Source organism: Nilaparvata lugens, chromosome 12 (assembly GCF_014356525.2).
Source record: "Nilaparvata lugens isolate BPH chromosome 12, ASM1435652v1, whole genome shotgun sequence".
NCBI lineage: Eukaryota > Metazoa > Arthropoda > Insecta > Hemiptera > Delphacidae > Nilaparvata > Nilaparvata lugens.
Window position 1 is genome coordinate 22,494,094 of NC_052515.1, and position 144,179 is coordinate 22,638,272.

The window sequence follows — 144,179 nt, forward strand, 5'->3', positions numbered from 1 at the left end:
TTATTAGTATTCAGGAGAGAATATATTCGTTTTGGTAGAATTAAACCTTAACTAATAGGCTAAGCATACTAGCATTACTGTTTGTAAGGGGCCAAGAAATATACATGTAAATGTTTAAGTCATTTTTAATGATTGAGGGTTATTTTTAATTTGATGAGGCATGAAGTTGCCTTATAACCTTGGGAAGAAAACTGAAATATTTTCACCTCAACTCGGTCAATTCCAAAATATTACCTTATCATTTTCACACTATTCAATATACACAAAAATGCATCTGATTATTAGATAAGTTAACATTAATTAATTTTCTGTGTTGCGGTAAATATTCCTATTGAATGAGAACGAATTTGTTAATTTTATTGATATTTCCGAAACCACTTATTTATTTATAGAAATTTACATAGGCCTACTACTATTGATTGAAAATTTAATTGAATAGATTGAAAAAATCTTTATTCATAAAACATGTAAAAATACAGATGAATAGTGTGTCACAGAACTTTATGTAGCCTTACAAAGAAATGTCATACACATAAATATTATCATCAGATTCATGTAACGAATACAGTAATAAGCCTACCAAAATATTCCTTCAATTCAATACCAAACCTTTTAATATCTTCCAAAATTTTCTAATCGTTTGGCAATTTTGTAAAAAAATTCCTATAGTTTCGGTTGTTATTATCAATCTCTAATAAAATATCCATCAATTGGTAATATTTTCAATTATTGACCTACGTTATTCAATGTAAGGTTAGACTACTCAGAAATTTATTAAATAGATAAAGAATATATGAATGAATTATTGCAGAACTGTCACCTTGCACCAAGTTGGATGCCTCGTTTGGAGTACCTGATGGACAACATCCCAGTGGACACAGTCCATAAGGACTTCAGGGTGTGGCTGACCTCAGCCCCCAGCCCCGCCTTTCCCGTCTCCATCCTACAGAACGGCAGCAAAATGACCGTCGAACCGCCAAGAGGCATCAAGGTCAGTCATTTATGCTAATCAAATAGCTTAGATTCACTCACTTGAAAATTACATTACCGTACTGTTGAAACATGTGGTGTGTAGAATATTTTAAAAGAGGTTACTTGGATTTTTTATTTTTTATAATAATTGGGTAAAATTATTAAACGAAAATTACTAAACGAAAATCCCAATTAAATGATGTCAATCACCCCGAATAAGACTGCTGCTACTGCAAATATTGACAACAGGGTTAACAGCTGGATGGAAATTCGATGAGCGCTACTATCCAAAAATTATTTGCCAGCCCGGAAATCGAACCCGATACTCCCTAATTGCCAGTCAGGAATGCTTTACCTTACACCAAACTTTTTATTTTTCCTTTTTATTCCTTGATTACTTTGTTTTAGTTTAAACACTGTGTATCCTTATATTTAAATGTTGATAATCAAATGCTGTTTCATATTAATTATCTATTAGTATAGCAAACACTCATCATTTATAATTTAGAAAATACACCAATCAAATGATGGAATAAATGTGACGCCACAGTCTTGAACCACATCATTTACCTGGTACATTTAAGCATAGAGAGAGCCTGAAATATATAAACTTGCACCTTACTCCCTTGGTATATAGGTACCTAGTTTATGTTCTAAATTTCAAACCGATTTTCTGTTAACTCAAACTCAATTACTGTCGACTACTGCCTGTTGTTACTGTTTTGTCTGGGTGAGAGTTTGAGAACGGCACAGTATGAGAGACTGCCAACTCCATGAAAAAACTACTAGGACTATCGGCTTGAGCTAACAGTAACATTTGGAACATAAACGCCTCATAACATGGGATATCTTCTTATGCTATATTTTCTCTATGATTTAGGTAAATCACTCTTTTTATTTATCTTTAACAATATTTTATAAGTTGAGGCAACCACCTGAATTCATCAAAATGACAGAATCAATCGAAGTTCTAGATTATAATATTGTATCTAAAATAATTATGTTCCTCACTAAAATTATTTTGGAGAATCGATCATCAATTTTTACTAAGAGCTAACTAGAAGATTATTCAATGTTATTCTCTTTAGAATTTCAATAATATATCATGATAATAATTCTATTTTCAATAATGAAAACACTGGGATTTTTTCAAAAAATATCACTTATTTATTGTAAAACAACAAACATGTTTCGACACCAATGGTGTTATAATCAGTGTGAAAATACAAAACTTTGTTATTTGTTTCAAAGTTTTGAATTTTCACACTGATGATGACATCATCTAAACTGAATTTCAAAGTTTTAAATTTTCACACTGATTATTATGGCACCATTGGTGTCGAAACATGTTTATTACTGTATTTTACAAGAAAAAAGTGATATTTTCTGACAATATCCCAGTGTTTTTATTATGGATAGATATCACAGCATCTCACCGTCAACAGTATCTGAAGTGAAATTCCATTTACCTTTCTTCTAGAAAATTCTATGACTTTTACAGGCAAACATGCTTCGAGCATTCACAGGACAAGTAATGGAGTACAACAACTACTTATCATCAGGAAAACCGAAAGTTCAGAGCTTCAAGTGGCTCCTCTTCTCTCTCTGTCTGTTCCATGGAGTTTGCCTTGAGAGGAGGAAATTCGGTCCTCTAGGTTTCAACATTCCATATGAGTTCACAGACGGAGATCTACGCATATGCATCTCACAGCTGCAGATGTTCATCGAAGAGTATGATGAAGTTCCATTCAAGGTAAACCCACCAGTAAAAAAAGTAGTTCACATTTGGATCTAGATCTTATTCACAAATCTTAAATTCAGAACTGAGAACTGTAGGTTATTTATTATTGGTGAAAAGTGTAATTTCAAAATTAAATCACATCTATAGAAGTAGATATTATTCATAAATCTTTAATCCAGAACTGACACATACTAGAAACTCTAAACTTACATAGTGCCGGTTGCACAAAAGCCGGTTAAATTTTAACCGTGATTAATTTCACAGAACCTATCAGACAAGGCCTTTTTCCGGCTTTTCTGATTGGTTCTCGTGGAATTAATCACGATTAAAATTTAACCGGCTTTTGTGCAACCGGCACATCATCTTGTATCTACATAATTCATTGCCTCTTTTCTGTATAGGGCTACTCTTGTAATATAAATAGAAATAAAAATTAAAATCTCAGTACCCTTTTTCGAATTATTTTTATAATTTTTAATTTTATTTCTACATAATTCAGTTTGTATATTATTTACTCTGTATTCTATTATTTAAAATTATGCAGTCTTGTAATTTCAGTTCATTTTATTTTTTTAGAAATGAATTCAAATTTATATTTTGATAAATATTACAACATTACTGTTGAGTAAATATCACATATAGATCTTATTTATAACATAGTTTGAATAATTGCAATATTATTTATTCATCCATTACCTATTATTTGCAGGTACTCTCATACACAGCAGGAGAAATAAACTACGGTGGACGCGTGACGGATGATTGGGACAGAAGATGTATCATGAACGTTCTGGCCGACTTCTACAAACCGGAAGTTATGAGTGATGGATATTCTTTTGATGGACCTGATAAAATTTATCATCAGGTAATTAATCATTTGTCTATTCAATAATATTCTATAGTGAGGTCCACGTTATAATGGCAGTGGAGGAAGATAGGAGAACAATGTTGCCAATCCTCCGTCTTGTCAATATACCTTCTACAGACGGTAGCTGATACAGGTCTATTGATGTAATATAATATTAACTGTTCATTCCAGTATAAAATAATTAATTTTATTTTATTTAGCAAGAAATAATATTTTTCAATAATTTCATAATGCATTTTCATAATCAAGATGAAATATTTTGTCAATTAATTATTAATTCTACATTGTTGAAAGACGATCTAGCAACAGAGTAAAGCGAGAAAGAGATAGCGCTATCCGCTTTGTTGAATGATAGACAAGTATAGCAATACCATTGCTAATGAAACACTGCCATTATAACGTGGACCTCACTATATCAAATCTACATTTTAATGAATATTTTTCAAATTAATAATGTAGTTCTCTACGTTCTCGCTGTTATAGAGGATACATATCACATTATCAATCTGTATTTTATTAATCTACTTTTTCTTATCATAGTTACCGGAGGACACGGCCATAATCGACTACGTGACATACATTCGGACCCTGCCGGTGAACGACTCAACCGTTCTGTTCGGCCTGCATTCTAACGCGGACATCTCGAGTGCCCAGGCCGAGGCCTACTCGAGCCTCGCCGTGCTGCTGTCCATGCAGCCCAGGGTGGTCGGCGAGGAGGCCTCCAATGAGGAAGAGGTCACCGCTCAGCTGGCTCACAGCATCCTCGACGCCGTTCCGCAGCCTCGCGGCGCCAAGGAGCTCGCTAGGATTCAGAAAATGTGAGTATTTCCACTGAATACAAGGTATATTCACTTACTAGTAGGTAACCTGTGCTCCACAAGGGACTAATAATTAATAGCTTTACAAACTGTAAGCTTGACGTAATGGAATTTTGAAGGATTGAGAATTTCTCAATTCCTCTTTAGCCCTCATCAGTGAATTAAGCATCTACATGCAAAGTTAATCAGTCAATTAGTTTAGACGTGATGTGATGCGTCATTCGTGAATTTCCTATCCCGTACGTGTATCAGCCAATTCTTTCCGTTATATATTACAGATTATCAGTTCCAGCTATATGCTTTTAGAGTTAAGTTTGATTTCTGTCTTTCTTCAAAATTATTTCTTCGATATGTAAATATTTCCTATTTTAGTTTTTCTATTCCTTCATTCAACAATGACAAAAACACATATATACTGGTTATCATAAAATGGTTGGAAATGGATATTGTACTAACTGTATATGGGTACATCAATAAATCAAATAATGAAATAATAGATTCAAGGATATTATCAAGCAGGTTGGTATTTTCCATTGATTTTTCAAGATGATTGCTGAAAATAGTATTTTTATATAGGGTCTAAAACAGGATATTTTTAAATTGATTTTTCAAGGTGATAATTCGCTGAAAATCGCAGTTTTTTTTAATTGAAAGGGGTAGACTTGATTGTTTGAAGAATGGATCAGTTTTATCCAAATTATGAAATAAAATCACAGAGAAAACATGGCATAAGAACTTATGAAGATATCTCATTGTATATTCCAAGCCGATTTTTTGTTAACTCAAGCCGATTACTATCGACTACTTTTATTACAGTTTCATATACAGTACTATTACTGCGTTCTACTACTTATTACCATAGAGAAAATATAACAGTAGATATAACTTATGCTATCTTTTTAATTTAATAGCTTATGAAATTTTAATTTAGATCTATTCTAGAGACATTCATGTTGATAGAAGATAACATTCATTTAGATGCACTAGATTTTACTAAAATGATTGTTTTTCTTCAGGTACCCAGTGCTCTACCAAGAGTCTCTGAACACCGTTCTTGTTCAAGAAGTGATAAGATTCGAGAAATTGTTGACAATCATCCACTCAACATTGAAAGATCTGCTCAAAGCTCTGAAAGGTCTAGCTATTCTTTCTGAAAAACTCGAGATGATTTTGAACAGTCTGTTCAAAAATACTGTACCCGATGTGTGGGCTTCAAAGGCGTATCCATCTCTGAAGCACCTGGGTGTGTATCTATATTTTCAACAGTTTATACATTCAACCAGTCAAATCTATATGAGAGTGAAAAAATTGAATTCCTTATGGAGAGTAGAATGATTTGTATACAGTACACAAGTTATTATAAATAACAAGGGCTACGTTACTTTTAGTAATATGAATGAAATTGAAATGTTATTTATTTATATTGTATTCTTATATAACTTTAAAGTGAAAAAACACTCACATTTTTTGGTGTGGCGACGCGTTTTGAGCTGGTGTTGCACATTCTCATGCCAAACAGAAACATTAAGGTTAACCTTAAATACTTTATTAGTTTCTGTTTGGCTTGAGAATGTGCAACACCAGCACGAAACGCGTCGCCTCACCAAAGAATGTGAGTGTTTTTTCACTTCAAAGTTATATAAGAATAGAATAATAGTAGTTATTCCAGTGAAACTAACAATATGGATAACCAACAACGTTATTTATTTGTTGATTATTCATTCCAAATCTGTACCGAAAGATGGGATGAATCCTGATGATATATATATATATATGATTTTGATAATTTGAAGTTTGCTGTTTTTAAAAAGGAGGTACCTATAAAGTGTTAATTTGGTACACAAAAGTATTTGCCCCCTGAAAGTATTTCAGTGGATTGAAATTCGAGTACGTTCTTCAAATATCTATAGAAATCTTGATGAGGTAATAGTCATTGGTTATATGCGGTTATAAGGTTTCACATATTTTTTAAATAAATATGAATGTACTGATTTTGTAATATACATTGATGTACCTATATCTTTCTGTTTTTTATACTTTATTGTTTATCTGGGAGAAAAAATCCAATCTAATAATAGTGATAAGAGGAGATTTTCAAGCAATATTATTCCAACACACCCAAAACCGTTAATAGAATGATGGGGAATGAACCAAAATGTTGTCTCTTATTTTGCAGGTGCTTGGGTTAGTGACCTCCAGGCAAGGATTGCGTTCATCAACAAATGGATTCAGAATGGAATACCAACCAGCTTCTGGATTTCTGGCTTCTATTTTCCACAGGCATTTCTTACTGGATGCCTTCAGAACTATGCTAGGAGAAAACAAATTGCGATTGATTCAATAAGCTACAAGTTCATGGTGAGTTACCTACCTATATAGTGGCAACCCATTGTAGCCTAATGTAGATTTGCACCCTTATCGTAGATTGGCCTTCATATTTTCAGAAAACTGGTCTTAATAATAATAATACTGAGGGTGAAGCCCACATAAGCTCTTAAACTTGTGCGTGGGTAATGAGTGAAATCCACTTTAGTATTTTACATTGCTGAATTTAATTTGAATTAGTGGATTTTTTATTAGTTTATTCTCAATCTTCCCGAGGTAGTTGTGAAGGAGATATTGTGGTAGTTATCCATACTTTAATAAAAAGAGTATTTTATTAGATAGACATTTATTATCAAATCAAAGATTTTTCATGAAATCTGTGGTTTGACAACATACTCTATAGGCTACCTACTGTATTTTCTGAAAACGTATTTCTTCAGGGCTACTTAATTTGTTAATGAAAAAATAATATCATATAGTACCCTTTAAACAACTTTTTAATATAAAATAATAAAAAACAACCAATTTTCAAAAACTTGAAAATAAAAACTTCCGAAACTGGTTATTGTTCTCTCGTTTGTTATTTTATATTGAAAAGTTTTTTAAAAGAGTGGGCTACTATGGTATTATTTTCCTATATTGTATACATTACCGGTATGTATAAATAAAAAAATCAAGGGAGGCCTACCCTTCTTCAATTTTATTTCTCACTACATGTTTTACTCACTTGAAAATTATATTATAAGTTGAAACATGTCGTGAGAAATAAAATAAAGTTGAAAAGGGTACTCTTTAGTTTTTTCACATGAATACTATTTATTGTATTGTGTATACAATACAATATATTATTATCTAGAATATATTATCTATTATACAATTAATATATTATTATCTAGTCTTTCAATTCAGTTCTCAAGCAAGGAAACTTCAACAATATAATCTATATCTTCTCTACCAAATCAAATATTTTTTTTGAATCTAAGGTACTTGACGCTCAACCAAAGAATTCACCAAAAGAAGGATGTGTCATACATGGCCTTTTCCTGGAGGGAGCCCGATGGAATCCTATGATACATAAGTTGGATGAATCTTTTCCCAAAGAGTTGTACACTGGTAAGTATAAGAATTTCAATTTCTAAAATTGAGCATTAAAAGAAGTCCATACATTCTCTGCTATGCTATATTTAATAGATCTAATGATTATAATAAACTATCAGGTACCGTAACCCATGCTTTGCACTGAATATCTTGTGTTGTAAATAAATGAAACTCCTCATGTCTAGGAAACATGAAAATAGGATAATTATCTATTATTTTTCAAAATCACGTGGATCAAATCTTCATCAGATTTGAATATTTTCAGCATTAAAAAAGGTATGATTGGTCACGAATCCCTCACCAATTCAGAATCATGAATTCACCAGCAGATTCATGAATCGCGTGTGCTAACAATTACGGAATCACTTGTAGAAGACTCTGTTTGGTTAGTCTCTAATCATTGAGTAGACTTTGAATAACAACTTAAATTGATTCGTTTGAATTGTTAAATTGAAATTAATGAGAATGAAAATAAGTCTATAACCGTCCTCAGTAAATTCAGAATCTGAATAATGTAAAATTGCAAGTTAATCAGTTCATTAGTCTGTTAATAAGAGTGATGATGCAATAATCGTGTATTTCCTATCCCGTACATTGTAGGCCCTCCAATAATAGAAACTTTATAATATTATAGACAAGCAGGAAATTCGTGCTCCGCAAAACTTGAAAAATTGAAAACTTGACCTCCTGAAATCTTGAAGAATTTGAAAGACACCTATAAGCATATCCTCGGTAAATTAAGAATCTATACACACAATTTCAAGTTAATCAGTCGAGTGGTTCAGAGCAAATGATGCGTCATATGTGAATTTCCTATTATATCCCGTAAGAGTAAGCCAATTCTTTCCTTTATAATATTATAGATTGGACACTCTGTTAGTCTAGCACACCAGTGTCGCGTCGCGTCTCAATATGCGGTTAGCCTAACAGAGTGTCCAATCTATAATATTATAAAGGAAAGAATTGGCTTACACGTACGGGATATAATAGGAAATTCACATATGACGCCGCATCATTTGGTCTGAACCACTCGACTGATTAACTTGAAATTATTATAATGTTCACATTGGAACGGAGCTAGCACGTATGAACATTATAATATTATAATAGGTATTAACTCGTCAGGTTATTGGGTTGCGACACATCTCAATATATGCGACTAGCCTTATCAGGTAAGTTGTGAGTTGAAGATTTGTTCTATAAATTTGAATAAAAACACAATATTTAGTTGGTAATAAGCCACAATCAAACCACTTCAGAAGAATAGAGAATAATTGTTTTTATTCTACTGTTTTTCTCCACGAAGGCTATTTCATACGATTGTCCAAACCCAGAGTTCTATTTTCAATCATATGTCACAATATACTTTTTAGCGCTAGTTTTTTATCAATTTTTATATCACCATCTCAAATAGGTCTAGTACCTCGAGATGCTTATACTCAATTGGCATTTCATTCTATTTTGTAATAGTATTTTCCCATGTTGTAAAATTTGTATTGCTTTTATTATTTATTTCTAAGATGTTTTAATTTTTTATTTCTGCCGATATTCTAACCGATTTATTCTAACGACTGTGCAAAAGGTTAAAAAAGATTCTTTCTGGTGATATTTTTCAAAGTTTGTATACAATCAAGCTATCGAAATAAGAATGCTTTCTCAGGAAAAAATTGTTTCCCATATATTTTTGAAATATGAGCGCCTAAAGTATAAATTTTTGATACGGATCATTTCAAATACTGTGAAAGATGAATTTATAAAATTTTGAGGATATATTCTTCGTTTTATAGTTGATTAAATTAAACAAATTAAATAAATTCTTTTTCTAGAAGCATTAACTTTTTCAAACGTTATTGCATTTACAAAAAATACCAACTAATAATTATGAAGAATTCATCCACAAAACTTAATCAATTTATCTCTCACTGTATTTGAAATTATCTGTCTCAAAAAGTTAAATTTTCGGCGCTCATTTCTCAAAAAGTGATGTTATGATCGGAAAAACATTTTTCCCTGAGAAAACATTTTTATTTTGATAGCTTATTTTGATTTTGATAGTAGTACCTACTTCTGAATTTTATCCATTTTAATTCTCTTTTCTCTTTCAGTTTCTTAAAAAGCAGATATAGAGGTACTCCTGAATTTTATCCAATTGAAATTATTAATATTATTATTACCATAAATAGCCAGTAGAGAGAAAATCAGAAGTGTTTTATTCAAGTTTGCGATGGATCATGGCATTGTAATTTTATTTGCTGTTTTCAGATATGCCTCCCATCTGGCTGATTCCATACCAGAGCCAACCAGGGGAAGAGTACTTGGGATATCACTGTCCAGTTTACAAGACGCTGAAAAGAGCAGGAGTTCTGTCTACAACAGGGCATTCCACCAATTATGTGTTGGCAATCGACATACCATCCGACAAACCAGAAAACCATTGGATCAAACGAGGCGTGGCACTGATATGTGCTTTGGATTTTTGAGAGTTCATGGTTCAAAGTTTGTTGGATATCAAAAATGTATTCATTGTGTTTGTCAACTAATTGATATATGAATGTTATTATGAGAAAAATGTGTAGGCTATATCAACAAGACAGAGAAACTTATAAGACAAATAAGACAGGGTGATTGGATCAATATTCCAGCATTACCGTGACAACTAATAGGCCTATATGTACACTGGATTTTTGGAACATTTTGTAAAATATGTTGAATAGTTTTGTTTCAGTTGAATATTATTTGGGATGGTTATTTAGCGAACCAGAAAAAATTGGATTGTACGAGCAGTTGTTAATCACTAAATTCTTGAAACATTGTTGTGGAATTATTATTTTAATAGGCTATCTTTAGAGTTTTTTTGAATATGGGTTTCAAGAGAACAAATAAAAAATCAAGAAGGTATTGATTGGGTTGAATAAAACATGATGCGAATAATTGCATTTGATTTTTGAGAGTTAATCAAAGAATTATTTTGTTGAAATGTGATTGATGCGAAGTTTGCTAGGTACGGTACTGTTGAATATTTTTTGAAGAGATTTACAGGTGAAAAAATTGTTAAAATTGGGAAAAGATGAATCAAAGTAATTCAATTACGAATAACTATTGAGAAATTGTTCATCTTTCCAAGTTGTTTTTGTTGCATTGGACTATGATTTTGAAGACAATAGCCTGTTCTGACAAATCAAGAAGCTAAACTGTGTGATTCAAGAGCAGAAGTCGTGATGCTAAAATACTGTAATACAGTATATAGTTTATGGGCACTCTATTATTTCTGAAACATACAGTAATTATGGTGGAATTGTTTTGATGAAATGTGAATAGGCAGTTATAGCTGCAGATAAATATTCTATGTGTTTGTTCCACTTGAGGTGTTGGTCAACTAATATTCCAAGGTATTTCATAGTTTGCACTCTTTCCAGTGATTTTATCTCTTGCTCTTCATTCATAGTATTGGATTTATTGGTATTCATTCTTAAATCCAGAGATATTGGTGGTTGCCCGGTTATGTTGGGTGAGAAAGTGATATATTTGGTTTTATCGGTATTTAAGGTGAGAATGTGGTCCTGAAGCCATTTTTGCACTATTTTTAAACTGTTGTTTGCATTATTAAAGAGCTCCTCCCAGCTATTTCCACTAAAAACGAGCGTTGTATCATCTGCAAATGACAATGTAGTACAATTTCTGAGATTTAGCTTCAACAGATCGTTAACATAGATTAGGAACAATATTGGGGATAAAACCGAACCTTGAGGCAAACCAAAATGTGAAGTAGATTGGATATCCGTTTGACCATTTAAAGTTAAATATTGTTTCCTATCCGACAAGTAGCTTGAAAAAAGTTTGTTTACTGAGCCTCTAATTCCAGATTCATCCAGCTTATTTAAAAGTATATTATGTGGGATTGTATCAAAAGCCTTTGATAAATCCATGAAGACGGCTAGAGATTTTTTGTTTTCATTAAAATTGTCATATACAATTTTATTCAAATGAATGACCGCGTCATTGGTTGACTTTTTAGCTTGAAACCCATATTGGTTATCACTGATTATATTCTCTTTTTCTAAAAAGCTCATCAATCTCAATTTTAAAATCTTTTCTAGTATTTTGGATAAATTGCTTAAAAGGCTTATTGGTCTGTAATTTTCAGGTTTGCTGAGATCTCCGGATTTAGGTATAGGTATGATTTTTGCTTCTTTAAATTTCTTGGGAAAATATCCACTGCTCAGACATTTATTAAATATAAATTCCAAAGGTGATGTAATAAAGTGTGATATTTGTTTTATAAATGCTCCAGTAAAATTATCGGCTCCAGGTGTTGCTTTATTTTTTAATTGATCAATAATTTTTTGTATTTCGGTGGCGTTAGTAGGACTGAGGAAGATACTTTTATCACATGGGTTAGTTTGAGATTGAGGAATGGGTATATTATTTATGTCATCAGAAATTTTCCTGGCAAAAGTCTCTCCTACCTCGGCAAAGTATTTGTTAAGTACTTTGGCCTCTATATTGATTGATTTGGTATTTTTTTTAGTATCTAAGAGCTCGTTGATATATTGCCAAGTTTTTTTGGAATTATTTTTGTGTTCGTCAAATTTTTTATTGAAGTAATCGGTTTTGGATTGTTTTATTAAATTATTCAGAATGTTCCTATATGTTTTGTACTGGTTGTTCAATTGAATATTATTTGGCTGCTTTATCAGCTTCTTATGCAGCTTATCTCTTACACGAATAGAATTTACTAAGCTGGGCGAAATCCATTTTTTAAGAGGCCTTTTATTCTTACTTAATTGAATTTTTTTTGTTCTTTTATGTGTCAAGTAATTTAATTTTTCAACTAAAACATCCACCATAATGTCTATATCATCGGCACTATATATATCGTACCAGTTTTCTCCTTGTAAATCGCACATAAGTCCACCAAAGTCGATTTTGGTTTTAGTCCATACTTCATCTTCCCTATGGTTCGTTTCCCTATCACTAGCCGCATTTAAATGTAAAGAAATACTATAATGGTCTGTTATATTGGTTTTTGAAATTACGCCTCTCACAACATTATTTTTGTTTTTATTTTCCTTGAAGAATATGTGGTCTAAACAGGATGCTACACCATTGAAGATTCTGGTTGGTTTATTTATATAAGATTTAAAGCCATTAATATGTAAAGTACTCAAGTATTCGTTTGATAAATGGTTATTTGCGAGAATATTAAGATTTATATCACCTAATACAATTATATTAGACATGTCTTTCATTTGATATAGACAGGCATCTAAGCTCGTAATAAATTCGTTAAGATTCAGAGCTGGAGATCGATAAATAGATATTATTATGTATTTAACGTTAGGAACCGTATACACTTTTTCAGATTGTTTAAGCGTTGGTCGCAAATTTTCTCTTCGCTATTTTTAGACGTCACCCAGAATGAGAAAATATTGAAAACATCTATCTCTGATTTGCATTCTAGGGAAGGGGATTTCAAAATAAGCTCCATTGTTTCGAATTCGGCTTGAGGAAAATAATCACTGTAAAGTACGCCGTAAGTCTGTTCTTTGATTATTTTGCAGCATAACTCATCAAAGTCTGGAATAAAATAGAGCTTGCCGTATTCATAGAATTGAAGTACTTCGGATGCTTGGATCGCCTCTTCCGTGATATATTCAACGCACTCAAGGCTGAGTTCGGGAAGTATGTATTTACGAGCTGCTGCAAGCGTTAATAACGCATTCAATGCTGATTTGAAATTCACTTTGCCGGTGTAAATAAAAAACTTCATACCTTGAAATCCTTCCGGGTGCAAATCGTTTATTATAACAGTATTATCTTCTCTGAGCTCACCGTAGAACATGGCTTGAAACACATCACTTGCTGTCGCAAACAATAGTTTGTGTCCTTTAACAACAACTTGCTCAGAGCCAACAATAAATTCACAATCACAGTTAACGTTGTTTTCGTATAAATTGTAGAAGCGTTTTTCGAAGTCAGTTAGATTTAGACTTTCAGTATCAGTATCAGAATCAGTATCTGTAGTCAAGTTTCCGGAATTCGACGACATTTCCAATATCTAACCCACTTTCTTCAATGTATTTGATTTGTATTACAATATGCCTATAAATTATTGATACCCTACGCCTACTCACAAAATGAATTGAAATAGATAACAGAAAACTCAGGACTCACAAACAAAATTCACGATACAGAGAGCAAGACGGAAACTTTAATACTAGAGTACTACCCAACTTTATTTTTAATCTCGTGTTCTAGAGGAGACTTTACGATGGAATGAAGTAAAGATAAGATACCTATGCGATAGTAATAGGTATTATAGGTATAAACAGAACGGTATTATCTCGATTTGATACAAGAGAATGACTTGTCATCTCGTCGATTGAGATAATAATCTCGTCTAAATAAGATAACAAAAATGATGGAATATCAGAGAACAAACTAATCTGAAGCCGAAAGAAGGAAGAGTTTTTTAGAGTTAAAAAAATATTTATGTTATAAAAGTTTAATATTGGAGATTGAATATACAGATATATATTACAATATATTTCTGCAGCATACAGATACAAAGAGCCTTTGCCTGTATGCAATAATTTACCAAAAGTAATGTACCGTACTGAAGAAAAAAGTTATCAGTAATATTTACAGTGGTATGACGGTGTATTAAGTAACCAAATTAATTTGAAAATCAATCTGCAATTATGGTGTAGTAACGAATCCAATAGGTAGTGTGTGATAAAATTTGGAAAATTTTCAGTTTCTTCTCTATATACTGTACGAGGATAGTTTCTATCTCTAAAAACTCGTAAATAATAGTGTTATGTTATTCTTTTCATTCATGTTTTTTCTGATTCACTTTGTTTCCTGTTGATTAGCTTTTTTCATATATTGCAACCAACATATTCAAAACTGCATACAATGAGTTTATCTCAAGTTAATCATAATGAAATAGATTCAAATGGGTTTTTAATATTGATAGTAATTAATCTACACACTGCATACAACTGCATAAAACTGCATACAATGAGTTTATCTCAAGTTAATCATAATGAAATAGATTCAAATGGGTTTTTAATATTGATAGTAATTAATCTACACAAGGTAGAAAAACAATGTGCTCAGCTCTATAATACTCCCCAATAATTTATTGGGTCCAAGTTTTGCCAAGTCTATTCCATGTAAGCACTAGCTCTACGTAAGGTCACTTTTAAGGCCAAGCACTCACCCTAGAACAAATTTACCCAGCAAATCTGGGAGACTAACAAATCTAAAAAAAAACAAGTTTTGCTTATTATAAGAAGGTTAAAAATATAATTTATATTAGTTTGTTAAAAAAATGTAAAAGTCGCACATGAAGCAGAATAATATGATGAAGATGAATAAGTTGAAGTAGATAACTATATCGTCTTCTTTTATTGACCGGGGGTAAAACTACAAAGGAAGAAGACGAACGGAGAATTTTCAGCATTTCAGCATTGTTTTTACAGTGGTTTTCTTTTATAAGAAAATATCACACTCAATGTTAATTGGAACACATTTATGCAAATTTTATCCATAAATACATATAGTTTGAGGTTCGCTCAAGGTATATTGTTTTGGTTAATAAGCGTTTTTTTCATTCTATTATATTCTGAGGACAAGCATTTGATTTGGAAGTGTGCTGCGATTTGGTTGCACTGTGAGCAACAATATTTCCTATTCATTTTTTGGTTCATCCGAATAAATTAAAAATATAGAGAATGATTCAAAACGAATGTTCCAATTTAAAACAACTATATTTATTTTAAAAACGGTGTACACAAACCAATATTATACTTGCAACAAGTATACAACAAGTTTACAATGTTCAATGTTCCCTCCCTTGGAGACTCTGACCTCTACAAAAAAGTAGGTTTCACGGTGTAATATTTACTCCATGGTTTGTGGAAATGCACGAAAATAGTTCACGTTAGGAATGAGGAGACGTATTTTTTTACAAATAGCAACGAGGAGACGTATCATGTGAACTGTAAAGTCAATCAACATAATTGTTCATATAAATGGGGAACTGAAAACCCTTATTAAAAATTGGATTATGAAGGAGATTCGTCTAAGGGCCATATACCTAATTACGTACATAGCGTAAACTACGTTTAACGCTAAACCATGTTCACTTGTAGATATGGTTGCATCTATCATAATGTGTTTCATAAGGGGTTTAAACTAACAGCTGACATTTCTCCATTTAAACCAAGTATCTGCCCGAGTATCGGGCCTAAGTGAACATTTTTCGTGTATTTTCACAAACCATGGTGTATGAACCCTAATTTTTTGTATATTTCGTCCGAGCATGGAAAGTAGGTCATATGTTGTATAAATTAGAATTGGAACCGTTTTGGGCTTATAAGCCTGTGGTACTTTTCTGTACGTTGTGTAATTATGAATGATTAAATAAATAATAAATAATAAAGAATAAATATAGAGCTCTTATAATAGCCGACACAATCATAAACTTGATGCTTATTTGATCTGGAATTGGTTGGTGAGCACAGTTTTTAAAAATACGAGTTATAATTGTTTAAAATTAGAAGATTTATTTTGAATCATATTCTGATTTTTCCTATAGTGCAGGTAACTTATTGTCTGACTTGGAAAGTATTTATATCAATAATTTACAATGAGAACATCATATTGATACTCGAATAAAATAAAACAAAAGCATTTTAAAAAATATCTTTAATATAAACATTCCATATTGATGATGTCTAAGATCTAACGATAACATAATGTATTTACTGATATGCCAAGGACAATATTTACTGGATCGGTTTTTGGTAACAAAAAATAATAGCAATAGGCAATTAATTTGAGCCAATTATAGGAATGTGAGTATGTGGAATAGTGTGTGAAAGTAGTGTCTGTATGAATATTTATGTGTTGTTAATTACTCCAACATATATATAGTGCAATATGATTTTCTGTTTAGAGAAGTTTCAAGATTCAGTTCTTAGTTCCCCTTTATTGACTTTATTGAAGTCTGTTCGAAGTTCTGTTACTTGTCTTAAACCAAATATTGGAGAAGGTGAACAGTAGCAACTCTATTCTGACACGAAAAGTTACAATATACAGTTCTGAGTTCCGTAAATAGCTTTCAAGACTCAACCCGAGTTACCTGATTTGTTAGGATTTGGTTCCGAGTTCTCTGACTGACTCTAAAACCTACAATATCAAATTCTGAGTTGCCTGCTGGTGTAAGATTCGGATATGGGTTGTCTAACTGACTCAAGAGCTTTCACGATTCTAAGACTCGCAGAATCATGATTCAAGACTCGATTCTAAGTTCCCCTGCAGATTTTAGTTGCGTGTTACCATTCTAATTTGTTGAGAATCCATTCTAATGTGTTTTCTAATTCGCTGACGAGCGTAACATGACACTCAGAATGTTCTACGATTGGCTGAGAATCAGCTGTTTGTGAGAATTAGCCAATCAGAGGACATTTTGGGTGTCATGTTGAAACGCTCGTCAGTGGCCAGCTTAATAATATTTTCCAAATTGTCTGATTTGAGAGTCTTCAAGACTCACTCAATTCCGAGTTCCCTTACTGGTTTGATACTCAATTCCATGCCCCTGACTGGCCTAAGACTCGATTCCGTGTTCCCTGACTGGTTTGAAAGCCAATTCCGTGTTCCCTGTGCCCCTGGCACAGCTGTCACTCATCTGTTTTTCTTCTCCTTTTTGTCGTCTTCGACTTTGGGTGGTTTTGGCTTGGGTTTGGCCACACTTGGATAGGGTTTGTTGTAGCGCGCGTAAATTTCGCGCTTGAACGCGTCAAAATGACGCCGATTCTGGTTGTTCTGCGCCTCGCGCCAAGATGGCCGACTCTTGCGCACCTGCAAACCCCAGTGGCAATTGAACACAGGAGACAGCACCTGAAACTGGTAGCCTGCCACGTGCATCTCGTACACCTGAAAACAGCAACTTTCAATAATTAATAAATTAGTACAGGAATATACATTCAAATTCAATTTTATTAAGCCAAAACACTTTAAACTTGCCATGTCAACAGGTATTGAAAAATACACAAAATAAATAAATAGAATAACAGGAGCTTACGAAAATATAGCACATCACATGAATTATAACATTCTTCTACACTTTACATACAAATAACTGTAATTTTACAGGTGAATAAATTAGAACACCCTATCATTTAAAAACTCTTCAACACTATAATATGCCTTTTCATAATTCCTTGGCCTATGCCTTGGCATAATATGCCATAAATTCAATAAATAAAAATACAGAATTGAATTATAAAAAATGTCCTAGATACAACAATAGCATAGGTTCTAGACAACTGTTGAGTGGGAAACAGCTTTCGCTGTTATCCTAATAATCAGTTATTTGATGCATAGAATTTATACATACTATTTTCCAATCAAACTTCATTACCTCAAACCTCATAGGCTCAACTCACACTTACGCGACTCAGGTCGAGAAGAAACTGCGACTCCAGTCTCATGAAGCATGTGTTTTCAAATGGTGACACTCAGACCAGTCGATTCTAGTCTCCGCGACCTCGCGACTGTGAGACTGAGTCGAGCGTCGACTCGACATGTTGGTGGAGCGTCGACTCGACATGTTGGTGAAGCGTCGACTCGACATGTTGGTGGAGCGTCGACTCGACATGTTGGTGGAGCGTCGACTCGACATGTTGGTGGAGCGTCGACTCGACATGTTGGTGGAGCGTCGACTCGACATGTTGGTGGAGCGTCGACTCGACATGTTGGTGGAGCGTCGACTCGACATGTTGGTGGAGCGTCGACTCGAAATGTTGGTGGAGCGTCGACTCGACATGTTGGTCGAGCCTCGACTTGAGTTGCGTAGTACCGTGCATTTTTAATTAAAGTATGGTTATGTTTCATGAAAGTTATGTTTATCATTTTAGATAAGTCAATAATAAAAATTAGATAAGACGATATATTCATAATAATTATTATAAAATTTGTTACATGCTAAGTAGTGACAAATTAAATCTTATATTTTTAATGAAGTAAGGTTAGAAAATGGAGTAGCATGGAACTGAAGTAGTGACAATGAGCAAAAAATTCTGGAGTATCCTCGACTAGAGTTGTACGATTTGAGTCGAGGTAGTGTGAGTTCAGCCATAGAGGTAGTTATAGATAGATCAAACACTAGAGGAAAACCTCTGTCCAGGAAAACCAATTTTCTCAGTAACTCAGGTTATATTTCATGAGAGTTAAACTGATACACAACCATCCAATATTTTTTATATGATGATGCAATAAATTAATCACTGCAGTATAGACGACGGCAACTTTACGATATCACAGATTGTATTATGTTGAACTTTATTGTATTGTGTGAAGGAGGCAAAATTGATTTTCACCTGTTGTCTCCATTAATGAATAAATAAATGAATTACAACGTTACCTGGCTATTCCTAGTGAATCCATATCCAATGAAGCGCTCATCATGGGGTGGTACCGTGTCCGATGCGACATAGAATGGCTCGTAGAGAAACTCATAGTTTGTAACATTATGACTCACGTGGATCTCATTTGAGCCAATGTCTTTGATCCACCTGGAAAATCATAATTCAACATTTTATTATTCATACTAATGTCTACATATTTATATGAAATGTTTATTCATTTTTGTATGAATTTGAGAAGGAACAATTTTTGCCATGATGAAGTTTTGGGCTACCACCTGTTCTTTCTTGCCAATATTGTTGTTTGATTGTATAAATAAATGAACCAGAATGTCTTTTCCAGAAGTAAGTAGAATGATTGAACAATATTGGATAATATTGATCAATGTTTATTGATAATTTCCATTTAATGAGAAAAATAAACTACAAAATATGTACGAGAATTTATTACAGTAGCTTTATTAAAGTAAATCTTACATTAAATTCACACCTAATACAGAACTATATCAGATTATTATAAAATACATTTTACTCTGAAAGTGCAGCCCTACGATATAACATTCATTTTAATACTACATGTATTATTGGATAAGATTGAAAAAATGAAAATACTATATTGAAAATGTCATTTTCAAAATTCATAATTAATGTCTTCAAAGTTGAAAAATCTCGAAAATAAATCTATTTCCCATGAGAAGTTAATCAATAATATTTAGAAGACTTCATTTTCAATATTATTCTCAACGGTTTTCAAGTTGGAAAAAACTTGGAAATCAAATCGGTTTCTCAGGAAAAAATATATACACATTATGTTCCCTCTCACAATAGTATACTATAGGTAGAGCTGGGCTAACATATTCAAGGCGGGAACGCTCAGTCTGAGTTTCTCTCCCGGCTGTAAGGATCTCACAAAATAAAATCTCTTTTGGAAAATTAATTGGGAAGTTCTTAGCCTCGGAAAAGATGGCAATGAAATATAAAATATGGGATTGCAAACATTTTTTTTTCATTTGAATTTTAGGCAATAATACTGTATTGCAATAGATTAGATATAAGATACTGTTGTGAGTCGGAACAGGCAAGAGCCTAAACCTTGAATGAAAGAAGAAGAAGAAGAAAGGTAGTGAAATTAACTGAGAAATTAATTAACTTATTTTACATTATTAGACAAAATTTACCAATTCCACAGTAACTTTCAAGTTTACAGGAGTTTAAAATAAAATTATCAACTCACCTAGAACTATTGGTTGCAAACTGGTTGAAAATGAACACTTTCTGATGGAAGGGCCTGGCTAGTCCTTTGCCCACCAGTCGAACGAGGTCAGTCTTGTTGCGGGGGAACCTCACACGTTCATCCAACTCGAATGTGGGTATCACGTAAGCGCATAGACCTAAAAATTGATAAAAACATGCATTACCCTTTCAAAAATCACATTAAAACTTGGGTTAATGATAAAATAATCATTTAGGATACACACAAATACAGTAATATGCAAAATCTTCAAGTCATTTGCAATATTGTGTGTTGAACTTTTAGTTATATCTGGTCATTTTTGTAAATTGAATATCCTTCTCAAAAATTTATATTTTCTTGAAATTTTTGTTTTATGAAATCAAATTTCATAAATTTATCTCTTACCGAGTTTGAAATGATCTGTCCCAAAAATTCAAACTTTATGCGATCATAAATCAAAAAGTAATGATCGGAAAAAATTGTCCTAAGAAAACTATTCTATTTTGATAATTTGACAGTATAAAAATCGAAAAACTTTGAAAAATATCACCAGTAGAAAGATTTTTTTAGCCTTGCACAGCCTTAAATATGTGAGAAGGATATGTGTAGAAGTTACTATTAGTGTTCACAAACATTTTATTAATGTAGGTATTCATTTATTCCATTTTTGTATGTGAAGATCATTGAAATGGTTTGCGATATAAATGTGCGGGTTTTGCCAATAATTTTATCTTGAAATACTGTATCGAAATCATGTATCACATGACCACGTTCCCATTTGAAAACAAAATGAAGTTAGATTCGTAGTGAAGTTGGATTCATATGACTGATCCAAGATGGCATTTTGAAGCGACAGAAAAGTAGTTTTTCAATTCGTATAGGATCCCCATGAAACCTACTGTCAAATTATCCTTGTAAAAGAAATATTTAGCTCTCTTTTCTGTTTAGGGCTACTTGTAATATAAACAGAAATAAAAATCTCAGTACCCTTTTATGAATTATTCAGCTGCTTCCATAATAATCACCATTTCTGTATATAATTACAAGTTACTGAATCCAAGGATGAATACAACAGTTCATAAGCGAGTTTTCCAACTCAGGAGGTCGCTAGTGATAAATTACCTTTACAATGAGCCTTCTCCATGAAAGTATCCAACTCCTTAGCCATTCCACTGCTTGGCACAATGTCGACATCTGTCATGAACACATACTTGCCCTGGCAGTTCTTGCGAGCCAGGTTCCTGAGATGATTCTGAGGATAGGGGTTCCTGGTGCGCCATCTCACGGTGGCCGGTGACCGCTTATTGGCCAGCAGCCTCAGGGTGACCTCGGGGTGGTTGCAGTCGTACTGAGTGGTGTCCTCCGAACCACTCACGATGCTAGGCACCTTGTCCTTGGAGAACGCCATGTGGAAGGTCACCCGCTCCCTGATCGGCGGGTAGCATCTACGCAGGTAGGACACGTAGCCTGTCAACAGACACACCACATGTCAAACTTGTTTTATCTACAATATAATAAATGAAAAATGGCTTTTACACGTACGGGATAGGAAATTCACGTATGACGCATTATCACGTCTGAACTAGGTACTTGACTGATTAACTTGACATTTTGCATATTACCGTAAAACAGAAGTTGTTTCCTAGCTGTAAATTTCTATTGAAATAGGTAACATTGTTTTAACATAGAATAAGATTATAAAAATTTAGAAATAATTAGTGTCTGTTTTCTCCAAGGTACTTTCGAGTTATTTGTGTGATGAGAAGTGATTACTCCAGTAGATGTAATTTGTCACATTTTCATGTCAGGTGAGTCATAAACTGCCATCAAACAAATTGCTCTTGTTGATATATATTACTAGATGAATGAGTAGGACGGGACATTACCTTGATTGGAACGCACACGCAATCCTAACACAAACCATATTTCCTCTATCTTGACAACAATCAGTAAAATACACATCAGTTTTTCATCAGTAAATACACATTCTGCTCTGATTTTGATCAATACAGTCTGAAGTGAACGCATCCAGGAAACGTCGAACTGGTGAGATTCAATAGATAACATCTTTACTTTACTTTTCTTGTTCGTCACAATTATTAAACTGCATTAAGGGAGCAACGATCCCGCAGTATATGACACGTCAAAGTTTAATCTAATAACTACCATCCCTCATATTGCAACATAACAGATCCCACATAACATACATCAATCAAACATTATTCAACAAGGAAGTCTGCTAACCTGTACGGACACAATACAATAAGGAATTCCCTGAGTGTTTTTTGAACATCCATAAGTTATATGGATAAGGTTCATAAGTTAGAACGCATCATTCGTGTTCCTCCTATACCGTACAGTTACTAAATATAAGCCAAAGGTACTTAGCCAAGGTACTCGAGTATAAGCCAATTCCTTACTTTATAATATTATAGATAGCATGAATGAATGAATTTGATTTATGAATGAGTTTTGAGGATATTTGTGCATTGGCTGACCTTTGAGCAAATGAATTTCGCCGTCACCGGCCGCAAACAGGGCCACCGAAATGGGTCCCGTCCAGTGATGAGTCACTTCCACCAGAGAATGCAGCTTCTCCAGCGAGCTCTGAGTGGCCAGGCACACAGAGTACTCTTCAGATACCTCCGCAAACCTGAATAAATGAATTTATTGATTAAGATCATTGTTGTAAACTAGATTCAATTGAAAAAATGACAGAAATCAGTAAACAGTTACAGTATGAAGTTACATCAAGTTACAGTAGGATACAGAAGATAAAGTAAGGTACAGTGAAAAATAATAAATTAAAAAATATGTTTGAAGACTCATGAAAAATTAAATTAAAAGTTTATGAATTAATGTTGGCAGACTCATTAAAAATGTATTTGAAAGTAGATGAATTAATGTTGGAAGACTTATGGAAGAACAATTTAGAAGTAGATGAATTAATGTTAGAAAACTCATAAAAAATTAATTTTAAAGTAGATGAATTGATGTTGGCCGACTCATGAAAAATTTATTCGAAAGTAGATTAATTAATGTTGGAACACTCATGGAAGATCAATTTAGAAGTGGATAAATTACGGTAATGTTGGAAGATTCATGAAAAATTTATTTTATTTTAAAGTAGATGAAAATGTTGGAAGACTCATGGAAAATTTATTTTAAAGCAGATGAATTAATGTTGGCCGACTCATGAATAATTTATTTGAAAGTAGATGAATTAGTGTTGGAATACTCATGAGGTCATGGAGTTGAAACATGAAAATGCCATACCTTTCCCCCACAACAACAGCATCGAATAGCTTGTAAAGATGCAGTTTGTCCCATCGGCCGAGCCGGGGGTCCAGTCGGAACTCGGAAGAGGGGTCAGCCACGCCCACCCTTACCCCAGCCCCTGTCCCCTGGTGAGCACTCTTGCATCCCTTTTGTCCGTCACCAACACACAATGGTGCTACCTGTAATACAATCACATACAATCACACATCTATAGACTTTTAAAAAATTGCAGAATCATCAGTACAATGAACTTATAAAGTAAATTCGTATGGCTTTTAGTTGGTTGGGAGTCCCTTACGGGGTACCTTGCCTGGATATATCATTTCATAGGATATATGATAATGATTAATAATGAAGAGTACAGGCAAGACTCTTTGTGCAAAATAAGTACATCTGGGAATATGGTACTGTGTCCAAGTGTCTGGGTACACGCCATTACCTCATCAAACTTGACACTGGCAGAAGCATTAAGCCGCATATCACCCAGCTTCAAGGTACTATATGGTACCGGTACCCAAGAAATAAGAGAAATTTAGACCACACCAGTCATATAAAGTGACAAGATTCCGGGGCCACATCAAGTGATAGCTAGACCACCAGAAGGACTTCAAAACAATGTAGAACGATCTCCACGACCAGTTAGGAGTCGTCACCCTCCTACATGCTATAGGAATTCTGTTCTCTATTAACCTTTCATAACGAGGTTTCCCACTAGTAGAGTAGACTGTGATATCCCTACAGATGTGGTTACCTGGCAACATAATATTGATGTTGATTCAATATACAAATTGAGTTATTCTTATCTACCATTCACAGTGTAAGCATTAAAACGTATTTTCTATTCAATTATGGGTTATTCAATTTTCATATTATTTTCAATTACAATAGTATTACTACCATAATAGTATAGTGGTCAATGGGCCTCACGACTTTTATGTATAAGCCGGGAGCGATTGTTTAACATGCCCAGCCTATGACACGGATGAACTGTTTTCAAACAGTAGATTTTATCAACTGATACTAAAAGGAATTACCGCACTCTCTTCTTGTAGCCCACTGAAGGAAATTCTACCTTTTGAATAACATTTCATGAAAATAACAATAATTTTCACAATCCCATAGAATAATTAAAAATAGTGAAGTATATAAGTATATCATAGAGATACTTTACAATTTACAATACAAATATTGTATTATTTTTGTATTTGTGTTTACTGCTTGGTAAAGTCAAAATAAATATCATTGAAGAATTACAAGGTGAGTAAATTACCAAATTACAAGTAGGTGAGTTACAGTTCTAAGTACATTTATTACATTAGGCCATAAGGTCAGACTATTGAAATGATATAACATAATTATACTCCTTGAATATCCAATACTGAATAAGTATTTTCATGATAACATCCATGAAACTCTCTGAATGAATGATCAGTTTATTTAAGTTCAATATTTTTGAAACATGGAGAGAAAATAAAAAATATTGCATGTATATACTGTATTGAATAATATAGTAGAGATTGATTGATTGATTGATTTTTATTATGACGTACTAGGTCTCGATAGACCCGTTGCACTAAACAACAGTACAATACAAAACAAGTAAACAAGATACAACAGTATTCAAATAAACAAGAATATAAGTATCACAAATAAAAACAGTTAACTGTTGGAAGTTAAAACAGAATTAAATTAGATAATATAAATTAAGATAATTATAAGTAGATAATAAAGATGATGTTATGAAAAAGAGAGAGTAGAGAATGAAATAAGGAGAAAAGTAAAAGAGATGAGAAAGTAGAAGAAGAAGAGAAATTGAAGAAATGATATGAATATGAATCAATTTAATTCTTGTTTACACCTGCTTCTGAGCCAATTCAATAAAATAATATTATTTATACATGTTATTGAATTAATGAAAATTCATGAATACATTATATAGATTTTTTTTGATTTCCCATGCAGACAGATATAAATGGAATAAAAAGATTAAAAAATAATAATAATACAAATGAAAGAAAAATTAATAATAACTGAGAATAACAAAAACATATTCTCAAACTGAAGTTTATGTTAACGGTCTATGTACGTTCCAATATTTACAATCAAATTATTGACAAGCTCACACCTACAACGATTCAAGTCATCCCCCCTCAAACTGTATAATTACCAAGATGCTGGTACAACTTCTTTTTGAAAAGTTTAAACGAACCACAAAGAACTATATGATCAGGCAAATCATTCCACTCTCTTGAGGCTTTAACAACAGAAGATTTATTAAAAAATACTGTACGATGCAGAGGTATCTGTAACTTATAGCGATGAGCTCTTGTTCGACGTTGTGGATTTACATCAGTCATGAAGGTGAAAGCCTCACGAAGATACTCTGGACCGTCATTTAGAACCAATAGTTTAAAGAGAACGAATAGGCCTGATGCTATGGAGAATTAAGATTGTTCAGAAGTAACATAATAATTTCATCGGTTTCTAAACTCATTACTGATTATATCAATAATAAATGAGGACAAAAATATCCTACATAGTACCTAGTTCCATAGTTAAATTACCGTTTTTCAACCGAAAGTAAGCTTCAAGGTCACTGCAAGATATTACAAGCAATTGGAATTTTGACCTATTATTTCTGATACTATAGAGAAACATAACGTGAATTTCAGATTACAAACAGATTATAATACAGTAATTTGTAGTCTGGATTAATAAATTATTATTCACAATCAAGATTATCTGACAAGAAACAACAGAAAATTTTGAATGAATTAGTACGCCAAAGACAATAAAGTGACTAAACAATCATAATCTTCTTCTAAACGTGGAACTCAATAAAGAGAAATCTTCTTCGAAGAATAATTGAATGAAGAAGCCAGTGATGGAACAAATTGTTAGCGTTATTTTGTGGCTTGAAACAGATTAACTGATTCACGAATTAACATTAGCCAAATTGGTTTTAGCAAAATTACTGGCTGTTTCCTAATGGTGCAGTTCACTACATCTATTCACCGTTCTATTAGTCTTAATTGTCTGAAACGAGAGCTTATTCTACCGCAACATGTACATATTCCCCTACATTTTCCATGGTTCATTCTTTCTCAAAGTCTGTAATTGAATAAAGGAAAATTACTATTTTAAAATACTGAATACTGAACAATAAGAAAAAACTCAGAAACAAGTTTCTAGTTGAGATGAGAAATAATTTACTACTAATTGAGACAGAATAATTTATTATTATTCATTTGATATTGATCTTTATTCATTTATACAATAAGCACATTATCAAAATGATAGGGAGAAGAAAAATAAGATAACCTTGAGCTATTCCTCTCCCAAATTTAGATAGCACATAGTCCGAAATAGGTTAAGTCTTGTAGTTTTTAATTCACAAGATTTTTAAATAGAATTAAAATTAATAAATTAAAGGCAATGGACTGATCTTCTTTGTTTGCTTCACAATGAATGAATGAGATCAATCACGTTGATCTGCAAAATGCTGTTGAACAATACAGTACATATTATAGAGATGTGAAAATACAAATTCAACTATTATTTGAAAAAAATTATTATTGAACAAATCATTCTAATCATTCATTTAATTTGAAGTAGAAGTTATTGACACCAAGCCTTAATTAAAATAGAATCCTACACATTGAAGTTTGGTAAATGGACTTTACTTCTTAAAATTGAATTACTTCAATCCTAGCTACTTGACAATTATTGTCAAATCACGTTTGATTATTTTTATCAGTGCGCAAAATAAATAGAAACAACGTAATAGGTAGCATAATATTATATAAATACCATTATTCTTGAAACTGGTTACAAAAGCTTAATTCATCTAAATCTTAAATGAAAGGAAGGTCAGTGAATTCAGTTCCCGCCATCAACCTTGAACCAATATAACTGTTAATTTCTCCCAATATACTGAACTCACATAAATGATAATCTTCTTCAGTCAATTTCAATTTACAGGATTAATGACATACCGCTTAACGCGTTAAACGAGTTTCTATCATTGAACTCTCTGTCTGTTCACAGTTCCAATACCAGTAAATGGAGTTTAATGGATGTATTAATAACTTATCTGTTGAATGATTTCTGGTCGTTGTGTTTCTTTCTTGAAGTCCGCACCATCCTTCTCTCTGATATCAATCGGTAACTGATTGAAGAACTTGGCTCCCATGTAGGAGGGACGTTTTTCAAAGAATTGTCTCCTGTGTTGCTGAAGTGCATAAGTTCTTCTTGATCGTGTATGATATTGATGATTAGCAATTCTTTATTTTTTTATTTTAGAGTCAGAAAGCATTCCATAATATAGAGTCCATAAACGGCCAAGATGTTGAGGCTTTTGAATTTATCTCGTACAGACTCTCTAAAACCTAATCTTAAGATTATTCTTACATGTGTAATATATTATTATATATATTATATTTAATATAATTATATGTAATTATATATAATTATATATTATATGTAATATATTATTATATTATTATATTATTCTACATGTGTAGTTTAATTCATTCATGTTTTGTTCAAATTGATTGTATTTTAATTTTTAATTTGGTCCTCATATTAGAATACTTCTGCAGTAAGCTACCAAGAGCGAGTAGATCTTATGTAATATTAACTCTTCATTCTTGTTCAAAGTAATCAATTATATTTTATTCGTTGAGAAGATATATTTATCAGTGTTTACATAGTGGACTTTCATAATTGAGATTAATTATTTGTTGTTGGTTATCCATCTTGTTTTCACTATTATTATTACTATCGTATTTAATAAAACTTTAAAGTGAAAAAACACTCACACTCTTTGATGTGGCGACGTCCGTTTCGTGCTGGTATTGCATGCACATTCTCAAGCCAAACAGAAAGGGTTTCTGTTTCTGTTTATCTTGAGAATGTGCAATACCAGCACGAAACGGACGTCGCCACATCAAAGAGTGTGAGTGTTTTTTTCACTTCAAAGTTTTACAAAATTTAATAGTATTAATTATTTTGTTAATTATATTTCTACATTGTTAAAAAACGATCAGGCAGCATTGCGGAGCTGGAAAAGGATAGCGCTATCTACTTTGTCTACTTTTTCGGCTGGGATTGTCTAATCAAGCCGTAAATGTGTGTTTGTATAATATATTGTATTGTGTTAACCTGAATAACAAAACATGCTTTCTATTCTATTCTCTACTTTGTCGAATGACAGACAAGGATAGCAACAGCAATGCTGCCATTATAAGGTGGACCTACCTGTGGAGGGGCAGCAGTCAAGGGCCTGGGCAGCGCAGTGACCGTCTCCTGAGTGAGAATCTGGCGCGGACACTCGAAGTGCAGTAGGCGAATGGTCAGCAGAATGTTGCAGAAGGTCAACACTAGCAGAATCACCAGACTGATGTTCCACAGCCGGAAACCTGCCTGCAACAAGCCAGTCTCAGTATAATCCCACATTCACTTCAAATCATACAGAAATTATAGCATAATAAGATTTCCCATGCTATCATGTTCTCATACTAGAATGTTCTCCTTGTAGTACTCTACCAAGAGCGAGTATATCTGATGTAATATTTACTGTTCAAAAAAATCATTGTTATTAATTCATTTAATTGCATAAGAAATTGGAGGTAATTTTATAGAGCAAACAATACAGTGTATTGTGGAATTTTGAGAAGCCATTATAGGTATAGGGAGTTCATGCTCCAAATTTCACTATTAACTCAAACAACTAGTTCTATAGTGAGGTCCACGTTATGATGGCAGTGTTTGATTAGGTAGCAATGGTATCCTTGTTTATTATCCAACAAAGCAGATAGCACTATTTCTTTCTCGCTTTGCTCTGTTCCCAGATCGTCTTTTAACAATGTAGAATTAATAATTAACAAAATATTTCTTCTTAATTATGAAAATTCATTATGAAATTATTTAAAAATATAATTTATTGCTTAATAAAATATAATTGATTGATTATTTCAAACGAGAATGAACAGTTAATATCACACCAAAAAACCTGTATCAGCTACCGTCTATATAAGGCATTAAGGCTGTGCAAATTCTACTGGTGATATTTTCCAAAGTTTTTCGATTTGTATATCATCAAGCCATCAAAATGAAAAAATTTTCTCAGGAAAACAGTTTTTTTCCAATCATTACTTTTTGAGATATGAGCGCCTGAAGTTTGAATTTTTGGGACAGAGCATTTCAAATTCGATAAAATATAAATCCATGAGATTTAGAGGATGGATTATTCATGGTATTGTTGATCTAGTAAAACAAAAATTTTCTAAAATTATAAATTTTTGAAAAAGTTATTCAATCTACCAAAAACAACTCAACTAAAATTTATTTTCGGTAATTTTTAGTAAATTGAATAACACTATCTTAAAAATTGATATTTTCAGAAAATTTTTGTTTTACTAGATCAACAATACCATAAAGAATCTATCTTCTAAATGTAAACTTTAGACGCTCATATCTCAAAAAGTAATGATCAGAAAAAAAATGTTTTCCTGAGAAAACTTTTCCATTTTGATAGCTTGATGGTATACAAATTGAATGGCAAATATCCTGGAAAAGGGCAATATCCTGTTTTTTTTTCTTTTCCGATCCTTTTATTGTTTTTGCTAACCTAATAAATAAATGAATAAATATAATAGAATGACTGCCTTCATTTTTCCTTGAGAGCGAAGTTAGGGCGCAGTCAGCCATCTCTCACACTCAAATCTCTATTACATATTATAACAATACAAAAAAATACGATTAGAAAACAAAAAATATCTATTTATTTGAAATAATAACAAATTTTAAATTATTGAAAAGAAAGAAAAAATACCTCGAAAATAATACATAAAAATGCTGAATAATAGTATTTTGTGATACGTCATCACTATAGTGAAAAAAATAAGATAAACTAACATAATTTAAATACAATAAATTGCATTATAACAACTGAAGTGTTTGCTATACAATCCATTTTCTATTATTATTACTATTCTCGATGTGGATAAATAAATAATAGTATAATAATATAATTATATAGTGAATAATAATAGATGATAGTCGACAGTAATCGGCTTGAGTTAACAAATAATCAGCTTGAAATTTGGAACATAAACAACCTATACCATGGGATATCTTCTTAAGCTATCTTCTCTCTAGGATTCAAATTGTGTGCATTACAATATTGTGAGATAACACAAGAAATCACAATCATCTATGACTATGACGATGACTCAAAGTTAATCTCCTTAGAGTGATTCACTACAAACATTCAGCACTCCTTGAATCTAGCATGAAAATCTGAAGTTGATTGATGGAAGATATCGTCGAACAAACAAACCAACAAAAGGACATCGACTTGAGCCTCTTCTAGTCATCAGTAGGCATCCCAAGATTCAAATCTGATGCTGATTTTAGAATGAAATTCTTATAGTAATTATTCACTTCAAAACGTCAGCATGCCTTGTAAATAACATCATCGCTCCACATTCAACTGATGCTGACAATTAGAAGTCAATCTCAATATAATAGATTTTTGGCTGCAAAAATCAGAGTCAATATAATTATAGTTTGATTGACTTTCATCTTTCAGCATTATTTATAGATAACATCAATGAGAAATGGTACAGACTCAGCCTGGACTTTCTTCCATTGTCATTATTATATTGAAATTATAGTGTTTTGTACATAAATACGTGATGCTTACATAAGCTCTTAGGCTTGAGCGTGGGTAATGAATGGAAGGGATGATGATAAGAGATAACGACTACTTTTTAAATAGTCGGGACCGACGAATTATCGTCTCTTCCGAAATAAATCAATGTTTTCCATTCAACCGATGCTCACAGTTTGAAGTGAATCTTCTTACTATATTGAATTGCATGGAAAAATGCCAACTGCTATCATTGCGACAGTCAGACACTGCGGTCGAATAACGTATTCGACTAACGTATTCAACCAGACAAGTTGAGGTACTGCAGAGAATAAACTTTGTTTTGAATTTTATTACTCCTGAACTTGATCGATTGATAAACTTGATGAATTCTAAATCTGGATACCCACATATCACTATAAAATTTGAAATGTGTTAAATTGAGAATTGAATTTATTTCCAAAATTTACAAATACATATTCTTACAATACAATAAAAATAACATTGATTGTAACTTAAGTGCAACAATAACATCACTTGGCAACAATAATACTTGGCACTGCTAACATAAGATTCCTTGTGTGTTGGCAAAATAATTAGCAAAAATCAGTGAATTGATCGATTCTTAAGTTAGATTCCCACATATACCATTAAAAAATGTAAAATGTGTTAAATAATGATATCAAACATCAAATATCAGTGAACGTTTACAGTGCAGTGGAAATATGATTTCCATGAGTATTAATGGGACTCATCATACTCGCTTGGCCGGGCTGAGTGGGAAAATGAAATGAAAATGGAAAAATTCTTTATTAAGAGCAGTTAGGACTTCTAAGTCCTCTCTACCACTTAACCTCGATGGGAATAGTCCCATTAGAACTTATCGGAATAATATTTCACTGTGCCGGACACTGATACTGATACTAATAAGTGGGGAAACAGCTTTATGGTCCCAGATTCAGTTGGCGAAAGTAATTTATAAAAAGTGAAGTATATTAATAGACTACCAGAGTAAAGACAAAAAACGATGAATTTCAGGTCTTGCATAATTTAACAATGTAAGCTGAACCATTTATTAGTAATAGTGTTATTGATTAAACATCTGTCGCTGAAATAAATGAGTCATTTTCTCAGTTGAAAATTTACTATTTGCTATCCAACTAATGGAAAATCTTCCATGATCAAATAAATTTTTTAGTGTATCAGTGGATGTGCATATGGTTTGGGATGTCGTTCAGTTATAAATGTTTTTTTTTATTCTACTGATAGTGTATTCTCCGAATTTTTGTTCATTAATTGATATTATATTCTTTAATTTTTATAGGTTTTGGAATTTTTGAATTCTCCATTTTTTCATAAGTAATTGGAAATCTTTGTATTTTCCATTTTTGAATTAGGTAGTATTTTTGTTATTTGCATTATTTATTTGTGTATAATATCGTATTATTTTTATCATTTGTATCTGTACAATTTGTATTGTAAAGGATACATATTTGGGGAAACCCGTAGTCTCCATTATGAATAAATAAATAACGACTGTAAGTTATGATATTTATCATAATCATCTCATAACTTCGACAATATCAGGTCTTATAATATTCTACAATATATTTGTCAGTTCATGCCTTGTGACTATTTCTCTATTAAATCGTACAATACATAATTACTGTATTTATATTTATGTTTGTGAAATGTATTTTGAATGGAAATAAATTTGATTTGATTTGATTGATTTGACTTCATCACCACAATGCGGTAGGGTAGTAAATCAATCACAATGAATAATTGGAAACTAATAAAATATATACAAAAATTAACAATCAAAATTTGGAAATTACTAAGATATTGCAATTATTCAAATGCTATGGATTAATAATTATTATTAAACGAAAATCCAAATTGAATTCTGTAAATTCTTCCGAAAACTTATGCTAATGCAAGATAATTATATATTTGCAGTAGCAGAAGTCTTCGGTATGATTTACAGCATTCAATTTTAATTTTCGTTTAATAATAATTATTAATCAAAATTTGTTAATAGTTTTTTACATGCATTAGAATTAATAGCTCAATATGTTTATTGTTTCTTTCCATACAATGGACAACAATATGACAAGCTCCAGAGATCAATGGATGCTACCCATTCCATCGATCTACGTGATAACACTCATAAGATATTATTCACTACGGTAATTAATGACAAAATCATTTTAATATTGGTACTATTGAATCAGGATTCAAGGCTATGATTGGGGTACGATTCTATTACTTTTATTATTCATTCAACAATGATGAAACACATATAGGCAATCAAAAAATGATTGGAATGGAAAAACAGGCTAATGATTTTAGGCTATAATAAGATCATATAGGAATTTTGTGGCATATTTCCTATAATACAAAACTGATTGGACTAGATGAATAAGTTGGCTTCAATGGAATGATGACACATTTTGAACTGAAATATTGATAACAACTAATAAACAAAATAAAATTTGAATACAAATAGAAATAAAAATCTCAGTAGTAATTATTTGAATAATTCTAAAAAGGGTACTGAGATTTTTATTTTTATTTATATTTATATTACAAGTAGCCCTATACAAAAAAGAGACAATACTTTGAATACAAGTTGCTAAAATAGCAGAAGATTCGCAACAACTATGATAGCCTGGCAAGCTAAGATTCAAGAGAGGTAAACCCGATAGGAGCAAATCAACATCAGCACTGAAATTCCACATAGATCAGACTGGTAGAAATTTCCACACAAGATCTCGAAAACATATTCAGGTTTTGAAATCAATGTATACAACACAAAAATCATATTTCGCTGAAAATTGAATAGCTACACTGACCTGAACCATTGAACGTGGTCTCTTTGCTTTTCCTTGGCCTAGCTTTGGCATTTGCCTGCAGTAATCGTTCATGGCATCCCTTACATAATTGATTACCGGCTTTTTTACCCGTGGAAGACTTGATAAGAGGAAACACATCGACACAGTGCATCTTATGGTATCAGCAGTGACGCGATTCTATCCAAAAACAAATATTGGTACAACCACGGAGACAGCCCGGAATCTAACCAAACATCCACACAAAACTGATTATGTTTCATTATGAGAAATACTCTTAATACAATTTGGACTCTGGTAACAATCCTGGAAATAACACACAATCAAACCGAAACCCCTTATAGAACTGATAGTAGTCCATTACGAACAAACACTACAAGACACTATTGTGGAGTTATCAGATTTTTTCTACAGGTTCACTTCTATCACGTGTTGGATACATTTTTGTTCTACCTTCGCCCGGCTTTTAGAAGATAATGAAAGTTGGTTCACTGATTCAAGGAAGATGAAGGTACATCCCTAGAGGCATTGAGGATGTTCTCTTGTCTCAAGGAATGCGCAACACACTGTAACGACACATTCCTCAGCCGTATCAAACAACCCTCTGGCGATTTAGATAAGTGGATCTTATCACTACTGTTCTATGCTATGCAGACATCATATGAGACGGTGATACGGGAAGGAGGCTCACTTGTTACGGGGAAATCTGTTACGTGTCCATACGTAGAAATTCATTCAACATGGAGAAAGAAATGTAAGTCCCGTATTTTCACTGCAGATGAATGATATTGAGTGGAACGTGAGCCTATAGAAAAACTTGGTCATTAGGAAACCATAGTAATACTACAAGTACGCAATAGAATGGAAATATCTATATACTTATTAATTATTCATAACAGAATACACTTTACTGTCTTATAATACTAGGTAATTTGAATAGGTAAGACGATACAAATGGGTGAAAAAACACTTAGAAAAATTCGGAAAATAATGTATGTTTCTAAGTGTTTTTTCACCTATTTGTATCGTCTTACCTATTCAAATTAGTATTATATACTTATTAAAATACATATATTGTTTTAGAAGATCGAAAGTGAACTTCCTTGGAAATCTGGATTATAAAACAGTCCCTATTATTAGTTTTACTGAGGATGATGCCCACATGAGCCCTGGGCTTGTGAATCTAAGTTAGAAGGGATGAAAGTAAATTTGAATAATTTTAAATCTTTATTTGATCTGCTCTATGTTTTTTAAACTTTAATATCAGTATATAAAACTATTCAGAATGTAATATACAGTATTTTTTCAGTTACGCCCGGTTTCACCAAGGTCGGTCAAAATATGTGAACATTGTCAAATCAGTTATGGTTAACGAGTGCACTGGAACATAATGGTTTGTATGGCTATAGTTACTATCGATAATTCCAGTGCTCACTGGTAAAACGTACCCGACTTAATCATGATCAAATGTCTTGACCGATCTTGGTGGAACCAGGGCTACTTGAATGTTTAGGGCCGGTTTCCGAGCTCGGGATTTAGCTGAGTTCTAGACTCTATACAGCTGGAGTCAGAAAATTGGCTTTCCGAAACGGGGCGTAGTCGCAGTCCACGTTTAAATTAAATTTCGAAAAACTAGAACATTGAACACAAAATTAAATAAACAGAAAATAGGGTGAAGTTTCAGCTATTTTTAATTATTTAGAAATGTTTCATTTCGTCAAGGAAAAACGTTTCCAATAATAGTAATGAGAGAATAAAGATTGTCATAAAAATTGCGACTGCGCCCCGGTTCGGAAAGTCAATTTTCTGACTCCAGCTGCTTAAAGTCTAGAACTTAGCTAAGTCCCCAGCTCGGAAACCGGCTCTTAGTTACAGAAAATCACTAGTTCCCCTATTATATTATTTTTACTTTCCTTGCCCCATAGGTAAGGAAAGTATTGCTTTCCGAAAAAAATTAAGGTACCCCAATTTGTAAATTTCTATACGTTTCAAGGTCCCCCGAGTCCAAAAAAGTGGTTTTTGGGTATTGGTCTGTATGTGTGTATGTGTGTGTGTGTGTGTGTGTGTGGTGTGTGTGTGTGTGTGTGTGTGTGTGTGTGTATGAGTGTACGTGCGTCTGTGTACACGATATCTCATCTCCCAATTAACGGAATAACTTGAAATTTGGAACTTATGGTCCTTTTACTATAAGGATCCGACACGAACAATTTCGATCAAATGCGATTCAAGATGGCGGCTAAAATGGCGAAAAAATTGTTAAAATCAGGGTTTTTCGTTATTTTCTCGGAAACGGCTCCAACGATTTTAATCAAATTCATACCTAAAATAGTCATTGATAAGCTCGATCAACTGCCACAAGTCCCATATCTGTAAAAATTTCAGGAGCTCCGCCTTATCAACACAAAGTTCGATTTTAGATTCCCAATTATCAGGCTTCAGATACAATTTAAACAGAAAAAATCAAGTGGAATAGATTCGGCATGAAAATCTCTACAATTAATGTTCAGTAACATTTTCACCTAAAATTGAAAATAAACTCTAAATTCGAGAAAATTTGATTTTTCAATTGCAAATTATTGTTGATTCTATTAAATCATTCACTATGAAGAGATAGCAGACCTCGTGTGTCTCCAGCGTTATTGCCCTGTCACCAGCTGGCTCAAATCTTTGAATAGTAGACTTGTGATGCGCGGGAACACAAGCGTCAGGTGATCAATTTCCATAACGGCAAGGAAAGTTGTGTGAGTGCGCCACACCAGATTTTATACATAAGTGTATAAAATACGACTAATTTTGGCGATAATTTATTAATTAATTTCGACTAATTTCCATTGAAAGAACACTCTCCATAATGACATTATTGCCGAAACTGGTCGTGTTTGATACAAAATATAATAAGGGTTCGGTACCAGTGATTTTCTGCATTAGCATTTGATGTTTGAAATAAAAATTTCGAGAAAGTAAAGCTGCGTTTACACCAAAGTTATTAAAATGTTTATTTCTCCGTCCTTATGTATTGTATTAGATAGAACATAACTTATCATACACATGATGAACATATGTGTTAGTCAGGTTCCGTTCAATGTAATAGAATCTATAAAGACAGAAAAATAAACATTTTGTTAATAACTTTGGTGTAAAAGCAGCTTAAATAAGTTATGGTAGTCTTTATTTAGACTCTTATGGAAATCTCGGAAGAAGATAAGTTTTAATTTGTTTTGTATCCTTACTGGTTCGACAGATAACCTAGGTACGTTGCAACCCTTTTCACCCCTTCACACTGAACACAAAAGATACACAAGCAGTGTGATACACAAGCAGTGTGACGTAACGTGAGAGATGAGCTTCCTCTGTACACCGGACAGACAGAGAACAGTGGTATTGATTGAGGTCTGAGCTTTCTCTCAAAGCCGTCTATCACCTTATTCTCTTCTACTCCTTTTCTTCTCATTTTCTACCCCTATCTGATACTCCTCCCTTCTTGACCTTCTAGTTTTATCCTGCTCATCCTCCTCATATTTCTCTTCCTCAACCTTATCATCCTGCTCCTTATCTATGTCATCTTATTCTTTAACCTCTGCGTTTCTCTTTCTCTACATCATCTCCTCATTCTTCTCCTTCTCCTGCTTCTTCTCCTTATCTATGTCATCTTATTCTTAACCTCTGAGTTTCTTTTTCTCTTCATCATCTCCTCATTCTTCACCTTCTCCTCCTTCTTTACCTTCTTCTCCTTATCTATGTGATCTTATTCTTAACCTCTGCGTTTCTCTTTCTCTTCATCATCTCCTCATTCTTCACCTTCTCCTCCTTCTTCATCTTCTTCTCCTTATCTTCTCCCCCTCTTACTCGTTCTCCATCACATCTTCCTCCTTCGCGTCTTCCTCCTCCTCCTTTCTTCTTGTTTATCTACTTTTCTGTTTCCTTCTTCTCCACCTCCTTGTCTAGTTATTCTACTACTTTTTTTGTTTTTTGTCCTCTTCCTTGTATCCTTCTTCCTCGTCTTCTTCATTGTTTTCTTCTCCTTCACCTCGTAATAATCTTAAACTTTCACTTTTTGGTTTTTCTATTCATTTCTTTCTTTATTCTCCTTTTTTCCATCTTCTAATCCTCATTTCTTCTCATTGCCATCCTCAACTTCCTCATCCTTCTCCCCCTCCTCCCCGTCACATCACCCTACTCCACCAACTCCTCCTTCTCCTTCTCATATTTTTTCTTTACTATTCTCACTTACACTTCTTTGGAATTTCTTCATTTACTTCTCCTTTGAATGATCTTTCTTCCTAAAAAAAACAAGCAAATAACCTCCTTGAATAATATCCACCTGAAGACTCCAATTTGTACGGACCGCAAGGGAAGCTATTAATCTTTCCACCACCCCCTGTCAATGTGGGCCGACCTACAGCATTTTCACGCATAAACAAACTGCTGAATTAAAAGGTGAATAATACAGCAAAGTGAGGCAGCTGAAAGAGAGAGAGAATGAGGAGGAGGAAGATAAAGCGAGAAAGTGAGCAGCAAGATCTCTTGTGGAAAATAACTTTGAAAATTGTGTTGGATGAAATTAAAATGCCTGAAATTAAATTCCCTTCAAACAAATTTAGTTTTATTTTTTCAAATGTTTCCAAGATAGGTACTTGTAAATAAATGAAAGGTAAATAATCTATAGGTACCCAAGGAATGGATGTTCCTATCAGGGGAGTACACCTTTTCACCCTCTGTTTCGCGGACGGTCAGGTGGTTATTGCGCAGGATGAAGAAGATTTAAGTTACATTATGAGAAAGTTGAAAGAAGAATATGACAAAGCCGGGATGGAAGTCAATGTGGACAAGACGGAGTATTTACAAACGAATAGCGATGGCACACCGGATTTGTCCATTGACTGTAACACCGTGATAAAAGCGAGAGAGAAATTCAAATACCTGGGATTTACCATCATGAAAAATGGCGATACAGATTGATTGATTGATTGATTGACAGACGAAGAGATAAAGAGTAGGTTGGCCCAAACCAGGAGTTGTATTCGACAGTTGCACCCAATCATATGGAGTAAGGATACTCATAGGAAAAATAAACATAGAATATTCAATGCAATCGTCAGAAGTATAATGACGTATAGAAGTATAATGATTGATTGATTGATTGATTGACAGACGAAGAGATAAAGAGTAGGTTGGCCCAAACCAGGAGTTGTATTCGACAGTTGCACCCAATAATATGGAGTAAGGATATTCATAGGAAAAATAAACATAGAATATTCAATGCAATCGTCAGAAGTATAATAACGTATGGGGCAGAGGTTTGGGTGACAAACAAGAGAGCAAGAGATAAGATAAGAGCTGTTGAGATGGATTACTGGAGGAGATGCTGCGGGCTTACCAGAATGGACAGAGTGAGAAACGAAGAGATAAGGAGAATGAAAGTGGAATGGGATATTATAAAATTGATTGAGGATAAAAGGTTGATGTAGTATGGTCATGCTAGAAGGGCGAGTGCTAGCAAATGGATAGGGATGGTGACTGATTGGAGTCCAATTGGGCGAAGGAAAAGAGTAAGACCTAAAAGATCAAAGAGAAATGAGGTGGATGAGGCTATGCAGGTCAGGAATTTAAGGGATGGTGAATGGGAGGATAGGCAAAGATGGAGGTCTCGACAAAAGAAGGAAGACGGTGAATCACTGTAAAATCCTATTATATAGATTAATATATTGAGTTGGATAAATGTGAATCATGTCTGCAATTTCTAGAAATTTCAAGGCTGTGAGAAAACATTTCAAATAAATTACCGTAGTGGAATTTTTTTTATCTCATGCGCTACAGGCAGTAGTTTCAGTAATGTTTTAGCAATCTTAATTACCTAGACTAGACTCACAGCTTTTTATTTTTACTTTTTTTTCATACTAGTTTATTTTTATTTTTATTTTTATTATTTATTATTCAAATTGATAATGTTTTTACCTTGTTAATTATACTTCGATTATCTGATCACACAACTGGATACGTGATCAGTATAATTTCCAAGATACTATTTAATTTCTACTTTTGTAATTTGTAATTTGAGGAGGAAATAAATATTCCAGTAGTATTCCCAGGCATGATTGAGAACGTTTGAAGAAAACCATTAATTTACTGTTAGGAGATCATGTTGACAAGGTCTATATGAAGCGTTTCATATAGCTTATCATTATTTCACAAAATGAAATAATTGTTTTGCGATTAATCATAATATGATAGGCTTGATGATAAAGGCTAGTTCTGCTCTATTATGATTTAGAAAAAAATCGGTGAGGTGAAAAATGGAAACTATCTCCAGGATATCTATCACATCAAAACTTGTCATGAGAAAGAGAGACAGAGAATAAGAATGGAAAGAGAGAGAGATTTATTGATTGATTGAGTACTTTATGTAGATTACAATATACTGGCTTATAAACTTATATACAACAGCTTACAACACAGCAGAATTTTAGATGAATTTACATAATATAAACTAAAATGATAATTATTGAACCGTATATGATATGAAAGAAAGCAATTTGGAATAGCTATAGATGATATTGTTAGATAGAGAGAGAGAGAAAGACAAAGAAAGAAAGAGGGAACGCGAGAGAGTGGAAGAGAGAGAAAGAGATAGAGAGACAAAGTGAATGGGGAAAATATAAAGTACAATGGCTGACTTTTGACAATGGCAAAGTGAGGGTACTCCTGGATCTCTCTTACACTTGACCTTTTTTGAGAAAGAAAAAAGAAAGATGTTGTATAATATGTGTGTATGGAGAGAGAGAGCTTGAGAAGGTTGAGAGATAAGAGAAAGAAGAGAGAGAGAGAGTGATACTGGGAAGCGATTAAAGATCGCTTGCACCTCAATGACCCTTCAACGTTTCAAGTATGAGGGTCTGATGGGCAACCGATAAGGTTTTATGGCCTTCTAAGGGATTAAAGGCTTACCGATAAGACTTCTACATTGTTCTACTTATTCCACCACTGCTTCTAAGAAGAATGAAAATTCTTGATAACATACATCTTTCAAAATATAAATGTTCAATAAAGGAGGTATTATTTCAGTTGAAGTAGGCCTACAGACAATATGAAGCTACATAAGGACAATATTAAGCCATATTTTATCATGTTAGTTGTGATGTAATAGTTTTCCGTAATGAAACCACAAATTAAAATTGTGAACCACTTTTATTGGTTACAGCATAAAAGTGGTTGACAATATTTCAATTTGTGTTTTCATTTTATCATGTTCTCTGTTAAGCTAATGAGTACAAGTAAAGAAGTTGATTCTAGAATAGGCTATATAATTGAAGTTATACAATTAATTGTTCGAGACCAATTCTCTAATATTATTTTTTATAGGCCTATACATTTACGCTTCCAAGACTTCGCTTGCTTACAGTAATAATGGTTATTTCTTATTGAGCTAGTTATTGGCTCTTTATGCCATGTCATTGTACCTTCTACACTGTATTTTAATTTTTCTGTCAGTTCTGTAATAAATTTTCTTCTAATAGCATTCTCTTTGATTCAGTCTCTTCTATTACTGGGATCATAGATAAATAATTAAATAGATGGATTCAAGAAAAAATACATTTCAATTCAAGAATATAATCATCTCATTACTAACGCCTATTTTTCCTACCAACTAATATTGAGCAACTTATTTTACATATTTATTTTTTCATGACATAATCTTTCCAACTTGATCAAGACATCTTGGGTTTTGTTTGACATAATTATATTAATTGTAATATTGATGGTAATACCAATTTATATCAATAATATTGCAGTGAATCACGGCTGGGGGAGATTTAAACTTTCAGTTTTCATCCTATAGTCAAGTTATGGATATAATGTCCAGTATTTTTATATAAATAAGCATATACACAGATACACTCATAGGCCAACACAAAAATTTGAAACATTTGGTTTACCCTGAGCACTTTTTTGGCCTATGTAGCCGGGAGACATTGCTGCGTCCGGCCTGCAAAAACTGAGCTTCAAATTGAGAATTCAAAATCCACTCAACACCTAATACGCAATCTATTACCTCAAAATTTATCTTTATTTATTCACAATTTCGCAACTATACCTACAAAGTATAAACCGATGTCAATATTATACTTTATTTTGTATCTTTGAACATGTTTTTATATTTAATAGTTAATCTTTGGCAAATACATTATTTGATTTGCTCACATTTTATCAAATCACACTGCAGGACTATGCCACTGGAGTAGAACTCAATATATAAAAGCGACTTTTCAACTTCAAATTTTCAATTTGTTTTTCTGAATTTGTTATGAACTTTAAACCATTAATATTGATAGTTTTTATGAATAATCCAACCGTTATTGTAAATGTTTATTTATTATGCACTATTGCACTATTTATTGCTGTAATTGTATTAATCTTCAAGATGGCACTCTTATATTATATATATGCGTATGGTGCGAGCAGCAAAATACAAGGATACACCATCCATGCAATAATAATACATCTAACAGGAATAGAAAAAAAATAAATCAGTAAGCTAAAACACATACTTTGTTCTACGTTTAGCGAACAATATTATCAAGCCAGAGTATGGCATCGTCAAAAGCTAAATTTAATTGTTGCAGCCCTCCATCGAATCTGTTTAGTGGGCATGACTCCAGGATGTGTCTTCATCGTTTTTACCTCCCCACACTCACAGAAAGGAAAATCTGCAAAGCCCCACCTGTGCATATTTTCCCAGGGCATAAATGCCCACCTGTGCATATTTCTCTGGCATCTCCCCTGCCCAGTCCCGAACCTATCCAACCTTACCCAGAGGTGCCGTGGTGAATCAAAGCCATTTACACGCAGTGTGGGATCAGTGACTATTTCTTTATTTCTCACTGATGACAAATTCAAGGCTGGAAACCACTCTTAAAATACGGCAATAGAAATCCGGAAAACGGAAATGTACACATAAAAAGTTTGAGTGTTTTGATATAATATCCTAATACTTGCAAACTTTGATTATGATAGCTGTATTCATGGTTATTAACTGCATATATTTAAGTCATCCATCGGCCTCTACATAGAATATACAGTGATGAAGTATCCATTCATAAATAATTATATATTTATAGTTTTTAAATTATAATTTATTAAGAGAGGGCCGACTGCACCCTAACTTCGCCCTCCTAGGTCAAAAATAAAGGCAGTCATTCTATTCTAAATGTGATTTTTCAAAGAATAGAGATAGGCCTAGCAAGTTCCATCTATTTGTGGAATTCGAATTCTATAATCGTATTACTTTTATGAATGGCAATAATTAATAGCTCTATAGTCATAATATTCTACTTACTAGACATGCTGGTATTCCATATCCCATTGTACTGTCATAATCCGCTCTCTTCTCCTAATAAAAACACAAGATTTTCAAAAGTTAGTTTATGACATTCACACTATGAATGTGATATGAAACATTGGGATCACAAAAATAATAGATTAGACAAACTAAGTCAACAATACCTATGACTAAAGATAGAGAGATTCATTCCAAACAGTCAGTAAACCCTTTGAAAAGCACCAATGCTTCCCATTCAACTGAAGCTGACAGTTTGAAATGAATGACCAGATCAACCCAACACGCACGCACTTATTTGTTCTGAAAAGAAAAGTTTTAGAAAAGCAATTTAAGACAGATGTAAAATCAATAATGGGTAGTTCCTGGAAGTTCTGTTGCCCTGGTATCTAGCACTCTTGCCTGCGCTTCCATTATAAACTTCCTACTCCCTTAAGCTAGTTTATAGTTTGTTGGAGTTTAGCGTTTTTTATTTATTCCCATTAAGGAACCAATTCCTAAACTCTACAGCAAAAGTTTTTCTTGTAGTAAAATTCCATCCCGATTTCATTTCCTAGTAACATAGTTATTAGATGTGTTCTATTTTTTTTTCAATTTGATATATTCTGGGATTCATTTGAAGTATTATGTCAACCTTCAAAATTAAAAATCTTCAAATCATTATTCCTGGAACGAAAATCAAGTGACGAAGCAGTTTGTGATATCATAACCTTTTAATAACATCAACTTTTTATCAAAACTTTTAAAGAGAATTGTACAGGCTCAGCCTAGTTTTTCCTTCAATGTCATAATTATATTATGATTGTAGTTGTCGTTAAATTTGTTTTTTATTTTAGAATTGGAAAAATCTCATTCTGGTATTATTGAAAAATCCTTTAATTTTTAAATTATAATCCAATACATTGAAATTTCGTTATTTTCCACATTTTTTTGTGATAGAGCTCTCGCAGCAGAAGACTATTATCTTTATTTGAACGTTTTTCGCGATATTTAATGTGGTTAACAGCACTCAATAAATTAAGTTACTATCTATACATTAAATCGGTTTTTGTCGATAAAGTCCCAGATATTTTGTGTTTCATTCTACAAATATGAGAGAGGAACAATAAATAAAAGAGAATTATACTGAAATTTGAAATGAAATAGTACAATATTTATAATTTGAAACTTTATTTGCAGAATTCAACTTCTTGATTTATCATTGATTATAATCGGAAATTATTGTACTTTTTGCCAAATTCAACCTTCAGTTAAATTCTTATTTTACTTATAGATTATTTTCTAGTTATTTATATAGTATGCTTTTCCAGAAATAAGGGAAACGTTTTCTTTTACTTCAAATTATACACTTTCAAAATAAAAGTGTTTTCGCGAATTTCCTCTTCAGAATAGCAAATTGATAGATTTTCCACTAGGAGAACTTGTTCACATAATTGAAATAATTTGATATAAAAGTAGTACCTTTTGTTTCAGCAAATTTGATCCACATTTTAGAATACGAAAAAGTTCACTCAGTTGCTTTCTGATATCGAGATGGATTCAAAAAACAATTCTAGTTTTTTAATTCAACAATTCAAGTTATACAGTGAAAACACTATAGCATGTTAACACTCATGAAACTTATCAATTAAACTGAAAACTTACACCTAAAAGCGTCAAAAATAGATAAATTCGTACAATTTTCCATTTAACTTGATACCCACTTGTGAAAAGAATCTGTAATTGAAGTATTGTACTAATTTGATCAATGAATTCTACGTAAGGCCATACCTATCAGTAGGTTTCAAATGAAGATAAATACAATAGTTCTGAAGTGGATAGATAACGCGTAAGTAGGTTGGTAATTTTGCTCTCCAAAAAAGAGACATGACTATGACATAAGAATCCAGTCAAAAATAAAAAAAACAATTACGCCCAAAAATTATGATTTTATTACATCTGTAGAAAAACCTTACTTCGGAGAAAACCTACAGTAATATTATAACATCATCAATTTGTTCATTTTATATGAACAGATTGTTATTTATGTAGAATTGCAACATTTATTATTTGTTCTCTGAAATAATAAACAATACTGATTATCTTACTCCAGATCTTTTTTGTTCTTTCATGAGAAAAAATCATTGAGTTTTGAAGATACAGAGAAGATGTTTTGAAGATGTTTAAATCATAATTTTTGGAAAATATTTAGAAATGCCCTAGTTTAGCATTTTTATATCAACTATATAATTTCTTTACGAGCATAGTGACATTCATTTCTTAAAATAATTTAGCACCATATAGTTGATGATTATATCATTACAAGGAAGTTCAAATACTTGAAAATGATCTTTGAGATTCAACAGATTTCTCAAACATTGTCAATAATATTCTTGAAAGAACATAATCCTGCACTTATTATTTGATAGCAATGCAATCAAAAGTGCATGAATCATGCTTAATTGACAGAGTGACATATTTCAATACTAGTGTTAATTGAATAATTACAGCAGAAACGTGTAATATCGTGAAAAATTAATATTCAGAAATTTTTATGATATATATTGGATATTCATTATTTTTGTAATAATATATTTATTATTATTATTCTTTAATACAAAATAAAATGTATAATCAAATGAAACTGATTATCTTTCATTTTGCAAACAAAAGTAGGATTCATTTAAAAGTTTCAAGTTTTGATTAAAAATTAGATTTCATTGATAGTGTTTTACTCACATTTGTTTCTTCTTCCTTGAATCGAATCCACGAATACATTTGAGTCATTTTGAGTTTCATCTCTTAAAACTATTATAATCGTTCACTTTGTAATTTTCAAAACTTCTGGGTGAAATAAGCATCAATCATTGAAAGTAAAGTTCCACGTCATTCTGTGTTCTGTGCAAGATATTGTGCATAATTTGTACAAAATATTTAGAAAATATTGTTCTACTGTTTGAAGGCACTTAATAGTTCTTCGAAATTATAATTATCTAATATTTCAACCAGGAGTGGTATCCTGGATTTCACGTTGATTCCTTTGAATTTATACCAGTCCGTGAATAGCTCGATAATGAATGCTGAAATGGGAACAAAAATGAAAAATTAATAGGTGACATACAATAAAATAAATATATATGGAATACAATGGAATGAATAGATAACACACTATAAAAGGGTTTGATTAGATATGTATTAGGTAGGGTACTGACCACTGACACGGACACTCTTATTAATCGGAGGTAAATAATATTGCAGTTGGTGGCAAGCTGACAAGTAAGGTCAAAACTGTGTTAATATTTAATAGAACTGACAAGAGTTGAACACGCGAATCATGAATTTTTAATTTATCAAATTGAGGATTAAAAGGGAAAGGATTAATTTATTAATAAATCCATTCATTAACTCCAATGCACTCAAAACTTTAGTTTTCAAATAAAAACTCAAGGTCTAGAAAAAATTAAAACTGATTCAGTCTCTGAGTAAATAGTGAGTTTTTCGCGATACTCCTGAGTTCTGGCTTTGAAGCAATACTCTTCTATTCAGTTCAAAACAAGTTTTTCTGTTAGAAAAATAATTACGAGCTTTAGAATTTTTAACAATGATTGAAAGATTTTTTTAATCTTAATCTATAAAAAGATAAAACAGGGCACATTTCCAATAAAAAATTTATTATTATTAGACCATTCAACGAAAGTCAAAATTAATCTTTACAATTTAAAACTTGAATTATTTATTCATTTATTTATTGGATAAAGCAAACAATACAGTAGTCAAGAAAGAAAAAACAGGCTATTGTCCAAAACTTCTTCAATTTCCTAATTTTGTCTTAAATTATAAATTATTATTTTTTATATTATTCAATTGCATGAATTACTAGTGTCCTTTTTTATATTTTCTTGTAATATTTCCTTTTTTTGCTTAATTCTATGTACAATAATTGAACTTTCAAGTAGCCCTATTGGAATAAATGAATTATAGGCTACTATTTTGTCACAAAGTAAAATTGTGACGGGAAATAGTTAATAATATTATTGAAAGACGCTCGGCTATCAGCAAAGCTAGCCGACCGCGGAGATAAGGAAGGTACCGATGGCGCACCATCTTCCGCGCATCGAGACGATTTCCACCGCCTCTGGCGGCAGCACAACTCCATCCCCTCCACTTTGGGGGAGTATTTAAAGGCCGGACGAGCCCCAGACCGGAGCATTCCGCTCACAACCTTCCTGCTCCTTGTACAGCGGCCCGTTGGCTGCCGTACGTCCCCGACCTCCTGTCCTGGTACAGCGGCCCGTTGGCTGCCGTACGTCCCTAACCTTCCATCTCCCTAGGGCACAGCGGACCGTTGTCTGCCGTCCCTGTCCTCCCATCTCCCTAGGGCACAGCGGACCGTTGTCTGCCGTCCCTATTCTTCCTTTTCCCCAGGGCACAGCGGACCGTTGTCTGCCGTCCCTGTCCTTTCATTTCCACAGGGCACAGCGGACCGTTGTCTGCCGTCCCTGTCCTTCCATCTCCCTAGGGCACAGCGGACCGTGTCTGCCGTCCCTATCTTTCCATCTCCCCAGGGCACAGCGGACCGTTGTCTGCCGTCCCTGTCCTTTCATTTCCACAGGGCACAGCGGACCGTTGTCTGCCGTCCCTGTCCTTCCATCTCCCTAGGGCACAGCGGACCGTTGTCTGCCGTCCCTATCTTTCCATCTCCCCAGGGCACAGCGGACCGTTGTCTGCCGTCCCTATTCTTCCATCTCCCCAGGGCACAGCGGACCGTTGTCTGCCGTCCCTATTCTTCCTTCTCCCCAGGGCACAGCGGACCGTTGTCTACCGTCCCTATTCTTCCTTCTCCCCAGGGCACAGCGGACCGTTGTCTGCCGTCCCTATTCTTCCTTCTCCCCAGGGCACAGCGGACCGTTGTCTGCCGTCCCTATCTTTCCATCTCCCCAGGGCACAGCGGACCGTTGTCTGCCGTCCCTATCCTGTCTGTCCTTCCTTTTCCTACTTCACTGGAGCGGAACCGAGGCCGTAAGGCCGATACAAAATTACATCAAAGTGGTGTCATCAGAGAAGAGAGCGACCTTCACGCCGTCAGAAGCACCAGGAGGTGCTGTTCACGCCAGCTGAGGCACAAAGAAGAAGGAAGAGGAACTTCGACTTGCCTCCTTTCCCCGCCCACATTACGACTGAGCGAAGTCGTCCAGGAGCAACACCTGGGTATCAATCACCCACCTCTGAAGCTACTCAGGGTGTACGTGATAGATTGGCGCCCGCACTTGGGGCACGAGGCAACGAAGTAAGAATCATGAGTGAACAGGGAGAGTCTGATTCAGATGTTCAACACCAGGAGCTGACAGAGGATCAGTCGGTCGAGGACATAAACCCCGAGGTGATAGCCGACCCCAGAGTTTCCTGGATCTATAGATTGAAAAAGAATGAGGCATTCAATCTTCTACAAGATTGGGGCATAGTGTCATCTGGAACACTTGCTGAGTTGAGAAAGTTGTTAGTAGAACAACATAAGAAGATGGCAGTACGTTATCCCAGCCCAAGACCCGGCATAATGAGCGGAAGCAGTGGGGAAACTAAACACTTGGTGACAGGTACCCATACTGAGGTTAGAACCAACATTCACACAAACCCCCTCATGGACCCAGGGGCGGTATGTGACAAAGTAAGAAGCTGGAGACTGTCATTCGACGGCCAACCAGATGCTCCCAGCTTCTTAGAAAGGCTAGACGAGCTACAACAAGCCTATGGGCTCACTGGCAACCAACTACTAGATGCGCTACCTGAATTACTAGTTGGTAAAGCTACTCTATGGATGCGTAATCTTCGTGACCAGTGGAAATCATGGGACAATTTTGTGACAGATTTCAGATCACGCTACTACCCACTTACCTATGAGGAGGACCTCGAGAATCTAATTCAGGCAAGGAAGCAAAAGGAAGGTGAATCGTTTGACGAATTTCTCGAAGATGTACTGACACTCATGAGGCGTCGAGGAGGTTTTACAGACGAGAATAAATTACAGAGAGTGTATAAGAATCTCCTCCCACGGTACAAATTGTATATTCGGCAATCAGACGTTCATAGTATCAACGAATTGGAAAAATTCGCGAGGGAGTATGAACAAATAAAAGCAGAGGAGAAACAGAATAGACAGAATTCGAGAGTTCACATGATTGAGGACACGAAAAAGATTACAAGGTTGAGACAGTTATAACCCCTACTAGTAACAGACCATCTCTTAGTGAGTCTGAACCCATGTGTGGGCAATACAAGAGACCGGGGCACTGGAGATCACACTGTCCCGATATCCCACCATGTAAAAGGAGCGGAAAGAGAGCACTGAAATGTGTCTGTGATGTGCAGAAGGAGAATAAAACTCCGAGCAAGACAGCAGTGATGCGAACGGCACACAGGATTCCTGTGATTGAAGAGTCATCAAGGGACAACAGACTATTCATTACTGTGACAATCGGTGGTAAAAAGTGTCGGGCATTGCTAGATGGTGGCGCTGAAGCTAATTATATGAGTAATGAGGTTTATGAAGTTCTCCAAAAAATAGGGATGATAAGGAAGGTACCAACTCATCACCACGTAATATTAGCTGATGGACGATCTACCCCATTAAATGGGAAGCTGACAACTAATGTAACTATAGGACAAATCACAGTTCCACTAGTGGCGTCTATAATGGAAGGACTTGAACAAGAGTTGCTATTAGGCATGGAATTTATGCGTGAAAACAGGGTGAATATTCACACATTCACGAGAGAGGTAGAGTGGGATCCTCCCCAACTGAATCCTACAAGTCCGCTAATAATGTCGCGATCTCTCTTATTGGGGACTAAGACAACAGCAGTCCCAACAATATCTGCTGTACAATCCGAATCTCAGGACAACAAGGATCGCGACAAAAGGATATTCATGCAGGTTGGTTTGAATGGAGTTGAACTCAATGCTTTGATTGATGCCAGGGCGGAATTGTCATTTATTCCAGAACAAGCATCTTTGGGCAACATAGTGATGGATCACAGGAATGAGATGGATGACTCTGAACGGCGGGCCACAATTCATGCCCCAGCCACCAACACAAGTGGTAACTCCGAGAGGAATGTGGAAAAGACAATACCACACCCCCCTGTCATGGATGTGAAAGAGTCAATACCACCCCCTACTGTCATGGATGTGGAGGAGTCAGTACACTCCCCAACTAATATGGATGTAGAAGAGCAAACACAGTCTTGGACTGTCAAAGATCCCAGACCAGGCCCGTCTAAAAATGAGGATCCAGTGTTGTACCACCGAGTCTCGACACCTGGTAAGCATAAACGGGCCGGCAAGCCACGTATAAAAGTCCGGTTACCAGATGGACAGTGTAAATATGTGCCCGTGGACCAGGCATAGATGATGCTCGTAGTGAGTGGCATACACCTCTAAAGGTGATGCCTGGGAGGTGTACACCTCTTAAGGTGATGCCTAGATGGCTCACGCCTTTTAAGGTGGTGCCATAGAGGGCTCTGAACCCCCCCCCCCCCCAAGTAGGAGTGGGGTGTCACAAAGTAAAATTGTGACGGGAAATAGTTAATAATATTATTGAAAGACGCTCGGCTATCAGCAAAGCTAGCCGACCGCGGAGATAAGGAAGGTACCGATGGCGCACCATCTTCCGCGCATCGAGACGATTCTCTAAAACTATTTATAATCGTTCACTTTGTAATTTTCAAAACTTCTGGGTGAAATAAGCATCAATCATTGAAAGTAAAGTTCCACGTCATTCTGTGTTCTGTGCAAGATATTGTGCATAATTTGTACAAAATATTTAGAAAATATTGTTCTACTGTTTGAAGGCACTTAATAGTTCTTCGAAATTATAATTATCTAATATTTCAACCAGGAGTGGTATCCTGGATTTCACGTTGATTCCTTTGAATTTATACCAGTCCGTGAATAGCTCGATAATGAATGCTGAAATGGGAACAAAAATGAAAAATTAATAGGTGACATACAATAAAATAAATATATATGGAATACAATGGAATGAATAGATAACACACTATAAAAGGGTTTGATTAGATATGTATTAGGTAGGGTACTGACCACTGACACGGACACTCTTATTAATCGGAGGTAAATAATATTGCAGTTGGTGGCAAGCTGACAAGTAAGGTCAAAACTGTGTTAATATTTAATAGAACTGTCAAGAGTTGAACACGCGAATCATGAATTTTTAATTTATCAAATTGAGGATTAAAAGGGAAAGGATTAATTTATTAATAAATCCATTCATTAACTCCAATGCACTCAAAACTTTTGTTTTCAAATAAAAACTCAAGGTCTAGAAAAAATTAAAACTGATTCAGTCTCTGAGTAAATAGTGAGTTTTTCGCGATACTCCTGAGTTCTGGCTTTGAAGCAATACTCTTCTATTCAGTTCAAAACAAGTTTTTCTGTTAGAAAAATAATTACGAGCTTTAGAATTTTTAACAATGATTGAAAGATTTTTTTAATCTTAATCTATAAAAAGATAAAACAAGATAAAAGATTCAAAACAAGTTTTTCTGTTAGAAAAATAATTACGAGCTTTAGAATTTTTAACAATGATTGAAAGATTTTTTTAATCTTAATCTATAAAAAGATAAAACAGGGCACATTTCCAATAAAAAATTTATTATTATTAGACCATTCAACGAAAGTCAAAATTAATCTTTACAATTTAAAACTTGAATTATTTATTCATTTATTTATTGGATAAAGCAAACAATACAGTAGTCACGAAAGAAAAAACAGGCTATTGTCCAAAACTTCTTCAATTTCCTAATTTTGTCTTAAATTATAAATTATTATTTTTTATATTATTCAATTGCATGAATTACTAGTGTCCTTTTTATATTTTCTTGTAATATTTCCTTTTTTTGCTTAATTCTATGTACAATAATTGAACTTTCAAGTAGCCCTATTGGAATAAATGAATTATAGGCTACTATTTAATTATGAATGAACAGTTTGTATTGTTATACCTTTGAGTCTGTCCAAAAATCCAGACGATTTAGTACGTTCAGCTAAAAGTTGATTTTGGTTTTTCAGTATTTCTTTGTATTCAGGCATGAGACATTCAGCTACATTCTCCTCATGTGTTTCAACATCTTTGAGCGCTTCAATGAGTGTACATTTTTTCTCAAGACTTGAGTAGTAGTCGATTTTCGGATCCAGCAAACGAAGCAAACTGTCAATGCTTTCATTATTGATGGCTAGAAAATAAACACAATAATTTTTACAGTTGCTAATAATAGTGAACTATAGAACTACATTATTATTAATCATCATAGTATTAATGATTAATGAAATAAAACTTGGAGAATGATTATGTAGATTTATTTAAGAAGGGGAAAACCAAATAGACAGGGCTTGGAGAATAACTGAAAATAAAGCAATCTATAATAAAATAGAACCAGCGACTAGTAATAACGAGATAAAACTATCTGGGCTATAGGGATAAAACTATCAGGGATGAACAATCAGAACTACAAGACTTAATCTATTTCGGACTATGTGTAACCTTATCAGAATTTGGGAGAGGAATAGCACAAGGTTGCCTTTTTTTTCTCCCCCTATCATTTTGATGATAGACTTTGTATGAATCAATAAAGAATAAAGAATAAAGGATAAAGAAAGAATAAAGGACTAAAGGGATAAAACTATATTTATTCTTAAGAATCTATCAAGAACTTTACGAAACGGAATCAGCATTAGAACAATTGAAAAGCTGTGCAATTATAAAATATCAGACAGATTAAAATCGGAGAATACTTAATGAAATTTCATTACACTTTTGCAGCTCCGGTCTTGGGTTCTATTCCCATTTTACCAGGTATTTTTGTATTAATAACAAGGTAAAACTAATAAGGTTGGTATCATGGAAAAGAGATGAGGCAACAATATATAACTGGTGAATACGATTCTTTAGTATTTCACTAAAAAATGACTGTGAAAGTTCTACAGACTTCAACACATTGCTTTGTTGCCTATATAGACAGATTTTCCCGCATTGTTGTGTCAATAAATTGTTGAATAAATTAAATGAAGTACTCTTTTTACCTCACAGAGACTGAATTGATGGATATGAAATTTATATAATATACTCTTTACAATAAAATATGAAGACGTTACATCATATGATCTTCTATAATCTAATAATGAAATAAAATAGCCCTCGACATTAGATCTGTATAATCTAAAATGATATAATAATTAAATGGGCTAAGTTTTAAAGCATAACTGTCCTTAGAGCTAATTGTTTGTAATGTAATTGTTTGAAGCATATACTATTGATTCACTAAGCATCAGTGCCAAATCTAACTAGCATTCTGTACTATAACTGATATCTTAACTATCACTGACTTCTAACTAGCTTTCATTTGACATTTTCAAAAAGATGACATTTGACATTATTTTATCATGCTACATCATCAATAACAAATAATTTTTATTACTAAACAGAATCATCATGAACTATGAACTAATGAGAGGTACTCACAACTTGAAATATCCAGTTTAATTTTTTTCTTGGTAGCTTCCTTCGTCAATACATCTTTCAAAATCGAAATAGTGCAGATGTTGTCAGACTGAAACTCAGCTTCACCCTTGCTGAAATAGGAAATTGAAGTTTGGAAGTCGTTATTTTTTTCGTGAAACACTGACCTAAGATAAGATTCAATAGAAAAATAGAAAGCTTGGGAGAATCGAATCTCTCAACAGGAAGATTGACTAGCGACCCCCTGGGTTTAAGAACTCGCTCATGAACTGTTGTGTTGATCTCTGAGTTCCACAAATTGTAATTATACAGAGTTGGTGAGAATTATTAGGGAAACAACTAAATATATCCTTTATAAGTATAATATTACAGTAGCAGGTTCAATGGGAATCCTATTCCAATTGGAGAAAAGGTTTCAAAAACTTTTGTCTGCCATCTTGGATCCGTCATATGGATCCAACTTCATTTCGAATCCAGATTCATTTTGAATCCAATTTCATTTTTTCAAATGGGAAGGTGGTCATGTGATACATGATCGATATCTCAAACCGTTTCAATGATCTCAATATTTGACGGTACTAATAAATGATACAAAAATGAAATGAATAAGTACGGTAACTATACATTGAATATAATAATCAAGTGTTAGTGAACATAGTAGTGTCTACTCACATTTCAACACTTTGAACAAAAAAAATTGTCATAGCAACTGCTATCACAAGTAATATTCAAGGTATCTATACTCTGTCCAAATTGTCATGAGCTCTGAAGGATTTGACCGACCCTCCTACTACTCACACACACAAGCGCAGTCTCCTTTTGTGTGTGTGAGTAAAGGGACGGTCTGTCTACCTGTATACTACGTAGTATACATGGTATATCAATGGCGCAGGTAGGCCGGGCGTGTGTGCCTGCGCGTGGGGGAGCGAAGGTCGGCTTAATATTTCAGCGCTCATGCCAATTTGGACAGGGTATAGGTACCTTGGTAGTATTAATTACGTGTATGTTACAGATAGGCAGACATGCGTTAACGGAAGCGAGTTAATATAGAACTTATAAATTAATGTTGTGTATTATTCAGCTGAAATCATGTGTCGGCGCATAAAGTCTGTCTGTGTGACAACTTCCAAATAATAGCATCAGCTTCTTTTAATGAATGGAAAAATTACAGAAATAACATGCAAATAATTCCAGCTGACTGATAAATCGAACCAAATTTTTTCTTATGCACTTTCAATGATATTTTTATATCCTGAAGAAGGACGAAGGAGTGAGTCAATTTTAATGTCCAACGAACTTAACCTGTGAAAAGGTTCGAAGAGTTCGTGTTCAAAATTTGAAACTAATTGATCAATTCTCTCTTAAGTTCTTGTCGAACATACAAACAGACAGAAAACGACTTTGGGCTCTAGTAAGTCAAAAGTAAGAACTTCCCTAACGCTCGTTCAATAAAGACTCTATAGAAGTTATAAAAAACAAACAAACTGAACATTGGGGAAATATACCTTCATAAAGTGATTATTTATGGAATAGACTATAGATTTAATATAAAACTATAAATAATTCATAGTTACCTGTAACTGCAGCGGAGTAGTGAGCCAACAAAAGTTGATTCAAAGATAAGAACTGCTGGATCGGAAAGAGGAACTTTCTCTGGAACCTCGGGCAAACAGAACGAGATCCAAGCATGCATTTCAGCCAGGCTGAAGCCTCCCTTCAGAGAAAGAACGTTGTATGGCCTGAATACAAAAAACATAGAAATTAATAGAAGAAAGTCAAATACAACACATGAAATTCCATATACCTCGTCAAATTCATGATTAAACCTCAGTTCTGAAATTGAGTTCAGTTTTAAAGTTACCTCAGTTCTAAAAGTAACCACATTCTCAAAATCAGATCTATTATTAGCCTCTTTTCAGAGACAGTACGTTGTAGGGCCTAAATAATATAGTAAATAAAATATAGATAATAAATAAATGCCATAGTAAATACTATAAATGAATACAATAAATATAATATAAATAAATACTATATAGTAAATAAAAACTATAGTCCGTATAATATTACTTTTTACTTGAAGGGACATGCGCAGCAAAGAAAAGTAGAATACAGAGGCGCGATGTTGCCGTTCTAAAACGGCCAGCGTAATCTTATTTCTTGTGAGTGTTCCTGTGCTCATGATCCACAAACCAAGTTTCATGGATGCACTGAGTTGACTGAGTCTAATCGACAAATTGTCAACTGTGCTTCTACCTATGACTCTATTAATCACTGTGATTGGCTCATCTCCCTCCATTTCTCTGCGCCGCATATTCCTCCAAGTCAAAACTAATATTCTGTATGGACTATAATAGAATCGCATTAGACACTACACATGGAATTCGAGATGTCGCACCAAATTTATCATTAGACCTCAGTTTAGAAATGTATCTGTTTTGAAAGTACTGTAACTTCATTCTCAAAATCAGTTAATCCTGAATCCAATTTGCTACCTAACGATTTGGCAACTGTTCTGAGCTAGAAAAGGATAGATCTATCTGCGATGTCCAATGACAAAGATGGATAGACAAGGATAGCAAACTAATTAATATTGAATTGAACTGAAAAATTTAAATGATAATCGGATGCATACTTTCAAACTTGGATCTCATTATAAATTCTTGCATTTCTATTCAAATTCTGAAAGAAATTGATGAATCTGTTTAATTTTTCAAGTCATTATTTAAAAGTTAAAGAAAAAATTATTGCTAAACATAGTTAATCATTTATGGCTTTTATCTTCTTCTGCTCTCATAGTTTGTTTTTGAAGGCTGCCTTTATAACGTAAATCTCACTATAAAGTAGACAGTTTAATAGAGTTGATTGTTGCGAGCAGATACGATAAGAAAATATTCCATGGTACAGATCATTTATGTTCCAAATTTCAAGCCGATTTTTGTTAACTCAAGCCGATTACTGACAACTTCTGTCTATTATTACTGTTTTGGCTGGGTCAGAGTATAAGAACGGCACAGTATGAAAGACTACAAGAGTCACATAGCTTCACAAAAAAGAACTACTAGGACTATCGGTTTCAGTTAACATTGGAAATTGGAAGATAAACGGCCTATACCATAGGAAATCTTCTTGTGCTATATTTTCTCTAGCAGATACCTAGTCACATAGCTTCACAAAAAAAACTACTAGGACTTCAGTTGACATTGGAAATTGGAAGATAAACGGTCTATACCATGGTATATCTTGTTGTGCTATATTTTCTGAATGCAGATACCTTGTAGTATCGAAGTTGTGAGAGCGCGTGTGTAGCGAGAGGAGTTTGATGGGGTAGTGTCTGAGCTGACAGCACTTGGGCTGCACCAGGGGGGTGATGTAGGCCACCAGGGTGCCTTGCTGCCCCTCCTCCGTGCGGAAGCGAAGCTCCAGTCGAGTCGTGTTCATCTGGCAACGGTAGGTCGCCAACAGTTTGTTTTCACTCTGCAAAACAAACGTCAACAAAATTAATAATAATAGTATCGAATAGCCTGGCTAGCTCAGGTCTGGTTTCAGAGTTTTCAGGTCGCACCTGATCTACTTCAGGGCCTCTAAATAATCACTTAACGACTGCTTTTTAGGTACCAGTAGCCGGGACCGACTGCATAACGTGACCATCAGAAACACGGGAGTGGCCCGAGAAATATATCTTGGGATTCGAACCCTGGCCTCTGGTTTACAAAGCCAGCATCTAAACCACTCGACTACGGCCACTCTATAGGTTCTGTATTGTGGAAAAATTTGAAATAAACAGTGGTTGATAATTTATTGTTTCGTTTCCAATATATTTCTAATACTGAACTCCTGTGACTCTATCAATAACATAATTTGAAACATATCCTTTGCAGTAAGCCTATAAATAATATCGACGTTTTTAAATGCAGAATATAAAATATAATCGTTTTTTTATTAAGAATATGTTCATAAAAATGAATTTACTGTTTTCATAGTATGAATGTGTTCAGTACTTTTTGGTTTGTGAACGAATCTTTTTTTATTCATTGAATTCATCTATAAGTTGATTTTACTGATCTAGCTACTACTATTATATATTTATAAATGAGTACTGTACTAAAGACGAATGTACAAAACAAAAGACAGACAGACAGACAGGAAAAAATCTTTCCCAAGGTGTTCGAATGTTGCAGAACACATAGACGTCCATCTGTCTGCATATGTCTGCTCACGTCTGCATGGAGACGTTTGATTTTTTCTCCGTCTGTCTGCAGCTGTGTGTTTGCCTAAAGGCTGGCCACTAACGTAGCGCTTCACAGTCATGTTCTATACATCTGTACAGTCGAAAACCAGAAATAAGTTTTTGTGGCTTTGACTAAGGTCTGCCTACGAAATTGGCTTGGTTTTAGGTTGGAGGTTCACGATTCTCTCTTCATTGTTTATTTTATCGTTGCTCTATTCGAGGCTGTCTACGTTTCTTCCTTCATTGTTTATTTCGTCGCTGCTCTATTTTAGGCTAACTTATTTTTATAGCATTTATAATGTTGAAGTAGGTTTGTTGTTGTGCTTAGTTTTCTGTTTGTAAACTGTTCATGTCAACGACTGATGAACATATCATAGAGTTTGTGTGCTCTTTCGGGTCAGATGTACTCGAAGCTCGAAGCCTGTTCATCTGACAGTGCAACGTTACGTTAGTAGACAGCCTCAAGGCGAACGCACACAGCAGCTGACAGACAGGAGAAATATCCCTCCCTAGATTATCGAATTTTACAACGCATAGCGAAGTCCGCCTGTCTGTCTGCTCGAGTCTGCATGCAGATGTTGGATTTTTTCTCCGTCTATATGTTTCTGTGTACCTGCACCTTTAGTGTTTCATTTTACAAGATATTGAGTAACCCTACAAGGTACAATACACATGATACTCATGATGTGACTTACTGAGTTATGACAAGAGCTGTAACTAACGACCGCCGAATTCTTCTCGACATCGAGCAGCACAATGGGCACATCACTCTGCAGCAGCACATTGTCGATAGCAGTCTGCACCTCCAAGTTGAGCTGATAGATGGCGTCCTCCTTGCTCAGCCACATCTTGTCGCAGATAGACAGAAAAGGAATAGTGGAGAAGCCGGGCGAGTCTTCCTGTGTGGACGATTCATACTTTTCGCGTTCCTTCATCACCTTCTGTTCAAGGTCATCGACCTCTGCACGCAGTTTGATGATTTTCAGCTTATCGTCATTCGTCAGTCGGACGACTTTCGAGTTGGCGCTTGTCGTGTCGCCGCTCACTTGTTTCTCCACTACGGCTGTCGTCAGGCCGAAGAACCATCCTAGAAAACATTTTTTTTTCAATAATTATATAGGCTAAATAAAAAAAAGAACACAAAAATATATATCTAGGCTATACTTTTATGAAACATAATTATAGTACCCTTTAAAATTAATAAAACAAGAATATAAATTGTAACGTAGCTACTAGTTTCGGTAATCACACCATCGTCAAGTTATAAATGTTTACTAATAGTTTTGTTAAGCTGGGTTTACACCGAAGTTATTAACAAAATGTTAATAACTTAATTCTTATAGATTGAACGGAACTTGACAAACACATATGTTTATCATGTGTATTATAAGTTATGCTCAATCTAATAGAATCTATAAGGATTATGTTATTAACATTTTTTTTAATAACTTTGGTGTAAACGCAGCTTTATTTTAATAACATCTTCAAGTGAACTACTTTAGCAGATGCCCTTATCTATCAACTGATTTGATATTTTTTAGTTTTAAAATTTTCTAGTAGTTACGAAACTAGTAGTAACGTTACAATTTGTATTATTGTTCTATCATTTTATTAATTTTAAAGGGTACTATAATTCTATTTCATAAATACAAGAAAGTAGCCCTGAATTCATAAATTTGAAAAATATGGAACTACCAAGAGTTGTAAATCAATTAGAATATTTAAAGCTCTAGACTATACTATATAATTATAAAGGAAAGAATAGGCCTTGCAAACAGTAGTTTGAGCAGAAATCCCGAGATTCATACGTCGATATGGAATAAAACGTTACTGTATAATATAATATATAGCCTACCTAGGATATACTATGAATATAAATTGAAGAATTGGCTTATACATGTACGGGATACGAAATACATGTTTGACGCATCATCATTTCTGAACTTCTCAACTGATTAACTTGGAATTTTACTTACATGAAGATTAAAACACATTAATCTATACTGTATTACATAATATAGCTCAAAATGTATGTGTTTTTATAGAATTATTTTGTGAGTTTGAAGTTTGTTTCATGTTTTTACGAAATTTTTATTATCAATCTATCTAAATTTTGAAGTGTTTGTTTTATTCTGATTTGTATATTCATATTGATGATTTGGTGTATAGGCCTAAATTGAAATGGACATAGCCTACATAATATTTGGTCAATTTAAGACAATATTTGGAAATTGAAGAAGTTTTGGGCAATAGCCTGTTTTCTTCTTTTCCGACTATTTTATTGTTTGCTCTGTCCAATAAATAAATGAATAAATAATATAAATGAAGGAATTGGCTTATACATTTACGAGATACAAAGTACATGGTTGACGCATCATCATTTCTGAACTAATGAACTAATTAACTTGAAATTTTGAATAAAGACTGGAACACATTAGTAGTATAAAAAGGCCGGTCCTGGCACACAAGTGTGCCAGAACCGGCCTTTACCTCAAGGTCGTCCAGGCCAACCACCCCTAACCTCAAGGTCATCCAGGTCAACCACCCTAACCTCAAGGTCATCCAGGTCAACCACACCCACCCTCAAGGTCATCCAGGTCAACCACACCCACCCTCAAGGACATCTAGGTCAACCACACCCACCCTCAAGGTCATCTAGGTCAACCAAACCTAACCTCAAGGTCATCCAGGTCAACCAAACCTAACCTCAAGGTCATCTAGGTCAACAACACCTAACCTCAAAAAAAAAAAAAAAAATCACACCTGGACTATTGTATCTATTGCATATAAAAAGATTAATAGGAGTATTGAGTTCCCGGGAAATTGATATAGATAATTTGCATCGCATATCCTGTTTTAATTTTGATAAGAGTGAAAGGAATAAACACTTCATAATAGAACAAATTCACATCTGGACTAGAGTTCACAGGAAATGATTTACACCACATATATCCTGCTTTTATCTTTATTAGATGGAAAGGATATGCGGTCAAGAAGTGGAGCAATTTCTAGAACAGGAAACCATAAACAGCTTTACACACAAACTAAATAAATGGGAAAAAAGGGAAAAAAATTGGACATTGTGTCTTGTGCAGTCATGCCACCAGTACGTGGGTGATTTTCGTGTAGTAATGAGATCACACCAGATGAATATGTCCATGGTAGACCTACTAGATCAAGATGTCCATGGGAGACTCTAGATCAACATGGCCATGCTGCTCTAAAGATCAAAATGGCATTGAAGATAGATATTTTCAATGACTCCCACTCCATGTTCAGACATGACATATGAACATTCTCAATGACCCTCACTCCTCCTGTCATATGGACCATCATGTCTGTATGGTATAATTGGGTCATCCACTCAGTGGTCAGTCAGTCAGTTCAATTACTGATCAGTTACTGATCAATCACTGTTCAGTCACTGTTCAGTTACTGTTCAGTCACTGTTCAACTGTTCAGTTACTGTTCAGTCACTGATCAGTCACTGTTCAGTTACTGTTCAGTCATTGAACAGTGACTGATCAGTAATTGAACTGACTGACTGACCACTGGTGGGCGTGGTCATTGGTCATATGACCGGGGAGGTGGAGTGGGTTCGTTGAAACAGCCTTCATTGAAAGCATAAAAAGATGATTTCTTACCTATATGAACTCGGGGCCCTGAACTCAGGGCTCTGAACTCCAGACTTCTGGACTCTGGACTCTAAACTCTGAACTCAAATGTCCTGCATCGTTGAAAATGTCTGTCAACGAGATAATACCATGACTATGTAGTTCCTCCTCCTCAAGCCCAATCACTGCATCCTGCAGACATAGCTCACTGTTTGACAACATGTCACAGTAGACTGAGAAAAAGTGGAGGGGAATACAACAAAAGATGAGTCATCTAAAAGTACAAAAGGGGAAGGCAACCACTATCAATGATCATTCTTCAATCATGGTGGCTACAAGCTTGTACCAAGCAGTGCTCTACCTTGTGCTAGCATTGGATTCAAAGTATAGGACACAGGAATTTCTCACTTCAAGGGAGCACGGACTGGATACATCAAACATCTGTCATATGCAACAGTGCCTGCTAACATCAGGGATTCCTGCTCTATGTGGTAATCAGTCAGCAATCGATCAAATGTACATCGATATCAGAGACTGGTACATGAATATGGCTGGGGAACGAGCTGTGGAGGGATCTCTCTGCAAACGAGTCCACTGCTCATACAATCTGCACACATGTCTTCACCCTACATTCACATTGCAGGACTTTTTGGAAGCGGTTGTTGCAAGGTCAGTCAAGGTCTGTGCACCGTACTGTGAAGAACAAGCATCCATTGTTATTACTACTCCAGTGAGTACTGCAACTGTTACAACAACTCTTGCTGCTAGCATCACAACTACTCAAGCTAGTACTACTCCAACTAGTACTGCTGCTACTACAACTCCTAACACTGTGCCATACCCAGTAACAACATCAGCCTGCAGTGGAGCAAGCAGATATGTGTGAGTGTGGAGACTGTCTACTAGTAACCAGCAACCAATGGATTGTGCAACCATTTCTGAAGTTTGGAGATAAGGACCTGCCTGAACCGTTTGGAACGGCTCAAAACTTCTTGAAGACAATGACATACATCTTCCACGATGCTGAAGTATCAAGCTGCACCGATCTATATGAGGGAGCAGTCATCTTGAAATTCATGTTCGGCAGAGGATTTTATGAAATAAGCAATCGACTAGGAGATTTGTATCACTACATAGTTCTTCATATATTGGACTGAAATATTATCTTTGTGCACTATATTTATATATTTTCATGCATACACTGTAAATAAACATTGAGTAATACCACAATTGTTACACATTTTATTCCATACAACCTTCAACTTCTAGAGTAAGCATAAGGTGTGAGATAAAGCATAAATTACATCCTATACTGTTAGTCATCCAATACAATAGGAATCATCCTACTCTGATAAACTTATCTTTATGCAGGAAGTTGGTTAATCATGACTTCCGCCAACATCATGGTCTGATGAACTTGTTGCCTGTATAAATGCTTATTAACAAATTCATATCACCATTATGGATAAGACAGCGATAGCGCGAGAGCTGCACAGACAAGCTCGTCGGAATTTTCTGACAAGAAAGGTTATAGTCAAAGGTCTTGACGATCTCTATCAGGCTGACCTTGTTGAGATGATACCGTATGCTCGACATAACAAAGGTTACAAGTACATTATTACAATCATAAATTGTCTCAGTAAGCATGCATTTGCTATACCAATAAAAAATAAGTCGGCTGATGAAGTGGTTAAGGCAATGCAACCTATATTTGTAAAACATCCAATGAAAAATCTACAGATCGATGATGGTAAAGAGTGGTTCAATACAAAATTCCAACAACTTGTGAAACAGTATAATGTGAATCATTACTCAACTAGATCAGATAAGAAGGCATCTATAGAGGAACGCTTCAACAGAATACTTAAACAGTCAATGTGGATCAAGTTCACTGAGCGAGGAACCTATCGTTGGACAGACATTCTAACCTCACTTCTCAAAGAGTATAATACCAAGATTCATCGAACAATAGGTATGAGGCCAGTAGATGTGCAGAAGAAGCATGAGAAAGTGCTGCTTTCCAGGCTTAGCAAACAAAGACGAGAGTATAAGGATAAGTTGGATAGTAAACTGAAAAACAAGTTCTATCCTGGTCCTGGTCAAAACATTGAGCCAGGCGATAAGGTGAGAATCAGCAAGTATAAAAAGACTTTTGACAAGGGTTATCTAGCCAATTGGACAAATGAGCTGTTCACAGTAACACGTGTACGTCACACAGTACCTGTAACATATGAATTGGAAGACTATAGAGGTGAACCCATTGAAGGAGGATTCTATTCTGAAGAAATTGTAAAGACAAAAGTGCCCAGTGTTTTCGAAATTGAAAAAGTGTTGAGGAAAAGAGGAAATAAACTGTTGGTACACTGGAAAGGATATAGCTCCAGTCACGACTCATGGATTGATAAGAACGATCTTGTGTAAGATGAAACAAGTTGTGCAACAGAAAAACCAGTTTAGAGTTATCGATTTTGACAAAGTGATTAGGGGGTGTGGCTTGGTGGAAATGGATACAAAGAAAAAGCGTCATGGACCATTGTTCCCCAACCATATGAGATGTATTATGTGTGGACCTTCAGGGTGTGGTAAGACAAACCTACTATTCAACATGCTTTTCCATCCAAATGGAATACACTTTTCAAATATACATCTTTTTTCAAAGACTACATTTCAGTCCAAGTACAAGTTACTTAAAACCATCATGCAGGGACTAGGTGATGAGATGGAATATGTAGAGTGTGATACAAGTGAAGAAATACCCGACCCGCATGAACTGCCTGCCAATTCAATAATTATTTTTGACGATGTGATTTGTGAGCAACAGGATGCCATCAGGAAATACTTTAGTGCAGGCAGACACAGTGATGTCGATGTTTTCTATCTGGCACAGACCTATAGCCGCATTCCAAAACAGCTGATTCGTGACAATGCAAACTTTCTAGTCATGTTTCAACAGGATGAGCTAAACATGAAACACTTGTACCGAGATCATGTCGGCGCTGACATAACCTTTGATCAGTTGAATGACATGTGTAACAAGGTTTGGTCATCAGCTGCACATGCATTCATTGTCATTGACCGCTCATCAGGAAAGAATGCTGGACGCTACAGAAATGGTATCGACACCTATTTAGTTGAGGTGTAAGTCTAGTAGAGTATCAGTCTGTTATTGTGGGGCAAGCAGGATGGTTAGACCTCATCAGAAGACATTGGAGGTAGCTTCTACCATCAAAGAGATTGCAAAGCTAAGACGTAACATCAAGAGAAAGCATAAGGAGCTTACACTTGGAAGAGAATTGACAGAGGAGCAACATGCAAAACATTTCAAGCCGCTAACTGAACCACTGGAAAAAATTATTGAGACTCTTCAGATTCCTACAGCACAGCAGCAACCACCTCCAGCTCAGCAACAAGCACCTCCAGCTCAGCAACAGCCACTTGCTCAACCATTAGCAGAACAACATCAGCTTATACCGCCTACACCGCCAACAACACCAATCCGACCCAGGCATGTTCAACGTCTATTACAATCACAACTAGAAGTTGTTGAGGAGCAGGAGGAGCAGGAGGAGGAGTCACCAACCTATGAATCATTTGGAGAAGCAGCAGGCTCCACTCCGGCTCCAAGTACTTCAGCAGTTGCAAGAAAATTATTGTCTGAGGCTAGGAGTGATGATGAGGAGGATGAGGAGGAAGAGGAGGAGGATATTGAGGCAGTGTTGAATAACAGCAGTCCTAAGGAAGTGTACAACATTTATACTCAAAGTGGATTGAGTGGAACTAAAGTGGGTCCATATGTTTATAGAGCAATGTTGAATGATAGTAGTGCAGATACTACATTTGGACCAAGATTAGTTGGAAACAAGTACTATTTGGGTAGTAGACGTCTAACCTTTGGAAGTAATGGCTCAAAGATTGAACTGACTGACCCTACAGATGAAGAACATAAAATGATTTTTGATGCAATAGCCGGACTATGTGAGCTGATTTTCAAAAAGAAGCCTAACAATCAACTTGTCACATCACCTGAATCAAATGCATACAAACACATTCTGTATTTGACCAATTTGTATAGGGAAAACTATGACCCAGTTGGACGTATTATAAACTCCAATGATGCCAAGTACAAGAAGACAATTTACTCACTGATAAGGCATGGTAAGCATAGTGGGAGAGGACTGGTGACACCATTTAATATGGTGGCAAACAATCAAACTAAGATTGAGTACGTCTACTACAATGATCCCAACGAACTTGTGGACAGGTTGAAACTATTGGATCAGTCCAAGGCAGTTGGCAACACTGGACATGAGAATGAAATCAATTCAATTTTAGAAGAGTTGGTAGAAGGTGGCTACATAGTTGCTAATCCTGCATACTAGTTTCACTATATAAGAGACATTGCTTTGCTTATGTATAGCAGTCAAGTCATGGATTCCATAGGAAACATTAATGCTCGCTACAGGCGTTTGACCAATTTGGGAAATCCACGTGCTGACAGGGATGCTGTCAACTTTTCAACATGTAGAGAACTGATTTCAATGTGGCTACCAAAGACAAGGGACAATACCACATCACAGGTATTTACAAGTCTCAATGATTCAATACTTACTGATATGATGGATCCAATTAAGCCTACTGATGGAGTAAACAATCGATATCTTGAGAAGAGGCTGATTGAGTTTGCTGGTAAAATGTTTTCATTGTATTTAGACATTGTGTTAGATCCGGAAAATACTAAAACTATGAAGGGATTGCCACCTAATGAAATGAAGAAACGTTTCATAGATCTTATGAGATTACTGGAACCCCCTCCTACAACACCACCTGAAACACCATTGCCACCCGCACAAACATTGTCTACACCAAAAAAAGTATAAAACCAGCTGCTAAAACCGTTAAGAAACATTAGATGGCTGGATGTAAGAGAGAGAGGAAGTACCGGGGAAGGGGGGTACTGTCATCAATTGCAAAAGTTGCAGGTTCAATAGTTAAAAAGAGTGCTGGAAAATTGGTGAACAAGGCAATTGACATTCAACCTGTTGAACTTCACATCCCTGGTTACCAGTACTGTGGACCAGGTACAAAGCTAGAGAAGCGGTTGGCACAAGGCGATCCCGGTATAAATAGTCTTGATCGAGCCTGTAAGGAGCACGACATTGCCTACTCCAAAAATAGTGATACAGCGAGCAGAGCAGTAGCAGACAACATTTTGGCAGATCAAGCTTGGAGTGTGGTAAACTCTTCAGATGCAGGAGTACTTGAGAAGGCTGCAGCACTAGCAGTCACCAACATCATGAAGGCTAAGGCAAAGTTTGGGGGAGGAGCAAGAAGTTGTAAGAAGAAGAATTCTAGGAAAAGTCGGCACACATCGTCCAAGAAAGGTAAAGGACTTTATCTAAGACGTCAGCAGACATCATCCAAGAAAGGTAAAGGACTCTACCTGAGACAACAGCGCAGGACGCAGGGAAATGGGGCACGTCGCCGTCAATGTGGCGGCAAGAGAAGATGGTAGTTGCCCTACCTGATCAAGCCCTCACCGATGCTGATCTCTACAAGTATGCATGTCGACTGAAGCTAAAGCACTTTCGAGGAGTGTTTATGCGGGATGCTCTACCATTGAATGGGCCCTGGAGGAGAGAATGCGGCATTATCAACCTGGACACCAGCACTGGAGCTGGCACACATTGGGTGTGCTATGTGAAGAAGGATGATGTGTCTCACTACTTTGATGGATTTGGCAACCTGAGACCGCCACAGGAGTTTATCAACTATATGCATAAAGGACTGGAGCCAGCATCGAGGATTGAGTACAACTATGATCAGAAGCAGGAAGATCTTTACTCACACATCTGTGGGCATTTGTGTTTACAATTTTTGATTGATGAAAATAAATAAATAATGATTCACTATCTCTCTTGTACATTATTTCCATCCCTATAAATACCGAGTGTAGGCTGATTGCTACTCATTGTGCAACTGTATGTTGAGCAGGCAACAACAATGATGCTATGTTTTGGAGGTAGGACATCAATACTAAAGAGTGACTTTTATCCACCACTTGATGTGAGCAGTGGTGAATGGGAAATTGGTCTGATTAGCTTTACAAGTTGCAACTCAATACCTAATATTGAGGAAGGTTTCAATAATGTACTACATTTTTATGCAAGTAATAGAATTTCTAAGAAGGGTGTTACTAGTGCAGAGATAACACATGATGAGCTTCGGAGTATGGCTAAAGCAAGATTTGAAGAGTATTGGAGCGAGGTGCTTAAACATCAGAAGCATAAACCTGGCAAGTCTGATGATGATGAGGATGGTACAGTATTGCCTAAAAGGACTAAAAGGAGAATGCCAGCTACTACTGTTGACAAGGAGGATTTGGTTCTGCATCAGGTATCATTACCAACAGGTAGCTTCGAATTTTCTACAATTACTGACTTGCTTGCACAAAGGCTGTCGGAAAATGATGTTGATTTCCAGGTGACTGTAGATCCATCAACCTTAAAGTGTATAGTTTTGAGCAGTGCCAAGCTGGATTTACGACCACAAGATTCAATAGGGAAACTGTTGGGTTTTACCAATACCCAGTTCATAGAGCCCAACACATCTACTAGAAGTGATAATACTGTACAAATCAGTCGGCCTAATGTGATATGCATCACCTGCAACATTGTGACTGGATCTTACTCTAATGGAATTACAGATCACGTGATCTATGAGTTTTACCCAAACGTTGATCCAGGGTATAAAATGGTGGTGACTGTGCAGAATGTAATCTATTTACCTATAGACATCAAGCAGATTGGTAGCATTACACTGCAAGTAGTCGATGAGTACGGTTGTCTTATAAATAATAGAGGCAAGGAAATAAATATTGCTTTACATTTGAGACAACGCAAGTGAAATGGTGTTGTTATTTGAAAAGTGGAATCAAGGATTGGATATGGAGGCTGCAGTCCATCCTCCTCCTTCTTCTCTCCATCATCATCATCCTCCCTCGCCTATAAAAGAAGATAAAAGGAAAGAAAGATTCATTCAGCATTCAACCTTGACAAGGTTAACATCTAGGAGCATCAAGTATTTGCAAGAACAAGGCTGTCAAGTTATACAATAGAAGAAATGGGAGTTTTGGATGTGACACGACAAGGACCTTCGTCAGACGATAGTATCATTGGCTATGACTATCATTCTCATGCCCCCTATACCACAAGCTTCAATGCCAATGATGAAGTGAGGATACCAATCCAGCAACAGGACATTTACACACTACCATCGGAGAGCTATCTACATTTGGAGTATACTGTGACTGGAGCTGCCAACGCTGCTGTGGCCGGAACTCCATGTGTCTCTGGATTCTTTGCCAATCTGTTTTCAGAGATACGCTATGAAATCAATGGTGTGGAGGTGGACAGCATACGTAATCCAGGTATCACCAGTCTGATGAAGATTGCTATGACATTCGAGTGAGATGAACGCAGCAAGATGGAAGCGCCGGCTACAAGTTTAGTTCAACCACTGGTTTTGCTAATTTTGCTGCAGATGGTACAAAAATGGATGTACCTCTACGATACCTGCTAGGTTTTGCTGAAGACTATAGACAGATTTTACTCAATGTGAAACAAGAGCTGGTGTTGAGAGTCAATCCTAATTTCAATGACTGTGTGAATGTTGCTGCTGCCAAGCTTTTATGGAGAATGCCATATTTAGAAGTGGCTGATGATGTAAGAATGCGTCTGCTACAGATTGTGCAGAATGACACACCAATCAGTATACCATTTCGACATTGGGAATTGTACGAGTACCCAACCTTGCCGCAAAGTATAAAACATACATGGACTGTTAAGTCAACAACTCAGCATGAGAAGCCACGCTACATTGTAGTTGGCATGCAGACTGCAAGACGAGGTTTAGCAGCAGCTAACAGTTCAAAATTTGACAAGTGTAGTATAAAGGATATTCGAGTGTTTTTAAACAACAAATACTACCCGTATGAGAGCATTGATGGTGATGATAATCGCATCTACAACATGTATGCAGCTTTCAATGGAGTCTACAATCATGATAATGCTTGCTCATCTAAACCTCTGCTTGAAACAGGAGCTATAAGCACTGATAATATAATGTTGTTTGCTTTTGATTGCTCCCGCCAAAATGAATCACTCAAAACTGGAAGTATCGATGTGAGGATTGAGTTTGAAGCTACTGACAACATACCCGCCAATACATGAGCCTACTGCCTAATGATTCATGAGATGACTAAACAGTATCGGCCATTGACTGGTCTAGTACAGTCAGCATAGAGAGAATATAAAATACTTATGATCTGGATTGTGCAGTTCATTCTTATGTGGAGCATTGAGTGATACAGTCATGTTCAAGTCGGCTACTGTTACCTTCTCTACTAAGGAAGATGAAGAGATAAGTGAAGGAGAGGATGTGTTAGACAAATCGTTGATGAAGGATGATTCTACAAGTACTACAGACCTACATACTGCTTCTGATGATGGCGTGGTATTTGAGGACTGTAGTGGAGATGACAATTTTACCATACAGACATGATGGTCCATATGACAGGAGGAGTGAGGGTCATTGAGAATGTTCATATGTCATGTCTGAACATGGAGTGGGAGTCGTTGAAAATATCTATCTTCAATGCCATTTTGATCTTTAGAGCAGCATGGCCATGTTGATCTAGAGTCTCCCATGGACATCTTGATCTAGTAGGTCTACCATGGACATATTCATCTGGTGTGATCTCATTACTACACAAAAATCACCCACGAACTGGTGGCATGACTGCACAAGACACAATGTCCAATTTTTTCCCCTTTTTTCCCTTTTTTCCCATTTATTTAGTTTGTGAGTAAAGCTGTTTATGGTTTCCTGTTCTAGAAATTGCTCCACTTCTTGACCGCATATCCTTTCCATCTAATAAAGATAAAAGCAGGATATATGTGGTGTAAATCATTTCCTGTGAACTCTATTCTTAGTCCAGATGTGAATTTGTTCTATTATGAAATGTTTATTCCTTTCACTCTTATCAAAATTGAAACAGGATATGCGATGCAAATTATCTATATCAATTTCCCGGGAACTCAATACTTCTATTAATCTTTTTATATGCAATAGATACAATAGTCCAGGTGTGATTTTTTTTTTTTTTTTTGAGGTTAGGTGTGGTTGACCTAGATGACCTTGAGGTTAGGTTTGGTTGACCTAGATGACCTTGAGGTTAGGTTTGGTTGACCTAGATGACCTTGAGGGTGGTGTGGTTAACCTGGATGACCTTGAGGGTGGGTGTGGTTGACATGGATGACCTTGAGGGTGGGTGTGGTTGACATGGATGACCTTGAGGGTGGGTGTGGTTGACCTAGATGACCTTGAGGGTGGGTGTGGTTGACCTGGATGACCTTGAGGGTGGGTGTGGTTGACCTGGATGACCTTGAGGTTTGGGTGGTTGACCTTGAGGTTAGGGGTGGTTGGCCTGGACGACCTTGAGGTAAAGGCCGGTTCTGGCACACTTGTGTGCCAGGACCGGCCTTTTTATACTACTCACATTAATCTATACTACATAATATGAAGGAAGGAATGACTTATATTCCTACATGGTTGACGCATCATCATGACTGAACTGATTAACTTGCAATTTGAATAGAAGCGATCAACTTGAAATACAGAGCTATTCTAAATAATGGGCCCATTTTCAAAACTTGATAGTTATTAAAGTAAAAATGCAAAATGGACAATCTTTATATCAATGGAAAGAGAAAGTTTAACTTTTTTTTTAATACCTTACAGGTGTTCAATGTCGCCTCCGGCTGCTGGAACCGTATCACTGCTGCCGTGTACTCAATAACACCAGATACGCTTTCTCGCGTGTGGGACGAGTTTGGCTACCGCGTAGATGTTTGCCGCGCAGCAGCCGGAGGCCACATTGAACACTTGTGGGGTATCAAAAAAACTTTGAGACTTTCTCTTTCCATTGGTATAAAGATTGTCCATTTTGCATTTTTACTTTAATAAATACCAAGTTTTGAAAATGGGTCCATCATTTAGAATAACTCTGTACAAGAGAAATTGAATTCAATTTTTAATTTACAGTTTATAAATTTTTGAAGTTGAAATTAACCTGTATTTATGAAAGTGAAAACACAAATAAAGCTTATGTGATTACTACTCTAAGCAAAAATCAGAACTCAGAGCCTGGAATGCATGAAGCTTTCCTTGGTCGTATAGTTTTTAGTAACAATATTTTGTAAGTTTGATTGAAAATTAGATCGAACCTGTGTAAGTAGTTGCAACAATCTCATCACACCCAGTGTTGCCCAGCACTCCACCTTGTACTGAGGTAACACTTTCATTGCAAGTCTGTAAATCAAACAAACAAGACTGTAAATACAACAACAATATAAAAATTAAGCATTTTCTATTAGAGATATAACCAATATTGACTTTAAGTGAGAATTGCAAATTGCAAATAATCACTCGAATTATTGATTGAAAGTAACAATGCAATGTTCAAATGTTTTCCAAGACCTATAAAAGTGCTACGCGGTTGCTCTTGATTAACCCATGATTATTTATTTGAAGAAAAATTATAATGTAATTCAAGCTAATTTAGAGTTTAAGATGCATAAAATACATTCTGTTTTCAAAAAAGTCTCATATATTCATATAATTCTCTATATATTCTCAAGCACATGAGAACTCAATACTGAGGCTCGGTTTCAGTGATGCACTGATTCGTTCATAGGTTGTCATAACATTGGTACCGTTAGATGACTTCATTCTAACAAAGGTTAGTGAATGGACTTACGAGCAATCGGATTTAAAAATATAAATACACTCAATAATAAGAGTGTGAGACTCAAAACTCGACTGGGAATGTAAATGAACTGCACGCTAATAACGATTGCATGAGTAAACTCGAGAATGGAAATGTAGGCAGTGTATCAATTAATCAAGGGCCCATTTTTGCCATTTCTTGAGATACTGAGACAAATGGAGAGTTAAGCCATTTAGTTCGTCACGTTTAAAGTCATAAATTGTTCGTTGCAGACTGATACACAATCAGCTACACCGTTGCACTTTAGTTAGGCCAGTTACACACACATTGATATTTGGACGAACGATATTTTGCCGTCCTTATAAATTCTACCAGATTGAATGAAACTTGATCACATCATATGTTTGTCAAGGCACTACCTCTGTAAACAAAGCCATAGTGCATTCTGGTGACGTCAGCACAGGTAGGGCTCCTACACCAATAAAAACACTAGCTGATATAGATCAGCTGAAATCAACAATTTCTTATTGGTGTAGGAGCCCTACCTGTGCTGACGTCACCAGAATGCACTATGGCTTTGTTTACGGAGGTAGTGGTCAAGGTATGCTCAATCTAATAGAATTTATAAGGACGGCAAAATATCGTACGTTCAAATATCAATGTGTGTGTAACTGGCATTAGGGATTAGTGAGATTGGGTTAGGGAGAAGTTAGTTGAAGGTTAGAGCTTAGAGGTTATGTTTTTGCTTTTAAATAGCAATAAGCGATACACTGGTACGGTATTATTGAGAATAACTGTTTGATAATTTTAGAATTGAATATAATATTTGATACTGTATCCACTGAACTTTCTAAAAACATCAGGAACTTGACGTACTGAGGTTACCTCTTCTTCTTCTTCCTTTCACGGGTTAGGCATTACTGCCTGTTCCGAACCTCTGTGCTTCTAAAACCATCTCTTCCTGGGACGTTCGCGATCTCTTCTTCCAAATGTCTGATACAGTAGGGCTTGTTTGGGAATCCGGTCATCACTCATCCCATTAACATGCTCCAACCAGTCACTCCTGTTCCCATTTATTCGATCTCTGAAGTTACCAAACCGAGCTGATTCTTGATCAACTGAGATATTGATGTCACCCGAAATGTAAATGGTCTTTACATTATTGTAAATATTGAAAATTTAAATAGTCACAAGACTTGAGAAAAGGATTAGATTAGAGAATGTGAGTGGACTGACATAAGAGAAGCGTTCGGCCGGCGGATGTACATCTTCGCCGACATCTGTGGGCATGGAGAAGACTTGAATGAGGCCATCCCTCCGCCCCACCACCACATCAGGCACTCCGTCACCTGTCATGTCGTAGCAGTGCATTGACAGCACGCTGCCCTCCTGCTTGTCGCTCTTCATCTCCCACTTCACATCGTGGCCCGATCTATTCAATACAATAAAACATTTTAAACTAGTAGTTCTGTGAACAGTAGACCTCACGCAGTATTCTCATCCACATCTGTGTAATCACTTGTCAGCTGATTTATGATGAATAATTCTATAGTCTGATTTTTACTCTAATATTGGCGTATGAAGGAGGCTCCTTTTTCCTTTTATATTATCCTTGAAATGCAAAATTTTCAAAAACCTTGTATATACGTTGACGCGCAATTAAAAAAGGAACATACCTGTCAAATTTCATGAAAATCTATTACCGCGTTTCGCCGTAAATGCGCAACATATAAACATAAACATTTAAACATTAAGAGAAATGCCAAACCGTCGACTTGAATCTTAGACCTCACTTCGCTCGGTCAATAAAAAGACTAAGAAATTGTCAAAAGCCACAGATTTTGTTGATAGTTAGAAAGACCGGTTAACATTAAAATCAACTATCAATAAAATCTGTGGTTTTTGACAATTTCTTAGTATTTTTATTAATATAAATACCACAATATCAACTTCTCAACTACACAAAAAAAAAACATTTAAATACATAAAAAATATATCGAGTGACCTGGCTGGCTCAGGTCTGAAGTCATAGATTTCAGATCGCAGCTGATCAATTTCAGGGCCTCTGACATGACCTAACGACTGCTTTTTAGGCTGCCGGGACCGACGCCTTAAAGTGTCCTTCCGAAACACGGAAATGGCCCGAGAAAAATATCTTGCCCGGGCTGGGATTCGAACCCAGACCTCCGGATTACGAAGCCAGCATCTATACCACTCGACTAAGGCCACTCTATAGGTTCTGTATTGTGGAATAATTTGAAATAAACAGTGGTTGATAATTTATTGCCCGAGCTGGGATTCGAATCCAGGCCTCTGGATTACGAAGCCACTAATCCACTCGGCTACGGCCACTCCTCAAAATTGTAGTGAATGATAATGATAATTGTAGTGATTTCATAATCGGAATACAGTTACAAATACAGTTTCCCAAGAAAGATGTAACAGCCGAAGACTATAGATTCTACAAGAATTTGACGTGGCAAAGTTTGGTCAGTGATGTAGTCAGATATTTGTATAGTATTTTTGTCATAGTCATTCAATTTCAGCTCCTAGTATTCCTAGTTCCGAATTTTGAACAGCAAAACTGGTATAAAAACCGCCTTTTAGCGCTCCAGGTGGGAGTTTTGTTAACTACAATCAAGAAATTACTGATTCGAAACTTGTAAACTAGGTTATGTTTATAGAATGCATGTAGTAATGTCAGCACAAGCAGGTAATGTTTTCTGTTTCACAATTATTATTCTTTTCTAGATTATTATGACAAAAATAGTGTAAGTTACTTGGAGGTGAATGTCTTTTGCAGAGCTCAAATGAAATTCTAGTCTCGGCTAACGCCTCGACTAGAAACAGCATTCTCGCCTTTAAAGGACCCTTCCCGTCCTTGTGACTTAATATACTATTCCGATCCCTTTGGTGTCCCACGAAAGGTGTAACAGTCAAAGACCATAGATTCTACATTAAATTTGCAACAAAAATGTTCTGTAAATGTTATTTTATCTTCCCTAAGGTTAGGGAAGGAAAAGCTGTATTTTACATTCTAGATATACAAATAATTATTCCCCTTATTTCTAATGTGACTATGCATACTCGCTCGGCTGGGCTGGCATGAATAGTCCCATTAGAACTCTTAAGAATAATATCTTCACTGATACTGATAGGTGATAATCCCACTTAATAGTGTTTTTCTTCTCAATTAATCACGAAACTTGAAATCAATTTATTTTAAGCCTGCTTAGTGCAATTTAGCATAACTATTGATCCATTTTTCAATCATCACAAAAATGTTTACTCATTGAAATGTATACATTTGAAACTGATTAAAATTTGTACATTCGAAACTGATTGAAATTTATAACTCAAAACTCAATTTATAGTTTTTTCAAAACTCATTGAAATTAAATGTGTGCATTTAGAACTCACTTAGTGATCTGCAGCAGACCAATGGACCCATCTTCGGTGCCGTAGAGCAGGAAATCGCCAGAATCGCCGCCATTATTGTGATAGAGGTGCTGACAAGTTGGATTGCTGTTGAGGGGTATTGTTTGCGCCACGTCTGACCCATCCAACACGCGAAGGCATCTGTCCTCGCATGCCAGCACTGGCACAAGTCTCACCAACTGCAAATGCAACATCAAAAACTACATCACTTCACTAAAACACAAAAATGAAATACAGTATAAATTTGTACAAATCAATACAATATAACTCAATTAACAAAAAATATGGAAGTAAGTAACACAATTAATATAATAACACAGTTGATATAACTCAATTAACATAATAAATATTTACAAAAAGTATGGGAGTTTCGCCTGTAATTAATTAACAATATTACTAGTGTAACAAAAAATTGTGCTTCGGTGAGTAGTAATTGTCTTGAATTAGTAAAATATTCCTATCACACGATTTTAGGACGAGTTTATTGATTAATTTGAAGTGAAACTTGATGAATTGTTTAAATCTCGGTAGGATAATTATATAAAAAATTAGTGCAAAATTTCAATTGTTAAACTTCAGATCAGTTTGCAGTCATATGCCCGGTTGCAGAGTCGTCACATAAAGTAATAAACTTATTTACTTACTTAGTTAACTTATTTACGAAGCCATAGCTCCACTTTCCGTTGCACGGATGTCAAAATGAACTATAGCTCACACAAGACTAAAAACACCCAATTATACACATGATTTTCATTGCACAGTCGTCAGAAGGAGCTTATTTATGTCTCCAATAGTTAGAAACGGTCAGTTGAGTTATTGGCCCGAAGTCGTGCTGTTAAATCCACCATCTACTCCCGCCAAATGCATTTTAGAGGTTTTGATTGCTTGTTTTGATTTTTGAAAGTTGTTAATGAAAAACTATCTTTATATAAGAAAATAATGAGTAAATTATCTTTACCGAGTATAGCTTACTAATAAGTATTTACTAGCAAGTAAATATTTATAAGTATTTATTTTCTAACGACTATTTTGGCTACCCACAACTCATATTATTGTAGCCTCATTACTTGTAGGTGCTCAACCAATAAAATAGGATTGTTCTATAATTCTAATTAAATTATAATAATTATGTCCTTCATGATTATTGAAAAAATTATTATAATTATCAATTTATGTTGAATGAAATTTCTGTCGAATTTTAGAATAATTTAATAGCGGTAAGTTAGAATTTTCCGTGTTTCTTTGCGTTAAGAGTGGTAACCTCCAAATCGCTAAATATGGTGAGATATCTCACCAAAAGCCAAGAGTCGCCACATTGTTTATCAATTTTATGTGAGGTCTTTTAGGTCTGTTCACAGTGATGTCGATTGAAACTTTCCCCGATGCCAAGACATTGGTTGGATAGAAGCATGTACGGAAATTTACGGAAAAAAGTTAATAGAGCTGCAGTGTGACCAATTCGAGATATAGCTAAATGGGCTTCGGCAAACGACTGTGCAATGGTCAACCATTTATGTCAGTGATTTTAAACTATGTCTCACATAGCTATGCTTGATTTTATGTAACGACTCTGCAACCGGGCATTAATCAGAAACCTGGAAACCTGTAACTTGGCAATTCTTTTTTTGAGTACACTAAAAAAATTATGATGAAATGATGGACATTATTTGTTGTCCAAATTTCAAGTGGTTTGTCCCAATAAATTATGAGTGATATAGGAAGCAAACTTTGTCCGATGATTTATTTACTATTAAGAGGTCTTCTACCCCCTTCTGGCGGTTACAATAAGAAATGAAATAGTTGACGTGAGAAGATGACTTTTGAAATGAGAAATAATATATGTATGCGGTTAGAGAACAATTTTAAACCATTGATACTTGATTGGAAATATAACATTATTTGCAACTGAATGGAACATAACAAATTAAATTGAGATGAGACATGTAAAGACATACTACAGAAAAAATCCTTTCAAATATAATTCAACCATGAGTTTTAATCAATAGAATAATGTACTTGAAAAGTATACTTTTGAATAGAAGACTAGGCCTACAAGTTGACATTCTTCATATCAAATTATTCACGGTCTACTGTTTTCAAATTACTGTATTTTGTCAATAATCATGTTAATATCAATAATCAATTATACATATTTCACATTGATATCAATTAATCTACCTCCTCTATTTCGAAATGATAATATATATATATATATATATAATATATATATATATATATATATATATATATATATATATATATATATATATATATATATATACTTGAATGCTAATTCAAATTTACTTACTCTACTTTTCATAATTTCTTATTATGTGTAATATATCGATTGGAAGAATAAATGAATAGTCCCATAAATGAATAAATTTATTATTATTAAATTATTGATTTTTCTATTAAGATTGACTTTCAAGTATTAATATCAGTGTACCGTGCCCGGTAGTGAAAAATGATCCTTATTCCTTATTATTATTAAGAGACTATTCCCATTCAAGCATGATATATGGCAGTATTTGATTCACATTGGTCTTGCTATCCTTGCATGAATTAGAACCCATCAATATGAATAGACTCATTAGAACTTATGGGAATAAATAATATTCTCATTGTACCAGTCACATTGGGAATCAGTGGAAATAGTCTATCATTTTACTGATACGTGGGAATCCAGCTTCAGAGTGCTTCAACTTCGATAAAAATACCGTAGGCTACCTTTCAAAAACATCAATAAGTAAATAGCTTAAAAATTACACATCAAACTACTGATTACGTGAATTAAGTGATAACAGATGTAGAGCCAACGAAAAATTGAAAGCTTGATGTGCCAATTATTATACTGTGCATAATATTTTACAGATATCTTCAAATGGAAACATAAATTGTCATAGAACTCTCTACAACTCAAAGCCTAAACTAGTCTACGTGCTATCATTAGAGACAAATAATCTAAATATTTTTACTCCATGCTATTATTGAATAGCTCTATCTCAATACTAGTTCAATTGAGATCATGGAAGAATGTATCAGAGGAAGAGAAATGGCAGTTTTAGGTGAGACAAGAAGTAAGCGATAAGCTACGCCCAAGATTTCAGAACAGGCAAAAGATCTCCATTGATACCACTCAACAATTTCCAAATCAACTCAAGGTTATAGGAAGCGAGGAGGAAATAACAATATTACTGCTGATTTGAAACTACTGATCACGAATATTAGGTTGATGGTAAAATAAATTTTAGTATTTGTAAAACACCGCCGCCTTAGAGTGACTAATTTTTCATAATATATAATTTTTATATATTATAATGGATGAATAATTAACGTTTGAGACTCCCGATAACTTATTGTATTTTTTGTTTAGTATTATCCTTAATTCTTAAGTGAATTAATCTCTTTTGATTCTTACTTACTATAGAGTATCAAGTATATTTTCTTTTAATTTAGTTTTATGATTTGAAGTTTTGAGTTTTCCTTTTTTACCAAATTTCCATTAACCCTATACCCTATTAATCATCCTTAGACCAATTTTTACCTCATACTCCTTTTTAAATTCCTAAACTTCCAGTTTCATGAAAAAAATTTCTCCTTAGTTTATTGTTAAAGTTAGCATATCATTCTATTTATGTATTTATTATTTGTAGGCAACTGCTGTAAAATCTTTTAGATTTAGCGGGACCAATTTTGTAATGCATTTTACTGAATAAAATGATTGATTGATTAAACAAACAAACCGGAGTTTTACTCTAAACCCTGCGCAGGATTTTCAATATTTCACCGCAATTACTATTGTACAGGGCAGTTCTATGCGTGAGATTAGTAGGATTCATGAATAGATGCAAGTGAGCTTTGTCATAATTCAGACTGCAATTAGGGAGATACAGAAATAAATCACAAATGCCAGCGCAGTGCTTAGTGTAGACAGAAACTTATGATATGTGTGTGGAGCAGTGCTAGACGTTAATTCAAGTTCAGACCTTTTCAGCATTCAATGCGATGACATCGCTTATTTTATCAGCAGAAAGGTAAGAACTTGTGTCTTTACAATCTTTATAATGGTTGAACACATGGTCTCCAGTGACGAGTAGATCACTACCGCTGATATACCTGTCAAAAAAATATTTATTAGTACTTAAACCGATGAGGGAGTTGGTTATTAATATAAGATTCATTATTCATAACAATAACAACTCACATTGATTTAATGTGTTCCGTAAGACTAGTATCGAAGCTCAAGAACATTTTTCCTTTCTTAGTGTAGCCCCGCACCTCTGTTTTAGACGAGCTGAATATTTTATCTTGGATGGTTCCTGAAACAAAGAATAAGAAACCTGATAATAAGAAGATATAAGATAATAAGGAGCAGTGACCATACATAAAATATTTTGGAGAATCTCATGCAGCTATCAAGCATGTCGATTTAGGTAGACCATGCTGGGCTTTTTTATAACTCTTCTTTTAAAGTAGTGTACCAGTTGTTTCTTCATGCACACTTCAAAAATCTTTGCCTGGCACCTGGAAACCTTCATCTGCTACACTTTTTCCTGGTGTCGACTCCACTATTCTTTCGACCTGCTGAATGAGGAAATGGTTGAACTCATCAGAACTGGCAGTGAATTTAGGCCTCACCTTCTGACAATCAGATCCAGTGATGGACCTGACCAGGTTCCGAGCTGTCTAATATTTATTAGTGGCTTGATTAATTATTGTACTAAATGTTGGCCCCTCCCGCTTCGTTAGATCTACGTCTTGCCTTGTCTATTTATTTTTTCTGAGATATTAAATAAATAATACATAAATAAATTTGTATTTCCCAAAAAAACCTAAAACCACTAGGCTTACATCAATTTGTATACATTAAAATCTCTTTTTTGTTCACTACAGTTGTGATGAAGTATCACTAATGTTAATCAGTATTGTTATATACATTTTTTTTAAGTTAATTTATTTTCTTCTCTTTTCAATTATTTGAAATTTGTTATTTTAAATAAGTAGATATTGTTTGTTTTTTCATATTGTTTGGAATATATTTTTTTCTTCATCATATTATTTGTATTTTTTTGTATTGTTATCTTGTAATAGAGAGTTAAGTGTAAGAGAGGGCCGATTGCACCCTAACTTCGCTCACTACGAAAATAAAGGCAGTAATTCAATTCAATTCAATTTATTGCTGATTATATTTCTTTTATCCTCATTAGTGAGGCTAGCTTTGCATTGATAATTTAGTGAAAAGACTATAGTCTTGTCTGGTCAACTATAGGCTTGTTGAAGTCTTGGTTAATCTCTTGGACTCTGACCATTAGAGTGTGAATTTCTTGAATCAAGCGTTTTTATTTAGGTATGGTTTTGTATTCTAATAAAGAATTTGGAAACAAAAACATTCCTAGGCCAAAAGTTAGCCGAATACACCTCGCTCAATATCTGGGATGGAACTCCTATTTTAAATTATGAGTACTCATCTGGGAATTTTAACCCTTCAACGACATAATCTGCCGTTATTCTATCATTCATAAATTCCTTTACATCAGAGTCACTAGTATTAGGTCCAAACCGAGAAACAAACTGAACATCTTTTCTGCTTAAAGTGGTTAAATTATGAACTGCCTTTGAACTATCTGTAAGTTAGGCCTACCATACTGATCTTGACTTTTCATTTTCATTGTAGGTTCTCTCACTGATTTTAGTTGTTTACTTGAAATTAAAAAATAGCATAGATTTAGTTGCCTCTATTAAATATTCAAATTCTAGCTGTTTATCTGAAATGTTTAATGAAAAGATGTAGGCTATATACGACATCATTCAGCTAAAGTAAAATAAATAGAAATCGAATTTACTCAAACTTCAATAAATTTTACCAAGTGCTCCTCCCAAACTGATTCGCGTAATTTTCTCTCCAGGCAAAGTTTTAAAGCTGATTTGAATTTCTCCTTTTTTCAAGGACAGGACTTGAAGAACTCCATCTTGATCTCCAATAGCAGCCTGTAAATTGAGTACATGATAAATAAAAATGATTATATAGAAAATTATATAAAAACTTTTGAATGCATAGGTTAGCCTATTACCAGTAGGCCTAATATTGGTTTTTGTTTAAGTGATACTCAAATGTAAATTTAGAACCAAGCACCGGTCGGTAAAATAGATGATTTCTAAGAACACTGTTTTTATAATGGGTTTCAAGCTATCTTAATAATATGAAATAAAGCCCCTGATAGGCTACTTTAACTTAAACATTAGAATTAATATAGAGCAGTTCATAATGTAACCAAGTACCAAGATACCACAATTGTGGAAAAAGCAGGTGGATTATTTACCTTTTGAACTGTCTTTCCTCCTGAGCTCGGTAATAATTTCATGCACTGAGGGGACGTCAAGCCCAGTAATGTGTAATCTACTCGAGTCAATTCAAGAGCCATTAGACTTAAATATTTCACCCGACTCAATCGAAATCTTGTAGAAGATTGATTTATATACTGCTAAGAAACTTAATAGAGTTAAATTAAACCTTGGCAAGTAAAACAACTCAAAATAATAGATAAACAGCGCTGTATCATAACAAGAACAACAAAACATAACCTAAGCTTTCACGCTACGATTGCAAACAAGAAGCAAATTCAACAAAATTTCTGAAATCTAGAAGGCAGAACACTTATCACTGCACTATAGTATCCAAAGACCTTAGTGAATTTTGTCATATAAAACCTATTATATTCATTTAAAATCTGCCAAATTCATAATGAATAAAATATTTTCAATAATTGAAGAATAGTTGAACCTTTTTATTTAATAAGTTTTTATAAAAGCTTGATTTATTACATGCTGATCAAGGCTCCTTTGCTACACGTATCTATTTACGTGTTTTTTTTTTGTTGTTGATCAATTCTCTTAGCAAAAGTCTGTATTCGTGTCGGTTGCAGATAATTTTATTGATTGATTTGTGTAACAAAAAAATTTCGTATGGCTTTTAGTGTAGTGGATTGTTTAAATTGTAACATTTGATGTTTTAGCTTACATCAGTTGCAAGTTTCAACGATTTTCCGGTATATTGAACCTGTCGGCTACCTGACCGTTAACCTATAAATTTAAGATGCATTCTCTTTTGACCAGAGGAAATGCTATATTGGCATACACATTGAGTGTATTAACGTGTCTTACATTTGTATGTTTCATTTCAACAGTGTTTCTAGATTATAGAACAAATGCATCAATGAATACAGTTCAAGTGGTCGTGTAAGTAAATTATTCTAGATAAATCTAGCTATGTAGCTGTAGGCTATGCAAACCTAGCTTATTGGCCAACCAGATTTTTATTGAAGAGTGATAACTCACGTTTTCATTGGCCCAAGCCTTAGTTAATCATCAGCATCAACAAAAAAAATGTAATCATAAAGGTGTCCACTAACGAGCGAACGACAGGACATAAGTGAACAGACATGCTTGTCATATGTAACTTACATGTAACATTTTTTACAAAAGGCTTCGAAGAAAATTTTTTGAGATTCAGTTACCAAAATTACCACCCAAATTCAGATAGACAGGTTTTGTCATATTTGATGACAGATATAACGGCTCTGAACCTGGGCCATAGTGATGCGCGATAGCGAAGTGTTTCAACAATCGAAATGTTCACTATCGTTAAGAAAAACTATCGAATAAAACACTTCGATAGTAAACCTCTCGTTAAGCCATTCGAAAGGTCCTGATCGAATAGTTGGGATATTCTCTTTAACTGGCCTATTTACAAAAGACAGGCGCAACCGACTGCGGGCTCAGAGAAAATAGATCAAATTGTATTTATGAATAGAAATATTAAAAATTTTTGAAGAAAACATCAAAAATTAGCCTGCAAATTTTGATATAAACATTATAAAATGACCCTTTTGCTCAGATTACAATGTTAAATGGTAATATTATTCAGATAGTTGAGAAAATAGTTTTCCTTAATATTATTTAAATAGTTGAAGTATTTATTCAAATTGTTTTGTGAATTTTGTGAATATTTTTTGAGTTTTGTGAATATTTTCATTTATTAGTTTAAGTAAAGCCAACAGAAACAATATCAAAATAATAAGAAATATTAATAAGGCCTATATTAAAAATCAATATTATTATAAAGTAATCAATAGCATATAAAGTATTAAGATTAAAAGGTTATGTCGCCAATGCCCAACAATCAATTCGTTTCCGAAGTATTTGAAACGAAAGGGAAGTGTTTCTAATGAAACGATAACGAGAGGTTTACTATCGAAAAACACACTTCGTTAGGGAATCCGAAGTGTTTTTCGATAGTATTCATTCGTTTCAGCAACTATCGAAACAATCGCTAGGCAAAAACTATCGAAGTGTTCGATAGTAACACTTCACAATCGCCCATCACTACTGGGCCAGTCTTAGCCTTTACGGCGTAATATTAACTTACTTTTTTGCTATTAAAAAGAACGACTATAGCAGTCACAGTTTTTCAATGAGTGACTTATTCACTTACTGTAACAACGAGATTCTTCGGCTGATCCGTCATTTTCCTAGACAGCCAGGAAGATGATTTTTTTTAATAGCAAAAAAGTGATTCAATAATAAGCAGCTTGTGATGAAAAAAAGACACTGAAGAGTAATATTAACTGTTTATTCTTGTAGAAAATAATCAATAGCTATATTATCGTATTCGTCAAGAAATTTATTTTTTAATTCAAGAATGGCGAAAACCACACATCAATTTCTAAAAAAGTTTTCAAGTTATTCGCATTTAAAAATATCAATAAATTGTACAAAAAAATGTACATAGAAAATCAAATGCTGTAGCCTAGCTTAAGAAATATTAAGCTGTTTTCATAATTTTCCCCAACTCTGTATGCTCACTACGCTCTTATTATGCTTGCACTATGTCCAATATTTTATCTTAAGTATTTTATTCATGTTTTGTCGTTGGATGCCAAATAAATTATTTCTTATTAATTGTCCACAGCAAGAATGTGCCAGAATTCAGCGCATTCAAAGAGAAAAATGATCTTGGATACCTGACTTTTGATCTTCAAACTGATATCCTTTTAAAGCACTCATGAATTATTATATCAATTCTTGCAATGATCATAAGTTCAATTATCCTCTACGCCTGCAGGGGTAGAGAAGCTGGATCTGAGCGAGTTCAAGATTGTTGTCACCAGTTTTTTGACAGCCAGGAATTATGATGTCTAGGAGTTTTTGATTAAAGACTTGTCTCAAATGCTATCTGGTTAGATTATTGTCATTATAAATGGTAAAGCAAGGTTTCTAATGTTAAATTGATCATTATTATCTTGGTCAGTGTTGTTGTTGTTTTTTTTTAATTAAAGAGATGAGTGTATGAATGGGTTTTGTGATCAAATCGAGTTATCAGTTTGCATGAAGGAGCTATATGATATACTATCTCATGGGCTGACACCTGCTCTATTTACTGAATTGCCTCAGCAATGAAGGTATGTAGGTATGTAACATACAATTTGCTCAACAATGGTATCTGGTGAATGAAAGAGTTATGTCACGTCACAAAAACCTAAAAATACAACATACATCATTTATGCATCATCAATTTGATCAACTCATAAGTAATGAAAAATAAATGTTTCATACTCTTGTATTAGCGGTATCCCTCGACTGCTGATAGCTATCAACCGTAGTATACATTTTAAGTACAACACTAATGATTAAATAAAATATGGTAGGAAGTAGCTTGAAAGGCGTAAGTGCACACATCTCCTTTTGTCATGTAAAAATTTGTGGAAGAAGGATCTGTGTTTATTTTTTAACGTCTATCTACCCATAAACTAAAAACTCATAACATTAAATAATGATCAAATTATCTCGGGACAAACTTTTTGTAGCATTTCTCCTTCATACACTCACCTCTTCAATTATGAAATGACTCCATCGATCCTATAACTGTTACTAATGTATGAAGAAGAAGGTATAAGGACATCCACTCATTGCTTTTTACTCTAAAACTCAAATAACCTTAGATTATTTCATGAGACAAGATAGCTTTATTGTGTATTACATCTCATCAAACAAATTAATTATAATAATTAATTCATACAATAAGTACATCATCAAAATGATAGGGAGAAAAAAATAAGGTAGCCTTAATGTTGACCTTGATTCAAATCTTATTTTATTGGCAAGAACCCTTACAATTGAAAACTGTCAACTTTACTTTTAAAAGATACAAGTCAAATCCCATTTTCAAATATATGTTCTTTTTGAATCTCTTTATATTTGTCATGTCTTTTAAATGTGTAATTTTCCAAAAAAGTTTTCTTTAACATGTGCTTTAAATCTCACCCATCTATTCAACTGGAATGTGAAGCAATTGTTCCTGTACCTGACAGCGGAATACTCGACTCCAAAAAATGTTCTCAATCAAGTAAGTCAGCAATGAAGTCTTGAAGTCAAAAACATATGCTTTTCCAAACGTTCTCTCGTGAAATGCACTTATTTCTGAATGCTTTGTTACACTAAACATGACCAATGTTGATACGGGATCAGCACTGAACTTGAAGCAGCCTGCTGACATGGACAATAGTAGCTTCCGCTAGTTGCTGTAGGAACGCGCAATTGGAAATGTTGATTGTACATGACATTTCCAATTCCATGTTTCTGCCGTAGCTAGTGGAAGCTAGTATTGTCCCTGTGTGCAGCGTGATTTAGGTTTATACAAGTTGTATTTAAAGTGCAATTATTTTACATTAATTTGAATTAGAATAATTCTACACATGTATTTTAAGTACGATTATTGAATTGGGCCCGTCGCAATGTAGCAATTAGATAGCACACACAAAATTGACTTGCTAGTTTCTATATTGTTTTCAATTTTGAAGAATATTCGCATTATTAAGGCGAAATACCTTATATTCGAACTATTTTGTAGCAAAGCAAGTAATGCATTATCACCTACCGTATGTAGGTAGCTTTCAAGTGCAAATGAACTTTCTTAAAATCATGACATCTACAAATCAGTTTTTTCTTCGTGTATAGTGCATCCTATTTATAAGACATTTTTCAATGCAAAGTTGTGTCAGTATTGTGTTAAAAAATAAACCAATTCTTCTATTTTTCAAACATATCCTATACTATTAAACGAGCAATTCATGTTTATATATCTTTATGTGACCGGATCTCGAAAACGGCTCTAACGATTCTCACGAAATTTGGAACAATGTAGGTTTATGATATGAAAATTCGATTGCACTAGGTTTTAACCCTGGGATAATTCGCTGAAGGACATTAAAATGATAAATACGTCTTTGGAAAAACAGCTGGAGTTTTTGTCGTCTGTTGATGATGGAAGTGAGTGAGCGACTGCATGCAGTGTGGGACTGAGACAAAATTATGACTCAGCTGTTGAACTTTTGTAATCATTCAATCAGGTATTTAGTGCCGGTTGTATAAAAGCCGGTTAAATTTTAATCCTGATCAATTCCCGTAGAACCAATCAGATAAGCTATCTTTTTGAAATGGTCTTCTCTGATTTGGTTCACGTTAAATTAATCAGGATTAAAATTCAACATGCTTTTGTGAGAGAAATTTTTGCATTCCTCTGAGAATTGATCTCAATCCACTGTGATTAGATAGAACCTTTCTGTATGAACTATAAATATATTATAATTTATTCTTTCGTAATAAATTTTATATGCTTTTGTACTCCAGAACGGAGCTCGGTGCCCCGATATTTTCTTGTTAAGCATTCTTTGTTTCAGTACTTTGTTATCAATTTTTTGTTATGATTTGCAGGTTGTGTTGTGGGATAAAATTATCCTGAGAGGTGAAAATGCTGTTTTGGATTTCAAGAACATCAACACCAAATACTATTTCTGGGATGACGGAAACGGTCTGAAGTAAGTCTCGTTCTTTAATCAAAATTTTAGGGGAACAATAGTTGTCGATTAGAGTCGTGAGTTATTACCTACATTGTTTACATTACCACTCTGTATTGATTCAGTTGAGTTATTGTACAAACTTCAATAATCCTGCTATACAAACTAGCTTCAAAAACAGTTTTCTAATGCTTGTTTCTATATTTTGTATGATATCAGTTATCAAACCTACACCGTATATCACACATTAATTTCATTGAAAAAAATTCATTTCTCCAAGATAGCCTATAACTTTATTTTGTTTTCAGATAAAATATGAAATCCCTACAAACTTGTAAAATATTCCAAAGTATTACAAATTATGCCCAATATAAGTAGGCTACAGTAATTTCAAGTATTAGAGTTAAGTTAAATGACTGAAGAAATTTTTAAAAGTTTTCAAGTCAGCCAGGATAGTCGAGACAACTGAGGCGTTGTACTCTTCAGTCTGCTAACGCTACCTGGTCGTGGGTTCGAATCCCATTGCAGCATGGACGTTTGATCTATTAGATAGTTGCATAAGCAGCCAGAATACTTTGAATACAAAATACTTTCTGTTGTACGTACACCATTTGCACTAGAACTGAAGTAGACTTCATCTAGGTGCGCTGTTGTTATAAGCGGCAAACTTAGAACATTTCATTTTTTTCTTTCCAACAGTAATTTAAACATTCAACACAATTTGCAGATTAACAAAGATTTCGAAAAATAATCACAATCACATAATGACCATTAGGCTACCTACAGTAACTTATCTACCCAGTAATTTATTGACAGTAAATTATTGGTAACTTATATATATATACAGAGTGAGTCATATGTATGGGAACCCTTCAATAAATTGGAGACTGTTGTAAATGTGTGTGCCAAAATGGCGGCTGATTAAAATTTATCAATTATTTCTTTAAAAATGCAAACTTAAATCAGCCGCCATTTTGAATAAAAGTATCATAGAACATTTTTATTGATGTCATCTTTCTAGTTTTTAGAAGGCATTTAACATTATGTATCACACAATGGGTGTTTACGTTCAAAATATTTGAGTTACAACCCCTCATTTCTTTAAAAACTAAAACTTTAATCAGCCGCCATTTTGGATACAAGTATCACAGAACATTTTTGTCGTTGTCATCTTTCTTGTTTCAAAAAGGCCTTAAAAATGATGTACCACACAATGGGTGTTTACTTTTAAAATATTCGAGTTACAACCCCTAAGTTACCCCCTTATGAGGGGTTGAAATTCAGCTGTACGTCAAAAGGTAGAGTACTTGAACAATAACTTATCCTGAAAGTTACAGTCTACATCAACAGTCTTATTTATCTAGTCTGTAGTCTTATCTAAAACAGTCTCCATTTTATTGAAGGGTTCCCATACATATGACTTACTTTGTATATTAACTTGTCTTTAACACAATGACTAAAAAAATAGAAACCTATTCCAGTAGGCTCGTCATGGTGGAGTAAGTCTATTTTCTTATTGACATGCATTATTTGCATCTTCTCTATTGTAATTTATATTTATGTATTCATTTATAAGTCAAATTTGCATTTGAATTTGTCGTTGTGTTTGAGTGTTGATCACTTACTTTGCTTGCAGAGGAAACAAGAACGTGACACTGAGTCTTTCGTGGAACATTATTCCGAACGCCGGATTCCTGCCCAGTATATTCGCCACAGGCAGACATGTCTTCAAATTCCCCAGCGAATACACAATGGAGCGCATTTGAGACATTGATTTCGTCACAAAAAGTTTTCATTGTGATATTGAAAACTAGTTGTGCTAACGCTCTAAAATGAATTCTCAAAAAAGGAGGGAGTGATTGAAACAGTGTTACAATGTGGAACATTTTAAAACAAACTATCAACGGTTGAACTATCTTTTTTCGATTTTACAAGTTTTTGTTAGAGAATGTTTTCAAATACAATATTATCAGACACATAACCTAAGTCACAATTTAATGTATTGCCACGTTAGATAATTATTACGATATTGGAAAAATGTTGATATTACAGTGTAGTGAATCTAATTAATTATTGCTTGCATAAATTCAACTATGAACCTTCACACATATATTTCTCATTTTCCTGTCAGAACTCTTGTATGAAAGTTTATTATTAGTCGAATTAAAAAAAATTGGGTCTGTTCTTTGCTTATTGTCTGTTGTAATAACCAAGCATTCGTTACTTTTTAATCTTATTCTGTGCAAACCTTAGATTGCAACATTACTCTTATGGAGTATAGTGCTGTCCTATTTCACAGAAGCCAGGGAACCTGTAAACCAATTGAGTGAGAGAATGAGCGAACAAAAGAGCGTTGGTCATTTTGATAGAAGAATAAAAATCATGTTATTGGACTCAGGGGACCTTGCAACGTATAGAAAACTTGAATTTGGAGTACCTTAATTTTTTGGAAAGCAATACTTTCCTTAACTATGGTAATAGGGCAAGGAAAGTAAAAACGGTAACAGTTTGCTCCTGTTCTCATAACAAATAACATTGGCTATAAATCCCCGTGCTGCAAACTAAGGTTTGCACTGACTATAGTACGAAACAATACTAAAAATTCACACTACTCATGAAATCAGTACGGTAAGATAAATATGTTGTGTAACATAGTAACAAAGGCTATGAGCCAATGACAAATGAATTGTTTGCAGGTTTTTTTTATCTACGAGGATTGTCCCAGATTTAAGTTACACTATTTTTGTATAATAGTTTTTTTTATCTCATACTTGCAGTCACAGAAAAGCTTGGCAATTTGTTCTCAACTTATTTGGGCTACTTAGCTTTAAAGTTATTTTGATTAAAAATAAAAACATGTAAAGATTTTGCGATGCGTATAATATTATAATAGAATGCAATAGAGCTTTCTCTTTTATAGGTAGGCCCGCAAAGTTGCCATATCGTTTTTTAACAACGTGAAAAGTAATAAGATATAGCCCATCCGGCCTTATTGGTATTTTTGAATAGGAAAAAATCCAAGTAAACTATAACCAATTAACGGAACATTCAATCTCAATAAATTGTGTATATATATAATAAAGTCATTGAAAAGCAACTTTGCGCACGTATTTCACATTAAATTTCTCCTACAGTTACCATTGAATATGAAAAGTGAGTAATTATAGATAGAATGTCCTGAAATCCATCCAATGTTTGTCTGTATGATTTTGTAATTAATAACAAACTTAATTTTAAAATTTATAATTCAATTAAAAATTGTTATCTTCTAAATTTTCAAATCTTTAAATTTAATTTTTTTGTAATTTATCAATTTTTAAATTAATTTTCTATATTTAATAATTTATTAACTAGTTTTAAATATTTATCTTGTCAAAATTATATGAATAATTTCCATTGCGTTGTCATGCTACAAATCTGGAGTACGCAAAGTATTACTTTGCGCTCTAGTGCGGAAAGGTGATTCTTTTCGGCCTGCAATCAGTGCAGAAATGGTCACTTTTCAAGGTAAAGTGTATTGGTATTTGTGGTTCAATGCAGGGGCAGCTACAGCAGCGAGGCACTCAGACACTGTTCTCCCTTTAATTTTGAAGAAAATTTATTAAAAGGATTCAATAATCCATTTTGTTTTATTTTTTCAGATTTTATTACTAATTTTAATAGTAAAAAGTCATGACAAAATGGTATGGAATGCTCAAATTTGCTGCTGCCGCGGGTGAAGCAATACGATCACCATTAAGATAATTCGAGCCGAGTGAGCATTGGTTCAACGTGGTAACATTGTACAATGAGTTTATACAGGCTGCAGTGCGTAGGAACAACTCCGAACGTCTCATATAGCATTGAGTGTAACAGTGTTTTTACAACCTGATTATTGCACGGTCGTCGGTCTTTTAAGATACTAACCAAGAATTTTAATTGCAAATCTGTAGAATAGGCCACGATTCCATGTTAAAAAAAGAATTGTTTTGAATATTATTTTTAGAGATATAAATATTCTTAGGTCGATGTATTTTTATATAACTAGTACCTCATTTTGTGAACAGTAGACCTCGCGCAGTTAATAACCACAGCCTCCTCTAATACTGTCGTGTCGGCGAGATATCGGAGTATAAACGACTAATGACTGAGTTGTATCGACAATGCTAATAATTTGCTGTAAACAGCTATGCTACTATCATCAAAAGCTTACAAGTTGAAAGCCGAGAAAAGTAGGGAAAAAATACTACGCTACTTCGAGTTATCCACTGCATGCAATTTATAGTCCACACAACAGCGGATTTTACTAAGTTACATTAAGATATTAAATGGCATGCAATTAATAATGTACTCGACAGCTGATTTATGATGAATAATTCTATATTCTGATTTTTACTCTTATATTGGCGTATGCATGAGGCTCCTTTTCCTTTTATATTATCCTTAAAATGAAAATTTTCAAAAAACTTTGTATGTACATCAACGCGCAATTTAAAAAGGAATATACCTGTCAAATTTCATGAAAATCTGTTATTACCACGTTTCGTCATAAATGCGGAACATATTAACATAGAGAAATGCAAAACCGTCGACTTTAATCGTAGACCTCTCTTCGCTCTGTCAATAAATTACATGTTTTGGGCTATATGATTTCCTGTGAATTAATTTCTTTAAAAAGCTGCACTGATTAGTAAATGGTGAGTGGATATTGGATGTGCTTTATTTTATCATGGACTATCAGGTAACCCGTGCTCCACGAGGATCTAATTAGATACTTGACCTACTAAAATTTTAAATATATAGGCATGTAACATAGCCTAATTGAGAATCTATAGTGAGGTCCATGTTATAATGACAGTATTTGATCAACTTTGGTTTTGGTATCCTTGTCAATCATTCAAAGAAGCCGGTGGTACTATTCTTTTCTAGGTCCACAACGATGCCAATTATGTTTTTGACAGTGTAGAAATATAATTAATTAATGCAGAGAATCGGCATCGCTATTTTTCTATCTCCATCCACTGTCATTATAACGTGGACCTCACTATATATTGCCTATGAAATATTTCAAATTGATCAGCTCAGTAGTTTAGACAATCATTATAATGCATAATTTAAGGCTAGTTTCTTTATTATATTGAAGATGATCTATGATTTTATTTAAACATGTCATTTTTGAAAAAAGTCACTTTGCTGGGCATCTAAAGAAAAACGGTTCACTCTGTCGGGTTGTGAAGTAAAAATAGAACTGTAACTGTCCCACCTTGTCATCGTCTTTGGTTCAATTCTTTTAAACATGAAATTACAGAATTCAAATTAATGTATACCTTAAATAGGTTTTTCATATCGGAAATTGAATGAAATTTTATATTTTATTCTCTTGGATTGCAAAACAATATATTATTAATTGGACTTTGTTTGCCATCTCATAATTTCATAATAAGTTGGCAGCCTGTAACTTGTCTTATCTTATCAGCTGATATCAAAATTTCAATGAAAATTTTAATCGTCACTACATCTTCATCTTCACTCCATTACTTCTGACATGCCTGTTAATAGATTAGACCAAATTTACAGAACTATTTTAAATTCAAAGTATTTTATTAAAGGATGGGGAGAACCAGAGAATCTAAAAAGGTAATTTATTTGTGGTATTGTTTTCTGACTTCATGAATCACGGAATATTTTTCAATTGTCTGCTAATTCGATTTAACCTACAACTGTAAACAACACAATACTTACATCAAATTCATTGAAAAAATTTTAATTAGAATGAAATAACAACACAGTTATTCTTTTGAAGTTTTTAATTTGTAAGTTTATTAAGTACTTTTGAGAATATCCACGATTGTTGGGAAAATTACAAAATTGTATTAATTATTAAATAATATGAAAATGTTCTTCTCATTTCTCACTATTTAGCCACTTCTATTATAATAAGCTATTGTGACTACCCAAACACTAGAAAAAAATCAAAAAGAAAAGTTGAATTTTTTTGAAGGCTATGTTTACTTCAATCTTAAGTGATTGTAAATTCTAACCTTAAAAAGTAGAGAAAACTGATATTGAACTTCTAGTGACTAGTCTGTTTTTAAAACTAAACAAGTGTATTTCTTAATTTTTACAATCTCTACATTTTTGTTATAGCATAATTGTTAGTAACATTCTCTGTTTTTGTAGCTGTAGGCTAGTATAGACTACATTTACTCAACAGTGCTTTAATTCCATTTTCAGACTTTTTCAGTTCAGGAAGGTAATGTCAAATCGCGAGACTTGCTACAAATTGGTACCTGAAGGATATCCCGTAACAATAGACAAGGTAAATTGACTTTATAACACAAAATTCAATCTATTGATTACGGTATTTGAAGGCTAGAAGAAATGATTAGCCTACTAAATTCTGCAAAAGATAAAAGGAACTTGAATCAATAGTCTAATAGTAAATCATTCGTTTAAAACAAAAAGTAGGTAACTTTCTATCAAATAGATTATAAGTTCAATGACAATATTAATAATTACAAAAAAATACCTGTAATAATAATTAGTATTTTGAAAAGATGCATTTCTTGACAACACAATTAAAATATAATAATTATTCATTTATGAGAGAACACAAGACTTTACGATAAAAATATACATAGAACCTCAAATTATTACATTAGTAAATGAATTAATAGCTTATGAACCATCAGTAGAAGTAGACAATAATACTTTTTATGTGGTGCGTGGGCCTACATCAAAACTGGTATCTTTTGATTGCCAGTCAGGTACAAGTGGTCTACTGGTAGCATTCTATTCTCCTAACTCCATCACAGTAGGTACGGTAAGATAATTATTCCAAAAAATAAAGGTACTGTACCCAAATTTTATTATTTCTGCACGTTCTCTTCTTTATATAGTTCCTCCTATTAGATAATTTTGTATCCAATTATTATGTTAATATCTAATTTAATTTGAATGTTTAATTGGCACTTGCAGGAAGAAGAACATTCAGATTGTCGGATTGTGGAGGGTCATTTTACTTCTCCTTTTATAAACCACCTTCCTGGGCTACTCCCTCCGGAGGCCGAAACTGCCTATTTCCAGGCTATATTGCCGACCAAATGGAATTCCAATCACTACAAACCTGTTTGCATACATCTGGCAGGAACTGGAGATCATGTAGGTTCAAATTGATTGATAAAAATGAAAAAAAAACTATAATAGATATCGTTACTTACTTTATCAACTTTCAAAAAATTAATATGATCAATTATGTATTCGTAAATATGAATATTTGAGAGATTAATTTTCTTTCATATTATGAAGTGAATTTCACATAATTTGAAAGTTCCTCTATTTATTACTAGTGTAAAGTAACTTGAATTAATTTTGATCTTGATGCTATAAAACTCTGACAAATTGTTTACATTTCTATCAATCAAAACTTCAATGAAGTAATATTTTATTCTGAACTAGGTCAATATTAATCTGGTAAATGTCTTCTTATGCTAGATCCACCTGCAGTTAAATCTGTCGATTGATCTATGTCATCTATCAAAACCTTAATTTTTTAAAAATCTCAGAGGTTATATTCAAAGCGATGTATATTATATATGAACTTGTTTGGTTCTCAAGGAAATTTTGAGTGATAAAATAATAAAAGTCTGAGATAAAATATAATATTAAAAGTCTGAGAGATTACTTTTCACACGGCTCTCTCTCGAATACAGAGATTCCCGATACTCTTTCCTTCACTGATCACTGCCACTACCTAACAGTATTCTCCCTACTTTTGTGTCAGCATCCAATCGTGCGCAGCATGCTTACTCCACTGCTCCACTACTCTGTCCATGCAACAAAATGTGCAAGTAGAAATCGGTTCCCCCTCTTCATGTTAAAAGTAATATCTCTCGGACTTTAATTTTCTATTCTTATCTAACAAACTAAAAGCTAACCTGAAGGTTATCATATTACTATAAAATTAATGCTGTGCAATTATTGTGAATTTTATATCATCATTTTCTTGGTAAAGTTTGTTATGACCAAATATGTGTTATGCATTGCAGTATTTTATTTGAATATAGTGTACAACTTGATTCCATACCATCATTAGAGTGTTTCTCCAATAAATTAAGCCTATAATGAAGCAGTTTGGAAACTCTAACTCATAGTGCCGGTTGCACAACAGCTGGTTAAATTTTAACCGTGATTAATTCCACGAGAACCAATCAGAGAAGCTGTCTTCAAAAACGCCTTCTCTGATTGGTTCTCGTGAAATTAATCACGGTTAAAATTTAACCGGCTGTTGTGCAACCGGGCCATAGAGTGATTAAATTAAATTGTGATAGTAGATACCGTAACTTACTTTATTAACTTACAACAAATTAAAATGATGACTTGTGTATTGGTAAATATGAATATTTGAGAGAATTAAATTTCTTTCATATTATGAAGTGAATTTCAAAACTGATTTATGTTATGATGTAGCATATATTTACCACCTCCATGGAACCGATAAAATTGTTGCTTTGTAATTTTTGTAGCACTTTTGGAGACGGCGTATGTTCTTGGCTAAGCCACTCCTCAAAGAAGCTGGAATTGGTGCAATTTTATTGGAAAATCCTTTTTATGGAACACGTAAACCGAAAGATCAAGTGTAAGTATAAAATGTAGTAATTGATGATTGTAAATGCGTAAGATGTAGTATCGTGTGATAATAATAATAATAATATCGTGTGACCTGGCTGGCTCAGGTCTAGTGTCAGAGTTTTCAGGTCGCAACTGATCAATTTCAGGGCCTCTGACATGACCTAACGACTGCTGTTTAGGCAGCCGGGACCGACGGCTTAACGTGTCCATCCGAAACTATAGTAATTGAAATGACTAAACATTATCAAGTTTGTAACTTATGGTGAATCAATCATAACTTCAATTACAAGACTGTTGCAAACTTGTTATGGTTGACACAAAATAACAGAAATTGAAAAAATAATAATAAATACCTAGAAGCGGAAAGGCAAATAATAACTCTATTAATAACTAATAGGGAACCTGTGCTCCTCAAAGTCTAATTAAAAACTAGACTTTCTGAAATTTGAAGAATTGATGAAATAGGCCTATATACATCCTCGGTTAATTAAGCAAAATTTAAAGTTAATCGGATCAGTAGTTCAGATGTGATGCGTCATTCGTGAATTTCCAATACCCTACATGTATAAGCCGATTCCTTTCTTTATTATATTATACATAATAGTTTACACTTTGAAACTTTCTATTGAATAATAATTTCAAAAGTGGATCTAGTGAAAGTCGTTTTAATCTATATAGGGCCTAAATAAAAATCGAGCCTCAAATTTTGACATTCAATAACTTTATTATGTGTGCACTGAATTTGATGATTTTTTTTTAGTTGTGTTCGTTATGTTCAGGACCAGGTTTATGGCCTATCAAATTTATAATCCGACTTCAGGACACTTTCCTACGGTCCTTCAAAGTTTACATGTAATCCTTATGGGAGAAGATTTGTGAGCTGGCCACACACAGAAATAAAAATCAGCTGTTATGATCATTGCGTCATACAACAGCCGTCGGTAGATAGTAGACAAGAGTGTGTGCTGCTCCATAACCGCCCATGTATTTTATTCTAAACGCCCCGACTAAAAATAAATAAACGTTCTGTGTGTAACCATCCAGCAGTGCGGCCTCAGGTTAAAGACTTACATGCTCTAAGGGCATTGCTTTGTTTCGAATAATTGTGCTGTCTTCGGTGTTTAGAATTAATTGATTTTTAGTAGATTATTTATTTAGCAGTATGAAAATTATGTATATAAATAAAATGCTGCATCGCGCCTCCTCAGGTGTGCATCTAGCTAAAGTTTGTCATGAGATGCATTAAACTATTTGGCGGTACGAAGCTCGCTGGGCCAGCTAGTATTGAATAATTTTTTGTTATAAGTGGCCTATTTTCATTTTCTTGAGAATATCAGGATTATACATAGTAACATAACATCAAATATGTTTATGTATATATTAATAATAACAATATTATATTATGGAATATAAATAACATCATTCCAGAAATTAATTTGAATGATTATTTTCCAGACGCTCGATACTACACAATGTGTCAGATATTTTCGTGATGGGAGGATGTCTCATGATGGAAAGCCTGGTGCTTCTGCATTGGTCGGAAAAGTTGGGGTTTGGTCCCCTGGGTGTTACCGGGTTGTCTATGGGGGGACATGTGAGTATTTTCACCTATCAAGTTATAATAATAGCTTTATTGTCATTCATTAAATGAACAAAAGCCTCTCAATAGAGGTAGTTTGTGGTTGGCAGTTACCAAAAAACATCTTCTTTGAAAAAATACCTATCAAGTATAAAGTAGAAAATAAATTGATTTGCCTCGAAATTTAGATTAGGAAATATATATTTAAAAATGCATCATTCTACAGAAAAACATGCCTATTTCTTCCAGTTATAATATTGGAGAAGAATTTTCAGTTGCTAAGATAAATGTTCCCTAATTCTTAGTTATCTTGAACTAAAAAAATGTATGCAGGCTAAGTGTGAAATTTAGCTCGATTTTATTTTGTTTTTGATTACTTACTATTGTTAAAACGATTTTGGTTTTCGCATTTTGTTGTGATTGAATATTTGTTGTTTTGTCTACAGATGGCATCATTAGCAGCTACAGCCTGGCCGAAACCGCTTGTACTAGTTCCTTGCTTGTCGTGGTCCACTGCATCAAGCGCCTTCACAGAGGTAATCACAATAATATTAGTAGATCAATTCAATTTTTTCATATGACAATAGAATGAGAAGGAATAGGCCATACGTCTAATGTATCCCCGTCTAGGGAAGATAGTCACTTGAAAAGGAGGTCACAAAATGAATACTCTTTTTTTGTTATAACACATTAATTTTTGACCAAACATAGTGAGGTCTATGTTTTAACTCGGATTTTCTTATGTCTGTCTGTATACGGCCAAACGCGTTGATAGAATTCGATGGGATTTGGCAGTAATATTCCTTTTTCAACTGCGCGTCGATGTATACACAAGGTTTTTTGAAATTTTGCATTTTAAGGATAATATGAAAAAAAGGAATTCCTCTATACTCTGATATCACTATATATATAATCTACTTTGAAGATAGGATAAATCAGACTATAGAATTATTCATAATCAATCAGCTGACAAGTGGATTATTCATCGCATGCATTACACAGATGTCTGGCCGTGTCTTTTTCTATAACTTAAGTTAGGGTTTCAATATTTTTTATGATGCGTGCCCATCAGTATCAGTATTCAAACATTCGAAAAACAAATAATTTTATAGGTTATTGAAAATAAAATAAGAAATGATTAAATGATGTAGATAATGCTGAAGAAATTATAATATTCTTGATTGAAAAAAATTAATTTTAAAATACCGTAGTTTAGAAATATTTTTATCAGATGGAAAGATTATCACAGAACTGGATAAATTATCATATGGGATACAAATTCACACGTGAACTGAGTTTATGAACATAAGTGAGTTTTTGATCTTGGAGAAAACAAATAACAGTTTTTAAGAGTAAATTATGATTCAACTGTGAATTGTGATTCAACTGAATCAACTAGAGCAGGTGACATCAGATACTTGTGGATGAGAAAACTGCGTGAGGTCTACTGTTCACAGGACTACTAGTATAATGAGAAACTTATTTATAAAATTAGATTGAGATTGAAAATATGAATGGGTGAAAAATTACAGATGTAATAAGTTAGTAATAATAATTGATGATATAAAATCCATTCGATTATCTTGAGTAGCCTAACAATAACGAGTCAAATACGACTTTATGAGATAATATCAAAAATAGAATACTAGTGACCCCCTGGGTTAGAGAACTCGCTCAAGAACTGTTGTATTGTAATCTTTGAAACCCGCAACTTTTAATTATACAGAGTTGATGAAAATTATGGAAACAGCTAAATATTTCTTTTAAAAGAATAATTTGACAGTAGGTTTTATTGGGGATCCTATTTGAAATGAAAAATTACTCTGTCGCTTCAACATCTTTGTCCCTCTCATGAATCCAAATTCATTTTTTTAAATGAGAAGGTGGTCATGTGATACATGATACAGAGTTCCAAGAAAAAATGAATTACCGCACATTGATATCTCAACCCATATCAGTTTGTTGATGTAAAAGTTGTAAATTATGTTGTATATTAACCAGCTGAAGGTCTGACTGTGTGATAGCTTCCAAATAGCCTCAGCTGGTGGATCAATGGAAAAACTGTTGTGTTTGCAAGTAATGAATTCTTCAGCTGAGTAAATGATAAATAAAAATATTTTTTTCTTATATACACTTTCAATGTTATTTGTTATATCCTGAAAAAGAACGAAGAAGTGAGTCAATTTTGTTGTCCAACGAACTTGACCTGTAAATTGGTTCGAAGAATACGTGTTCAAAATTTGAAGCTAATTGATCAATTCTTTCTTAAGTTATTGTAGAACATACAAACAGACGGACAACGGCTTGAGCCTCCAGTAAATCAAAAGTGAGAACTCGCTAAAGCTCGTTCAGTTATTGTTACGATAGCATCCCATACTTCTATATTGTATAAAGTCTGTTCCATGTAGGCCTATGTTTGTAAAATGTAAAATTTTATTCTTTAAAATTTCTTTTGGTCCCTATATGGAAGTCACCTTTCTAACTATTATGGCTACTTAATTGTGAATCTTCTCATGATTCGATACCCTCTGTTTTCCCTCTAAATTCTGTGTAAATCGTCTACAATGATTGTAATTCTATAATAATTGAGTACCTCAAATTCTAATAATTATTCTGTCATTGGATTTAAATCTTAGTTATCATAGATAACTTATAATAGAATTCATAGTTCTATGATTGTCTGTGAATTCCAGTAAATCATGTATTTCATGTGATTATTCTATAGTTGTAGGCTATTATTTTTTATTTTTGTTTTAATGTTAATTTGAATGAATTAGGTATTTTTGATGTGATTTAAAAACGTTGTTGATTCCAGGGAGTTCTGAGTGGCGCAATAAATTGGGATCTCTTGACCACACAGTATCAAACAGATGAAGTGTTCAAATCCGAAATCGAGAAAATGGTGACAATTATCGAAGATGTAAGTCGTATCACCTTTTCTATACGATTTCATGGTCCTAAACCTGGAGAAACTCACAAACTTTCCAATCATATTCTACAAGGTTATATTTAGATTGCATAATCTCTGTTTCAACCATTTCCAACCATCGTACAGATTGTCATATGCCACAAACTGAATTGGAATTTTATTTATTATTGATGTTTTTATTGTCAGAGAGATCCTTTCGGATATACTGCCTTGCCGTAATATCCAATCTCACTTCATATATGCACTTGAGTTTATAGGTTATATTATTGGGTTTGTTGAAGTTTTATCACTAGAAATTTTTACTTCTACTTCCACAACCCAATTTTACTTTTATTAAGTTTAAAAAATGCATAAAGTAGCATTACATTACTTAGGGCCGGTTTCCGAGCTCGGGATTCAGCCAAGTTCTAGACTTTAAACAGCTGGAGTCAGAAAACTGGCTTTCCAAAACGGGGTGCAGTCGCAGTTTTTATCACTGTATTCACAGTTTCTATTTTCTCATTTCTATAATATTGGAAACGATTTTCCTTGACGATATTACACATTCCTAAATAATTCAAAATAGCTGAATCTTCACACTATTTTCGCTTTATTTTATTTTGTGTTCAAGTTTCTATTTTTTCGAAATTTAATTCAAACGTGACTATGACAATTAATACGACTACGTTTTCGCCCCGTTTCGGAAAGCCAATTTTCTGACTCCATCTGTTCAAAGTCTAGAACTTGGCTAAATCCCGAGCTCGGAACCCGGCCCTTAGTGTTTGATTACATTAAACTAATCAGACGATGAGATTGAAGAAAATTAAATTTTCTTCAATTTTGAAATCATCTAAAAAATTTTCCAAATTTCACAATCATCTACCCGACTTTCTTCTTATTGATTATTAATTTATCAACTTACAAACAAATGCTGTCATCAAAATTAGTGTATATTTGTGTAATTAATTATGTTAATACTATACAATGAGAATCTGCAAAATTTATTGAATGAAGATTGATGTGTAATCGGGCACGTTGAAATATAGGTCACGGCTGAATTATAACAGTCGTGAGGCCCATTAACGGCTTAAATTTTATAAGAGACTAGCTTACTTACATTCAGGCTAGGTGGGTCCTTCCCACGGTGGAACTCCCCACCGACAAATTTTTTTTCTAAAATGTACTAATTAAAATTCATGACATTTTCTTCATTTTCCAAGTTCCATTCCCCTACTTTGGTTGCCTTTATTACCGGCCTCCCTCTGATGTTATACTGTACTGTAATAAATAATTCATTTATTTGATCCTGGTTTAATTATTGTACATGCTATGGTGGGATTTACTTTATACTTTGAATGTCATCAAAATTTAACTGGGATGCGTACATGCCACGTTTAATTTACTCACGCCTTTTTAATGGCACCACTATACTCTAATACAACCTCTATGGTTGTTCTTACATCCCTCTACGTTTGATCTAACATTAATTATTGTTGTTACTTGTTAATAATAATCAGTTCTTTCTCAAATATAGTCTACTGTGTTTATCACACAAATATTATCTGATATCTCTCTCCACAACTCACTCAGAAATGTTCATAATAAAGATAAAGTATTCTAATAATTTATTATGTTTCACATGATCTACACTCACCTGAATTCTTGGCGCTAATTTCAAAAGCATCCATACAACAATGCAATACCTCAAACGAATTTGAATTTTCCGGTAATTTATTCCAATTTCTATCATAACTCATATCAGAATCAAATTGTTTATTAATTTTGCAATCTATGATAAAATCTCCTATATCAAAACTTTTGAATATGATTTATCCGGTAATCGATTCCAAATTTCATTGTAACTCATATAAAATACAATTATTTATCTCAATCTATAATAATAATAATAGTAATGAGTGACCTGGCTGGCTCATGTCTGGTGTCAGAGTTTACAGGTCGCAACTGATCAATTTCAGTGCCTCTGACATGACCTAACAACTGCATTTTAGGCAGCCGAGACCGACGGCTCAACGTGTCCATCCGCAACACGGATATCTATAATAAATTATCAAAAATATGGAATAACCTTACAAAATCTTTCAATCAAGATCAATAATAGAACATCATTTGTGGATGACATACCAATGAAGATTGCTCGTTTACAACTGTAGTCTCCTCTAAAAGTCGAAATAAAATAGGCTATTTATTTATTTATTCACAAAACTATATAAGTTTGAAAACAACAGGCATGATAACCCAAAACTGTCTCCTGTACAGTAATTCCACACTGTAAAATATAACCCATAGATTGCTGGCCATTTGCTGATTTTTAGGATGTATTTATTTATACATTGATACATATAATATAATTCTCTACTAAGAATGATTGAGAAAGGATATACTAATCGGCACTACCTAATAACATACAAGGTTAGCAAGCCAATGTTAGGCTCAATTCACTCTACCTCGACTCAAATCGTACGACTCCAGTCGAGGATACTCCAGTCTCTCGGCCTTACGACTTTCTTGTTCATTGTCACTACTTCAGTTCCATGCTACTCCATTTCTAACCTGACTTTATTAAAAATAACTCTAGGAAAAATGGATTAATTGCGAACTAATAAAGAGAAAATGAATATGTTTGATAATTCTAAACAAAAAACATAGTTTAAGAAAAGATAGAATGATTTTTTGTTATTCTTTCTAATTATTTATTCAACTTTTAAATAAATACTGTAACAAATTTTATAATAATTATAATGAATTAATATTGTCTTATCTAATTCGTTTTATTGGCTTATTTAGAATGATGGACCAAAAAAGAAGCAACAAGAAAATGTTTCTTCTGTACTTAGCCATGAAGATGAACCTTCAAAGTTCAAATTCTAACCTCACTTCATTGAAAATACATGATACTAAGCAACTCAAGTCGCTTCTTTATCAACATGTCGAGTTGCCGCTTGACTAAGTTTCACAGTCGTGAGGTTGCAGAAACTATAGTGAGGTCCACGTTATAATGGCAGTGTTTGTTTAGCAATGGTATTGCTATCCTTGCCTATCAAGGTTAGTGCTATCTCTTTCTCGCTTTGCTCTGTTGCCAGATCGTCTTTTAACAATGTTACTAATTAAACAACAAAATATTTATTTCATCTTAATTATGAAAATTAATTATAAAATTATTGAAAAATATAATTTCTTGCTTAATAATATATAATTGATTATTTTAAACGAGAATGAACAGTAAATATTACATCAATAAACCTGCATCAACTACCGTCTGTAGAAGGCATTGACATGACTGAGAGTCGGAAACGTTGTTCTCCTATCTTTCTTTACTGCCATTATAACGTGGACCTTACTATAATAGAATCGACTGTCTGAGTGTCACAATTTGAAAACACATGCTTTGTCCCGAAGGCACTGGAGTTGCAGTCTCTTCTCGACTTGAGTCGCGCCTAGTGTTAGTTGTGTCAAAAACATGCTGACAGTGTGAACTGAATCTTACCAAATATTTTTCCATCAGTAATTTCCTAGCAGTGAAGAGCTTCTAAATGCTAAACAATAAATGTTTATTTGGAATTTATTTTGAGAATTATGTTTAATTTTAAATATCTTTCTATTTTTCAGGATGCCTTCCTGGCAGGTCAACAATTCGCCAAAGACTTTCCGAATAGTATGAAAAACGTTGACAAGACGCAGTATTGTGGCTGTGAAGGTGGCAACATCGCCTCCACTAATTTAAAGAATAAAACCAACGAATCATCATCGAATGCATCTAATGAGGCTCCCAATACAACACAAACAGGTAGCTGTAGGCAAAATTATGTACGAGTTATACTAGAAATATTATAAATCTCAAAAAAATGTATTGGTAGAATGACATGAAAATTTACAAGTACCGTTTTGAAAAGTTTATTTGAGATTTTAATTTCATACTATGAATGTATTGTAGTAGACCTATAAGGAAAAGTGAAGCTTTGTCGCAATAGTTCTTTCCAGATTTTCCCTTTTTGTGTAGTTCAGAAGTTGATATTGTGGTAATTATTCATATTAAATAAAAATACTAAGAAATTGTCAAAAAACCACAGATTTCAGTCTCTGTTTATCAGAGATTTACAATGGTGTAACAACCGAAACCGGCCTTCCTAACTATCAATAAATCTGTTTTTTTTTTAACAATTTCTTAGTATTTTTGTTTAATATTTTCAGATTTTGTTTCTCAGCTGCGTGCGTCGTTATGCATGGTCTGACGTGCACTTGCATATTGCACTTACACGCACTCAATGTGATTATACCATTATATCTATGATATATCCTGATCTCTGTTATCTTATTCTGATCTATTGCGTTAACAGAGAGCTGCACCCACGACACAGATACCAAACGATCACGCGTCCAGTTCAGTGATTCGATCTCGAGCGAGACGCTGAAAGCCGACAGTGCTGATTCAGGCGGGAAGATGAGCAGCAACCTGTTCAGCAGACTGTTCCACCTTGGCGGTGGTGGGGGTAGGGGCAAATCAGCGCCGGCTGCTGAACAGAAGAGTGCCTCACCCCCTCTCACCCCTCTCGGTGCTGACGACCGGCGAGATCTGCTGCATCTCATCAATGAGAAACTGCGCAGTGGAAGTGGTGCCAAGAGTAAAACAGGTCAGCTTTTCACTCAATTCAAGGCTGTGCAACAGGCTAAAAAACTTATTACTGTGATATTTTTCAAAGTTTTTTGATTTGTCTGCTATCAAGCTATCAAATTTCCTTACAACCTTTATGACGTATTTTTATTTTTTATCTCTATAACATATTCATGTACATTTTCATGTATGTTCTAAATAAAAGTTTGGTAGATAAACAGTCAAATATCGGTGCACCGAGCTTCGCTCGTTATTTATTGATAACAGAACTCAATTCTTTAAAATGATTGGGGAAGGACTAACAGGCACAGCCCAAAACTGTTTCTTCCCCGAATTTCAATTTATACACTATAAATATTCCAAAAGTAGGTTATGTTCCATACTCTTGAATTCAGGTCCAATTTTCAGTCCAAATATTTTAGAACATAAAAGTTCTCATTTAGATTGTAAATCATTCATTTATACCAAATTGAATAACAAAATAACACTCACTAATAACTTGGAACTGTAAAGTAATGATAAACTTTCAATATTATGATATATACCATCTCATGTCAACAAATCAGATTATTTTGATCGAGTCAATTAAAATTTCTAGATTTCTCGGGAGATACGGTAAGCTAATTGATTACACAGCTGATCTCCCACACAGGCACACGCATCTTCTGTTATCGACAGACGACGAAATTATCATCTGTTTTTCCGAGGATAAATTATCCTTTTCATGTCCTTCAGCGAGTTTCCCAGGGATGAGACCTAGTGCAATCGAATTTTTATATCATAAACATACTATGTTCAAAATTTCGTGTAAATCGTTTGAGCCGTTTTCGAAATCCGTTGAACATAAATAACCAGATATAATATAAATAATAAACCAGATATAAAAATACAGAAATTGCTTGCTTAATATAATTTGATGTAGATTTTCAATTTTTGTGTACGAACTCTTAAAAGTCTGATTTCACAAAATTTCACCGTTCAAATATTTACCGTAATTTCACCGTTGCGTGGTGTGACGCAACAAATTATTAATAATAATAATAATATATAAGCAATAAAAGTTTAGAATCTGAATTTTCAACTCATTCGCAATAAATTGTCTATGAATATGAAAAAAAATATTACGCTTAATTATTTAATATTTTTCAATTTATTTACTGTATTTAGAAAAATTATATTTCTTTGGCACCCTTTACTGGAATTATTATTGAATTATTTAGTTTTATAATCTATACTATTATTATAATGTAATTCTACGAGAAAATTGTAAATTTGACTCGTAAATTGTAAGCTTTTTTATATTTGTTATTGTTATTAAGGATAAATAAACGATTTTTGATTTGATGTTTGATATGTTTTAGACGCGTCATGGCGCGAACTGGAGGCTCACCACTTCATGCGCGGCATCATGGACGAGTGCACACATCTGCGCAACTTCGCCCGCCCCGTCGACACGTCACTGATCACGGTGGTGTGCGCGCGCAACGACGGCTACGTGCCACGTGACAGCGTCACTCCGCTCGCCGACATCTGGCCTGGCCTCGAGGTGCGCTATGTCGACGCCGGTCATGTCACCGCTTTCCTCCTGCATCAGAATGTCTTCAGGTCGGTACCAAACCTTCATTTGTCCAGCGTTAGTAGACAGAAGGTTGATCACGCACAGGTGTAAGATTTAAAGTGGTGGGTGGAACGCCAGCGTGATGTCACGTGTAGTAAGGAAGTGATGAGTAACCACACTGAGCATACAGTTTATTCACTGTAGCTTCAAATACATCGTCGTTTAATCCCCTTAAGGTTGACCTAGAACTTAATAATTCTCTGTAATTCTAATGATGTTGTTAAATATTTGAAGTTCATTCAACTTGTATGAATAAAATGAAGTTAAAAGTTTTCAAGAATCTGAAAACGTGACATGAAAAAGTTAATAAGCTGGAAAAGCGTTAGTAGACAACGTTATATCATTATAATTTCATATTAACAAATCAGATTATTTTGATCGAGTCAATTAAAATTTCTAGATTTCTCGGGAGATACGGTAAGCTAATTGATTACACAGCTGATCTCCCACACAGGCACACGCATCTTCTGTTATCGACAGACGACGAAATTATCATCTGTTTTTCCGAGGATAAATTATCCTTTTCATGTCCTTCAGCGAGTTTCCCAGGGATGAGACCTAGTGCAATCGAATTTTTATATCATAAACATACTATGTTCAAAATTTCGTGTAAATCGTTTGAGCCGTTTTCGAAATCCGTTGAACATAAATAACCAGATATAAATATAAATAATAAACCAGATATAAAAATACAGAAATTGCTTGCTTAATATAATTTGATGTAGATTTTCAATTTTTGTGTACGAACTCTTAAAAGTCTGATTTCACAAAATTTCACCGTTCAAATATTTACCGTAATTTCACCGTTGCGTGGTGTGACGCAACAAATTATTAATAATAATAATAATATATAAGCAATAAAAGTTTAGAATCTGAATTTTCAACTCATTCGCAATAAATTGTCTATGAATATGAAAAAAAATATTACGCTTAATTATTTAATATTTTTCAATTTATTTACTGTATTTAGAAAAATTATATTTCTTTGGCACCCTTTACTGGAATTATTATTGAATTATTTAGTTTTATAATCTATACTATTATTATAATGTAATTCTACGAGAAAATTGTAAATTTGACTCGTAAATTGTAAGCTTTTTTATATTTGTTATTGTTATTAAGGATAAATAAACGATTTTTGATTTGATGTTTGATATGTTTTAGACGCGTCATGGCGCGAACTGGAGGCTCACCACTTCATGCGCGGCATCATGGACGAGTGCACACATCTGCGCAACTTCGCCCGCCCCGTCGACACGTCACTGATCACGGTGGTGTGCGCGCGCAACGACGGCTACGTGCCACGTGACAGCGTCACTCCGCTCGCCGACATCTGGCCTGGCCTCGAGGTGCGCTATGTCGACGCCGGTCATGTCACCGCTTTCCTCCTGCATCAGAATGTCTTCAGGTCGGTACCAAACCTTCATTTGTCCAGCGTTAGTAGACAGAAGGTTGATCACGCACAGGTGTAAGATTTAAAGTGGTGGGTGGAACGCCAGCGTGATGTCACGTGTAGTAAGGAAGTGATGAGTAACCACACTGAGCATACAGTTTATTCACTGTAGCTTCAAATACATCGTCGTTTAATCCCCTTAAGGTTGACCTAGAACTTAATAATTCTCTGTAATTCTAATGATGTTGTTAAATATTTGAAGTTCATTCAACTTGTATGAATAAAATGAAGTTAAAAGTTTTCAAGAATCTGAAAACGTGACATGAAAAAGTTAATAAGCTGGAAAAGCGTTAGTAGACAACGTTATATCATTATAATTTCATATTAACCCATAAAACAATCTTGATGAACCAATGCATTACAATAAACCGATCCCGATAAATCCGATGCATCATTGCATTCATATAAATGCACTGAACACATGCTGTTCGAGCACATGCTCTACAACTGTACTACGAAAATCAAAATATCTCATCCCTGAAATACACAAGCTGACGTATAGCCAAACTATAAAATATAAACACGACCTAGAATATGAAGAAACCTTATAGGATTGAAAGGGTAGGTAAGGAGTTAAGGTTTTTGCCTTTGAATGGCAAAATGCTCGTCTTATTCATATATTTTGATAATATTATTGTAAAGCATAAACAGAAAGGTTGCATGTCAGAACATGTTTGTTATTATGATTTGACTATACGTCACCGTATGATTTTCAAGAATGCGATATTTTGGATACTCTGTACTACAGCCTACGTCAAGGTTGCAGTTCCCCCACTCCAATTGCATGTCAACTTGAATACAATAGATGAGTGACCAACCTTCTGTCTACTAACTTTGCATTTGCCTTCCAATGAAACAGGTTTTTCAATAGGCATCTTCAATTACTAAATATACTCAAAGGGCTAAAGATAGCATAAGAGGATATCCGATAGTATAGGGCGTTCACATGGTATAAAGCAAACATCCATACATTAAGCAGAAAACAGCCAAATTCTACTCATTTATTTGCCATTCAATGAAACAAATTCACAGTAGGCATCGCCAAATACTAACTATACTTCACCAACTCAAAGGGTTGATGATTAGGATTAGAGATAGCATAAGAAGATATCTCATGGTATAGGGCGTCCGAATTTCACTGTTAACTCAAGCCTATAATCCTAGTAGTTCTTTTCGTGAAGCTATGTGATGCTGGTAGTCTATCTTGCTGTGACGTTCTTTTTTCTTTATTCTTTATTGATTCAATGATACACAATTATTTTTTTAAATAATTTGGTGGAAGATCAACAGGCACATCCCAAAACTGTTCCTCCCTCGAATTTTGATTTATTTAAATAGCCCAGAGAATAGGTTATGTTTTCTCCACTTTTTATAAATGTCTAATTCTCTGACCAAACACTTTAAACAAGACATCAACTATTTGAGGGATATTACAAAAATACATTCAAAGCTACTACATCATATTACCAACAAAGTAAAGTTCAAAACTCATAAATAATAATAGCTTATACAATAAAATAAATCCTCATCCTATACAGGGTGGGTGAAAAGTCCGAGAACGGCTTAATATATCATACACAAAGGTTATTTGACGGTGGGTGTGATTGGGGATCCTACACAAATTGAAAGTACTACTTTACTATGACTTCAAAAATCTGGTCCGCTATCTTAGATCCGCCATATTGAATGCAACTTTATTTTTTTAAATAGGAAGGTGGTCATGCGATACATGATTTCGATACGAAATTTTAAGAAAAAAAGAATGGCGAAAACCGCATATCGATATCTCAAACCGTTTAGAAGATATTCACATTATTAATCAATACTATTCAAAGCAGAGAGGAGAGAAAAAAGTTCGAGAACGGCTTCATATCTCATACACAAAGGTAATTTGATGGTGGGTATGATCGGGGATCCTACTCAAACTGTAAATACTACTTTACTATGACTTCAAAAATTTGGTCCGCCATATTGAATGCAACTTTGTTTTTTTAAATAGGAAGGTGGTCATGCGATACATGATTTCGATACGAAATTTAAAAAAAATGAATGGTGAAAACCGCATATCGATAATTATCTCAAACCGTTCAGAAGATATTCACATTATTAATCAATATCATGCATATCATAAATGAAATAGATAAGTGGTATTAATTATTAATGTGAATATCATGTATCGCATGACCACCTTCCTATTTAAAAAAAAAACAAAGTTGCATTCAATATGGCGGACCAAATTTTTGAAGTCATAGTAAAGTAGTATTTTCAATTTGAGTAGGATCCCCAATCACACCCACCATCAAATCACCTTCGTGTATGAGATATTAAGCCGTTCTCGGACTTTTCACCCACTCTGTATAGAAGATAACTGATGACTTCGCTGGCAGACTTAACTACAAAATTAATTCAGTTTTAAGACATGCAAACGAAAATTGATGGCTAGTCCAAGTGTCTAGTTTTAATTACCTATTAAAAAAAATCATTAATGGCTGGGAAAGAACAACAGGAAGAATTTGAAAAATGAATAAATTTGAATGAAGTTTGAACAGGCAAATCCCAAACTATTCCTTTTCATAATTTTGATAGATTTACGAGATATTGGATAGATATAGGGCCCGATTACAACTACATCTAGTGACTATGAAGTCTATATGTTTCATTTGTTTTCATAGGTCTGCGATTAAGGATTCGTTCGAACGTGCGAGGAACAAATATTACGAAAAATCACATCAGTCAAGAAAATCTGCGTAAAATGGAAAACCTCAACCTACAAAACATTTCCAACCTTTCTGCTGAAATAAGAAAATATCCAAATTTATATTTTGTCTCAAATCACAGTACACTTTATTAACATGAAAAACATTCGCAAATAGAACGGAGTGACGATTGTGAAATTACAGGTAATAATCCAATATCACGGAACATATTTTTGTAAAATTTATTCAAATATACTGTACAATGAAAGAATTATTATTTATCAGTAGTGGTACGGTATCTTAATGTTGGTAGAGTATGTACAAGTTTAGTTAATATTTCATTTATTCATATGCAGCCTTTTATTTTAGTAATAGTCACTAACCGAATTAGATTTGAATTATTTTAACCATATAAAATTGAAGCTCAACCTGATTTATTGATATTATTAGACTTTTTGTAGCTGATTATAACCACCAATCAGTGAATCAAAAAGAAATCTGTGATATTATCCCTGTAAGTCATTTGATATTGGTTTGATTCAGGCAGTCACTATTCCTGAATTAAAATTTTAGTACCTTTGAAAGTAATTTTCATTGAGTCTTGAAGATTTTACTCTTGTATTTTATCAATTTGCTACTAATATTATACAACAAATACCGATAGTGAAAATCATTGTTTTCAATTGATATTTTTTAGGTAGCTAGCATTCCTCTTACATTTGTATTCACTTTTTTAGCAATGAGATCTCTCCGATTAAATGTCCGCTGTTATATATTTATTTTTATCTACTCTATTCTATTGCTTTTGGATTGGAAAATACGTATGGAATGATGCTTATGGAATTATTAGGGATTTAAGACTCTCTTCACATATGGGCACAAAACATTAGTTTTCAATACAATTACATTATTTTTCAACATTGTACCTGATGTTAGAAATAACTTGCTTATTGGTGAGATGTTATTGAGTTTTAAGCCACTATAATAAGTCATGAAGAAGAGATTTTATTTGTTAAAATTCATTCTCTGGAGCATGGTACCAAAATAATAATATTTTCAATCGATCATCCTTAATTAAAACCATGAGTATTTTGACAAACACATGTAGATTGTCAGGTACATAAGAAAAAATATCACAAAACAGACCACTGTTATTGATTGACATTAATTAAAAACTTGAAGATAACAATTATTACAGATATATAACATGTTCAAAAGTTGACATTTACAGATAACCTGAATAGGCATTTTATTCTTCTATCATTCCATCAACTACTCAGAACTATAATTCATTCAATACTGTAATACAATTGCTTTTTTAATTCACAACCCATAGGATATAACAAGAATAGTTGAATGAATGAGAATAAATTTTTGAAATAATATTTCACAATAAAATTCAAAACTACGATATCACGATTATTATTATAATGTTTGAGGAATGCATACTAACACCGCATGAATATAGCTAGAATTTAACAATAGCCCTGTAAATCAATGTGTCATTATACAATACTTACTGTAATTATGTGGAATTATTTTATTGGATGTAGATTGTGAAACGTGTAATATTTTAATTGACAAATACAATAATTTATTATCATTGTTGAGTGGGTGTATTTTTTATCATACTGATTCTGCAGTTGGCTAGTAAGATTGTACCATTATGCTATAGTGAGGTCCATGTTATAATGACAGTATTTGATCAACTTTGGTTTGCCTATCCTTGTCTATCATTCGATAAAGCCGGTGGTACTATCCTTTTATAGGTCCACAACGATGCCAATCATGTTTTTTACAGTGTAGAAATATAATTAATTAATGCAGAGAATCGGCATTGCTATTCTTCTATCTTTATCCACTGCTATTATAACGTGGACCTCACTATAGTTTGTACATTGATTTATAAGGTGATAATGAATATAACATTATAATGATGTGTTATTTCGTCAATTAAGCTTCGTTGTAAGCCAGGTGTTAATTCGTCAATCAAGCTTGATCACTAGATTACAAATGATCAAAGCCTTGTGTTTCAGCTCGTTGCAAGTTTAGCGAATTGCTCAACTTTGTTTCTATATCAATGTGGTCTAGTGTAAATCAAGTTTGGTCATCGAATAAGGATATGACCACATTCGATGCACGTATGTGCAAGTGCACGTAAGATCATTCATGATCATTAATGACCATTCTTATGATGATTCATGATAGCAAAAATCTGGAAAAGCGGTGGGAATTCTCCCACTTGCTGGTGGCGTACTGCAGGCACCTTACAACGTGCTTCTATGGCTCTTTTCAGGTCTTGTTTCACATCTGCGCGCTTGGCCATGCATGCTCTACAGTGCACTTGCACATACATGCTTTCAATATCTATTTATTTACAATGCAAATGATACTAATGTAATAACATTCACATACCCTAAGATATAAATATACCGGGTGATTACAAATGAAATAGACAACTTCAATAGCCTGTACAAAATTAAACTGGTGTATTTCAACATAGTAAGTGATATAGGTTTGTAGGGAATTTCTTAAAGTTTATGTTGGTAGAACTGTTGCTGGCTATTGTTGGCTGCTCCGTGTTACAACAGGCAGTTTAGTTTAGCAATATGGCCGCTACTCAAGTGGAGAAAGCTTATTGTGTTCTTGAATTAGCCAAAACAAACTCTGTTACTGTTGTGCAGCGTCATTTCAGAAAAAAATACGGTAAACCACCACCAACAAGGCAATCAATTTATGACTGGTATGAACGTTTTGAAAGCAGTGGATGTGTGTGTAAGAAGAAGAGTACTGGAAGACCTTCTGTTACAGAAGAAAAAATTGATAGTGTTCGTGATGTTTTTGTACGAAGTCCAGGAAAATCGACTAGATCAGCGAGTTTAGAATTGCAAATTTCTCAACCTACTGTGTGGAAAATTCTGCGGAAACGTTTGAAAATGACACCTTATAAATTGCAGTTAGTACAAAGTTTAAATGACAATGATAAAGTTGTACGTAAAAATTTTTGTCAAGAGATGCAACATTGTCTTGAAAATGACGACACATTGTTTAATCGCCTAATTTTCAGTGATGAATGCACTTTTCACATTAGTGGAAAAGTTAACAGACATAACGTACGAGTATGGGGAACAGAAAACCCAAGAGAGACTGTACAGCATATACGCGATTCTCCTAAAGTGAACGTGTTTCGCGCTTTATCTTGTGAAAAGGTTTACGGGCCTTTCTTCTTCCAAGAACCATCAGTAACCGGAAGAATTTATCTGGACATGTTAACCGAATGGTTAATGCCTCAACTCCATGAAGATAGTTGTAACTTCATTTTTGTACAAGATGGAGCTCCGCCTCACTGGTACTCAGACGTCAGAGGGTATCTGGATGAACATCTTCCTAGACGATGGATCGGCCGTGCAAGTGAGGAAAACGTTGTATTTCAGCCGTGGCCACCTCGTATTCCGGACCTAACGCCCTGCGACTTTTTTCTTGTGGGGCTATGTAAAAGACAGAGTTTTCGTACCACCGCTTCCTGTTGCTATCGATGATCTTAAACAACGAATCACAAATGATCTTGCTACAGTTAACCGTGAGATGCTTAGTCGTGTGTGGTCAGAATTTGACTACCGTGTTGATATCTGTAGTGTTGCAAATGGTAAACACATTGAACATCTGTAAATTTTCAAATAAAACTTCAAGAATTCTTCTGTGTAATCATGTAAGAAATGATCTAAACTTTTAAATAATAAATTATCTACAAGCTATTCAAACTGTCTATTTCATTTGTAATCACCCGGTATATCATAGACTATACAGGGGGGGTGAAAAGTCCGAGAACGGCTTAATGTCTCATACACAAAGGTAATTTGACGGTCGGTGTGATTGGGGATCCTACTCAAATTGAAAAAACTACTGTACAATGACTTTAAAAATCTGCTCCGCCATCTTGGATCCACCATATTGAATGCAACTTCATTTCTTTAAATAGGAAGGTGGTCATGCGATACATGATTTCGATAGGGAATTTTAAGGAAAAATGAATGGCAGAAACCGCATATCGATATCTCAAACCGTTTCGAAGATATTCACATTATCAATCAATACTATTCAAAGCAAAAAGAGAGAAAAAAGTCTGAGAATGCCTTAGTATCTCATAAAAAGAAGTGATTCCAAGGTGGGGATGCTACTCGAATTGAAAATACTACTTTACTATGACTTTAAAAATCTGGTCCGCCATCTTGGATCAGCCATTTTAAATGCAACTTTATTTTTTTAAATAAGAAGGTGATCATGCGATACATTATTTCTATATGGAATTTCAAGAAAAAATGATTGACGAAACCCGCATATCGATATCTCAAACCGTTTAGAATATATTCACATTATTAATCAATACCACTCATGTATTTCATTGATGATTTGATTGATATCTTCTGAACGGTTGTTGATATCGATGTGCGGTTTTCGCCAATAATTTTTAAAGTCATGGTAAAGTAGTATTTTCAAGTCGAGTAACATCACTAATCCCACCTACCTTGAAATCATTTCTTTTTATGAGATACTAAGCTGTACTCAGACTTTTTTCTCTCTCTTCTGCTTTGAATAGTATTGATTGATAATGTGAATATCTTCGAAACGGTTTGAAGTATCGATATGCGGTTTTCGCCATTCATTTTTCCTTAAAATTCCCTATCGAAATCATGTATCACATGACCGCCTTCCTATTTAAAAAAATGAAGTTGCATTCAATATGGCGGAGCAGATTTTTAAAGTCATTGTACAGTAGTTTTTTTCTATTTGAGTAGGATCCCCAATCACACCGACCGTCAAATTACCTTTGTGTATGAGATATAAATCCGTTCTCGGAATTTTCACCCACCCTGTATGACCCTAATATATTATTATGATCATACCCTAAGATTAAAAATAGATTATCTTCGTTTAGACCTTGTCCAGACTGTAAGGCTGGTAGTTAACTATTTCATATTAGTGTATTCAAGTGCTTCAAGCTGAAACCACACAATAAGACAACAATATTACAAATAATACATTATTAGAATGTGATACAAGACTGGATAGAACAATAATTCGATTCCTCGTACTGAATTGATGTTTTTTATCTTACTAGTTCAAATTTATTTTATTCCCGCCATCTTCTAATTAAATTTTAATTTATTTATTTATTTATTTATTACATAAATACATACATGGAGACAACAGTACGTTGTTAATGTCTGGAATAATATTATACTCTCCAGTATTTTTGTATTAGAATGATGTTCATAAGAGCGCTAAACTTCAATGTGAAAATAATAGGAGGAATAATAATAATTCATAATCAAGAATGAAGGGATGATGTTGAGAAATTAATAGTCCTCTAGTTTTCAGTCTTAAGAGTTTTTTGAACCACTGTGAAATAATTTTTAAGCGCATAATTATCAGTTTGTGGAAGGTTGGTCTCAAGCAGCCATTTCTACGCGAAAAAGGGAATTGTATTTTATGTATTATCCCATTTATGTATTTTGAAATAATTATAAAATAGAATTATAGTACCCTTTGGAATAAAATAATAGAATAAATATACAAATGTATTATTTTATTAATTTCAAAGGGTACTATAATTCTATTTTATAATTATTTCAAAATACATAAATGGGATAATACATAAAATACATTTTTTCGTGTAGAAATGGCAGCTTGAGACCAACCTTCCACAATCTGATAATTATTCGTTTCAAAATGATTTTACAGTGGTTCAAAAAACTACAATATTTACAAAAAAGAAGCCCTGAATTCATACATTTTAAGAAGATTTTGAAATAAATTGAAATCGTGTTTGTGACTGTTCTAATAAATAAATAAATAAATAAATAAATTGGAAAAAAATTATGGAGAGCGGCGGACACCCAATCTTAACGATTTGATAAATTGTCGCTCCCGGCTGAAGTATGACAGTCCATAAGGTCCATTGAAGGCTTAAGTGATATATTTATTCGAGGTGGAACTTCTGTCAGGAACTCCACACCAATAAAAGCCATACGAATATTATTATTAAATATTTAATAAGACTCTGGCTGCTGACGCAACCATTTCCCAATGCTTCAATTCATAACATATTCAAAATCTAGATTTTTGTAGAATGAATCAAATCTATCAATGACTACTAAACAGTTTTTCTTTTCTTGATTAGTTTGTTGATTGACTCGCTTAGCAGAATGAAGAAGTCGTGTTTCGTCTAGAATTTTGCGGTCACAATACCTCTCAGAAAGTAAGGGGGGAGAAAGACGTCAGAAAAGCTCAGAACATTGTTTACTGCAATTGGTGTAATGTTCTGAAATACCGGTATTTGATCACATCGAGTTTTTTTGGGTGAGTTTCAAAATGTTCAAGAACTATATTTTTCTCAGTAGTGGTGAAGGTACTGTAGAAGGATTCTCTAGTTGATCTTTTGGGGTGTAGTTAGAAGCTCTTCTAGTCTTCACTAAGGGCTGGTTTCTGATCTCAAGATTCAGCTAAGTTTTAGACTTTAAACAGCTGGAGTCAGAAAATTGGATTTCCGAAACGGGGCGAAGTCGCAGTGAACGTTTAAATTAGATTTCGAAAAACTAGAAAATTGAACACAAAATAAAATAAAGAGAAAATAGTGTAAAGTTTCAGCTATTTTGAATTATTTAGGAATGTTTCAGTTCGTCAAGGAAAAACGTTTACAATTATAGAAATGAGAAAATAAAGATTGTCATAAAAACTGCAACTACGCCCAGTTTCGAAAAGCCAATTTTCTGACTCCAGCTGTAGGAGAACTTAGCTAAATCCCGAGTTCGGTAACCAGCCCTAAGTGTAGACTAAGACACTACTTAATACACGTTGACATGAGTAGTTAGTCTCTAATTCAGACTCTGAATTAGTGTCTTATTCATTCGTAGTCTTGCTACAAACACCATTACCTATGTCATGAATTTTAATAACTGCCTTCGAATGTGAAAATGTGTATTGAGTAGGCGTACATCACCTTAATTATAGTCCAATTTAGAGTCTTGTTACTTTATTGTTTCAAATTTGAATAAATGATAGAAGTAGGAGTGTCAGCATTTCACAGATAAGAGTTTCCCTTTCATCTGAGAAAAGTAGTCTCTTTTGAAATAACAAGATTAGAGTAGGTACCCTACTACGTATTTGATCTTTAAAGCTCACAAAAAGTATAAATACAAGAATAGTTGAATAATTTCTTCTGGTGAAGGATAAATATTGATAGTAAAGTCATATTTTCTACTTATACTTATCATTTCCTGAAGAATTGGAATTAGACATGTTCTGCTCGAATAATTTTATCGTCTTTGATCGAATGAAAGGCTAAATAAATGAAAAATAAGTGATTTCTTTTACTTTCTCCTCCAATGCTGATAATTATTTCTTTCACGGCGTATTTTTATCGATGTCCCGAGGCTTAATTCATATAGAATATCAGAATTCAAATAGATTGTAAATAACCTTTTTCCAAACACTTCATCGCAAAACTATACTTTGTACAAAATTACTTCTCACTTGGGATGGACATGCGCAGCAGAGAAGGGATACAACGGCGGCTATGTTACCGTCGTGAACCGGCCAGCGTTCTCTAATTTCCAGTGAGAGTTCAAGCATTCATGTTAAGCTTAGGAAGTTTCCTTCATGCAAGCACTGACTCGACTGGCTCTAATCGACAAATTGACAACTGCGCTCCCACCTATGGTTCTATCCATCTATTTATTGGCTGATCTTCCTCCATTTAACTGCGCCGCGAATTCCTCCAAGTCTGAAGTGATTTTGTACGGAGTATAGTCATTATTTAACTGGAAACTTTTCACAAAACAGCTGATTCCTGCATACCTTGCGGAAAACACAAACCGTGCGCAAAACGTTTCAGCATGGTTCCAATTGATAAATCGATGTCAGTACCAATAAAATAATATAAATGTGATAGTTGAGTGTTGAGAAAAATATTGTGAGCAACTGATTTGCAAACGTTTTGCCAAACTCGATAGATGACCGATCGAATCGTACTGCACATTTAGGCATACTAACCGTTTCCCTCTCTTTATATCTATGAGGTGATTATGCATGTTAAAAGAAAGACTATGACTAGAAATGCTGATACGCTTGGATACAATACACGAAATAGAGGAGACTATGCTTCACTGTATCACAGAACAGCTCTTTTCGAGAGAAAACCAACTTAAGCAACATATATGGGCCTTAAATTTATTATAAGGCTTCCTACTCATTCGAAAAATTGTGAAGATATCAATATTTTGAAGGAGTTGAAAAGCTTTTTGATGGTTGGAGTATTCTATACCACGGAAGAGTTTGTGTGTAGAGAGGGTTGCTTTGTGTCATTTTTTTTCTTTTTTTTGTATCACCGTACGGTATGTGTTATAAATTCTCACAATTCCTATACTCTAATTAGAGTCTCTGGGAAGCTTTAAAGACAAACAAACAAATTTTGAGTTCCATAAAACACAACTGATAATGCCTGATTATGTTATCACATTGGACCATGGAGAAGGCATTCCTGTATACTTATTCTATGGTTGAAGTACAATATTCGTTACAAAATCTCCATTTTATTATTGATGGAATGTCAGAAAAACGGAACAGAGGGAAAATTCCGAGGATGTGGATTTTTCCAATTTTTATAGATATGGATTTGTCTGATTTCTAATATGGTATAGAATCATGATGGAAAATGAAGAAACATGTAAATCACCAATAGATAATTCACAGAGAAAAAGAAAAGCTTAAATAATAACTACTGTATATTTTGGTAAAGTTTTTGCTCAAATCACTACCGTGCTTTCAGAGAGGAAAGAATATTAAAATGTAATTATATTTTGTCTCCCTTTGTAACCAACCTATTGGGTTGTGGATTTTCTTATGATTGAAGAAGTCAATGAGAATGTGGCATGATATTATGAAACAGTTAATTTCATTCAATCGGATCTTTATGTATTTAGGTTCCTTCTCGATTGTATTGACGCTAGAAAAAAATAAATTACTTGAGAAGATCCGCTAGGAGCCATATTCAGGCTCTCACTTCTTACTGTCAGCATTGGTCGAATGAAAAGTATTGATTTCATACGATATGATTACTGACATTTTGAATTGGATGTCTGAACTAAGGAAACGTGATTGTGTATTTTTAAAAGAAGCTTACAGTGAAACGTGCCCTTTCTTGTCTTGTGATGAAATTTATCTATTTAAAGAGTGCGGTGTAAACATAGCATGTATTCAAAGTATCCTCTCACGTGATGTGGTTAGTTAAACGACGACACTCTTTTCACGTGACAATTTTCAAATCCGATTAGTGATCTTTAAACAAGTTAGTGAAGCGCAATAAGCCTCTTGCATCATCCATCATGCAAATAGGGAGTCTTCAAGAATGCACTGAAAACTATTCAAGTCGATTTTTTCAACACTAAATTTCGTATTTCACCTCTCTAACATGAAATAATGATTCAACATGATTTATAATTGCGGAACATTTGGGATGCTCACTGCGCGTTCGTTACAGAACAATTTATTGTCAAATCTTTTTCATAGAATAGTTTCATGTTTGACTTATTTTGATCAAATAGATTTAAAATAACTCTTGCTTTCCGTTCCTTGTCAAACTACAAACTTATCTAATTGATTCAAAATATTTATTGACTTTCATCTCATGTCAACCTGTAACAAACGTATCCATTTATATGATTAAGGCTGTGCAAAGGCTAAAAATAAACTTTCTACTGGTAATATTTTCAAAGTTTTTCGATTTGTATATCATCAAGCTATCAAAATGAAAAAGTTTTATCAGGAAAACATTTTTTCCTATCATTACTTTTTGAGATATGAGCGCCTAAAGTTTAAATTTTTGGGACAGAACATTTTGAATTCGGTAAGAGAAAAATCCATGAGATTTAGAGGATAGATTCTTTATGGTATTGTTGATCTAGTAAAACTTTCTCGTTGATCTAGTAAATTTTTTTTGAAAATATCAATTTTTGAGAATAACTCAACTAAAAGTTGTTTTTGGTCATTTTTAGTAAATTGAATAACTTTCTCAAAAATTGATATTTTTAGAAAGTTTTTGTTTCACTAGATCAACAATACCATAAAGAATCTATCCTCTGAATATCATGGATTTATCTCTGACCGAATTTGAAATGTTCTGTCCCAAAAATTTAAACTTTAGGCGCTCATATCTCAAAAAGTAATTATCGGAAAAAAATTTCCTGAGAAAACTTTTTCATTCTGATAGCTTGATGATATACAAATCGAAAAACTTCGAAAAATATCACCAGTTTATCTTTAGCCTTTGCACCGACTTGTCCATTTCAGATATTGATGATATAGTTTTCAACTCAACTATATGTTATTTTTGTGATTTAAAAAAAAATGGAAGTAGGATATGTAATGAATAATCAGATTTCAAAATCTCAGTATTAGGTTTAGTAGAACTAATTATCATGAATATTATAGTATTATAATTTAGTAACTTGGGCCAGAGACAATATTGATACAAGTTGAACAGGATCTTTACTCTATGCTTAGACCTATTACTTGAAAATTTTTGTCAAGTTAGAGCAACCCTTACAGCTGAGAAAGCCGTGGCTTTTTGCCATGTAGGCCGTTTAGAAACTTATTAACGTCACTGTTTTCGAACAAAAATAAAAATAATACTCGTCTCCCCTAGATCTAATTATGTGAGCGGTAAAGACTTTTAGTCTACATGTTGAATGACTCTCACCCGGTTCAGACCTAGACACAGAGAAAAGTTCAATATTAACTCCTTTATCTGTGGCCTAGATAAAGTATGAAAAATGAGGAAGGTGATTAATCGAAAAGTGGAAATTTAAATTTGATTGATGTTTGAATTGAAATTTTTAACTTGTTTGAAGTATTCAACTGAGAAAAGTATTAGTTTATCCACATTTAACTTTATTCTTTAAACTACATGAATAAGTTTTTACCTCCTACTATTTCTTTTTCATCACTCTTCCCATCTTCATTTTCATATCCTCTCTATTCCTTCACTTCTTTTTATAGGCTCCTTCTTTTTCTCCTCCTCCTCCTCCCCTCTCCTTCTACTCTTCACCCTACTTCAAATCTCCCACCTCCATCTTTTCTTTTCTCTATTCTCTATTCTCTATTTCTCTTTTCTCTATTTTGGTAGAGAGTAAGTGTATATAAGTGTATAAGCCAGTATTTATTGTGATCTACATAAATAAAGTACTCATTCAATCAATCAATCCTCTTCACCTCATTTCTCCCTCTTCCTCCTCTTCTGTTGCTTTTCTCCCTCTTATTTATTCTCTCTTCCTACTCCTCTTCTACCTCCTCCTCTTCCTCCCTCCTCCCTATTCTCCTACTCTCCCTTCTCTTCTTCCTCCCTCTTGTTATCCTCTTTCATCTTTTCTTCATCATCTTCAATTTCTTTATCTTCTCCCCTACATTATTTTTCATCCTTCTTTTCCCTCTCTTCATTTTTTCTTGAACTACGGGCTGTTGATGGGTGGTTTCCAAAAAAGACAAACAGCTGCTCATCCTTTTTTCTTTTTCTCCCCTATTCTCTCTCTCTCTCTCTCTCTCGTATTTTCTTTCTCTTGATTTCTCTCTCTCTCTGTCTCTTTCTCTTGTCTTGCTTTCTCTCTCTGTTTTAAGGGTTGTGTGGTAGAGAGGACCGGGAGTCCTAACTCCGCCCTAATAAAGGCAATCTCTCAAATTTCTTTCCTTCTATTTCTCGTTCACCACCTTTCTTTCCCTTCTCTATCTTCCACCATAGACTAACCAAATATACGATCTCCTAACTCTTCTCTCGCGTCTTTATCGTTTTCTCTCTCGCTCACTCAAGATGGCCGACAATAACAAGTTTTATGCTCGTCACGTGGTGTTGGTTACAACGCCGCTCTTATGTTTACTATCTGAAAGAGTGAAAGATGACCTTTGAAAAAATAAACATCCAACGCCCACATTGAGGATAACACTCTTCTATGTTGCACCAAATGTCACCACAAATATAACAGAGAACTCACTTTTTTCCGTTTCGTACAAAGTTCTCTCTCTTTATTATCAAACATCACAATAAACATCTCCTAACTTACATAATTATACAGTTATGAACTGTATTCTATGAACATTACATTTACATATAAGCATATTACAGTTTCCACCATGTACTGTAGTTTCAATCCAACTTGTCTTGAAAGCCTCTTATTTTTTCTCTATATCGTTATCCATTCTAGAGTATAGCGTCTTACAATGTGGGTGTTATTGAGGTATAACAGTAGAAAAACTACTGATGAAATAAAACAACTTTCAAGTTCCGATATTGCAATTTAAGACCAGTTCTCAATTATCAGTACCAGAGTCAGTAACCGGTGCAGTGAACATATTATAATTCCCATGAGTTCTAATAGAACTATTCCCACTCAGCCCGGCCGAACCAGTATGGATAGTCCCATTAGAACCTATGGGAATAATATTCTCACTATACCAGACACGTTCACTGATGTGGGAATCCGTCTTTATTCCCTATGCTCGTTTTGAACCATGCTATAATCCTGGTAATATATTTTTCAAAACTTGATTCTTTGATTCCTTCACCAACTCGTCATATATGACATGATCATTGTTTTTACTTTCCTTGCCCTATTACCATAGGTAAGGAAAGTATTGCTTTCCGAAAAAAATTAAGGTACCCCAATTTCCAAATTTCTATACGTTTCAAGGTCCCCTGAGTCCAAAAAAGTGGTTTTTGGGTATTGGTCTGTATGTGTGTGTGTGTGGTGTGTGTGTGTGTGTGTGTGTGTGTGTGTGTGTATGAGTGTATGTGCGTCTGTGTACACGATATCTCATCTCCCAATTAACGGAGTGACTTGAAATTTGGAACTTAAGGTCCTCACAATATAAGGATCCGACACGAACAATTTCAATCTGATGCAATTCAAGATGGCAGATAAAATGGTGAAAATGTTGTCAAAAACAGGGTTTTTCGCGATTTTCTTGAAGTAGTGTAGATTTGAGAGTTCTGCACAAGACCAATAGGAGACTAGGGGCGTGGCCTAAAACCCCGCCCCCTCTACCCCCCCTCCACCCCCCAGCCCTAGTGTCGGCCATTTTGGCCACGCCCCCAACCAATAGGAAGCGAGGGGGCGTGTCCAAAATGGCGGATTTCCCCCCCTCCACCCCCCAGCCCTAGTGTCGGCCATTTTGTCCCCCACCAAAGCCCCTCCCACAACCAATAGGAAGCGAGGAGGCGTGTCCAAAATGGCGGATTTCCCCCACCATCAGCAAAATGGCGGCCTCCCACCAATAGGAAGGCACCCCCACCAATAGGTGTTCCCCTTCTTTGTTGACCAGCAGGTGCACACGCCCCACCAATAGGAAGACACACACGGCCATTTTGTTCCCCTTCCTTGTTGACCAGCAGGTGCACCTGTCATGCCCACCACCAATAGGAAGGCTTGTTCCCCTTCTTTGTTGACCAGCAGGTGCACACGCCCCACCAATAGGAAGGCACACACGGCCATTTTGTTCCCCTTCTTAGTTGAGCAGGTGCACATGCCCCACCAATAGGAAGGCTTGTTCCCCTTCTTTGTTGACCAGCAGGTGCACACGCCCCACCAATAGGAAGGCACACACGGCCATTTTGTTCCCCTTCTTTGTTGAGCAGGTGCACATGCCCCACCAATAGGAAGGCTTGTTCCCCTTCTTTGTTGAGCAGGTGCACACCAATAGGAAGGCAGACAGGTGCACCAATAGGACGACCATTTTGTCCCCCTTCTTTGTTGAGCACAACCTGCTTGGGCCAGCAGCAGCAGCAGCAGGCTTGCCAACCAGATATCTCAGATCTTTAAAATCTTTAAAATCTCAGATATCTCAGATTTCAACTGGGCAAAACTCACAATTACTGGTGCGCAGAAGCCGCAACTACTACTACTGGTGCGCAGAAGCCGCAATTTTCCTCCACCACAGGAAGAATGAAAAAAATTACATTTCATATTTATGTCGAAATATAAGATGTTATTTTCCTCACACTATGCTGTAAAAGGAATGGTGGCGCTTTTTTTAATGTGCTATCCCCATATTGAAAAACATAAATTGAATTTCTATAATAGGTTGTATATAGTGATAATCTATTCTACATACTACTATAGTTATTCTTTACAATGTGTTAATCAACATTAGGCCTATTGCACAAATTGGGATAGGTTTTTTTTTTTTTTTTTTTTTTTTTTTTTTTTTTTTTTTCAAATATTCCTTTCTTCTTCTAAAAGAACAAGAGGCGATTTACCTTCTCGCTGTATACACTTCAGATAGAGTTTTTGTTTGTTGAAATCATCAAGTGTTTGCACATTCAAAACACTTAGAAATTTCTCAGGTAAGTAAACTTCACAATAATAGTCACCATTGCTGTCAAGATCGTATAACCTCATGATGATACGTTGTCCTTGTTGTGTTCTCACCAATCTAGCGTGTACAACACGGTACCATGAATCGTGCACAAGTTCTTTGAGTGAGACCGTCGGATATTCCGTTTTTGAAATATAATTGAAAGATTTCATACTGAAATGTCGATCATTTCCACTGTTACTTCGCTGTTGTTGATAATCCATGATTCTCGTTGCGGCGCGCGCGCGTGACTGAACTAAGCTGTTGTCGGTTCAAGACTGAGCTGAACAGCTGCCGCTTCGCCTGTTGCTCACCCCTTCCATGTTCACCGCACCACCTGCTACTCATTTACACATTCCTTCCTCTACGCTCTCACTTTCTACTAGCTCCCCTTCTTCTTCTTCCACACTTCCACGTAACGATAACAATACTTCTTCTTCAATTTTTATCAGTTTGTCTACACTCAATCTAAATGGTCTATAATAAGCTAAATAATCACTGATATCACTAACATTCACCGAATTTAAAAATATTGATTTCAATTGTCTAGCAATACTTTTACTATTTCCTTCTTCAGCAGAATGTATTGCTTTTTCACACATTTCATACCATTCAATATACTCTTGTAGTTTTATTTCCAAGCATACTGGTGCATAAGACCAAGTTTGTGGATTCATTGCTGCTTCACATCTAAATGAGCGGTACAAGAACAGTGAAATTTATTTGTTTCTGCCGTCCCCCTCCACCTTCGCTACATGCTAGACTGCATACTCTTGCTCTATGCGAATTCAAATCAAATCCACAATAAACACATTGAATGTTTTTTCCATCAAAATAGAATCCTTGTCGTGCATAGTTGCGTCTTCGCTGTTTTGTGTATAGATTACAATGCTTCATACTTTCCATTCTATTATTTTCACATGTATAATCGGAATTTTGCAAATTGATTGCTGCTGCTGCACTATTCTCCTTTCTCTCTGTTTGCTTCTTACTCAACAAGATTGTCAAATAATGATATGCACTAAACAGCGCACAACGTGCATTGTTCGTTTTGTTATGAATTTTGCATACACTAAAACACCAAGAATCTGTAAACATTGAATAGTCTGGTTTTTCAAAGTTCTCCGGCATAGTTTGTACATTGTTGTGTAACCTTTTCAAAAACTGTGATTTTTCTCTTCCCTTTGTATAGATTGTGAAATAATTCTGCAAGTATGATGCTAACAGTTCATCAGAATAAGTCAAATCACCTTGATCCCATTTAATTTTATGATAGTTATGCTCCAACCAACAGACATCACGATACATTTTTCTACTCAGTAATTTTTTTGCAAATGGTGATTTAAAGTGTAGAACAATATGGCGTAGATTGTGATCGATTATGCCTACCTCTTTAATAATGATAAAGTTATCATCACTTTTGAAAAAATGTAACTCGACTACAGCAAAAGAAGAATCACTTTTCTGTTCGTGGCAATTCTTCTCCATTCTCGCCGCCTCCTCCTCCTCTTCTTCTTCTTCTTTATCCATGTCGCATTGTATACCAATTTCTCGAAATTCTGTCGAATTGCTGCTGCCTTCTTCATCCATCTTCTGTTGCCCATCGCCAGCACACATTCTTTGTACAAATGCATCTGCTTTTGGCAATAATGATGGTGATGGCGGTTGTGGTTGGCTACTCATCGCGCAACTGATGTAATTACTGTTCAAACACGCACTTATATATACCCCCCTCCTCCTCTGTTCATAAAACACACTCTTGCGTCAAATTACTGAACTTCGCGAACTAATGCGCTTAATGGTTTATATTCCACTAATGTGTCACTTATTAAAATACAATATGCAGTCGTTAAATTTGGTACATTTTCTGCAAACTCCATTTCCAATCGAATGTCTGTTGACGATGTTAAATGATCAGCTTGATGTGAACAATCGAGTACAACTATTGCACAGTTATCAGTAAAAGTTTTATAATCTACATCTGTACCATGCTCGGTATGAATTCCTAAATTAAAATAGCTGGGTGCAAAATCCAAAAACATTTTGTATAGAAGTTGTTTGTTTCCATTTAGTCGATCATACGGTAAATATTCACTATTTAAGAAAAGTTTAACATCATGCAATTTGCACAAATCAAAATTGGACATTGACTTTGACATTACATTTTTCCTGTTGGTCTGAAATGCTAATATTACAAATCGTGGTGTGTCAGCCTTTGATGCCGTCTTTATCGTCCAAACAGTTGAAGTTGAACTGGGTAATTGCGGGTATTCATGAATATCCCATTTTCTGAATGCAATTTTCAACGGCCTATCCTGATCGACAATTTTCAGAAATTTCAATCTTAAATGATCATCTACATGTAAATAAGGTACTTTCCAAAGCAGTTTTGTTATTTCCAATGACATTGTTGTAGCATTAGAGGATTTAATACAATTAACATCTGTTGCCGATCTCAATAGTACAAGCTCTTGTCTCATATTCAAAATCACGTGTTGAAAATCCTCAAAAAATGGTAGAAGTAATTTTAATGGCACACAAAATGCAAAGCTATTATTACTAAGTGTTAATCCTTCCTTTTTGAATCCTGCTAGCTCATATGTATTTTTATCGATTTGTCTTTTCACTAAATATGCTTTTATAGTTGAAGTAATACCCACTAGACGACTCTTCGCAACAACTGTACCTGCCAATTCAAATCGTATCTCATCAAACATATGTGCTACTGCATTTGAGTTGAGCGTATATTGTGCATCAACGGGCGGGTCTTCTTTTTCTTTACCCGGCTTTTTACATGTAATGTTTCCTTCAACAATAAGAAAAGATTTTGCAACTAAAGAAATAAGATCGTGTGATGATTTTGAAATGCGAATTTCGTCATTATTATGAAATTTCAAATTACCATATGGAGCATGTGTGTGATAATCAAATTTTGTTATATCTGAATAATAGTGTATATCTTGTTCAACATTTAGTATGTCGCTAATTGCGGCTGCGTGTGTTAATGACCTATTTCCAATTTACTTTAAAACCAAGCTTTTCTAAAAACCTTGCTCAATTATGTATTATCAGTTTCACAGTCTGATAAGTACTAAGCGCCGCCGGCTGACGACTAGCAGTCCTACTTGCACCTGGTGCTAGGTTATAAATAACGAAACCCATTCTCTCGCTTGCGTTGTTCGCACACAACTAATGCACATTGTTCTAACACACCTTGCATTCATCTTTCCTCTCTCTCTCTCACTCCTTCCGTCTAATGTGAACTCTTATTGTTATACTATCGCCGCGGAAATCAACTAGTTTACCATTCTGATCAACTATCTGAATTACAATAGATTGAATTCTATGTGTGTTCAATGGAAAATAAATAATTGGATTTGGTGATTCATTTATTAGAAAACCAGGTGCAACCTTTGGAAGAAATTCAAAAATTGTATGAACCTCTTCTCCATTTCGATAACTACCGCATGCTAGATTACAACTAATCTGGAACGATGTTATATTTGTGATGCACACTAATCGTTTAGAATAATGCCATTTATTTGCTACTAGAATTTCTCTATCAAAACCAAGTATATCAGCTAGTGAAGTGCTCATTGTTAAATCAACATCTTTATCCGCTTTTAATTCACATAGCATTGTCGTATTATTCCCCTGTATAATGAGATTTGTACTATCAACATTTAATTTTCTCTTTATTTCACTTATTATACGATCAATTTCATAGGAACCTGTATCCAAATCAACCAATTTATCACCATACTTAAAAGATGAGTTGACATTTTTGATTATATTCGGTACACTATTGTATGTCCATAAATTAATCAAACCAATTTCATATTCATAGCGTGTATCAAGCTCTAATACATTGGGTAGTACTTCTATTAAACAGCTACTACTGTTTGATAATGTTATTACAACCATTGTGTGTGTGTGTGTTACCACCTTCTACAACTGACTAAACACATCTGCAAGAAATAAAAGACAAAAATGACCGCATACATTACTATTTAGTTTTTGTAATTGATCATAATTGAAATAAATTTCCACATTTGGCTGTTGTTTGAAATAGTCTATTAATTGAACAGGTGGCTGTAAATTACCAATTGGATCAAAATAATAAACTCTATGTGCATGTTTTTTATAAGCCACCCAATGTGTTCCACTGTTCATAATCGAGTCCAAGTTTATAATTGCTTTTTCACTGAAATTAATTCTTTTTGGCAGTGTATCAATCATATAAATTCCACGTAATTTAATATCTAAAATATCAGCCCAATCTTGTAGATCATAATTTGACAGCGGTCCTTTTATCTTCATGTTTTCTTCTTCTTTGTTGCAGTTTTTCTCCTCCTCCTCTCAATCTTTTGTCTGCTTGGACTTGGGATGATTCTACCACCACCACTCAAAAGTGGTGTATATGGTCTTAAATAAAAACCTTGACCAGCTATGTGTTTACTTAATTGTTTGATTGCTTTTTGTCGTGCACTTCTTTGCTCTGATAAATTATTTTTCCAACCTAATGTTTTCCGTTTTCCTTTGCGGCCGCCGCCACCACCAAATGCAGCTTTTGCTTTAATCAAATTTGTAACTAGATATGCAGCTGCCTTTTCAGATAAACCAGTGTTTGGATTTTTGAAAACAGCCCATGCAGTGTCAGCCAAATGACGATCGGCCACTGCTCGTGTCTTGTTATCACTGTGCTGTGCATACGCTATATCATGCACTTTACATGCTTCATCTAATGAATTAATTCCTTTATCCCCCCTCTTTAATCTTTTATCTAACTTTGTGCCCGGTCCACAAATTCAATTGGTAAGTTGTCGACAATTTTATTAAGGGCGGTTGAGGCGAATCCACTAAGTTTTGATAAAATACCAGCGCCACGTGCTCGACGGTGCATTGATTTTCTTGCTACCATCCTTTCAATAGCAATGTTGAATTAATACTAAATAGGAAATTCAGTTAACTGTCACCCACCTCAAATATATTACAAAGTTGAAATGTTGTTATTAGCAGAAAATTTGATATACTATCACCTGACGCTGGGTTTATGTTAATACAACTGTTCAATGATGTATAATTGTTGAAAAAATCACATATTACCTTTCGTTGATCATTCATATAAGCATACCACTTGTCTAGTCCATCATCAAATAATTTCGTTGTTTTATAATTCATTTTTGATTGAACACATAGTCTTATATAAGATAATATATGTGCTCTATAAGCGGTTAAATTGACAGCACTGCTGCTGTCTTTTACTGTTTGGTTACTACTACTACTACTAATACACAGTGTAAAAAGTAATATCATACTAATTGTGTATATTATAACAATAATTAATTCATAACCTTTCTTCATTGCTGCTGCTGCTGCAACTGCTACTGACAAACTGCGTGTATTCACTGAGCGTGACTTTGACTATAAATAGACAAGTACAACAATGATTGCACATCAGTTGTTGTTGTTACGCACACAAAGTTGGCAGACACGCACACAAGGTAAGATAACAACAACATATATATATATATATATATATATATATATATATATATATATATATATATATATATATATATATATATATATATATATATATATATATATATATACAAAAATTTACAAAATTTTTAAAAATTTTAAAATATTTTAAAATGTAGTTAAATTGTTACAGCTGTAACAATTTAACTACAGGCAAAGTAATTGAGTGCAACTCCGCCATCCTCAGTGCAACCACATAATAATATTATTTTTCTTTTTGGCAGTGTATCAATCATATAAATTCCACGTAATTTAATATCTAAAATATCAGCCCAATCTTGTAGATCATAATTTGACAGCGGTCCTTTTATCTTCATGTTTTCTTCTTCTTTGTTGCAGTTTTTCTCCTCCTCCTCTCAATCTTTTGTCTGCTTGGACTTGGGATGATTCTACCACCACCACTCAAAAGTGGTGTATATGGTCTTAAATAAAAACCTTGACCAGCTATGTGTTTACTTAATTGTTTGATTGCTTTTTGTCGTGCACTTCTTTGCTCTGATAAATTATTTTTCCAACCTAATGTTTTCCGTTTTCCTTTGCGGCCGCCGCCACCACCAAATGCAGCTTTTGCTTTAATCAAATTTGTAACTAGATATGCAGCTGCCTTTTCAGATAAACCAGTGTTTGGATTTTTGAAAACAGCCCATGCAGTGTCAGCCAAATGACGATCGGCCACTGCTCGTGTCTTGTTATCACTGTGCTGTGCATACGCTATATCATGCACTTTACATGCTTCATCTAATGAATTAATTCCTTTATCCCCCCTCTTTAATCTTTTATCTAACTTTGTGCCCGGTCCACAAAAGCGATAGTTTGGTGGAATATGCAATTCAATTGGTAAGTTGTCGACAATTTTATTAAGGGCGGTTGAGGCGAATCCACTAAGTTTTGATAAAATACCAGCGCCACGTGCTCGACGACAATGCATTGATTTTCTTGCTACCATCCTTTCAATAGCAATGTTGAATTAATACTAAATAGGAAATTCAGTTAACCGTCACCCACCTCAAATATATTACAAAGTTGAAATGTTGTTATTAGCAGAAAATTTGATATACTATCACCTGACGCTGGGTTTATGTTAATACAACTGTTCAATGATGTATAATTGTTGAAAAAATCACATATTACCTTTCGTTGATCATTCATATAAGCATACCACTTGTCTAGTCCATCATCAAATAATTTCGTTGTTTTATAATTCATTTTTGATTGAACACATAGTCTTATATAAGATAATATATGTGCTCTATAAGCGGTTAAATTGACAGCACTGCTGCTGCTGTCTTTTACTGTTTGGTTACTACTACTACTACTAATACACAGTGTAAAAAGTAATATCATACTAATTGTGTATATTATAACAATAATTAATTCATAACCTTTCTTCATTGCTGCTGCTGCTGCAACTGCTACTGACAAACTGCGTGTATTCACTGAGCGTGACTTTGACTATAAATAGACAAGTACAACAATGATTGCACATCAGTTGTTGTTGTTACGCACACAAAGTTGGCAGACACGCACACAAGGTAAGATAACAACAACATATATATATATACAAAAATTTACAAAATTTTTAAAAATTTTAAAATATTTTAAAATGTAGTTAAATTGTTACAGCTGTAACAATTTAACTACAGGCAAAGTAATTGAGTGCAACTCCTCAGTGCAACCACATAATAATATTATTTTTCTTTTTCAGTTGCTGACTAACACAAATGTTGCCGCAAGCAAGAAAGCGTTGTATTCATTGTATGGATGATGATGATACAGTTGAGAAAAAAGCGGTAAATTACTTTAAAGAAATAGATAGGCTTGACTCATTTTTTGATGGTAATAAAACGATTTGGCCACACCAGTATCCTAAACCCAATCATCTAGCAGAAGCAGGTTTCTATTTTTTAAAAGTGCACGATAGAACAAAATGTGTTTTTTGCAATGTAGTTTTGGAAAATTGGGAAGTCACTGATTATGCTATTTCTGAGCACAAGAAATGGTCACCCAAATGCGGTTTCATAAATAATTTTCTTGTCGGCAATATTAGAACAACAACTTTCCAGAAAAAACCAGATTATGATGTGCAATACGAACGTGAAAATTCATTTATGAATATAGACTGTTTGCCGAAAAATTTCAAACAGCTTGCAACTGACGGTTTTTACTATGGAATTGATTTTTCAAATTCAAATGGATTTGGTCTTATTTGCAGTGCATGTCGTATGTGGGCAGACATATCGATCAATCAATTCCAATTGTTTGATCTACATATACAATCATCGCCAAATTGTGAATTTGTAAAAAAAAGAACAATGAGTAAAGAGGAAGAAGAAGAAGAAGAAGAAGAAGAATGTTAACAGCAGTGTTTAAACAGTAGAGATTAGTTTGTATGCAAAATTTTAGTACAGATGCTTTATCAGCTTGAGGAAAAAACGGCTAAGTTGTTTGCACCTTGCAAATTCGTTGCAAAGAACTGTAACAGAATCAACATCTGTCAAAGTAACAGCTGTGAGAAAGTTATTGTGCATATTATAATTGCAATCAATATGTTGTGTGTGAGTAGTGGCAATATAAAAGCGTTGTCTTCCATGCGTTTTGCTTGCATTCGTTTGTTGTGTCTCGATTAAGTTTGTTGCAAAAATCATTGTGTGTGTGTGTGTGTGCTAATGGATTCACTGCAATCGTCAGAAACAGCAGCTGCTGCATCAACCTTCACGTAAGTAAAAAATATTTTATCTAATTATTGATTGTTTTAACAAACTTGGTGATAAAGCAATTACATTGACATGCTTAAAGTTCTATTGTGAAGATTGTCTTGCTCTAAACTGTAAATATTTGTGCAAGTAAATTTTATCTGTTCATTCAGTACAATAATTGCAAATGTATACATTTACACACACACACACACACACACACACCACACACACACACACACACACAACACACACACACACACCACACACACACACACACACATACATACACACATTTCATTCTATTTGTTTGTTGTTTCCAGACGGGAGGAGGAGGTGGTGGTGGCAGAGGAGATAATGGACTATGAAGGCGACGAGACGGATGACTGCACTTCACCGCCATCAAAACTTTTTTGCCCAACACCAAAACCGATACGATTAGACCAGAGGCGTTGGTATCACGGTGTCGGAAGAGGACGACGAATCTTCACATCAGCAGCTGAGGAGGGGCTGCAGTTGCAGAAACCATTGACCAGTAGTTGGTCTAGTGAGCAGCAGGGACTGGATGCACCTGCAATTTTGTGCAACAACACGTGTTCGGCAGCAAAGGACGAAGCCAACGAAAGCAGTGATAAAGAAAACAACGATCCACAATCAACAACTTTCAAGCGGTGAGGAATTTATTATTACTACTACTACTGCTATTTCAAGTAATTAATATGGATTATACAATTGAAAGAATAACCAGCATAAATTCGAGCGCAATACGATATTGTCTTTTATTTAGAAAAATATTTATCGATGTTGTTCAAACATTACTGCAAATTTTGAAACCTAAACTAATTGAACTAATTGTTGAAGAAAGTGAACATTTTGACGGAAATATTAAATGGTATTTTGTAACAACTGTTTTATTGAAAAAAGTAAATGTTGATCAACAGGAAGTTATTGAAACTACAACAAATGCATCATTTTATAGTTTTATGTCTGTGTTAGTAAATGTTGAAGAACAATTAGATGAGTTGCAAGATCAGTTTATTAGAGGTGTAGATAAAATAGAATCGACACTTGACAAATTTATAAGATATGGTAGTGGATGGAATGTTGTTAGAATTATTTCCCTTGATTTAAATATTATTCGTTATAATCCTTTAACTGGCGGAAATAGCACATATATTGAAACACCTGCTTTTATAAAAGCAAAAAAAGCCATTATAAATGTACAGAACAGAAATGATAGCAAATGTTTTCTATGGAGCGTACTTAGCTATTTTCATTTTAGACGTAGCAGTATGACTGTTGATTATCTTAAACAATTTGAAAACACACTAAATTTGACCGGTATAAAGTTTCCTAGCACAGTGCATGACATTAAAAAATTTGAATTACAAAATGTGAACATATCAATCACAGTGATTGCCTATGATTCAAGTAACAATAAGTTTTTCCCGTACCGTTGTTCAATTTATAGACAACGCGAACACAAAATAAATCTTTTACTCTTGTCAAATGATACAACACCGAAAAAATGGCACTATGTTCTGATAAACACACGTCAAGGGTATAATGGTTTGTCACGACTACTGAGCCACCACTTGTCATCACATAACGGACAAGTGTTTATTTGCCCATTTTGTTTCAATAAATTCACAACTAATAGACAAGCAAATTGTGACGGAAAAGCAAATTTAGACAAGCACATGGATTTGTGCTCAACATTTGCTATACAAAAAACAATACTGCCTAAACAGGGTGAAATTTTGAAGTTTAGCAATTATTCGTACACTTTGAAAAATAAATACATTGCATTTGCTGATTTTGAAAGTTTTATTGTACCAACAAATAATGATGATGTGGATGATGTGCATGATGATTTGCTTGGAACTGATATAAGAAATAGCTTTACAAGGAAAACTCAAAAACACGTTGCTTGCGGTTACTCATTTATTATTTTAGATGAATTAGGTGAAATATTTTACGGTCCACGCGTCTATAGAGCTACAAGTGTTGGTGAGAAAATTGTTGAAAAATTTCTAGATGAAATCATAGCCATAGGTCGAAACTGTTCTTTTGATATGCAACGTGAAGTGCCAATGATTGAACTGAATGAACAACAATTATTAGATTTTAACAATAGTAGAAACTGTTTTTTGTGCAACGATGAATTTAAAGACAACGATATTCGATGCAGACATCATTCGCATACGACTGGCTTGTATCTCGGTGCAACGCACAAGTCTTGTAATTTAAATGCAAAAGCACCGTCATTCTTAAACTGTTTTTTTCATAATTTTCGCGGATATGACAGTCATTTCATTGTAAAGGCTTTAGCAGGACGAAAGGAAAAAATTCATTGTATTGCAAACTCATCGGAAAAATTCCTCACAATTACAGTAGATCGGGTAAGATTTCTTGATAGCTATCAATTTTTGTGCTCAAGTCTACAGACACTTGTTGCCAATCTTGCAAGTGATAAAGAAAACATTGAAACAAATTTCAAAGTAATGTGTAGCATATTCAACGAAAAAAACCAACAACAATTGTTATTACGCAAGGGTGTCTACCCCTATGAATATATAACAGATGCAGACAAATTTGATGAACAGCAACTACCGCCGATTGAGGCATTTTACAGTAGTCTTAATAATACAGCATTACAAGGAAAACTCAAAAACACGTTGCTTGCGGTTACTCATTTATTATTTTAGATGAATTAGGTGAAATATTTTACGGTCCACGCGTCTATAGAGCTTCAAGTGTTGGTGAGAAAATTGTTGAAAAATTTCTAGATGAAATCATAGCCATAGGTCGAAACTGTTCTTTTGATATGCAACGTGAAGTGCCAATGATTGAACTGAATGAACAACAATTATTAGATTTTAACAATAGTAGAAACTGTTTTTTGTGCAACGATGAATTTAAAGACAACGATATTCGATGCAGACATCATTCGCATACGACTGGCTTGTATCTCGGTGCAACGCACAAGTCTTGTAATTTAAATGCAAAAGCACCGTCATTCTTAAACTGTTTTTTTCATAATTTTCGCGGATATGACAGTCATTTCATTGTAAAGGCTTTAGCAGGACGAAAGGAAAAAATTCATTGTATTGCAAACTCATCGGAAAAATTCCTCACAATTACAGTAGATCGGGTAAGATTTCTTGATAGCTATCAATTTTTGTGCTCAAGTCTACAGACACTTGTTGCCAATCTTGCAAGTGATAAAGAAAACATTGAAACAAATTTCAAAGTAATGTGTAGCATATTCAACGAAAAAAACCAACAACAATTGTTATTACGCAAGGGTGTCTACCCCTATGAATATATAACAGATGCAGACAAATTTGATGAACAGCAACTACCGCCGATTGAGGCATTTTACAGTAGTCTTAATAATACAGCATTACAAGTAAGCGATTACAACCATGCACAAAAAGTATGGCACGATTTTGACATTGAAACGATAGGCGATTACCATGATCTGTACCTTCTTACCGATTGTTTATTGCTGGCAGATATTTTTCAAAATTTTAGGAATGTATTTTTTTCGATTTACAAGCTTGACGTTTCCCACTTTGTTTCGTTACCGCATTTTTCGTTGAATGCAATGTTATTTTTGTCAAAAGTACACTTGGAATTAATCAGCAATGCTGATATGAACCTGCTCATAGAAACTGGTTTACGCGGCGGCTTGTCAGTCATTCCCCACCGTCACGCAGTCGCTAACAATAAATTTATGGGTTGTAATTATAATCCAGCTATTGAATCTAGTTTTTTGTTGTATCTTGATTGTACAAGCTTATACGCTCATTCAATGATTGCATACAAACTACCGCAATCAAATTTTAGATTTTTATCACAAGATGAAATTACAGTTTTAGGCGATTTTACAACTATTGATGATGAAGCAGACATTGGCTATATAATCGAAGCAGACCTGTTGTATCCTGTTGATTTACATGATTTACATAATGACTTTCCACTTGCACCGTTAAAAGATCAGCCGCCACACAGCCTGTTCTCATCATATCAAACAGAAGACAATGTTGTGCACAGAGAAGCGGCGCCGTCATGTGCCTCACAAGTGACGGACGCGCGCGCTAGCGCATCAACAAGATTGTTAGCAACCCTTCATAATCGTAATCGTTATGTTCTTCACTATAGAAATTTGAAACTTTATTTAAGCTTAGGCATGAAATTGACTGCTGTACATAGAGTAATCGCTTTTCAACAGTCATACTGGCTTAAACCGTTTATTGATTTGAATGCACAACTTAGGAAGGAGGCTAAAAATTCATTTGAACGTCAGCTCTTTAAATTTTTGAGTAATTCACTGTACGGCAAGATGCTTGAAAGTTCTAGGAAACGAATAGATTTTAAGCTAATTACTAGTCAGAAATCATTGGAAAGATTGATTGCAAAACCAAGTTGTAAACGATGGATTGTGTTTGACAAAGACATTGTTGGTGTACAAATGTGTAAAACAGAAATAAAATTAGATCGTCCAATTTATGCTGGTTTTTCTATTCTTGATTTGAGTAAATTTACAATGTTCAATTTCCACTACAACATTTTCTTGAAAATGTTCGATCCAAGCTGTGTGAAATTATGCATGAGCGATACAGACTCGTTGCTATATCATATCAAATCAGACGATATCTATGCAGTTATCAAACAAAATCTCCAACATTTTGATACAAGTGCTTACCCCACCACTCATTGTTGTTATAGCCAATTAAATCGTGGTGTACCTGGTACATTTAAAGATGAACTTTCAAATTTTCAAATAACTGCTTTTTCGGGTTTACGGGCGAAACTTTACAGTTTTGAATATATTTTAAGCAGCATAAATAGTAGTAGTAGTAGTAGTAGTAGTAGTAGTAGTAGTAGTAGTAGTAGTAGTAGTAAGGATTTAGCAAGTAGTTCTACTAAAATAATGAGTAAACATACAGCTAAGGGTGTAGCAAGAACGGTTATAGATAATAAACTGAGGTTTGATATGTATATGAAATGTCTGACAGATAGATCAATACAACGCGAATGCTTTTCACAATTACGTAGTTATTCCCATGATATTTATCAGATAAGATGTGCAAAAATTGCATTATCACCATTTGATACAAAGAGATATATTGAATCAAATGGAATAGAAACAAAAGCGTGGGGTCATTATTCAATAGAAGAGAGAAGAAGAGAAGAAGAAGAAGATGGAGGCAGCGGCTAGAGTTAAAGCAGTGAGAGAGAGAGAGTATGGGATCAGCAGCAGCAGCTGCTGTTGTGTGTAGAGAAAGTGGTTATCACAAGTGGTCAGTGTTGTGTGAAGAAGAAGAAGAAGGATTGCTGTTGGCAGGTGAGCTGAACTCTAGCAAAACGCACGCACGCACACGTGCAGTAGTAGAAGAAACGAAACCAATTTATGATGACGGATTTGCAACAGAAAATTGCACAAGAATTACATCGACCAGCAAGAAGGAAATTTAACAGACGTAATTATATACTAAAAGGAATAAAAGACCTCATTCAAATTGATTTAATAGAGATGCCAGAATTTGCTAAAGCAAACAATGGTTATCGTTATGTGTTAATTGCTATTAATTGTTTTTCACGTTATGCTTATGCTGAACCATTAAAAACTAAAACAGGAAAAGAAGTTGTACAAAAATTAGCGCGGATATTACAGTTAAATAAAGGTATAAAAAATGTGCAAAGCGATTTAGGTCGTGAATTTTACAATAAAGATGTTAAACAACTATTCGATAGATTACACATTAATCATTACAGTGTATTTTCTGAAATTAAGGCAGCTTTTGTAGAAAGATTGAATAGAACATTGAAAACAAATTTGTATAAACAACTAACTGCTAGTGGCACACAAAAATGGTTGAACATTTTGCCAGACATTGTAAATCAATATAATAACACTATTCATTCCTCAATTGGCATGACACCGGCCAGTGTTACACGACGTCATGAAAAACAGTTGATCATGTTACAATTGAAGAAGAAGAAGAATAAAAAGCAATCACGTTTAGTTTATCGTGCAAAGTTTGCATTAGGTGACGTAGTGCGAATAAGTAAGTTTCGTCAGGTTTTTGATAAAAGTTTTAGATTAAATTGGTCGCCAGAACTGTTTATAATTCATGCTGTTTATCCTACACAACCTCCAACCTATGTAATACGCGATCTTAACAATGAAATCATACAAGGTCGATTCTATAGTGAACAATTGATGAAAACGAAATTATCACCGTCTGAACAAAATACATATTTGGTTGAACGAATAATACGAAAATCTAAGAATAAATGTCTTGTTAAATGGTTAGGTTTTGATAAGCCAAGCTGGGTAGATAAGACAGATATTATTACTCCAACTGTACAGAAACTACGTGCAAACACTAGCAGTTATCATCAATAATATTGTTTCAGATATGATAGAAACATAATGACAGAAGCGGCGGCGGGCCCACTGTTGTGTTTTTTGCTGAATGGTAACGATTCGTGTCGTGTTATTACTAGAATTATAGATCTATTGTGTACACTAAAAGCAATGTGTGTAACACGTGCTGATATCGAAAAATGTTTTTTAGTAAACTTATTTGAAAAAAACACACAAGCAAGTGAATGTGTTGATGATGATGATAAGTTTCATTTAAGTATATGCTCCCATAACAATGTATTTTTGAAAGAAGCAAATCAAAATGGATTCGATGTGGTTGATACTTGTATTTGTGCTCAATTTTCTATGTCACTGAACATACTTTACTCACAGATTAAATCAACAAAGTTCAATTCAGTTGATGATGATGATGATAAAGAAAACATATTCATTTATATTTTAGACAATTGTATGTCAAAGGCAAATCTCGATTAGTGTGTGAAATTTGTTGTAATAATTATTAGCTGAAATACTGTCAATATTTTTTGTATTCTTTTGCAAGTAGAAGATTAAATTTGTTGTAATGATAATTATTAGCTGAAACACTGTCAATATTTTTTTTTGTATTCTTTTGCAAGTAGAAGATGAAATAATTATTAGCTGGTGCGCGACAGATATTATCTTGTGTTAATAAAAGCTGTATGTGTGTACATCTGATCATTGTGTCTATATGTTTTCTTCATCCACAAACCATTTGTAGTACGTAGCAGCAGTAACCTATCCAGTATAGTTGTTGTGCAGATGCGCATGTGTAAGCAGCAAGCGCGCAGCAGCAGCAAGAGTTGATAAAAATAGTAGTTATTATGTCAGCAGCGGCGGCGGCGGTACCGCCAGAAGAAGCGGCAATTGCAATAGTTAACTTTGATAATCTTATTGTAGATTCAAAACAAGCAGACAAAGCTTGTCTAGATAGAAAAAAGCATGGTGAATTTTTACCAAGTTCAGCTAGAATTCTAATTTGCGGTGCATCAAATTGTGGAAAGACAAATGTACTGCTGAATTTGATATTTGATAAGAATGGATTAAAATTCAAAAACTTATACTTGTTCAGTAAGTCATTGTATCAGGAAAAGTATAAGTTATTGGATATTGTTTTTTCAAAACTCAAGTGTGTGAAATATTATAAATCTGACAACATTGAAAGTATACCACAGCCGAATGATGTTGACAATCATTCACTGTTGATATTCGACGATTTGAATGTTACACGTGTGCCGCAAATACGTAACTTTTTCACAATGGGCAGACACAAAAACATAGATTGTGTGTATTTGATTCAAAGCTATGGTGCAATTTCAAAACATCATATTAGGGACAATGCAAATATGCTTATTATATTTAAAATGGATATGCATAATTTAAAATTAGTGTTTAGAGATTTTGTTGGATCTGATATGACATTCGTTGCATTTAGAAAACTATGTTCAGATGTATGGCAAAGCGGAAATCATAGTTTTATTTCAATTTTTACTGAGTGTAAAACTGATGCTGGTAAATATCGTAATTGTCTTGGTAAGTATATTGATCCAAGCTTGTATAGCAGCAGTAGTACCAACTAACATGTGTCAATTCTCATCATTTGTTGTTGAGACAGTGTAGATGAAAGAGCTATACTCTACTAGCAATATGCATAAATTTAAATCAAAGAGAAAAAAATACAAACAAAATAGACGACAACGACGAGACCATGCACGGCGACAACGTCATCGTCAGTCTAGTAAAGTGATTGACAGGATAAAAGGTTTGCGTGAATCAATTATTCATAAGCATAAATCGTTAACTAGTATGATTAGGGAAAATGATACAATTAGACAAAAATCATTAGAACCAATTGTTAATCCACTAAAAGAATTGAAAGATACACTTGTACAACAACATCAGCAGCAGATGGCTGACACTAGAAGCAGACTTAAAGAAGAATCAGAGGAGGAGGAGGAGGAGGAGGAGGAGGAGGAGGAGGAGGAGGAGGAGGAGGAGGAAAAAGGTAAAATGGAGGATGAGGGGGAAGGATTGAATAGATCTAATGTGGGTGATATCTTGAATAAGACAACAATACAAAATGATTTCGTTGATGAGTATATACGCGAATTTCATAAGGAAAAACTAAATAATTGTATATCTTATGGTATATGTTATGACAGTATCGATAATGAATACTTTATGGGTACAAAGGAAATTATTATTGACAATGCTAATTTAATTATCGACAATAATAATAGATATCGTTTAACAGTTGGTTTGTGTGAACTTCTCTTTAAAAAACAGCCTGACATGAAAATGTACACCGAACGTGATTTGATAAAATATCGAAATATACTACAGCTAACATCTGCTCATTTAGATCGTCGTGGATATGTTAAAAGAAATAAAGGCTACAAATCACAAATTATTCAATCTTTATTCCCATCAGCAAGTAGGAAAACAAAGAAAAGATTGAGGAAGAACATTGCTGGTGATGCTGCTGTTAGTGGTATGGGTTTTATAAGAAATGAATCTACTAGTCGACAATATGTCTATTGGGATGATCCAAATGAACTGATTGACAGATTAAATATTCTAATTTCATCACAACAGGCAGGAAATAGATCACATACTGTTGAAATGGCTTCAATTATTGAAGAACTCAAAGAAAGTGGTATTATATTAGGTGGTGGTGGTGGTGGTAGCAGTTAGTATGTGTTTAACACTTGACAGAGATGGCAAGTAGTACTGTGAGTAGTAGTACAATAGATCGCTTTGGTCGAACACATCATGTGTTTAATAGTAATCATACAGCAGCAGCAGCAGCAGCAGCAGCAGTAAACAGTGGTTGTGAATCAACATCGTTAGTGGCAGCAAGTAGAGAATATTTAGACAGTAAACTACTTGAAATATCATCAAATTTATTTACTAAATTACAGTCAGATCCATTGTTGGTTAACAGACAATACTTGGACAGTAAATTGCAGGAAATTTCAACAAATATATTCAATAAACTGCAGTCTGATTCATCATCGTCATTAGTAAATAGAAAATATCTAGACAGCAAATTACTTGCAATATCAACTAATATATTCCAAAAACTACAGGCTGATTTAATTACAAAGAAAGTGTTTGAAAGTAAATTACATACAATGTCTGATATATTGAAGGAAATAGCACAGCAAAAACAGAATTTTGATTTACAATTGAAAACCCTATCAAAATCAATTAGTGATGAAATTGAGCTAAAGTATGTTAGTAGGTCGTTGTTTGATCAAAAATCAGATGAATTGAAATCATTTTGTGAACAACAAAGTAAGAACAATAGTTTGAAACATGTTGATACAGACTTGCTAGATAGGAAATTGACAGATTTAAATGAGAGTTTACTCACACAAACTGAAAATAACTATATTAAGAAGCAAGAGTTTAATCAGAAGGTACTCGAAATACAAACTGCAATTAATGACATGTTTGTAGACATGCATAAGCAACTTGATGGTAAACATTTAGCACTAGGTGACAAATTAAAAGTTGACATTATGCAGATGATTATGAAGGGTGACGATTTTCAGAATTATTTAAATGAACAGTTGTTCAACTTTTC

At 34.3% G+C, this 144,179-nt stretch overlaps 6 protein-coding genes across 9 annotated transcripts in view; 4 read left to right on the forward strand and 2 right to left on the reverse strand.

Annotated features, from left to right (window-relative positions):
* The window catches only part of LOC111055871 (dynein heavy chain 1, axonemal), a 357,355-nt gene extending 346,197 nt beyond the window's left edge, over positions 1-11,158 (forward strand). Inside the window, exons 50-57 of the mRNA XM_039439162.1 lie at positions 812-991; positions 2,474-2,725; positions 3,423-3,578; positions 4,122-4,399; positions 5,416-5,642; positions 6,576-6,757; positions 7,708-7,837; positions 10,085-11,158. Coding sequence (XP_039295096.1) covers positions 812-991; positions 2,474-2,725; positions 3,423-3,578; positions 4,122-4,399; positions 5,416-5,642; positions 6,576-6,757; positions 7,708-7,837; positions 10,085-10,302 — 1,623 coding nt within the window. The 3' untranslated portion in view covers positions 10,303-11,158. The remainder of the gene's footprint in view (positions 1-811; positions 992-2,473; positions 2,726-3,422; positions 3,579-4,121; positions 4,400-5,415; positions 5,643-6,575; positions 6,758-7,707; positions 7,838-10,084) is intronic.
* A 5,362-nt stretch (positions 11,159-16,520) lies between these two features.
* On the reverse strand, positions 16,521-46,639 carry LOC111055873 (beta-1,4-glucuronyltransferase 1). 4 transcript variants are annotated; one of them, XM_039439157.1, is made up of 9 exons: positions 46,329-46,639; positions 43,611-43,664; positions 29,030-29,194; positions 23,768-23,949; positions 22,990-23,144; positions 21,614-21,958; positions 20,492-20,648; positions 19,257-19,407; positions 16,521-17,767 (listed from the first exon to the last, which is right to left on the reverse strand). In XM_039439157.1, the coding sequence occupies exons 1-9, from the start codon at positions 46,386-46,388 to the stop codon at positions 17,516-17,518; spliced, it is 1,521 nt and encodes a 506-aa protein (XP_039295091.1). In that variant the 5' UTR covers positions 46,389-46,639; the 3' UTR covers positions 16,521-17,515. The 4 variants fall into 4 exon arrangements, with proteins under 4 accessions (XP_039295091.1, XP_039295092.1, XP_039295090.1 ...); XM_039439158.1 differs by lacking the exon at positions 46,329-46,639 and adding an exon at positions 45,072-45,354; XM_039439156.1 differs by lacking the exons at positions 43,611-43,664; positions 46,329-46,639 and adding an exon at positions 34,280-34,921 and having other exon boundaries at positions 29,030-29,190.
* Positions 46,640-51,294: 4,655 nt separating this feature from the next.
* Positions 51,295-82,770, reverse strand: LOC111055874 (Bardet-Biedl syndrome 7 protein homolog). The gene is made up of 13 exons (XM_039439155.1): positions 82,510-82,770; positions 82,054-82,177; positions 80,394-80,508; positions 80,176-80,305; positions 76,169-76,365; positions 73,985-74,180; positions 72,246-72,330; positions 59,044-59,435; positions 57,392-57,594; positions 55,695-55,859; positions 54,124-54,233; positions 52,607-52,837; positions 51,295-51,554 (listed from the first exon to the last, which is right to left on the reverse strand). The coding sequence occupies exons 1-13, from the start codon at positions 82,609-82,611 to the stop codon at positions 51,424-51,426; spliced, it is 2,181 nt and encodes a 726-aa protein (XP_039295089.1). The 5' UTR covers positions 82,612-82,770; the 3' UTR covers positions 51,295-51,423.
* A 281-nt stretch (positions 82,771-83,051) lies between these two features.
* Positions 83,052-90,229, forward strand: LOC111055872 (signal peptidase complex subunit 3). Its single transcript, XM_022343176.2, has 5 exons — positions 83,052-83,425; positions 85,158-85,231; positions 86,503-86,591; positions 87,959-88,062; positions 89,678-90,229. The coding sequence occupies exons 1-5, from the start codon at positions 83,283-83,285 to the stop codon at positions 89,805-89,807; spliced, it is 540 nt and encodes a 179-aa protein (XP_022198868.2). The 5' UTR covers positions 83,052-83,282; the 3' UTR covers positions 89,808-90,229.
* A 3,270-nt stretch (positions 90,230-93,499) lies between these two features.
* On the forward strand, positions 93,500-107,452 carry LOC111055876 (protein ABHD18). Its single transcript, XM_039439164.1, has 10 exons — positions 93,500-93,657; positions 94,255-94,339; positions 94,999-95,181; positions 96,546-96,658; positions 98,107-98,245; positions 98,677-98,766; positions 101,046-101,150; positions 104,766-104,943; positions 105,494-105,787; positions 107,130-107,452. Exons 1-10 carry the CDS (start codon positions 93,566-93,568, stop codon positions 107,435-107,437), a joined length of 1,587 nt encoding a protein of 528 aa, XP_039295098.1. The 5' UTR covers positions 93,500-93,565; the 3' UTR covers positions 107,438-107,452.
* Positions 107,453-108,523: 1,071 nt separating this feature from the next.
* Positions 108,524-113,145, forward strand: LOC120353867 (protein ABHD18-like). Its single transcript, XM_039439165.1, has 2 exons — positions 108,524-108,794; positions 111,512-113,145. The coding sequence occupies exons 1-2, from the start codon at positions 108,586-108,588 to the stop codon at positions 111,588-111,590; spliced, it is 288 nt and encodes a 95-aa protein (XP_039295099.1). The 5' UTR covers positions 108,524-108,585; the 3' UTR covers positions 111,591-113,145.
* The last annotated feature ends 31,034 nt before the right edge of the window (positions 113,146-144,179 follow it).

Excerpts from the sequence above, each read along its gene's own strand:
- LOC111055873 (XM_039439156.1), bottom strand. The coding sequence starts at position 34,430 with ATGCACTGTGTCGATGTGTTTCCTCTTATCAAGTCTTCCACGGGTAAA. Across the intron at positions 21,959-22,989 it reads CGAAATTCATTTGCTCAAAG|GCTACGTGTCCTACCTGCGT; the intron begins GTCAGCCAATGC and ends GTCTGTTGACAG. Across the intron at positions 20,649-21,613 it reads GGAGAAGGCTCATTGTAAAG|GTCTATGCGCTTACGTGATA; the intron begins GTAATTTATCAC and ends ATCAATTTTTAG.
- LOC111055874 (XM_039439155.1), bottom strand. The coding sequence starts at position 82,611 with ATGGCTCTTGAATTGACTCGAGTAGATTACACATTACTGGGCTTGACG. Across the intron at positions 80,306-80,393 it reads ACGGAACACATTAAATCAAT|GTATATCAGCGGTAGTGATC; the intron begins GTGAGTTGTTAT and ends TTTTTTTGACAG. Across the intron at positions 74,181-76,168 it reads GGTCTGCTGCAGATCACTAA|ATCGGGCCACGATGTGAAGT; the intron begins GTGAGTTCTAAA and ends TGTATTGAATAG.
- LOC111055872 (XM_022343176.2), top strand. The coding sequence starts at position 83,283 with ATGCATTCTCTTTTGACCAGAGGAAATGCTATATTGGCATACACATTG. Across the intron at positions 83,426-85,157 it reads AATACAGTTCAAGTGGTCGT|CAAGAATGTGCCAGAATTCA; the intron begins GTAAGTAAATTA and ends AATTGTCCACAG. Across the intron at positions 85,232-86,502 it reads GACTTTTGATCTTCAAACTG|ATCTCACCCATCTATTCAAC; the intron begins ATATCCTTTTAA and ends CATGTGCTTTAA.
- LOC111055876 (XM_039439164.1), top strand. The coding sequence starts at position 93,566 with ATGCCTGTTAATAGATTAGACCAAATTTACAGAACTATTTTAAATTCA. Across the intron at positions 94,340-94,998 it reads ATCCCGTAACAATAGACAAG|GAAGAAGAACATTCAGATTG; the intron begins GTAAATTGACTT and ends TGGCACTTGCAG. Across the intron at positions 105,788-107,129 it reads TGGTGCCAAGAGTAAAACAG|ACGCGTCATGGCGCGAACTG; the intron begins GTCAGCTTTTCA and ends GATATGTTTTAG.
- LOC120353867 (XM_039439165.1), top strand. The coding sequence starts at position 108,586 with ATGCGCGGCATCATGGACGAGTGCACACATCTGCGCAACTTCGCCCGC. Across the intron at positions 108,795-111,511 it reads CTGCATCAGAATGTCTTCAG|GTCTGCGATTAAGGATTCGT; the intron begins GTCGGTACCAAA and ends TTGTTTTCATAG.